The following is a 128,414-nucleotide window of genomic DNA, read 5'->3' as shown; positions in this document are numbered from 1 at the left end:
ATTTATGGGAGGAGAAATCAATCTCACTTTTTATTCTTTCTAACAAAAATTATCATCATGAAATACTCATTTTACTTCACTTAATTATTTTATGATACTAGATAAAGATGGGCTAGGAAATAAAGGCTAGAAAGTTTTCTGTCATTTTAGAAAGAATATAACTATTTCCCAATACTAACATATCTTATTACATAAATGATTTGTAATTTTCTGCATTTCAATCATAAAGTCTATCACTTGCATCCAATGATAAAGAAGATAAATGAGTAAACTATATAGTGTTAGAGAATGAAAAGTGGTAAGAAGAAGAGTAAAGCAGAGATGGAAGTACTGAAATTCTATATAGGGTAGCCAGGGAAGGCATCTTTGAACAAAGGTCCTGAAGCAATAAAGCACTGAAGGCCAGTAGGAACAGTCAGAGGGTGGTAGCTGAAGCAGAGTGAGCTCAGAGAGTAGTACATGAAGTCAAAGAAATAACAAGGAGGGTGAAAAACCTGTGGGTGATTGTAAGAACTCCAGCTTTTATTCTGAGGCCACTGAAGAGTTTTGAGCTGAGTTAGGAAGCTATTATCATAATTCAGACAAGAGACAATGGTGGCTCAGCATCAGAGGTGGAACAGTTAGAGTCTAGATATGTTTAGATGATAGAAGTCAGATCAGAAGTAGAGCATGAAAGAAACACAGTAGGGAAGAATGACTCTAAGACTTTTTGGTCTGAGAAATTGGAAGCATGGAGTTGCTGTTTACTGAAAATTTTAAAAAGAGGATAACAAAGGAGTAATGACTGTGGTGGAGAAGGGTATATCAACAGCTCAGTTTGAGTATGTTAAACTTGTGGAGATTACTAGACATCTGGTAGAGATGTCAAGATGCAAATCTGGAGGCGCCTGGGTGGCTCAGTCGTTAAGCATCTGCCTTCGACTCAGGTCATGATCCCAGGGTCCTGGGATCGAGCCCCCATCGGGCTCCCTACTCAGTGGGAGGCCTGCTTCTCCCTCTCCCACTCCCCCTGCTTGTGTGTTCCCTCTCTTGCTTGGGTCTCTCTCTGTCAAATAAATAAATAAAATCTTTAAAAAAGAAAGATGCAAATCTGGGTGTCACAGGACAGCTCTGGGTTGGAAAGTTAGAGGAATCAATATGTAGAAATGCTATTTAAAGTTATACACTGAATGAAGACGAGAGTGTAGTTAAAAAAAAAAATCTTCATCCAGGATACAGATATCTTTGGAAACAAATATTTTGATCAATTTTACTTCATTTCTTTCCCTTCTTTAATCATTGAGTAAGTACTAAAATGTTATCCCCACTAAATACTTTTTTTTAAGATTTTATTTGTCAGAGGGACGCCTGGGTGGCTCAGTCGGTTAAGCGTCTGCCTTCGGCTCAGGTCATGATCCCAGGGTCCTGGGATCGAGTCCCGCATCAGGCTCCCTGCTCCATGGGGAGCCTGCTTCTCCCTCTGCCTCTGTATTTCTCTCTTCTGTCTCTCATGAATAAATAAATAAAATCTTTAAAAAAAAAAAAAGATTTTATTTGTCAGAGAGAGAGAGAGAGAGAGCATGAGCAGGGGGAGCGGCAGGCAGAGGGAGAAGCAGGCTCCCCGCTGAGCAGGGAGCCCGACGCGGGACTTGATCCCAGGACCCTGAGATCATGACCTGAGCCGAAGGCAGATGCTCAACCGACTGAGCCACCCAGGCGTCCCCCCACTAAATACTTTTTGTAAGGACATTATACTGAGTCCCCAGGTTCAGTTAACATTAAACCTATCAGAGGTAAAAGCTTCTGTAACTCTTGAGCACTGAGTAATGTATAGAATGTTGAATCATTATATTGTACCCTTAAACTAATATAACACTGTATGTTAATTATGCTTCAATAAAAAATTGTTTTAAGCTTCTGTAACTCTTAATTTTGAATAAATTTTGAATTAACATTATTGGTTATTGGTAGTATTGGTTAATTGATTAGTCAACACCAACATAAGAGCTGAACGTTTCTCCTGGGGGAAGAGTGAAGAGGAGAAAGAGAATTTGGAAACCTCTTTTTACTGTGATTACCCTTCTTTTTTTAGTTGTGTTTATTTCATTTGTCTTTATTTCATTTGTGTAGCCACTACACTTCATCAATTCTGGACTGCTACTTTTTACTTTAACTCTACAATAAATATCTGTAATAACATTTCTCTTCTGACTCATACTCTCCTCCACATCACAGACATTCTGACTTCTGTATTTCAGAATAGATGAGAGAACAGAGGCCCACCAATGATTTAATTTGTTTGTGTCACATAGCACAATAAATGGGAAAGGCAGGCTCTTCCCCTAAGTGGCCTGAAGTGATCTCTGAAAATGGTTCGCTATTCACTTGACCCAGAAAACCCTACAAAATCATGCAAACCAAGAGGTTCAAATCTTCATGTTCACTTTAAGAACACGTGTGAAACTGACCAGGCGATCAAGGATTTGCATATCCAAAAAGTCATCAAAGTAATCTGAAAGATTCACTCTGAAGAAGCAATGTGTGCCATTTCTGTCGCTCTAATAGGTGCAGTTGGTAGGTGTGCCCAGGCCAAACAGTGGGGCTGGACCCAGGATCAGTGACCTAAAAACAGTGCTGAATTTTTACTGCGGATGGTTAAAAATGCAGAGTAAAGCTGAACTTAAGGGTTTAGATGTAGATTCTCCAGTCACTGAGCACATCCAGGTGAACAAAGCTCCCAAGATGTGGCATAGAACTTACAGGACTTATGGTCAGATTAACCCATACATGAGCTCTCCCTGCCACATTGAAATGATCCTTACTGAAAAAGAGCAGATTGTTCCTAAACCAGAAGAGGAGGTTGCACAAAAGAAAAAGACATCCCAAAAGAAACTGAAACAAAAACTTATGGCCCGAGAGAAAATTCTGCATAAAATAAATGCAAATAAAAGTAAAAACAGGGGGAAAAAAATGAATGGGAAAGCCAGTATTAGTGCCTAGCTTTTATAATTTCTGATTTTCCTGCCTTTTCATCGAAATGAGTTTTGGAGATAAAGTTATTGAACAACTTTTTAAAGTTCCACATGCTTATGGAGTAGTTTTGGATCTATTTGTTCTACATGACTTTGGCTTACAGATGAACTCTTTCTTTTTATTTTTTTAAGATTTTATTTATTTATTTGACAGAGAGAGACAGCGAGAGAGGGAACACAAGCAGGGGGAGTGGGAGAGGGAGAAGCCGGCTTCCCGCTGAGCGGAGAGCCCCATGTGGGGCTCGATCCCAGGACCCTGGGACCATGACCTGAGCCGAAGGCAGATGCTTAACCATCTGAGCCACCCAGGTGCCCACAGATGAACTCTTTCTGATTCCTTATTTAAAGGAAACTGACTTCAGAGGACCCTAAGTTGTTCTAGCAGAGTCAGGTGAAATGTTTAGTCAGAATAAGTAGCTTAACGACTGAGCCACCCAGGCAATTGTACTGTTCCAGGGTTCCCAGAACATTGAAAAGCACCACTCCTAGAGTAGATAACTTAAAGCAGCTTAAGACTTAAGGGGTTTCCATTAGGCCTGCTTTAGTTCAGAGCTTTAACAAAACATTCCCAAAGCGTCTCTTAGCAAACAAAGAGATCTTCATTTGGAAATAACATAGTTTTTCAACTCAAATCATTTAAGATTCATTAACTTGAAAAAAATAATTAAAAGAATAAAAAGGGGAATCTGGCTGGCTCAGTCCAGAGAGCATGCAACTTTTGATCTCCAAGTACACCTTCCCTCCTGTTCCTCTACTCCCCATCCCTGCATCCTACATTGGCCAGACTACTCCCACTATTTCCTGCATATTTGTATCATCTACCACCTCCTTATATTTAAAAATTTTTACCACATGCCCCTAAGTATCCCAGGCATTATTAGAAACTGGACTGTCTTCCCTTAGAATCTATGTTACAAGACCATTATAAAAGTGTCCCCAAACTAAAAATCTCCCTAAAATCCACATCAGAATGCTTTAGTAGAGCTACAAATTGGTATAGCTCCATTCCCATAACTTCCCATTATTTCTCAAGCAGGCACTAATTTCTAGGACTTCAGAAATAACAAGTATGTCATATTTAGTATACTTTTTTTACAGGCAGTAGAGGTTCTCATTTAAAATAATATTGCTCTACACATCAAAAAAGAAAAAAATCAAATACAGACTTTATTTAATCTTTAAAACCTAGTGAGGTAGATAAGGTAGATAGATTTAGGACCAGAGGTTAAAGTTTATTAAAGTTGCACAGCTAATAGATGATAAAGCTGGTTCTCAAATCCAGGCTTTTTGGTGCCAAAGAATTCTAGCATTTAGCATCATGTCCTATCACAGATTGACTTGGTAAATTTTACCATCTCAAATGAAAGTAAGTTTTTATAGTAATCCAGTTCCAATTTCTAAAATAGAATATCAAACTCTTCAGGATAGAACCCTCTGGCCACATTTTGCCCTGCACTTGCATTTTGTTTGGTTCAGATGTTATTAATTGCCACATTTGAAAATTGTTTATACAATAATCTAGATTTTTGGCTTCTCTTTAAAAGAATCAGAAGCACATTCATTAGCATGGCTGTTAAAAATAGTAAATAACAAGAGTTGGTGAGGATGTGGAGAAATTGGAATCCTTATTGATGGAAATGGAGAATTGTGCGGGTACCATGGAAAACAGTATGGCAGTTCCTAAGAAAATTTAAAAGGAAATTATTATATGATCCAGCAATCTTACTTCTGTGGATATACCCAAACGAATTGAAAGTAGGGTCTTAAGCAGATATTTGTACACCCATGTTCTTAGCAGCATTATGTATAAGCCAAAAAGTGGAAGCAACTCAAGTATCTATTGATAGAGGAATGAACAATAACACAACAAAATGTGGTATATGCATACAATGGAGTATCATCAGCCTCTAAAAAGAAGAAAACTTTGGCATACTACAAGATGGGTGAAACTTGAGGGTATTATACTAAGTGAAATAAGCCAGTGACAAAAGACAAATACCACTTAGATGATTATCTAGTCAAATTCATAGAGACAGAAAGTAGAATAGTGGTTTCCAGGGGCTGGAGGAAGAGTGGACTGAGGAGTTGTAAAATGGTATATAGTTTCAGATTTGCAACCTGCAAAAGTCTGGGATATTGGTTATACAACAACGTAAATACACTTAACACTACTGAACTATACACTGAAAACCAGTTAAGATGGTAAATTGTGTTTGACCACAAATCATATTTTTTAATTATAAGATAAAATTTAAAACTTTTTTTTTGAAGAAGTCAGAAGATGTGTCAGCATTGGACCTAGTTTCCTTAAACACTGCAGGCAATCTCCAGGGCCACCTGCTTCAACTCTCCCAATTTCCTCCCTGGTACTGAGGCCAAAATGCCAACTGACAACTCTTCTCCAGTTTTCACTGTCTGTTCTTCAGCTGGTTCTTGCATTTCTGTTACTTTCCAGGCCACTGCTAGTAGTTGAGTGCATCCTTTTCTCTAGCTTATGAGTCTACAGGACCCTTATAAAATCTTGCTAATTCCTAATCTGTCCTATGAATTTAAAATTAAAATCACAAATTTTTTCATCTTATCTAGTCTTTATGCAAAAACAATTCCAAAGAAGATGTTATTTATGGTCTAACATACAATTCTAATGTCAAGTCTTTCTTTTTTTATTTAGCTATTTTAAAAATACTTTTAAACTCCAGTTTGAAATGTACTGATTGGATTATTCAAAAACTCTTGAGTTGTTCTATGTTATACACTTACCTGTTAACTTTAAAAATTTTTGTTTACATGAGTGTTTCTTCCATTAGATTGTGATCCTCTGGAGGGCAGAAAATAGATCTTATTCATCCTTATATTCCCCAGGCTGTCCTAGGGTGTATGCAACACAGTAGATGCTCAGGAGACATACCCTCATTCTTACATTCTCAATCTGCAGGTTTTTGTATTTTTATACAAAGCAAAAAGACTAAACTAATGGAACTTGCTACTGTTTCACATACGGATTACTATCAGAAATACTGTTTTTAAGAAGCACAGCAATATTTCAGAGCATTTCTTTTTTTTCTTTTTTCTTTTTTTTAAGTAATCTCTACACTTCGAACCCATGACCCCAAGATCAAGAATCCCCTGCCCTTCGGGTGCCTGGGTGGCTCAGATGGTTAAGCATCTATCTGCCTTCGGCTCACGTCATGATCCCAGCGGGGAGCCTGCTTCTCCCTCTGCCTCTGCCTCTCTCTCTCTCTCTTTCATGAATAAATAAAATTAAATTAAAATAAAATAAAATAAAATAAAAAAGAATCACATGCTCTTCTAAGCCAGCCAGGTGCCCCTCTTTTTTCTTTTTAAAAATACTTTAGTTTTAAGTAATCTCTACACCCAACATGGGACTCAAACTCACAAACCCGACATTAAGAGCCACATGCTCTATTGACTGAGCCAGCCAGGCGCCCCTCTGTTTTATTCTTTTTTTTTCTCAGATTTTTTTTTTAAATATTTTATTTATTTATTTGACAGAGAGACAGTGAGAGAGGGAACACAAGCAGGGGGAGTGGGAGAGGGAGAAGCAAGCCTTCCTGCGGAGCAGGGAGCCGGATGTAGGACTCGATCCCGGGACCCTGGGATCATTACCTGAGCTGAAGGCAGATGCTTAACGACTGAGCCACCCAGGTGCCCCTGTTTTTCAGATTTCTATTTATTTATTTGAAAGAGAGAGAGCACGAGTGGGGCGGAGGGCCAGAGAGAGAGGGAGAAGCAAACTCCCTGCTGAGCAGGAAGCCCGATGCAGGCCTCGATCCCAGGGCTCTGGGATCGTGACCTGAGCCAAAGGCAGATGCTTAACCAACTGAGCCACCCAGGCACCCCTCTTATTCTTATTAAAGAAATACGAATCATTCTATCAATGATTTAACTCATTAACTCAATAACTCCTTGTATTATATACTAAATAGAATAAGTTTTATTCCCAAAGGTATTCTCCATTTTCATTAATTTCTAAGTACCATTCAAAACTTCTCCTGGGGGTGCCTGAGTGGCTCAGCCGGTTAAGCGTCTGCCTTCAGCTCAGGTCATAGTCCCGGGGTCCTGGGATCGAGCCCCGCATCGGGCTCCCTGCTCGGCAGGAAGCCTGCTTCTCCCTCTCCCGCTCCCCCTGCTTGTGTTCCCTCTCTCCTGTCTCTTTCTCTGTCAAATAAATAAATAAAATCTTAAAAAAAAACTTCTCCTGAAATGTCTTATGTAAAACAACATAGTTTTGCAAATAACACATACACCTATTCCACCAAAGTACATATAAAATTGATTTTCTAATATTTTTGAAGGTATGTGGTCTTCCATACAGATCTAAATATATATGACAGCAACCATCCCTGAGTTATCTGTCTGGCTCACTTCTGAAATAAAAGAAACAGAATGTTAAGCCTTTGGATTTCCACTTCTATATGATAAATTAATTTTGATCTTTAATCTCATTCAACCTAAAAAGTAGCTTCATACCTCTCCAAGATATAAAAAAGAGGTTAAGAATTAGGAGCTAGTCATCCTGGTTTTAAATCCTGTTTCTATCATTTTTGAGTCAAGCTCCTCAGCTTTCTCCATCTATAAAATTATGGTATACCCCCTTTGCTAGATTGTTATAAAAAATGAGTGATATATGCATGAAAGAAATAGTCAACATGTTTATCTAAGACTCTTAATTACTGGGGCGCCTGTGTGGCTCAGTTGAGCATCTGTCCTCAGTTGGGTCATGATCTCAGAGTCCTGGGATTTGAGCCCCTGGGATCAACCCCACATAGGGCTCCCTGCTGAAAGGAATTTGCTTCTCTCTCCCCCTCTGTTCCCCTCCCCCCCCACCCAGCTTGTGCTCTTGCTCTCTCACAAATAAAATCTTAAAAAAAAAGGGGGGGGGCGGTGCCTGGGTGGCTCAGTCGTTAAGCATGTGCCTTCAGCTCAGGTCATGGTCCCAGCGTCCTGAGATCGAGCCCCACATCGGGATCCCTGCTCAGCGGGAAGCCTGCTTCTCCCTCTCCCACTCCCCCTGCTTGTGTTCCCTCTCTGGCTGTGTCTCTCTCTGTCAAATAAATAAATAAAATCTTAAAAAAAAAAAAGACTCTTAATTACTCAGAACACTAAATTTGCCCGGTATTAATTTGTATTTGTTAATAATTTATTACTTTGGCTGGCCTGAATTATTGGGCATTAACCTAAGACAAACAGCAGAAACAACTCTGAGATTATATTCAATTTAAAGCTAAAAAACAAACCAAGTAATTATGTATCTATACATATATCCATATGTTATTATTTAAGAAATTCAGTTACTTTAAGAAATGCAATTACTTTAAAAAACAACTATTTTTTCATGTACTTATGTCAGACATTAGGAACAAACTTCGAATTCTAATGTGGAAAATACATCTTCAGGGGCGTCTGAGTGGCTCAGTTGTTAAGCATCTGCCTTCGGCTCAGGTCATGATCCCAGGGTTCTGGGATCAAGCCCTGCATCGGGCTCCCTGCTCTGCAGGAAGCCTGCTTCTCCCTCTCCCACTCCCTCTGCTTGTGTTCCCTCTTTTGCTGTGTCTCTCTCTGTCAAATAAATAAATAAAATCTTAAAAAAAAGAAAAGAAAAAATACATCTTCAGAGAATGAACTCATTAGGTTTCAGGATTGAAAGAGTTTTAGGTTATCTTGGATTTTTTGAGGCCATTGGTTATGAAAAGATTTCCATTACCTTTTGCTTGAATCAGAACCTTTAGAGCTGAGATTTTCTTTTTTTTTTTTCCTAAGCTTTTCTTTAAAGTATTTTCCAAACATACTTTGTACTCTCCACAAATAGTTTGGCAAACAGTGATAAAGGGATGGCATGAGATTCACACCTCCTTTGTTGTTTAAGAACTCTATTTTTTGCCACTTATATAGGCTAAGTGTGTTAAGATACCTCTTGGGAAAAATATGGTTATTTCCTCAAAGTTAAAACCTTCATTTCTGTACATAAAGTCCAGATTTTATTAGATGTTTCTGATTCTCAAAAGACCACCATTAGGCTATGTCTCATTTAGGCTTAATAAAATTGCATAATAAAATAGCGTAAGTAGGTATAAAAGTGAAACACAAAGCACGTACATATTTTTCTTTTTTTTCCCCCATACATACTTCTTCCAAATGTAAAGAAGAGTGTCATATTTCTTTTGGTACAGCCAAAAAGATTTCCAAAACTGTACCACCAGGGCATCCTAGTAAATTAACACAAATGCCACATGGTATTTTAAGTTTTTAAGAGAAACATAACTGTTAGACACAACACAAACTACTGGCTCAAGGTACTTTACATCTTCAGTATTAGATAACACTAAATTTTTCTATGACAGTGTACCTTTGCAAAACCAGGTTTTCAATAGTTGTGATAAAAAGTACTGTGCAAAAAGCATAGTGGAAGAGAAAATGATACTGATGGTGTCCAAGCTGATTCCAAGGTTTGAGAAGTTGGCAGTGTTCACAGTTACTCATGGTTATGATAGAAATTCTTACTAAGGGGGCACCTGGGTGGCTTAGTCGTTAAGCGTCTGCCTTCAGCTCAGGTCATGATCCCAGGGTTCTGGGATCGAGCCCCGCATCGGGCTCCCTGCTCTGCGGAGAGCCTGCTTCTCCCTCTCCCACTCCCCCCGCTTGTGTTCCCTCTCTTGCTGTGTCTCTCTCTGTCAAATAAATAAATAAAATCTTTAAAAAAAAAAAAAAAAGAAATTCTTACAAAGTTGTTTGGACCCAACTGTTAATAAATGGAAATATTAGGTATTTCTTTTGGCTTAGGTATGCTATGAAAAATTACTGCAACACTAAAGGGCACCATGAGCTGAGAAAGTATTGGGGGCATCTGTGGCATAGGCAAAAATACACTAAAACCAAAGTCACTTCATTGTTCATTTTCTACCTAAGAAATTCTGTAAATAGTTATATATGAGAGGGAAAAAATATATACAAACATACATACAAAGTTTGGATTTTTATTGAAATCTTGTGTTAGGTATCAAACAAAATCTGCTTTCTTCAGATAAAAATATTCTCTCAGATGTCTCCAGATAACTGCTAGGTCTAAGTTGGTCCTTTAATGTCTTATTTTATTTTTATCGTCCTCATGAAATGTTCATATACAGTCAGGATGTTCCCAAAAGAATTTTCATCGTGTAAAGGATCGTACATGACGACCTCTACCACTGCCTCCACTAACAAACTTTCCTCTTGAGCCTCCACTGCCACTATTTGCACTTGCCCAGGAAGGTCCAAGACCCCCACGACCTCTGGAAGCACGGTCACGGGGACTTGGGCGGTAGCCTATAAAAGAAAGAATACAGTTTTTAGTCATAACATCCTTTCCTTTCCCACTACAGAAATAGTAATCTATAAAACCAAACTCAAATTAAGACAGGAGTTACTCTTTGCTCCTTTAAAATCCACGTGCAGGTCCTCTGAATGTGGTGAAGACTGCTGAATTGTCCACTTTAAATAGGTAAATTGTATGATATGTGAGAATTATATCTCAAATAAAGCTGTTATAAAAAAGAAAGTGCATTTGAAACCAAAAGCTACTTCTGATCAGGAGTTCCAGACTTGATATAGTAGTGTTTTAGGAAAAACAGGTTACATGCCTACACACACAAGACAATATTGTAAACAAAAACAGAATATACTGTATGAAGATATCTCTATTATTGAAATACTATGGTAAAAAAGGTACCTTAAGGATTAGCTTTCATTATTGAAATATAAAAACAGAGCATGGGACGCCTGGATGGCTCAGTCTGTTAAGTGTCCAACTCTTGGTTTCAGCTCAGGTCATGATCTCACGGTTGTGGGATCGAGCCCTATGTTGGGCTCTGTGCTCAGTATGGAGTCAGCTTGAGATTCTCTTTCCCTTTCCCTCTCCCCCTCCTGCTCATCCTCTCTCTCTCTCAAATAAATAAATAAATAAAATTTTTTAAGATTACAAATACAGAGCACATCACTGTGAAACTGCTCAGATTATACACATAGTTCAGAATCCAGAATTTTGATTATTCCTACAGGAAATATACACTGGGCATTCATTTGCATATATAAAATTAAATTGCCTTTAGAATAATAAGTCTACATTCTAAAATATTCTCTCCCAGAATGAGAGTATAGGATATCCAACAATTTGAAAAGGAGGATTCACCTCCCTCTCTCAGCAATATCAACTAGGAAGGATGTATACCTGTAGAACTAAGTGGCCGTAATGGTGGAAGAGGGCCCCTGTTAAAGTTGCTCTGGCCGCCTCGACTTTCATTGTAAGTTCCTCGAGGAGTATTCTGAGCACTCCAACTGGAGCCTCTTGTTCCCTCCCGACGACTGTAGTTTCCTAAACACAGATAACACAATCAAGATCTACTACTTCAGTTGGATTAAAAAAGATTCGACACTTGGGGCGCCTGGGTGACTCAGTCGGTTAAGTATCTGCCTTCGGCTCAGGTCATGATCTTGGGGTTCTGGGATGGAGTCCCACATATAATTTAAAGTATAATTTCTACAAGTACACTCAGTTTCTAAAATTTTGAAGCATTTTTTAAACAGGAACAATGTTTAATAAACCACAGAAGCAAAAAATATCATGCAGTAAATAAAAGCAGCCACCTTTAACAATCCATAAAACAAGTTTTGTGTTTTTTTGTTAAATTCCACAACAGTACCTTTAAAAAGAAACAAGATTTGTGTTTAAAGCTCTGCTGTGCAGTGGTCTCCCTAGTTCCCATATGGAGGGTGGCATTTTGAAATAGGTATGACACAGGTGTACAATGTTGGAAATGGAATTCATTAACAGATAAAATCTTGAAGCAATTTAAAACAGATTAAATGGGGTGCCTGGCTGGCTCAGTCGGTAAAGCATGCAACTTTTGATCTTGGGGTAGTGGATTTGAGTCCCACGTTGGGTGCAGAGATTACTTAAACATAAAATCTAAAAAAAAAGAAAACAAACCCCGAAAAACAGATTAAATGTAACATCAAGAAGCAAGTAGATAAGAGACTCAATGGTGAACTACACAAAAGAATCCTAAGAGGGGTGCCTGGGTGGCTCAGTTGGTTAAACCTCTGCCTTCAGCTCAGGTCATGATCCTAGGGTCCTGGGATGGAGCCCCATGCCGGGCTCCCTGCTCAGCAGGGAGCCTGCTTTTCCCTCTCCCCACTGCTCATGCTCTCTCTCTCGCTATCCCCCCCCCCAAATGAATAAATAAAATCTTAAAAAAAAAAAATTGTAAAGAAATTGTTGGTAAGCAGAACTGTATAATACTACTCAGAATGTATAGATACTACTCAGAAAGGATAAACACAATTCCCAATGTGAAAAGGAAAATAATTAGCCAACTAACTTCTTTTAAACTTACCACTAAACAGGAAATTAATTAAGTATTAACTTAAAAAAGACTTTTTCTACCCAATAGAATACTTTGCAAATAGTTACCACTGGTCTGAGGTAGTAGCTTAATTGTAGTAACTGAAAAATACTTTATCTGAATCACTTACATCTAAATCACTTCTATTCAATGTTCTAATATTCCAATACTCTGACCCTTAGAAAATATACGTTAAGTAGTCACCTTTTGAAGCAGGTGGTGTGAAAAACCTATTCTGACTGTGAAAAGCACCCCGTCCTCCTCGATTGCCTGAAAATCCACCACGAGAAGAAATCTTCTGTGATACTTTAAGTGGCCGTTTGGGTGGGGGTATTCCATCTTGAGGGACCACTTCTTTACTCTCAGCCGCAACAAAGTCATCCACATGCATAGATGGTGGTCTGCTTGTGTTCTGCTTCCTCTGACGAAAAATATCATGGGGTCGTATACCCTGTCCAAATCCTCCCCTGCCCCTTCCTCTTGGTGGTGGCACAACATGAGCTCGTTTGGCAGGTTCAATGTATTCAGATTTTCCACTATTAAAACAAAAACACTCCATGAAAACTTTTTCTTTTTTTTTTTTCATATTTCAGGTGAATATGTAAGTCAATGTTTGCAATACTGAAAACTACATTTCAATTATTTCTTCATTCAGTTGTGTTAATGTTGCAAGTATCTCTATTACTCTCCAGGGATACACAACAAAACTAGCTAAGAATGGTACTCACATTTTATTGATATGACTAACAATTATTTAAAATAATCCAGTTCACCACTTGTTCAAACCACCCAAACTCTCATAAAGTAGAACAAAGTAACAAATGTACTGGGTATATCCTGGCCAAAGTATTATCTTTAAAAAAATTCCAAACAATATTCATGATTCAAGTATTACATCACCTTCCTTTTTTCTCTATAGTTATGTGTCTATCTTAAAGTACATTACAATAAATAAGCTTCCATGACCATGATCAAGATCTTCAGTAGAATAAATTTTACCTTGAAGTTATGAAGGTCTCATGCTTGTGCTTCCCAAGTTTGAATCCTTTAGTAGTCTTAGTTCTCCCTGGAGATGATGGTTCTGACAAAAATGAGCGCTCTAATTCTGAATGCAAGTCAAAGTCACTACAGCATTTTTCAGAGAGCTCAATTAAGTCAACTTTCACCTGCAGTCATAAAAATTAAACAAAATGAGAAATACATCTTAAATGTAATTAGTAATGTAACATTTGATTACAGAAATTCATATTTCCTATAGATTATATTTAACTCTTATAATAAATAAATTATAGGTCTGCCCCTTTCCATCATCCTTTCTCTTTTTTTTTTTTAAAGGTTATTTTTAAGTAATCTTTACATCCAACATGGGGTTTGAACTCACAACCCCAAGATCAAGAGTTGCATGCTCCACCAACTAAGCCAGCGAGGCACCCCTTTCCATCACCTTTTCAAAAAGCAACATCATTGGTAGTTAAAGAAAAAATCTTGGAATTCAGCTGCATTTTGGGGTGGGGTGGGGTGGCATTCCTCCTCAAAAAAAGGCTGTTAATTTTGGAAGACCTCTGCTGTCTGACAAGGAACTCAGGATTTATCTATATAAATTAACAAAGTAGCATCTCCAGAACTCTTCCAAAACAACCTGAAAATAACATATTTTGTAAGCCTTGTATAGTCACAATACCTATAATAAAAGGATTCTGTGCCACAGTTCTCAAAGTTCTATGCATTAAATGAGGGTCCAACCTAACTTTACTTCCAGGGAAATAAAAATTATGTTTCCTTAAGTTTTATTTAAATTTAGCAAACCTAAAAGACCCCAAATTTTCTAAACCATGTAAAGTTACAATCTTCATTGCAAGATAGTTGCGTTTCAACATAAAAGTTATAAAACAACTTCTAACACAAATATTTTAGATCTGTGATACTAAATATGGTAGCCACTAACCACATGTGCCTATTTAAATTTAAATTAATTAAAATTAAATCAAAAATAAAATTCAGTTCCTTAGTTATACTAGCAACATTTCATTACTCAACAGTCACATAAAGTTAATGGCTACTGTAGGACAGGGCAGATTACTGAACATTTGTTACTGCATAAAATTCTACTGGACAGAGAAGTTCTAAAAAATCACTGAACAATTTACACTAAAGGAGAAATTAATTTTCTTTTTAAATTTTTAAGTAAGCTCTGCGCCCAACGTGGGGTTTGAACTCACAACCCCAAGATCAAGAGTCACATGGTGGGGATGCCTGGGTGGCTCAGTTGGTTAAGCGTCTGACTCTTGATTTTAGCTCAGGTCATGATCTCAGGGTCCTGGGATCGAGCCCTGTGTTGGGCTTCCCAGCTCAGTGGGGAGTCTGTTTCTCCCTCTCCCTCTGCCTCTGCCACTCCCCCTGCTTGTGCTCTCTTGCTTGCTCTCTCTCAAAAAAATAAATAAAATCTAAAAAAAAAAAAAAGTCACATGCTCTACTGACTAAGCTATACAGGCACTCCAAGAGAAATTAATTCTTTAATGCAATTTAAATAAAACTTTATGCGATATTTTTAAAAAAGGGAAAGGAGCCCTCAATATACTAAATATATCTTAAATGTAAACAATTCTTTTAGTCTCGTGTGCAATGAGACACGATAAATACTAATACTTTTTGGACCAGAGAATATCCAAATATATTTATTTTTTTGATCAAGGGAAAAAAAAACAATATATGGTACAATAATATGTAACTGAAATCATCCTCCCTAATACAGCTCTGAGAAGCATAAATCAGGGTGCTTTAAATTTTAAATGTTTAATTATACTCTTACCTGTCCACAGCATTATGTTTAAGAATATGAATTCCCATTTGTACCTATATTATTTTAATGAATTGATTCTTTACATTTCCCCCAAATTAAGAGCAGATTGCCAAAATACCATTCCTCTCCTTAAACCCCAAAACAGGAATAAACTGTAATTTTGTAGAATACTTTTCTCTATTCTATACCCTACAAATATAAGAAAACAAAGTGCTTCAGGGTACTTAGGCAAAAACATAATTTTTCCCTAAAAAAATCTCATTCGCAAATATACAGATCACTAATTAGAAAGAACTAAGTGTTCTAGACACCATTAGTGGGCAACTGATATAAAAATAATGCAGTACTAGTCCCCAAATGGGCTTTTAACAGCCATATGCTATCTAACTTATTTTAGTGCTAATACACACAAAAAGCAAAAAAATCAACAATAACTTTTTTCTAATATTTAGTAATAAAATTACTTATACCAAATCCAGATCTGTATCAATCTCTTCAGCCTGAAATGGGGTGAACCACATGGATTTCAACTGATCATCCATGACATCAGCTAGCACATATGCAGTCCTAGAACAAGAAAGGTATTTGGTAAAACGCAGAATTCCAAAATCAAATATTTTAGCTTATCTTCTAAGCAAAATCCATGGAAGCTACAATTAAAAATGGTACTCTCACCTCAAAACTATTAGTAAAATTAGTACTTAAAAACCGAGTTTATTACATTGTACCAATGGGTACAGAAACTGTGTGTTTACTTTTTCTAAATTTAGGGAATAATTCCATCAAACTGAAGATCATTATGCTTCATAAGTACAGTGCTCCAAAGATCAAGAGGCATATAACCTCTAGAACAGGGATCAGTAAACTATGGCCCCTATTCTGAAAGCCTGCTTGTGTACAGCCTATAAGCTAGAAATGGTTTATTTTTTTTTTAAGTTTTTTTAAGAAGCCATAAGAAACAAACAAGACGCTACAGAGGAATATGCAACAGAGGCTGAATGTCACCTACAAAGCCTAGAATTTTTATTATCTGGCCCTTTACAGAAAAATAGTTTGCTGGCCCTCTTTAGATCCCAGTCATTAAGTACACATTATCTACTAAGCCACAAAACATTCCTTGTTTTACCTATTGTTAAACAGATTCTGGAGAGATTCTGGAGCTGAAAGTACTGGTTCTACATCCTGGTCACCAAGAGGTAAAGGATCACCGGATGACTCCAGCATCTGCTTAAGTCCAACTACATTGTCCAACAAAGAATCCAGATTGTCATCATCTTTTGAATGTTCCTAGATACAGACAAAAGCAGAATAAGATGATGCAGGTAAAACTCAAACATTTATGCCCATAATCTACTGATTCTTTAATAGAAAATGTTATATTTTTTGATTACTAAGAAATTTGGAACACCGTCAAAAACTTATCAACTTAATATTAAACATGTTCAAATAAAACAAACATGAAAAACACTTGTCATTTTATTTCTAAAGAATGGTAGCAGGGGGTACCCTGCATTCAAACAACAGATAATTCAAAAACTACTGCCTTCTTCCTTAAGATTCATAATAGTATGGAGGACTTCACCCCAAATTATTAATTCAAAGAGTATTTCAAACTTTATAAGCATCCAACTGAGGGTTCACGATTTAAAAAGGTCACTATGAAAAACTTGTACTAGTCAAAGAGAAAAGAAAATGTATCTTGGGAATGAGCTGTTTTTATCTTATTTCTGTTTTTGTTTTTCTTTTTTTACCAAAACAAGCTTCTCTAGTTCAAGGAACAAATTTTCTGGACTTTCTTCTTTGCTTTGTAGAAGCTGTTTTAACTCTGCAGCATTAATACTCATTGTCCGTGATGGATGAGTTCCCTCTACTTCCATGAGACCACTATCATCTCCACAACATCCCTGTAAATGTCACACACAAGTTAAATTTGAGAGCAGAGAAATTTGCAAAGATGCTTCCAAACTTATTCAGATATTTAAGCCATTTGCTGCAATCTTCCCCTCCATGTTTTGGTTTTACATCAGTACAAATGGCTAGTTTTAAGAAAGATTTAGTCAGCTCAAGGCTGAAATACGTCTCTTTGAATAAGACTCACATTATAAATAGGTAAGCACACATATTCAATTTATTAGCAGCCAGATTTCTCAACAAAAACATCCAATGCAAATACAATGGCACTTGCAGGACATGTAACATACTAATTGATACTCAATAAAATGCCTATACTAGGGCGCCTGGGTGGCTCAGTTGGTTAAGCGACTGCCTTCGGCTCAGGTCATGATCCTGCAGTCCCAGGACCGAGTCCCGCATCGGGCTCCCTGCTGAGCAGGGAGTCTGCTTCTCCCCCTGACCCTCCCCCCCCCATGTGCTCTCTCTCTCTCTCATTCTCTCTCTCAAATAAATAAATAAAAAAAAAAATCTAAAAAAATAAAAAAAATAAAAAAAAAAAATGCCTATACTATAATAAAGAACTGATAGAACCTGAATTTATCTTTCTGGAGTTAAGACAAACAACTAAAGAAAACAGTAACTACCATATTTAAGGCTATATTCTGTCATGAAAAAAGTTAATATTTCCTGCTTTAAAAAGCCATATAATAAAATGAATTTTGGCATGATAATAATTTAATACTAGAAAATTCATCCAGCAAACCAAATCTTGGTTCATGAAAATAAATCTATCCACATTGTCACATGTGATAGAACGCTTAAGTAGTTCCAAATCTTTAGAACACAATCCCATTTTATTATTTTCATTGAGGTATAATTAACATACGGTATTATATTAGTTTCAGGTATACAAAGTGAATTGATATTTGTATACATGGAGAACTAACCACCACAGTAAGTCTAGTTATCATCTGTCACCATACAAAGTTAATACAATATTATTGACTATATTCCCCATGCATTGCCCATTTTATTTTTTTTAAGTTTATTTATTTTTTTAGTAAGCTCTACACATGGAACTTGAACTCACGACCCCAAGATCAAGCGTTCGTTGCATGCTCTTCCAACTGAGCCAACCAAGCACCCCACATTAAATGGCTCAAAATGAATATAGTCTCTTAGAGGAGACTATACACACCAATCTAGATGCAGGATTTAGTATTTTTAAATAGGCATTAAAAATAAAAATTTTCTTTCGAGTTCCTAATTTATGTCTTATAACTGGACACATTTCAATGAAAATTATTATTATTATTTTTTAAGGATTTTATTTATTTATCTGAGAGAGAGAGAGCACAAGCTGAGGGGAAAGGCAGAGGAAGAGGGAGAAGCAGACTCTCTGCTGAGCAGGGAGCCTGATGAGGGGCTCAATACCAGGACCTTGGGATCATGACCTGAGCCGAAGGCAGATGCTTAACCAACTGAGCCACTCAGACGCCCCACATGAAAATTATTCTTAATAGATTCCCATTCAAACTGACACTATGCCTGAAGCACATTTGTACCTTTCATAAACACTAGACTGAGGAAGTCACTTACTGTTGTGTTAAGGAAGAGGGTATATAGTTTTAATGAGAAATTCAATAAAATATTATAGGAGTTTTATTTGCTTTATTTGAAGGTGAGGGTAAAGGGTAGGTTGACAATGGTCTAGCCTATGTTTTATTTTTTTTAAATAAAGGAAAATGAGTTAAAAATAAATCAGAGTGCACTGACAGAAACAGACTATACAGGGTTCTCTTTAAAGGAACTGTCCCCTGGGGCGCCTGGGTGGCTCAGTTGTTAAGCGTCTGCCTTCGGCTCAGGTCATGATCCCAGGGTCCTGGGATCAAGCCCCGCATCGGGCTCCCTGCTCAGTGGGAAGCCTGCTTCTCCCTCTCCCACTCCCCCTGCTTGTGTTCCCTCTCTCTCTGTGTCTCTGTCAAATAAATAAATAAAATCTTTAAAAAGAAAAAAAGGAACTGTCTCCTAAATGTTGATAAAATGGACAAATTAAAAAACTATATTTTATAGAAATAAGTATATTAACCAGATTACAAGTTATCAAGGTATCTGCTTCTTTCCTCACTCTGTTATTCATATCACTTTCACCAAGAGATATAAAGTTTAGTGTAGCTGAATCAGAAAATATTACAATGGTCATTATTTTTAAAGGTCAGAGACAACAGACTAAAATAATCAGTTAAAAGAAAGGGGGGAGAACTTATATCCACCCAAAAACCTGCACATAGATGTTTATAGCAGTTTTATTCATAATCACCAAAACTTGGAAACCACCAGGACGCCTTTCACTAGGTGAATGGATAAATAAAATGTAAGATAGCCACACAATAAAATATTATTCAGCACTAAAAAGAAAAGAGCTATCAAGCCATGAAAAAATATGGAAGACTTGCTATATATTGTATGATTCCAATTATCTAACTTTGTGGAAAGGCAAAACCATGCAGGGGGTAAAAAGATCAGTGGTTGCCAAGGGTTAAGAATGAATAAGTGGAGCACAGAAAATTAAAGGCAGTAAAATTATTGTGCAGGGCACTATGGTAGATATATATCATTATACATTTGTCAAATGTATAATGGTAGATATATATCATTATACATTTGTCAAAAACCACAGAATATTCAATACCAAGTGAACCCTAATATAAACTATGGACTTTGATATGGGTTATGATAGTGTGTCAATGTGGATAATGGTATGGATTGTGATAATGTGTCAATGTAAGTCCATCGATATATCATTGTAATGCAGTAGGTTAGTAGGTTGATAGTAAGGGATATTAGAGGATAATAGGAGATAGTAGGGAAGACTGTGCAATAGTAAGGGAGCCTGTGCATGGGGAAGATGGGGGAACAAGGAGTATTTGGAAACTTTCTGTACCTTCCACTCAATTTTGCTGTAAACCTAAAACTCCTCTAAAAAATCTAAAAAAAAGGAGGATAATAAACTATGAATTAAAATATTCAGAACAATGCAAATTTTTCATCTCTCCATACTATCTCTTTTTCATTATTATGAGCAGAAATAGTTTTGAACAAAATAAAATGCATTTTACATTTTAATTCACTTACTTTGTACTAAAAGCCATCTTACAAAATCTAGGGTTGAATTTGCACAATTTGAAATATTCTGTACACACACTACTATTAGAAATAGTAATAAAAGAATTTGTTTAAGATTTTATTCATTTATTTCGGAGAGAGAGATACAGCGAGAGAGGGAACACAAGCAGGGGGAGCAGGAGAGGGAGAAGCAGGCTTCCCACTGAGCAGGGAGCCCGATGCGGGACTCGATCCCAGGACCATGGGATCATGACCTAAGCTGAAGGCAGACGCCCAAAGACTGAGCCACCCAGGCACCCCAGTAATAAAGAATTTTTAAGAAGATTTTTAAAACCATACCCTACAAAATTATTTCAGGAAAATCAAAATGAAAATTCTATTAAATTTGTCTGTGATACAGTTTCAAATCAAATTGTATTCATTTGTCAAACACAGCTATTTGTATTAAACACAATGCTTCATATTAAATATATTGCTTGTATATTAAATATAATGTTAATTATAAATACATATATTTATGTAGTATAATTATAAATAAATATTAAATATAAGGCTTGTATTAGATCATACAAGACACTGTACAAGTACTCTGGGAAAGAGCTAGAAAGATATGCTTTCTGACCTAAGTAAGCTACTATTCAGAAAGTAGGATGGGAAATGGTAAAAAGGCCTGTGAATGATCTATGAAAAAGAAATCTAATAACATGCTTTAAAGTGTACAGAAAGAAAAGTATCTCAAAGGCTTCACAAAGTGGGATGAATTAAACAGGCACTATGAACAGATTAGTTTTATCAAAAAAGAGAGAGAGAGACCAAAAGCTAAGAGAAGCATCATCAAGGAAAGATGTGTATATATAGATGAGATTTAAGGATGATGGCATAGTATAAAATGTTTTCTAAGGAAGAAGTGGTTGCAAAGGTAGCTTTTTGGTCATACAGTAAATAGTCTTCAATGCCATGCTAAAAAGTTTGGAATTTATTCAACAGACACCAAAAGTTATTGTAGGATGGAGGGACATGATCTGAGGTCTGATTTAGAAAGATATGAACTCACACAGAACTATTCAGAATATATGAAAGAAGTAAATGTTTTGAAGGAAACTGGAAAGAAGGCTGATACAATGCTCTGCAAGAAAATATCAATAAAGGTATAAAAATTAATTTTTAAAAACCTATATATAAATTCTGGAGTGGAAAAGTACAGTAACTGAAATAAAAAATTCAGTAGAGGGACTCAACCTTGAAGATAGGTCAGGTGAGATGAACCACTTTAACGAACAGAAAGAAAAAAGAATGAAGAACCACAAACAAAACCTCAGAGACCTGCCGGGTACCATCAAGAGCACCAACATACATATAATAAGAATCCCAGAGAAAGAGGAAAGAGAGAAAGAGTCACGAAGAATATATGAAGAAATAATGGCTGAAAACACCCCAAATTTGATGAAAAACATTAACCTATACTTCCAAAAGGACCAGTAAAATCCAAGTAGAATAAACTCAAAGGAATTCATACTTAGACACATCATGATCAAACTATTAAGAACCAAAGACAGAGAATCTTGAAAGTAGCAAAAGTGACTCAGCTAATAAAAGGGATCCTCAATAAGATTAACTGATTTGTCATCAGAAACCAATCTAAGCCAGAATTTAGAGAGAAGACATATTTGAAGTGCTGAAAGAAAAATGCTATCAACCAAGAGTTCTATAACTGACAAAACTATCCTTCAAAAAAGAGGGAAAAATAAGACAGTCCTAGATTTAAAAAAAAAAAAAAAAAAGAATTCACTAGCAGACCTACTCCACAAAAAATACTTAAGGGAATCCTTCAAACTGACATGAAAGGACATTAAATAGCAACTTAAATCCACATGAAAAAATAAAGAATGTCAGTGAAGTATATATAGGTAAAAGGCAATAGTAACATATTTTTGTTCGTAACTCTTCTCCTATCTGAACTGCAAGACAACAAAATAAAGCAATGATGACAAAACTGTGTAGATGGGCTCATAATGTATAAAAATGTAATTTGCATGAGGTATAAAGCTATACTGTAGCATTTTTTTATATACTATTAAAATTATGTTGTATTAATGTGAAGTAGATTGTATTCAATTAAGGTGTTAAATGTAGTACTCAGGAAAACCACTAAGAACTTAAAAAAAAAAAAAGCAAAAGAAATAACAAAAAAAGTTAAAATGGGGACGCCTGGATGGCTTAGCTGGTTAAGCGTCTGCTTTCAGCTCAGGTTGTGATTCCAGGATCCTGGGATCGAGTCCTGCATCGGGCTCCTTGCTCAGGGGGGAACCTGCTTCTCCCTCTGCCTGCCGCTCCCCTTACTTGTCCTCTCTCTCTGTCAAATAAATAAATCTTTAAAAAAATAAGTTAAAATGCAAAGTAGTAAATATCTATTTAACACAAGATATAATAGAGATAAAGAGAAAAAAGGTTATGTAGAAAGTAAATAACAAAACACCAGACATAAATCCTATCAGTAATTAGACATAAATAGATTATACCAATCAAAAGAAACTGGCAGAATGTAAAAAAAACAAACACCATCCAACTATATGGTATCTACAAGGGACACACTTTATTTTTTATGTAGGCTCCACACCCAACATGGAGCAGAACTCACAAGCCTGAGATAAATAGTTGCATGTTCCACCAACTGGGCCAGCCAGGTGCCCCAAGAGACACACTTTAGATTAAAAGATACAAACAGATTGAAAGTAAAAGGGTAGAAAAAATATATATACCATACAAACAATAACCAAAACAGAGCTAGAGTGGCTATACCAATAATTCAAAATAAAGGTTTAGACATAAGTTATTATGAGACATAAGTTATTATTAGAGACGAAGAAAGACATTTTATAATAACAAAAGCATCAATCCATCAGGAATACAAACATGAACATATATGCACCTGACAGTAGAGCTCAAGATGCTGGAAGCAAAAACCTGATGAAGTAAAGGGAGAAATAGACATTTCAACAATAATAGTTGGAGACTTCAGTCTCCTACTTTCAGTAGTGGGTAGAATTAGGCAGAAAATCAACACGGAAACAGAAGGCTTCAACAACTATAAACCAACTACTCCTAACAGGCATGTATAGAACATGCAACCAAACAGTGGCAGGAGACACATTCTTTTCAAAGGCACATGGAATATTCTCCAGGATAGCACATACCCTATTCTGTAAAACAAGCCTCAACAAAGTATGCTCTCTGACCACAATGGAATGAAGTTAGAAATCAATTACAGAAGGAAATTTGGAAAAGTCACACCTATGTGAAAATTAAACACACCTCTAAATAACCAATGGGCCAAAGAAAAAATTACAAGGGAGATTAGAAAATCCTTAGAGATGAACAAAACCAAAAACATGACATGCTACAAGCAGTGTACAGAAGAAAATTTATAGCTGTAAACGCCTACATTTAAAAAGAAAAACATATAAATAAATAAATAGAAAATCTCAAATTAATAATAACCTAACCTTCCACCTGAAGAAATTAGAAATTGAAGAGTAACCTCAAAAAGAGTAGAAGGAAAAAAACAGTAAGAATAAAAGCAGAAATGAACAAATAGAGAATAGAAAAATAATAGAAAAAATCAAAGAAGGGGCGCCTGAATGTTTCAGTCGGTTCAGCGTCCAACTCTTGATTTCGGCTCAGGTCATGATCTCAGGGTTGTGAGATTGAGCCCTTGTCGGGCTCCTCGCTCAGCAGGGATCTACTCAGGATTCTCTCTCTCTCACTCCCTCTGTCCCTCCCCCTACTGCTCACACACTCTCTCTCTCTCAAAAAAAAAAAAAAGAAAGAAAGAAAGAAAAGAAAAAAATCAAAGTAACCAAAATTTGGTTATCTGGAAAGAAAAAAACAACAAAACTGACAAACCTTTAGCTAAACTAACCAAAAGGAGAAAAAAAAGAGAGAGAAGACTCAAACTATGAAAATCAAGAATGAAAAAGAGGACACCATTAACAATCTTACAGATGTAGGAAAGTTTATAAGGAAATACTGTTAACAACATATTCCATCAAGTTAATGTAGTTGAACGAAGAGGAACAAATTCCTAAAAAGCCACAAACTACTGAAACTGACTCAAGAAGAAACAGAAAATCTGAATAGATTTATATTGAGTAAAGCAATTTAATTAGTTTCAAAAACACTTTACACAAAGAAAAGCCCAGGTCAAGATGGCTTCACTGGTGATTCTACCAAATGTTTAAAAAATGAATACAATCCTTGGGCGCCTGGGTGGCTCAGTTGGTTAAGCGACTGCCTTCGGCTCAGGTCATGATCCTGGAGTCCCGGGATCGAGTCCCGCATCGGGCTCCCTGCTCTGCAGGGAGTCTGCTCCTCCCTCTGACCCTCCCCCCTCTCATGTGCTCTCTCTCTCATTCTCTCTCTCTCAAATAAATAAATAAAATCTTTAAAAAAATAAAAATAAAAAAATAAAAAATAAAAAATGAATACAATCCTTCACAAATGCTTCCAAAAAATAAAAGCAGAAAGAACACTTAACAGTTCACTCTATGAGACCAAAGATGCCACAAGACAAAAATCTGTAGGCCAATATCCCTATAAATAGAGACCCAGGGGTGCCTGGGTGGCTTAGTCGGTTAAGCGTCTGACCCTTGATTTCGGCTCAGGTCATGATCTCAGCATCAGGATTGAGCCCTGCATCAGGCTCCATGCTCGCACAGAGTCTGCATGGGATTCTCTCCCTCTCCCTCTGTCACTCCCCCTGCTTGGGTGAGCGCTCTTTCTTTCTCTATAAAATGAATAAATAAATATTTAAAAAAAAATAAGAGACCCAAAATTCCTCAATAAAATAAAACTGAATCCAGCAACATATAAAAAAGACCATACATCAAAAAAAAAAAAAAGGATCATGTATCATGACTAAGTGGGATTTATCCCAGGAATACAGGGCCAGTTCTACATGTGAAAATCAATCAATATAATATACATCAATAGAACATGGAGAAAAACATGATCATCTCAAAAGACAAAGAAATAGCATTTAACAAATACCACAACCTTTCATGATAAAAACATACAACAAACTAGGAACAGAAGTATTTCTTCAACTGATAAAGGGTATCTATGAATAACCATAGCGAACACTGTATTTCATTGTGAAAGACTGAAAGTCTTCTCCCTATGATCAGGAACAAGACAAAGATGTCAATTCCCGCTACTTTTATTCAATATGTACTGGAGGTTCCTGCAGGGGCAATTAGGCAAAAAAAAAAAAAAAAAGAAAGAGAGAGAGGAAGGAAAGAAAAAGAAAGAAAGAGAGAGAGAGAGGAAAGAAAGAAAGAAAGAAAGAAAGAAATAGAAAGGAGAGAGAAAGAAGTCAGACTATCTTATTTGTAGATAGCATGATCTTGTATATAGAAAATCCTAAGAAAACCACAAAAAAACTATTAGAACTAAAAAACAAGTTCAGCAAAGTTATAGGATACAATATCAATATACAAAAATCAACTATTTTTCTAAACACTAGCAAAAAACAATTCAAAAATGGAAAGTAAGAATTCCATTTACAACAGCATTTAAAAAATTCCCAATTTTTTTTAACTTTTTTTTTTTTTAAGATTTTATTTATTTGACAGAGAGAGACACAACAAGAGCAGGAACACAAGTGGGGAGGAGAGGGAGAAGCAGGCTTCCCACAGAGCAGGGAGCCCGATGTGGGGCTCGACCCCAGGACCCTGGGATCACGACCTGAGCCGAAGGCAGACGCTTAACCGACTGAGCCACCCAGGCGCCCCAAAAATTCCCAGTTTAGAGCCATAAACTTAACAAAAGAGGTACAAGATCTGTATATTGAAAACTACAAAATATCTTAGAAAGGAATCAAAGACAATCTAAATAAATGGAAAGCCATGTCATGTCCATGGATATGAAGATTTAATAGTATTAAGATAGTAATACTCCCCAAATTGATCTACAGATTCAGTACACAATCCCTATCAAAATCTCAGCAATCTTTTTGCAGAAACTGATATAGAGACAGAAAAGTAGATGAGTGGTTGCCGTGGCCTAGGAAAAAGGGGGAATGGGGAGTTTCTGTTATGGGCACAGAGCTTCTTTTCGGAATTCTAAAAGCATTCTGAAATTAGATAGTGGTGATGGTTGCACAATTCTATGAATACACTAAAAACCACCGAATTGTCAGTTTAAAGGGGTGAATTTTATGAGATGTAGATCATATATCAATAAAAATGTTATGAAAAAAGCAGCAGCAAGAAGGAAATCTAAGGTAATAGTGGTGAAATACAAAGAAATGAAATATGAACGTTTTTATGAATAAAACTGACAGGAATGACAGCTGCTAAAGAGGATGAAGAAAAGGGGGAAAGTTGACTATTATTTCATCATTTCTATCTTGAAGGGCAAGGAAGATCATGATATAAAAGTAGGGCAGATAAAAGATAAATCAAGTGTATATGGGAAGATAATGAATTTGGTTTCGGATATTCAGAGATTCTATCAAGTAGCCAAGGGCAGAGACAGGAGAGAGAGAGGAGAGGAAAACAGAGGAGAGGGAAAGGAGCCAGGTACGATACTAGAAGGTATAAGATCTATGTCACAGATAGAAATGAAGCAATGGAGGGGGGGCATTTTCCTCTGATTAAGGAAGGAAAACAATAGGTTAGAAAGAACAGGGATAGAATCCAAGAGAGAGTGAAAGGATTTAGAAACCAAACAGGATGACCTTGATCTTCTCAGTGAAAGAGGTGAGACAAGGAAACACATTGGTAAGGGATGAATAAAAGCATTAATTAGCAGTCCTGAGGGCCCAGTAGCTCCTGGATAATAAGAATGAACAGTGGTTAGTGATTTTTGATTAGGAACTGTTTAATTGATGACGTAAGAAAATCTGTCAAACTGATTTATTAACAACACACCACTTAGGATCTGATAAAACTAATAAGCTAATAAGTAGTCTTCCATTAAGTAAAAACTCTAAAATTCCTAACAGTAGCTACAGTCCTACCATTAAATATGCTCTTTATCTTTCAGAATCAAAATCTGATCTTTCAGAATCAAAGCATCTGGTCAACTTAATCGCTTTAATAAAGTATATCTGACACAAAACAAACACAAATTTGCTGATAAAATCGGCACAAAAATAACTACAAACACAATAGGCAGCCAAGAAGTGCTGCCTAAAGTAAGTTTTTTTTTTAAAGTAGGCTCCATGCCCAACATGAGGCTTGAACTCACAACCTTGAGATCAAGAGTCACATGCTCTACCAACTGAGCTGGCCAGGCGCCCCTTACTGAAATAAATATTCTTAATATAAATTATATGTGTAAGAGAAATACACTACAGTAAATTTAATTTTTTCTTATGAAATAATCCCATATTATATTTGCTTTGGTAGAACTGTACAAACAGGTCTGCCACAACTCTTCCCAAACAGAAATCTTAAATATGAGCTGAATTTCTCAAACCAGTGTTGACAGAATACAGACCTACAGATGTTAATAGCTATATGTACCTGCGTGCGCGCACACACGTTATACACACACATGCAATATTTTGCAGCCAATACATTTGGAAAAAGCTAGATTCAACTGCAGTAAAGTAAGTTTCTATTTATCTAGGAACTTTTAGAGCTTCTACTATACTAATGTGTATAAGTAAGTTCCATCATGAGAGACATTTCCAAACTTATCTGACCACAAATACTTTTTAAAGGCAAGCCTATTAAATATTAAAGGTTTCTGGAATTGTGTCCACAACATATATCATGATTTTGGAAAATACTAATGAGAGAAATTCTTTTTTTTTTTTTTTTAAGATTTTATATATTTATTTGATATAGAGAGAGAGCACACAAGCAGGGGGAGAGGCAGAGGGAGGAGCAGGCTCCCCATTGAGCAGGGAGCCAGATGCGGGCTCGATCCCAGCACCCTGGGATCGTGACCTGAGCTGAAGGCAGACGCTCAACCGAATGAGCCACACAGGAGCCTGAGAAATTCTTAATTAGATTTTAACAACAAGATTTTAGAGTTGGGGAAATAATCTTTAATTTGTATCTATGATGGATTCAAAACACCCTAGTATAATAAACTTTACAATCACTCCAAAATCACAACGTCCAAAACACAATCAACAAATGTTCAATTAAATGACTGTAGGGAAATACTTGATTAAGAGACTGATAAAATTTGAATATTCTGAGTGTCCCTGGCAAGGTAACTCAATGTAAAAAATTATTTTTTACTTTAGTAAAAAATAAAGGCACTAGAGGCACCTGGGTGGCTCAGTCGGTTAAGCAGCCAACTCTTAATTTTGGCTCAGGTCATGATCTTGGGATCGTGGGATCAAGCCCCGAGTCAGGCTCCAAGCTCAGAGGAAACTTTGCTTGAGGATTCTCTCTCTCCCTCTCCCTCTGCCCCTCCCCCACTCATGCGTGCATTCTCTCTAAAAAATAAATAAATAAACCTTTAAAAAAAAATGAAGGCACTATGGGTAGTATTTTTCTCTAAGTAGCCTAGTCATAGAGTATTTACAAATTAATGATGCTTAATAAATTTAAAAAGAGTTCAATACATTCTGCTCTTAAACATCTTTTTTATAAATCAAAAACTTGCACTTATAGTGGGATAAGGGCACAGAAAAAAAACATTATTCTAAGTTCAAACTTCCAAAACACATCCTAAGATATTTTTCAATGGAAGTGATTTTTTTAACTTATGACAAAGTTTGTAAATTTAAAAAATATCAAATACATATATATATGTACACTTACCATTGTGTCAGAGTTAAGAATTTGTCTCATAAATTCCAAAAATGAAGATGCAAGTTCACCTGTGTCCTTACTAAATGTGCTGACCACTCGTTTCAGTAAACTATGCAAAGCATTACTGTTTTTCCTTAAAGAACTGTAAATAAATAGAGAGGATATGTCTTGAAATTTGAATGTATAAATCTAGTATAAGAAATAAACTATCTCCAGTTCAGACAGAACAAAATTCAGTCCACCGTTTAAAAAATGTTCTGGTGTGGCTATGTACATAAACCATTTAACAAGGTAATATCTACAGATACCTCCTTTTAAAAATAAGCTTCAAGCTCTTAAAGAAAACATTCTCCCCCAAAAAAGAAAATATTTACCCCAAATGTAAAGATATAAAACTTAGCAAAAGAAACTTCGAGGTTTCCTATTTTTATACTTTTTTATAGCCTGAGGATTTCTCTAAAATAAGGAGGCTATAGCTGTCTCAGAAACCTGACCAGAAAGGCTGATTTACATAATAACTACAAAAAATAACTATCTTTATGGCACTATAATCTGATAGAAGGAAATCAAGGATATAGGCTGGGGATCTACAAACTTTTTATGTAAAGAACCTGATGGTACATATGTTATGCTTTGCAGGCTATACAACACTTGTACATATACAACACAACAGCAGTCTCTCTATACACAGCAGCAGTCTCACTTATAACTACTCAACTGCTTGTGTAGTGTGGGAAAGCAGCCATAAACAATACATAAATGCTGACTATGTTCCAGTAAAACTCTATTTACAAACACTGGTAGTGGGCTGGATTTGGCCTGTGGCCCATGGTTTGTCAACCCCTGATACTGACAGATTTAAGCATAACAATCAATCATGACAATATACAGTCCTGATAAAATTATTCTAAACATTTACACAGCTCTTTGTTGATCAACAGAGAATTTCAAGGGCAAAGTATTCTAATATTCAATTGTGTCCTTTAAGTTGTAATAATTCATAATTAGTCAAAATGAAAATAAGATCATATTAACACTAAACATGCAGTGTTTGTATTTAAAAGATGTGGTTGGATTCTGAGATGCCACCATAGGAGACTTTGGTAAAGTAATACAAAAGAGAGAAAGATAAAGACTCCTGCTCTTGAGAACTTTATAAATTATGAAATGGATAAGGCACAACAAACAGGAATGAGATCAAATACAAAGATAGATATTATGATTAATAAAAAAGGCATGGGTTTACACCAATTACTAGCCTCTACATATAACCTTAAGCAAATGAGCCTTACTTCCATGACCTATCAAAAACTGGAGTGCCCTACATACCTATTAGAATGCCTAAAATTTAAAAAACTAACAATACCAAAATCTGGTATTTTTGTTGCTCAACTTGTAAAGAAGTTGTCTATAAAAAAGTAGTGCACTGGAATCTGTATGCAGCTGTGGTGATAAACACATGACTCTGCATTTGTCAAAATCCACAGAACTGTACAACATGAAACATGAACGAGGTTACAAGGAAAGGGAGAAAACTAAAATCAACATCTGATATTGGAGTCAAAATGTCAGTATGTACTCATTTTAAAAAATACATACATACAAATAAATATATACAAAAACAAATGTAGATGTGTATATGCATGAGTTAGGACACATGCATGTATTTCCTAGCTCTATCCAATGAGAAGAACCAAAATCAGTGATACAAGTTGAACAACAAAATGAGTAACAACAGCATTAGATTATCATACAAAGAAAAAATTAATGTCCATTAAGTCCATATTAACATAAATCCCTAAATAAGTACACAAATGAGGGAAAAGAGATAATTCTTCCCTACAGAAGGATAATTAATAAATTAAAAAGGAGTAAGAGAAATAGGAAATTTGCATTAAGACACCACAGTAAAAACTGCCACACGCCAAGATTCACTGATGAATACTAAAATAAGTGAACAAAAGTTTCAAGCAGAAATAAGATATTTGCATAGTCTCAAAATATATTCTACAAAATATTTAGTAATTAAAAGTGGGAAATTATTAGGTTTACGGTGCAAAATTCTGACAGACAGCATCTCAGTCAAGTGATCAAAGTGAATATCACCAAGAAATACTTGAGTGGATGGTGATAACATTTACTGGGATGAACAGACAGAAACAATGCTTGAAGCAAGAATATCAAGGGCTCTGCTTTAGGTCTATTCAGTGTGAATTGTCCATTAAACAACCAAACAGAGATGTCAAATAGATGGATGGGTTATTTGGAGCTTAGCAGAAAAATTAGAGCTAGAGGGAGAAAAGGGAATAGGTTAAGACAATTTAGGAAAAGATTACCGACAGGAAAAAGGCCAGAAACATGAATCCAGCAAAGCCAAAAACATCACAGATAATGCTATGGCAAATGTATACAAAGGGTATTTGTAAGAGCTAGGAATGGAGGAATCAAGGAAAGTTTTTTTGCTTTCTTGGAGGTGAAGAATATGAGTTTTAAAGGATATAGAGTAAATACCCAGGCAATAGGAAAAAGGACATTCCACAAGTAAAATGTAAAGACTATAGTGAGAGACGGGATGGGGTAGGAGGAGGAGGAAAACTTGGATTTTCAGCAGGTGCTACCAACTGAGAGAGAATATAAATGAGGAGACAGGTTTATCAGAAGGAAGTAGAGAAAGTAGGAGCCAGAACCAAACACGGTATTTGGAACATAAGTTTTCAACCAATGTTGTAAGAATTAATGAGAGGCACAAACGTATGTTTCTTCCTCCTTTCTATCTCATAATCCTACATACTTCTACAAATTCCCAAGGAAATCTACACAGTATCCAGCTACCTTCCTAGAGAAGAAAAAGATTAGGGCACGGACAGAGAGACTAGAGCAGAAATTATACTTGAGGTTTAAATTATCTCAAATTAATTTTATCTCAGCCATTTCTCTTCCAGAATAAAAAACACAGAATCAGTACTTTTAGCTTTAGGGTCCATAATACCGCACCATCATCACTTTTGAAGGACTACAGGTAAATATATCAACAAAGCAAATATAGTATGAATTAACATCCCTGGAACAGTAAGATTCCCTTCTTAAATACTGTAAGATGACCACATTAATTTGTCTATCTATTCAATTTATAATTTTAATCCTGAAGATTTTATTACTAGCACACTTCACTGCTAACAAACCTTTTCCATAAATACAAATTTCTCCACATGAAAGAAATCATATCTCCAACTTTCTATAATTAGCTATGAATTAGTCAATTTGGGGAGGAGTGACAGAGTAAAAAATTAAGTCCAAGAATATATTAAATTAAGCATTACCTTTTTAAATGAAATAATCCATAATCGTGCTCTGCAAGAAACATCATTGTTCTGACACATGTCAGTAAACAGTTGTAACTGCTCTCAGAGTTAGCTAGCACAGCCAGCAAACAGTCACAGATCGAGGCCATCAGTTCTTTGTTTGGTAGAGAATTGGAGAGCTGCTCCAGTTCAGAAATAGAACCTTCAGAAGAGTTTGGCAAAATAAGAGCAATGTCCTGTGAGGGAGGAGAGGAGTAGGGGAAAAATTTTTCATTATTATCACCATCAATTCACATTTTTATATTAGGAATACATACCAATTAATACTTAGTAATTAACCTCATCAAAATATTGTTACCTTCCTATGCTAAATATAAATTCAAACACAAACAAAGAAGTCATTTTGCTCTTCTGTAAAAGGTGATACAAAGATATACACTTAAAGAAATAAAGACAAACATTTTACAATATTTTTACTTTAGAAGAACGTCATATCCATTCATTTGGCTCTATGCCCAAAGGGCCTGAACTCATGACACCAAAATCAAGAGTTGCACGTTCTACCAACTGAGCCAGCCAGGTGCCCCTAAAAATTTTTCCTTCCACGTTGCAGTGAGTGTAGTTTCTATCTTCAAATGGTTAAGTGAACTACTTTTGGTACTAAAATACTTTAAATCATTGTATTATTGATTTATTTGAATATTTTTTTAATTTATAAAGAAATCGTTCAGTGAAATAAAATTTTTTAAAAAGATTGTATTTGTTTATTTGAAAGAGTGAGCAAAAGCACATGTGAGCTGGGGGTGGGGGGGAGAGGAAGAGGAAAAGAATCCCAAGCAGACTCCCTGCTGAGCACAGAGCCAGATTTGGGGGGGGGGGGGGGCTTGATCTCATGACCCTGAGATCATGACCTGAGCCAAAACCAAGAGTTGGATGCTTAACCCACTGAGCCACCCAGGTGCCCCTCAGTGAAATAAATTTTAATAAACATATCCATATTGGGGTGCCTGGGTGGCTCAGTGGGTTAAGCGTCTGCCTTCAGCTCGGGTCATGATCCCAGTGGGATCAAGCCCCACGTCGGGTTCCCTGCTCAGCGGGGAGTCTGCTTCTCCCTCTCCCTCTGTCTGCTGCTCCCCCTGCTTGTGCTCTCTGTCAAATAAATAAAATCTTAAAAATAAATAAATAAACATATCCATACTGGAATTTAAAACATCACAGAAAGAAATGGATGGAGCAAATAAACATTTAAGCACTCTTCCAGTAAATATTTTCCTCCAGTTTTTATATACTTTTAAAATTTAAGTTTTTCAATGCTCAAGCAAGTTTAACCAACAATAAAAATTCCCACCACTCTTTTTATAAAAGTAAATAAAATAGATTTTACAGAAACATTTTTGGGTATGTCTCATCGCCTTTAATCACTTCAACATACTGCAAACTAAGATTCAACATGGGTTAAAACTATAAAACAAAGTTTGAATCAGAAGGAAAATATATAAGATGAGGCCAAGAATGAGGTTTATGTGAACAGGGCAGCTAGGGTGCTATAGTGTCATTCAGATTAGTCATAAAACCCGACGTGGATCATATAACACCAGTCAAAAGGACATTTTAAGGTATAAGGACTTTAAATATCCTTTCTAGCAGGTCCCAAACTATTTCAACCAGATCCCCTTTTCGTGAAAACAAGTCACACCAAAAATGTTTCTTCTTGACTTAAGTGTTAAATGTAACCAAACTGGATTTTTGTCAGCTGAAAAAAGATCATCTTCCAACATGGGATCCTATTAAAAATATTCTGCCTGAAAAAAAATCACATCTGATGATTAGATAGCAGGAGCATTATGATAAGCAAAAGTACCAATATGTACAGAAATCTTCAAAGATCTTGGGCACCTGGATGGCTCAGCTGGTTGGGCAACTGACTCTTGGTTTCGGCTCAGGTGGTGATCTTGGGGTTATGGGATCAAGCCCGGCACTGAGCCCCATATCAGGCTCCATGCTTGGCCCAGAGTCTGCTTAAGATTCTCTCCCTTTCCCTCTCCTTCCCCCTTGCCCCTCTCCCCACTTATGTGTGCACTTTCTCTCTAAAATAAATAAAATCTTAAAAAAAAAGACAAATCTTCAAAGATCTCAATCACAATGGGCTTTAAAAGTTAAAACAATTATCATTAACTCATGGAATTATAAACTGGAAGCCAATATTATAGAGAGGCAGAAATACTATAGTCAACATCTGTAAGCAGAGTAGTCTGAAACACACTAAAACTGTAGTCGTCTCTGATACCTTCAAAAGTTGTCCTAACGAGAACATGATATTATTAATTCAACCAATCACAAAGCTATAAAATTCAAGAATCTGTGTATAAGTGACAGGAAAATGAAAATACTAGACATAACCAACCCCAAAGAATTCAGTGGCACATAAAGTAACTACCCAAGGATGCAATCTCATAAAGAAAAAGAGACTTCAGAGAAACCTGTGAAATACAAACCTAAAGAAAGCTATGAAGCACCAAACCATTTTATTGTTGGTTCACTAGTCAAACTGATCTCCCTAAACAACAGGATTAATACAACAGATGAGATCTCTGTGTTCACAGCCAAGATTTATATCAAGAGAAGCTTTTCAACCATACACAAACACACAGAATTTATAAAATAACCATAAATACCTGATCACAGAGAGACTGCAAAATGGATGTGATATATTCAACACACTGTTGGCGAATAACACTGTCTCCAGGAGACCGCACCAAAGCTAACAGATCCTGGAATATTTCTGCATATCTTTCGTCACCTTTAATAGTTCCATTAATTAGATGCAAAATAGCTAATTTACAAGCTTTGTGTGAAGCCAGAGCATCAAGAAGAGCAAGCAACCTGGTGGTTTGGCTAGTATACTGTTTTTCTTTATCTTCTGAAGTGCTGAAATAAAATCAATACATTTAGTAAACAATATACTTAATTTTAGGGCATTATTTAACTAATATTTATTTTTCAACACATATTATGATATACAAATCTTGTATAAAACATTTCATTCCTTGGATATGACGACTTCTCTGGAATTTTACAATTACTATAAAATTTTATAAATTCAGATTTCAGTATCTTTTTTAAATCAGAGTACTTCATAGTTCACCTTTCAAACACCCAAAATCAAGACTTTCAAGGTATCTTGCACATGAAATTGTTTTCTAATTAAAAATAATCTACATATATTCATATACATACATACACGTATATGTATATATGTATATATGTATATGTAATATATATTATCTAAGCATTCTAAACCCTGATTTCCAAATTCTAAGTGAAAAAAATGTATCTGTATCAAGAATAACTTGAGGAAAAAATTTTTAATGCAAAATGAAAATACCTTTGCAAGTCTTCTACAATCAAATCCAACACAGTTCTCATAATCAGAAGTGCAGTTGGTGAGGCAAGGTCACACAATTGAACACAAATACGCCGTAACATGTGTTGAATGGGCTGGCAGGTTGTGCCAGAGAAAGAGCGAACTATTTCTTGGAGCAACTTTGCTTGAACATGAAGGTGCATGCTCCACAATTTTCGGGTGTTGAGTGCCACTGATATATCATGTGGCTCAATAACCTGTTAAAAAAGTATATTGTGTGTGTACGTAGATTTTTTTTAATATTTATTTATAGTCACAAAAACTGTTCAGGAAGAACTGTTATGAAAAGAACATCTTTACTACATGCTTAAAACATTTTTCTATTATACAATTAAACATTCGCTTGAATTCAATGCATCTAGAAAATCTGATTGTTCTCAGGTTAGCAGTCAGTAGAGCAGAGTCCATTGGTGAACCAACCTAGTTAATGGCAAATTCTAACACATGATAAAGGGAAAAAAAGGCTTTAAAAATAACAAAAGTACAAGTATACAGAACAGCATAATAAAATTCACATTAACAAAAATTTATTTAAAATGTTGCCCCCATATTTCTTTAATGACCAACTTGCTTCAGTTTTATCTCACCCTCATCCAGTTATTTTATGTCTTTTTTAGGGGAAGGGGATGAGGGCTGTGGGTTTGTTTGTTTTTTTTAATAACAAAATCACTGGCTTTTTTAAAAGTGTTACTGCAGTCATTTATAAGATGCATGTTATATGGAAGTGATACCTGAGTTGTTTGCATGGGCAATGGTAGAGGCAGCAGCTCTGAAAGTAGTATGAGTCCAGAAAAAAATCCTTCAGGAACCTTCAAGATTGAAGAAAGAACTTCTTTCAACATTAAAGACCAAGTATTATTGGCCAGAGTCTCTTCTGAGATTGTGAGTTTTTCATTAACTCCTTGTGTAAAAGTCAGTAAGATATCAATGATATCATTTTGAATTTTCTGTTCATCACTATCCAAACGACCTGAGAGAGGGATAGAGCACAGGAGCATGTGTAAAGTCACAAGTGCTGAAGGAACACGCATGTCCTTAAACTCAAAGGATCCACCTCTCAGGAGTTCCGTTAACATTGTTTTAAGAAGAGTGAGTGTGCAGCGAGCCATTGAAATAGTAGTAACTCTGTGAAGGGTAGTCCCCATGTTGACATGGAGCCTCCAAGGCTGAGTCAGAATACTGTTCAATTTTTGTAGAACCCGAATAAAGGTGTCCATTCCTTCAGCAGAAAAAAGCTGAATAACGGCAAGATTCCATTTCAGGTCTTTCTGTTGACCTTTATATAGGATAAGGGGAAAAAAAACTAATTACTTATATGTTAATAATTAGTTAAGATTTTTTAATATTTTATTTAATAAATAGCATTTATACTAGGATTTAAGAATAGTTTTTAAAGTATAATAGCCATATTACCTTCAACAGGAGGTGGTGGACATGCCACATTACAGAGAACACGCAAGGCAGTGGTAAGGCCAACTCCTTCCGGGGTCATCAAATTATCAATGTTCTTTAAAAATAAAAATGAACAGAAAGTTTAATTTCTTGGTGCTTGGATATGAATCAAGAAAAAATTCCCAAGAAGGCATTAATTAAAAATATGAGTTTCATGTTAAGTACTTACACCATTTTAAGTTTCTTAAGTAAATTTAAAACATGAATAAAACTAATGAAGTTTTTATAAAGGTTATTTTATAAAATTAATGATTGCCAAGTTCAAGTATATTAAAAAGTACAGATTAAAATGAAAGTAACATACAAAAATGAATGAGACTCCCTGTATTAAGAATTTAAAATAGTTCTTTTTCATATACTCTTTCTATATACCCTCCCTCCCAAAAATGAAGCAATGACTGATTTTACAAAGCCCTGTGGGTACTAAACCTCTTTCAAAACTAAGGAAGCAACAAGGAATGTTTTAGCACTACATAACATACACTTCAAAGCAGATACCACAGGAATCTGGTTGCGATGACCAGTTAGGGCATGGTTAAAGGGAAAAGAAATACAATTGCCTATGTCCTTAGCAGCTGCCCATGCTATGTTTCCTGACAACAAATAAGTTATGTGTAAGTTTCTTTGTTTTTGTAGTTTCCACAGAGCAGCATAGATGGTTTTGAAAAAACTCTGAAGAAGTTTTTTATGAAGAATTTTAAAATGTTACTATTTCAGCTGCTAACCCTCAAAGGGGAAACTTAAAAAGAAAACTAAGAAAATTCCTTTCCCCTATACATTTTTTCTATTTCTTCCTTGCTGCCTTTCCACAATAATTCCACAAATTACATAAAGCAGCATGGAGCACACAGAGAAGTTTCACTCTCAGATCAACTGTTTTTGGTATATCTTGGAATGAGAATCTCTTAACTATAATTAATGGATAAGGATTTACATAAAAATAAAAATTCTTTTAATTACAGCATGTAATTTAAATTTCTAGAGCTAAATTTCTTATTGGTTAAAAACTTTTACCCAAGCATATAATCTTTATTGGACACCTTATACATTCTCCTGACCATGCACAAGTACCCTGAACACATGACCATCTAAATTTATAGGATCTATTGTACTTCCGCCAAATAAAAGACTGACTATATGAGAAACTCTAGATGACATCTGAGGCACAGAGTAAGGAACACAGAAGAATATGATGGCACCACAGGAGGTAAAAGTACTCTTAGGAAAGAGGGAGTAAAAAGAGAAGATAAGGACAGACAAGTCAGTAAAGAAAAATCCAAAGCAGATATACCCAAACAGTACTTGGTTGCTATTTTAATAACACACATTTCAACTCCAAAACCAAGATGTTTTACTTACACACACACACACAAATACACACAGCTCATCTGTTAAATGAAAGAGGAAATAATTCAAGGTCCAATTCTGTCTCTCTAGCTTAAAATTTTTTATGCATCTATGATCACCTTTATTAGTCCTTCTTCCTATACTATACTAACTTTTAAAACTAATTAACAATGCAACAGTTTTAATGAATTTTTAAATTACTAATTACATGAATTTTTCAAATGCACTATTATGATACAGGATTTTCAACTTTTATGAATGTTTTATTTGTAGATGTGACCATCCCAAATTAACAAATTTAGAACTAGTTCCCATTGTAATTATCTAGAATTGACTCTTGTTGATTTTCACCTAAAAATTTTGAAGGAAGTTCTTTTTCACCAAAGTTTAACTGAAACAATTATACGTTAAATTATCAGGGCATTTAACTTTAAAACGCTATTGTAAAGATCATCAAAATGGTAGGTGATATTACTCCAATTTGAGGAAAAAAATAGGGCAGAATTTGGTAGTGGAAAGTAGTACAATACACAGGGTTGTGTGCAAGTGTATTCACATATACACACCATCACACACCCATCTACATACACATACCAATCTGTACCATAAGGCTAGCAAATCAATCAAATACACTTAACAATTACTGTATTATATACATTATATATATATACTGTATTATACATACTGTATATATACACATATTATATACATTAATGCAATATTACTATATTTGGAACCATACAGTTCCATAAAATGAAGGCACTTTAAGGGGTGCCTGGGTGGCTCATTTGGTTAAGCATCTGACTTGGTTTCAGCTCAGGTCACAACCTCAGGGTTGTGAGATGGAGCCCCACACATCAGGCTCCCCGCTCAGTGGGGAGTCTGCTTCTTTCCCTCTCCCCTCCCCTTGCTCATGTGCACACACTCTCGCTCTCTAAAATAAAACAAATAAGGGATGCCTGTGTGGCTCAGTCAGTTAAGTGTCTGCCTTCGGCTTGGGTCATGATCCCAGGGTCCTGGGATCAAGCACCGCATCGGGCTCCTTGCTCAGCGGGGAGCCTGCTTCTCCCTCTGCCTGCTTCTCCCCCTGCTTGTGCTCTCTCTCTCTCTCTCTCTGACAAATGAATAAATTAAAAATCTTAAAAAAAAAATTAAATTAAATTAAAAAATCATCTTTAAAAAAAAAATCAAGGCACTTTTAGGCTTTACTTACCTGTTTAACATATTCAATCAGGTTTGGGATGCAGTTAATTTCAAATCTAAGGTTTTTCAGAGGTTCAAGCCACTTGCCAAGTTCTTAAAAACAAAAAGGTCATTCATAATATAATATTTTAAAATAAAAAGTCTTTATAACAAAGGAAGTAGAGGTATTCTTTTTCAAAGAAGAACATTATCAGATTCATACTGATTTCAATAATCTAAATTTCATACAGGGATAAACTTATGTCTAATTCTCTAAACAAGCCTTAACGTGAAATGTGAATGGGCTACATACAGGCTTAGAAATAAGAAGTGACCATTCTTAGTTACTTGGTTTCTGAAAAACTTAAGTGTTTACATCCTTAAACAGGACCATCAACTTACAACATTAAAAAAAAAATTGTAAAATTGACTGCTTATAAACTAACAAATAATAAAATAGTGTTTATTCACCTAATGCTACCACCACCTCCCACACCCCCCAAAAAGCACGCACAAATGTATTAATTTCTAACAGGGACATTTGCTGAGTGACATCTCTCTTAACATGAATTTTAAATTTTGCCAATTTCCTAATTTGCCTTTATAAAATTAAAAGTAATCACTATCATCCCAAAATAACAACAAACTTTGTTTATAAAACAATCACAAATGAAATATACCATTTCCCACAAGTGAATTCAAAACTCTGCTAGAAAAAAATGAACAAACAAAAAAAGCAGAAACAGATTCATAAGTATATAAAGAACTGGTAGTTGCCAGAGGGGAGGGGTATGGAAGGATGAGCAAAATGGGTGAAGGGGAGTAGGAGTTAAAGGCTTCCAGTTATAGAATGAATAAGTCATGGGGATGAAAGGTACAGCATAGGGAATATAGTCAGTGGTATAATAGCACTGTATGGTGACATGGTAGCTATACTTTGGTGAGCACAGCATAACTGTATAGAATTGTGCAATCATTATGTTGTACATATAGAGTTGTGTAATCCCTATGCTGTACGACTGAAACTAATGTACACTGTGTGTCAATTACACTTCAAAAAAAAAAAACAAAACTGAGTGGAATAACAAAGAAGAAAAAAACTCTCCTAGAAGCTATGCTGTAACATCCATACTTTATCACCAAAACTATTTTAAGAAAAGCATTCTAATGTAATGTAAAAAGTGATATGCCAGTTCCAGACACTTTTTAGGAATGACTAAAGGAAACTGAAAATAGCAGTCATGTCTCTCCTTGGTTCTACAATTCTCCATGAGGATTACACCTATGTACATCTGAGTATTTTTCCTATGTGTTTTTAAATTAATTCTTTCATATATACAGCATATATTGCTCAAGTGGAAGATATAAGGAACAATAATAAAACAAATATGTGTACCCATCACCCAGAATAAGTAGTAAAGCATTAATAATACCTTTGAAGATGTGTGCCCTCCTTTTATAAAGGCACACTACAGGGAAAAAATCTATTTCCTATATGAGAAGTTGAGTTTACTAATCCATACCTTTACTGGTGGTATCACACATAAAATTTAAGATTAAAAAGAAAAAAGTCAGGGGAGCCTGGGTGGCTCAGTCGGTTAAGCGTCCGACTCTTGATTTCAGCTCAGGTCAGGATCTCAGGGTCATGAAATCGAGCCCCTCCTCCAGCTCCATGCTTAGCAGGGAGTCTGCCTAAGATTCTCTCCCTCTTCTTCTGTCCCTCCCCCACCACCCTCCACTTACATGCTCTCTCTCTCAAAAAAAATAAAAGAAAAAGAAAAAAGTCCACACGCTATTTACAATATTTACTCAATGTTATCAAATTTTCTACTTGGTAAGGTCAGAAAGAAACCAAAACAAAACAAAACAAACTGTGATTAGATAACCTTTCAATTTTTCAGGACTGCCCACATAAGGTTTGTCATAAACTTCATTCAACATAGATTTATATACTTTAGAAAATAATGTTCATATTCACCATCCTTCACTTTTGAGGACAGCACATGTATGTTAATTAATGACAAATGGATTTCTAAATTGTACTTAGAATAGTGTTATACTTAGAAATATATATAGAAAACACACACATACACAAACGATACACAAAACTGAACTTTTGAAGGGGTGCTTGGGTGGCTCAGTCGGTTAAGCATCCGACTCCTGATTTCAGCTCAGGTCTTGATCTCAGGGTTGTGAGTTCAAGCCCTGCCTTGGGCTCCATGCTGGGCGTGGAGCCTACTTTAAAAAAAAAAAAAAAATTGGGGGTGCCTGGCTAGCTCAGCCGGTGGAGCATGCAACTCTTAATCTCAGGGTTGTAAATTCGAGCCGCATGTGAGTGTAGAGATTACTTAAAAATAATTTTAAAATCTTAAAACAAAAACAAAAACTGAACATTTTGAGTTCACCTTCAAGCTACTTCCATTTTGATTAGGAACTTCAACTAACCACCAATTACCATGATTTTCCAGGAAAAGGTACTTGTGACAATTTCCTAAAAATCTTTTTAAGAACACCATATAAAATACTTTCATAAAGGGTACTTTCAAGAAGTAACAGAGTATTACTATATATATTATCAAAACATGATAAAGTACTAATTACAGATATTCAAAGGCTTTTTCCTTCACATATCATAAATGCTTAAGTAACTTCAAGTACCATACCTTGCAATTTAGCATTATTTTCATCTGCTTTACAAAGCTTCAAGAGAGATGCTGCATGCTGTTCTAGCATTTGGACATCACTGGAAGACTGAACCACCACCAAAATAAGTATGCATGCATAATTATAAGCTACTGACTTCTTAGACTTGGAATCACTGAAACAAAATAAGGTTTTAAAGTTTTTGGTATGAAAGCAATTTTTCCAGGAACAATTTTAAACATTTTTTTCTATTTGGTTTTAAAGAGACCAAGGAATTTTACAATGAAACATGACTAACTCCCTGAAGACAAGAAATTAGATTTTAAAGTTCACTTCCAACTCACTTGAAAACACTACTTAAAAGTATATAAACAAAGCATATGCATCACAATGGAGAGTGAAATTCTATTAAGAAAGAAGATCAAAAGAACAATGAAATATTAACAAGTATACTTCATCAGCAATGAAAGATTCGGAAGTATACTTCAATGGTCTCCTTTAAAATTTTGTTCACTCTGGATAAGTAGGAATAAGTGTGATGAATCAACCTACTGCCATCATCACTGTCTTCTACCTTAAAACTGCTGAGGTTAAAGCCACTGCCTTTCCTAGTCCCCCCAAAAAAGATCTGTCACTCAAGGAGTCATATCAACACCCTGTTGTGAGGCCAGTTACCTGGATGTCACTGCTTTGTATGACACGAGCCAGGAAGACCATGCTTATCTCCTCAGACACTAAAATCAATCCTCTGCCCTACTGGGCAGCTCTTGAAAACTAGTATCATTCTAAATTCCCTGCTGACATTCAGTCAAAGTACTTCTGAAACCAGAGCACCATAGTCTAAAGGCAAGGGAAAATTCAAGATAGCAAGATAGTCCTCATTACTCTGCAAGTATATATTCTGGTGCCTTAGGATTCCCCTACACACAAATTAGCAAGAGATCTATAGTTGTAATCTTGTAATCTTGTCAATACCACGAGGAAACTGGAAGAAGCTTCTAAAAGATCCATTTTGTTGCTTTACAGACACACCTTATATTTTAGAAATTTCTATCATTCTAATCCTTAATTAACAAATTATGTATTATGTCAAAAAAAATTATAATAATTTTTACTTTCAAACAACACCTTTTAAGAAACTAGCCCTTTACTGATGTAGTTTTCCAGTATAATAGAAAATTTAAGGAGTAAAAAGAAAATTACCCTAAGGCTTCTTTGGAATAGTACTCCATTAGAGTAATAAGACTTTGGAGATTTTTCTCAAGACTGAAAACATGGCCAACAGCTGATCTTCCCACAGGATTGAAGGTAATCAAATAAAGATTGTGAAGGGTTCCCAAAAGATCTGAATGGTCTGTTTCTTCACTGGCTGTGCAACGCTGAAAATGGCTGAACAGTTCTGTGATACACTGCAATGTCTGTGTTGAGTCCTGCAGCCACAAGGCAAATGCATCATCAATAACACCATCAGATTGAAGACCCTCCTCTTCATCTTGATCATAAAGGTGACACAGAGCTCGGATCAACAAATTTGTTGCTTCATATTCCGACATAAAAAAAAGAAGACCCTTCTGTGACTGTGCAAGAAACTTTAAAACATCTTTTGTGGCTTGCAGCACACCAGGGTGGGCACTTGTTACTGGAATTGACAGAAGCAAGGTAACTAACTCCAAGAAGTGATGACTATGAAGATACCTGTAGAAAAATTAATTGATATATATTATGTCAGTGTAAAACATTCTTCATTTATTCAGTATTCACTAGATAGGAGAGGCATAAAAATTTTAATGGCCATAATCCTTATCCTTAGCAATATACTACTTTAACTAAAAACATAATGTGGCAGCAAGTCTTCTCTCCACTGGGTCAAATAAAAGTGGAAATTATGTGATGCTTTTTTCTAGCTAACATTCAACGGATATTTGACATATAACTGTTGGCAAGTATTCTCTTTCCAGAATCAACCTTGACTTTAAATTCTGGGTCTTCTTGGGGTGCCCGGGTGGCTCAGTTGGTTAAGCATCTGCCTTCGGCTCAGGTCATGATCCCAAGGTCCTGGATCGAGCCCTGCATCAGGCTCCCTGCTCAGAGAAGAGCCTGCTTCTCTCTCTCCCTCTGCCTATCTGTGCTCTCTGTGTCTCTGTCAGATAAATAAATTAAATCTTTAATTAATTAATTAATTCCCAGAATTTACCAATTTCTGTAATTAATTAAATTAATTAATTAATTCTGGGAATTAATTCTGGGTCTTCTTTCCAGACCACTCATCAAATGTTCCTTTTTCACCATGGTCCTACTCTATTCATGGTACACCAGTATATCTGAATTAGTGTACCTAGGAAAAATTTAGTACATATACTATAAAAAATATATAGTTTATTCATATTTACTATAGGCAGTATATCTGAATTAGTACCTCTAGAGAAAACAAATTCAAATTATCCATTTTTAGTATTTGAAGAATTAATACTACCATACGTAGCACTTTTATCAAACCCAAGAACCATTTTTTAGCATACATAGTTTTAGTAGAAAAAGTGTGAACTTACTCAAGACCCCAAAACAGACACAAATGCTACTGATACAGAGTATTTTCACTGTCCTAAAAACATTGTGCTCCACGTATTGTTCCTCTCCCTCCCCCTAACCCCGGCAATCACTGATCTTTTTACTGTCTTCATAGTTTTGCCTTTTTCAGAATGTCCTATATTTGGAATCATAGAATATATAACTACCTCTCATATTATTCCTTAAACTCAGACTTCTACTTTAGGATAATAAACACCCCCAGTAACTTCTTGACTATGAAGGCAAACAGAACCCTCAAGAAGACAAAACCCCATAACTACTATGTTCAAAGAGTATCTTTAACCACCTTGTGGAGTGTTCAGAAAATAGTTAACACTGCAGGCCTCAGACTACTTATATTCTTAAGAACACTTCTTACAAGGTGGGCCCCTTGGTTAGCATCTGGGAACTTGGATTTGGGGAGGGTTCCCATCACCCAACTGATAAGAATGCTCACTGTGCCTAAACTGTTTATGCAAACAATATGGTTTACACTGAACACCTGCTTTCCTTCTGGGAGCCTGGGATTCTGTTACACAGTAGATTTTGGGGGCCTATGTGGCTACCCTCCAGTAATAAGCTTGGATGAGCTTCCTCAGTATGCAACATTTCGTACACATTGTCACAATTTCTTGCTGGGGAAATTATGCAGGTCCTATGAGACTCCACTTGAAAAGGACTCTGGAAGCCTCTGAGTGGTTTCCTCAGGTTTCTCCCTATGTACCCTCTTCCTTTGCTGATGGTGCCTTGTATCCTTTTGCTGTAATAAATCATAGTTGTGAGCACAGTGCTCAGTCCTGTGAGTACCACTGGCAAATCCTGAGAGTGATCTTGGAGACTTACACAGAGGACATTAGAGCCTTATCATCACTTCAAACTAATCCTTCCAAAATGCAAAATTACTTGTGCTTTCAAAATTCACTGCCCCTCCTAATTTACCAGTTTCTGTCAATAAAACCCCAGTTCCAATAGTTACCCTAGCTAGAAACCTGAAAACATCTTTAGCTCTTTCTCACTTTCTCTTAGCTATTAGGTCCAGTTGCCAAGTCCCAGTAACTGCTCTTTCACAAACTCTCAATATTAGCACAATTCCCTGTAAGTGCCACTATATTAAGTACTTAACACAATACAAACTAGACTGGCTCATCTACTTAATAACTCCAATTTCTTTTCCATTGCAACACACCTTACAACATACACTCTTAGAATACTACTTTGATCCTATCAAATCTACTACTCCAAAATAGTAAAGATCTTCCCACATTCTAAAAACAAAATCCAGGGATGCCTGGGTGGCTCAGTCAGTTAAGCGTCTGCCTTCGGCTCAGGTCATATCTCAGGGTCCTGGGATCGAGTCCTGCATCAGGCTCTTTGCCTAGCAGGGAGCCTGCTTCTCCCTCTGCCTGCCATTCCCCCTGCTTGTACTCTCTCTCTGTGTCTCTGGAAATAAATAAATAAAATCTTTTACAAAAATAAAAATTAAAAAAAAAAAATAAAGGGGCGCCTGGGTGGCTCAGTCGTTAAGCATCTGCCTTTGGCTTGGGTCATGATACCAGGGTCCTGGGATCGAGCCCTGCATTGGGCTCCCTGCTCGGCAGAAAGCCTGCTTTTCCCTCTCCCACTCCCCCTGCTTGTGTTCCCTATCTCACTGTGTCTCTCTCTCTCTCTGTCAAATAAATAATAAAATATTTTAAAAAATAAAAATTAAAGTAAAAAAATAAAAACAAAATCCAAATTCCTCAGCACAGCATTCAAGGCCCTTTACTTCCTCAAGTCTGATACTTAAATGTACCTTCTCCAGTTATGGAGAAAATCATACTTAATAAGCCTTTAATTACCAGTTTCCCTTCAGTGACTGAGAGCATTACTCCCTTCCTTAGAGTTACTACCCTCCGTTATCCTCAGTGTATGACCTCGCCTCTTACCTTATTAAAAATTAAGTGATCAGTGCAAAGTGCCTTGGCTCCTTTACTGTCTCCATACTACAAATGCATCCATATTTGTACACACATAAGATTTCTTTTCTTCTGTTCAAAGCCAAACCCCTACACTTGTACTCTTGACTTCATCTCCTACCAGACCTTGCTCTAGCATTATCATCTTTTGTTCCTGAAAGAACTCAAACTTAGGCAAGACCTAACAGCTCAGCTAAAAACAGGAATGGACAGGTACAGATTTTAGAATGGACAAGCACCCCATTTTCTGTTAATGCAGTAATGCTCCAAATGAAGGTAAACAATCACAGAAATAAGGAATAACATAATAAAAATGCCATTTTCCCATTAGCTAGCAAATCATTTACAGGCAAAATGCAAAAAAAGTAGCAAAAATTAAAACAAAATTTAAAAATCTACTGTGGGCGCTAATCCTAATAATGGCAAAACTCTACCAACAAATAGATTTAGAAAGGGGCACCTGGCTGGCTCAGTCAGTAGAGCATACGACTCTTGATCTCAGGTTTGCAAGTTGAAGCCCCACATTGAGCATGGAGCCTACTTAAAACAACAACAACAAATAGCATAAATAAGTAGTAACTGAACCTTAAAGATATTAACCAGGTCTGTAAAATTAAATTAGTAAAATATAAGTTTAACTTGCAATGTAAGAGAGATAAAGTACAAATAGATTCACATAGAAAAGCTCTCTCCTTCCTGGGCCATCCTCTTGTATCACACCACCTTCCCAGAAGCAACTCTATAGTTCCTCATTTATTCTTGCTCATAGACATGCTTATCTAAGCACTGTTGTTGACTAACACTATCTTTAACTTACATTGCTATTACTACTTTAAGTGCTAATAAAATATAGCTCTCCCACAGTAGTATACTTTTCAGTTTCACTACTATCTATTTTGAAATACAGAATATCCTTACACAGATATGCACTGCTTACAGACAAAGTTAAAAAAACAAAATCAACCACATAAAATTGCCTGCGGTAATCTGTGAAATATATTTTCCCAAACCAAAAATGTCTTACCTAAAGAGAACAGGGTATGGATCATCCCTTTCTGGAGGTCCAGTAATACGTGCCATTGTTGGGAAAGACTTAACAGGCGGCTGGATCATTGTATGAGGTGCAGTTTCCATTAAATGGAAAACTTCTTCTAGGAGGTTAATAAGCTTTTCTATTTCCCCTTCACTTATATTTGAGGATTCCAAAAGATCCATATCCATTGAAGCCTCTACCTCATTTTCATATTCTGGGTTTGTTCTCTCAAGTCCAGTATCTGTGTCATGATCAGGTTCACTGTGGTTAGGAACAGATGAAGTCTTCTCTGCTAAATGGTCACCAAGTCTTTTAATCTCTGACAAGATTTCATAGAAATGACACTTCTGAAGAATAGCCGAACCAGCAGTGACAACTCTCACAGTCTGATCTAAAAGTATGAGCTCCAGAAGTTTTTGATAGCCACTTTTTTCATTCTGCCTACCTCTTAAAAAAGCTTCCATTCCTTCTGTCATACTAATGACACTGTCCAAAGCTTTAAAAGCATTTAACTTAAGGGAAGATGAGACATGATCAGCAAACAGGAGCTCAAATAATCCATTGATTACTCCTGCTTGTAGCAATCCCATGACACCTTGAGCCCCACATTCTGCTAGTGAGGACACTAATTTGGTCCCAGCTTTGAGTTGTCGGACATTTAAGGCAATGGGCTGGCGAAGAGCTACTTGTAAATTTAAAGCTTGCATGGTCCACTCTACCAACTGGCCAAGAGAGTCTTGTTTTGTGTTTTTCAACTGCAAATAACTTAATCCTTTTATTATTAAACTTGGAATTTCTTCTAAAGCTGTTACCCATTTTGCACCTCTATCCTCCCGATACAAATCTAACAGTTCAGTTAACTTCACTGAAGCTTCTACTGCCCCTGAATTTTCTTTATCTGGACCTTGATCCTTCATTCTACTGATTTCAATTTCAAAAGTAGTCTTGTAGGGACAGCTGAAGTATAAGAGTGGTACAAGCTCCCTGTCATATGGATCATATGTCATAGGAGGAACTGAAGCTAAGTCTTCAGGAGTGTATTCAACATCAAAGTTCGGATACTTAAAGGTTTCACGTTCCAAGTCAGCAATTCCATCTTCATCACTGGAAATTTGTTCATAACCATCATCCCCTGAAAATCAGTTTGAATAATATTTAAATATTATATCACTGTTGTTTAATGCAAAAAATTTAGCTAATCAAAAAAATATTTTATTTAGTAGTATGGCAAAAAAATAAGAATTAATGATTTTTAAACAAAATTAACTTCTGCCCCAACATCTTATCAACAATTACATTTTATAATTTTATAAATTTTTTCTAATTTTTATTTTATAATTTCTAATTTTTATTTTTCTAATTTTATGATTTTATAATTTCTAACAGAATGATGAATTTCATTTTATAATTTCTAATAGAATTTTATAATTTCTCATAGAATTTCTATATATTTTATAGATGTATAATTTTATAATTTCTAATAGAATAATTAATGAGAAACTTCATAAGCAAAGTCCTCTATCTGTTCAAATTTACAACTAACTCTGCTACAGAATCTTTTCCTCACAGAAATAAAATTAGAAATGTCGTAAAGTAACAAAAATACCTCTCAGGGGCACCTGGGTGGCTCAGTCCGTTAAGCAACTGCCTTCGGCTCAGGTCATGATCCCAGGGTCCTGGGATTGAGCCTGCTTCTCCCTCTTCCCCGCTTGTGCTTTCTCTCGCTATCTGTCTCTCTCAAATAAATAAATAAAATCTTTTTTTTTCTTTTAAGATTTTTTATTTATTCATTTGAGACAGAGATACAGAGAGAGAGCATGAGCACGGGAAGAAGCAGAGGGAGAGGGAGCAGCAGGCTCCCCGCTGAGCCAGGAGCCCGATGTGGGGCTCAATCCTAGGACACTGGGATCTTCAACCTGAGCCGAAGGCAGATGCCCAACCATCTGAGCCACCCAGGTGCCCCCATAAATAAAATCATTAAAAAAAAAAAAAACCTCTCTCAAAAGGGAAGAAGTTAACCTTGCCCTCATGAGAGAGCATTTTTAAGTATTTTTAAGATGGAAAAAAAAAATGATGGGAAAGATTATTAAATTTAACTAATAATGCCATAATCACAAAACTAAAACAAATATTTTCATTGAAAACATTTTAAGTTCTTTCTTTCTGTCTTTTTAAAGATTTTATTTGACAGAGAGAGACACAGCAAGAGAGGGAACACAAGCAGGGGCAGAGGGAGAGGGAGAAGCAGGCTTCCCGCAAAGCAGGAGCCAGATGCGGGGCTCGATCCCAGGACTCTGGGATCATGACCTGAGCTGAAGGCAGACGCTTAACGACTGAGCCACCCAGGCGCCCCTTAAGTTCTTTCTTAACATTATTTTCGTATTCGTGAATTTTTATTTCTCTTCATTTACCTATCACACAGTTTCCTAGGTATTTCATTTTTATGGAAAAGTTGTTCACTTAAAATGCTCAGCTGGGCCAAAACAAAGCTTTCTTATCATTATACATGTGCAACTTTCTCCTCTAATTAAAAAAAAATAAGATTATAGAGAGAAAACCTGGTTTTACTTTTTAACACTGCTATTGCCTGGCTGTGGGAAAACTGGCATGAGTAATAACAGTCTATGTAAGAAAAGGAAATGTTTCTAGAGTATTCCTCCAGCATCAGCCATCTTTTGACATTCTTTGGTAAAAACAAGTTAGTCTTAGCCATATACTCATCATATCTGAAACGATAAGGGCTTACAGAGGCATGACTCTGGGATAAACCAGATTATCTTCTATTAAAAACCAAATTAACCAGCCTCTTTCTCTCACCTTTTCTACAAAAATGATTAAGAAAACAGCCTGCCTGAAATCTAACTACTATTTGTCAGTCAAATGCAATAAAATATAAAAAGGATTATTTGCTAATCAGGGAGTAGGGGAAGCTAAAAAAGTATCTCTCAATAACCTATTTCTATTCTGTAAAAGGGCCCCTGTGATACCAAAATCTACTTTCATGTAGAATCATCTTCACCTTCACTAGTTTAGGAAAAAACAAGGCAGTTTATCTGTCATTTTACATAAATGCTTTAACATTACATGCTGTTTCTTGGACAAATTAAGAGTCAATTACTTTTTACTTTCAAAGGAAAAATAAAGCCTAATCAAAGGACTGCATCATGCTGTCATATAACCCTGTATAGCTGAGATTCTTTTCCCCTGAATTTCTAAAAACGTAGCATTTTGCTAAAATATCTAGGTGGCAGACATCTTTAGGAATTCCATCCAGCTTACAACACCACTCCTTACTCTGAAAACAGCCTGTCAAATCTCTAATCATCAGGTATTTGCTACATGATCTTGCTTCCCTGGCCAAAACTGATGGTACCAAGGGGCAACTGATATTTTAGCAAGCCAAACAATCTTTCTCCCAAGAAAATGCAAATAAGACTAGAGAAACAGCCAGGTAGTTTAGGCTGGTTGGTTAAAAAGAGGAGATTAAACCTGTGGGGTGAACAGAGAAACAATAGTTAGCTAGCTGACAGAGAGAAAATAAAGTAAAAACATAAAGCAAACAAAAAATGGAATCCCAGTTCTAGTCAAGTCTTGAGGCCCAGCTACATTCCATCCTTTGAGTTTCTTGAAAGCCATTTATCTTTGCTCTAAATTCTCTTGCATCGCTCAAAGCTACATCAAGTTAGTTCCTAGTACTTAAAACCAAAAAGTCCTAATAAATATAACCCACCTTCACCTTCTTCATCCTCTTCACCTTCTTCCTCTTCATCTTCTTCTTCTTCCTCAGGGATACTGTCTACTGTATGGCGATCATCCTCATCTTCATCCTCTTCTTCCTCTACATCCACATCATCTTCATCATCTTCTCCTTCTTCTTGCTGTTCTTCTTCTACTTCTCCTTCATCAGAATACTGCCCTTCCTGGGGAACAGAATTCCGATCAGGAGAAATGGGTTCAAAGTAATCTTCTCTATGAGAAGCATCCTCTTCCTTATCACCAGACACTGAAAAATTGAGATTTAAGAGACAGAGTATTTTAATGGTTTAAATAACATAAGGTAGCAGGACTGGAATACTGTAGCTACTTAATGCCATTTTGGATGATTTAGCTCATAAATACCCTTTTAAAAAAAGTGGTAGAATTATCTGCTTTTAAAAATATTAGGAGTATGTACTGCATAATTTTATACAGTGAGAATTAATAAAGTACACTATTTTATGTTCTAACACCAGAAACTAATCCTTTTCTTTTCAGCTATTAAGTACACAGGTTATTATCTCTTCCAATACATACTGCTTATTTTTAACTAGTACTCTTCTGTATATAACACTACAACACTTTATTTTCAAAGCAATGTTGGTACAGTTTCAAATGAATGAACTAATTTTTTTTTTTTTAAACAAGTTCACCTGCCAACGGAAAAACAAAAGGAAATACTGCACAGGAAAAGGGTAGCGGGCATTCATTAAGATCGATTACCTACATCTACTTTTCTTCCTTTAATCAAAAAGCACTATAACATTAATCAAGGTGAGGGGGACTGATTTTATTCATACCTGGCAAAGGTACGGGATCATCTTCATCATCATCAGGTGGAGGTGGTCCTGGAGGAGTTCTTGGTCCCCTTGGCTGTGGTCTTGGAGGGCTTCCATTAAACTGATCTTCTTTCTCCCCATCAGCTAGTTTTAGTAGAGACAGAAAAAGAACTTTCAAATTATTAAAATAAAGTGAAATGAATGCATGACAAAAATGCTGTTAATCATTTGAGTTTTTCATCTTCAGAATTTATTGATAAACTCTTCCTTCCCAACATCTAACAAATTTTACTAATTAATTTATATTACAAAAGTTAGAATTTCTGACTTCCCACATACTAAAATATACTCTTGGGCATTATCCCAGAGAAATGAAGACTTACTTTCCTTAGGAAGATGTACACAAAAAGCTGTTCATAACAGCCTTATTTGCAAAAGTCAAAAACTGGAAACTACTTAAGTGTCCTTCAGTGGTTGAACAGCTAAATAAACTATGATATATCCATACTAATGTAATATTATCCAGCAATTAAAAAGAATGAACTATTGATACACACAACAAAGTGGATGAACTTCAAAGAACTCATGCTGATTGGAAAAGGCCAATCTCAAAAAGATACCTACTGCATGATTCCATTTATGTAATATTCATGAAGTAATATAATTATAGAGTTGGAGAACAGATTAGTGGCTGCCAAAGGTTAGGGATGGGTGGCATGCGTGTAGCTATTAAAGAATAATACCAGAATAACTTGATGGTACAATCAAGTATCTTGACTGTAGTGGTGGTTATGAAAGGCTATACATAACATAAAGCTGCATACAGCTACACATACACACACACACACACGCACAAGTGCATGTACAATTGGTGAAATCTGAACAAGCTTTGTAGAAAATTTTGTTTTGATATTGTTCTACAGTTGTAAAAGCGGTTATCAGTGGCGGAACCTGGGGAAAGAGTGCACAGGACTTCCTCATGCAGTTCTTTGCAACCTCTTATGGATCTATAATTATTTCAGAATAAAAAACAAAAACAGGGGCGCCTGGGTGGCTCAGTCATTAAGCGTCTGCCTACAGCTCAGGTCATGATCCCAGGGTACTGGGGTCAAACCCCTGCATCAGACTCCCTGCTCAGTGGGAAGCCTGCTTCTCCCTCTCCCACTCCCCCTGCTTGTGTTCCCTCTCTCGCGTTCTCTCTGTCAAATAAATAAAATAAAATCTTAAAAAAAAAAAAACTAAAAACATACATACATTCATATACAGAAAATGTATGAGCACAAGTGTCAATTTTAAAACAAGTCAGTAAATTAAACAAAAATTCTGAGTAGCCACTATGTATGTTAGGCACTGTGATTAAGACTAGATGTGATATGATAAGGCTAGAAACACAAATGCAAGTAAAACATACTCTCAGTCCACAAGGAGTTCAAAGTCAGGAAAAAAAAAGAAAGACAAATGAGCACAGAAAACTGAAGGATTAAAAGAAAAAGAAAAGTGATGGGGCATCTGGGCAGCTCAGTCGATTGGTTTCCACTCAGGTCATGATCTTATGGGTCGTGAGAACATGCCACATGCTCAGCAGGGAGTTTGCTCAGGATTCTCTCCCCCTTTCCCTTTGTCCCTGTCCCCACCCCATCCCCCACCCCGCGCTTTCACTCTCTCTCTCTCTAAAATAAGTGGTAAGTCTTTAAAAAAGAAAAGTGAAAGATTAACTTTACTGAACAGGTAAGATTTAAGAAAAGAGATGAAAGGGGTGCCTGGGTGGCAAAGTCAGTTGAGCATCCGACTCAGTTTGGGCTCAGGTCCTAATCTCAGGGTCATGGGATCGAGCCCTACATGGGGCTCCATGCACGGGGCAGAGTCTGCTTAAGAGTCTTTCTCCCTCTGAGACAAACCATAAGAGACTCTTATCATAGGGAACAAACTGAGGGTTGCTGGAGGGGAGAGAGGTAAGGGAATGGGGTAACTGGGTGACAGACATTAAGGAGGGCACGTGATGCAATGAACACTGGGTATTACATAAGACTGATGAATCACTGACCTCTACCTCAGAAACCAATAATACGTTATATGTTAATTAGCTGAATTTAAATTTAAAAAAAAGATTCTCCCTCTCTCTCCGCCCCCTCCCCTCTGTAAAATAAATAAATAAATCTTTAAAAAAGAGACGAAAATACAGTGTGTGACTACCAGAGACAAAGAGTTCACATCACACTATTATATCATGCTTAAGAGGAGGTCATTTTATTGGCTCATTAAATGTTCACTGTAAAGCAAAAGACTTTTCCCTAGTGACCTCAATTATAATTTCAAAATGTATTCCTGAATCTCCTTATTTCAACAGCTTACGGTGAATAATACTGGAATAAGGAGAAGAGATCCTGGGAAACAGGACTCCAGCTGCCTGCCTTATAGAAGGAAAGCCACTGAAATTTAATAGAGTTCTTATTTTTCTTGTCTCCAGTTAATGAGCAAAAGGTTCTCAAAAATGGGGAAAAATCTGCATTTAGACATCTAACCAAATCTGAAATGCACTCCTGAAAAAAAAAAAAATTAACATGAGTATTCTAAGAATATATACCAAACTTACTGCCTATTCCTCAATTCCTTTGGAGATACTTTTGATATTAAACCATGAGTAACCACTGGATTACATTTACATATTTTAAATTAAAAAACCTCAGGTCAATTCAAACAGCATTCTAGGAAAATAGAGGAAGAAAATAAAATATAACCACTTCAACATAAAAAGAAACTCCTATAGGAAAGAATTGGGAGACTGACAATGATATCTTCTCAAGTTTTAAGAAAGGTTCAAAGGGTGAAAGAGCTATTTGAATTACTTTTTCCTACTATAATAAACATAAGTGTCACTGATAAAGACAAATTTAAAATTCTCACCATGTTTTGGATTCCTTTTCAAACTTGGCTGTGGCTGGGGAGGAGGTGGAGGTGGTGGTGGTGGAGGTGGAGAGTCTCTGTCATGACTTATCACTCTATCCACTGATCCATATATTGCCAGTGTCAGACAATTGTACCAGCCTCTTAACACCAAACCATCGGTATTCACCTAATTTGTTGGGGGAAAATATCTTTCAAGTTAATGTTTTAATATGCCAAAAGTAAACTGGTATCAAATTACTTTGTGGTTAAACTGAAGTCTTTAAAAGTATGCTGAAACTGCAAAGGTCAATACTGGTGGAAATTTACCCAGAGGCATAGCTTTTATATGGCCCTCCAGAATTGCCATACCTAAACCTGTCTCAAGACTACATCTCCCCTGTCTGATACCTTATGTCAACTCTGTTCAAAAAGCATAACCAGATTCCCAATCAAGAGAATAGAAATGAGAACAAAATTAAGTGGGAGTTACTGCCAATTAATAAATTAAACCCCAATAGTTAAATAGGTCATGGAAGTGCACAAAAGCACAAACTGTGCCCAGACTGAAGAATTATAAAGTCCACAAAATTGTATAGCATTCTTTTTACATGCTCAACTCATACATGCAGATATATTTTATATACCCGCACTGTACTTAAAAACTAAGGGTAAGGGGCGCCTGGGTGGCTCAGTCAGTTAAGCGTCTGCCTTCGGCTCAGGTCACGATCCCAGGGTCCTGGGATCAAGCCCCGCATCGGGCTCCCTACTCGGCAGGGAGCCTGCTTCTCCCTCTCCCACTCGCCCTGCTTGTGTTCCCTCTCTCGCTGTATCTCTCTCTGTCAAATAAATAAAATCTTTAAAAAAAAAAAAACACTAAGGGTAACCAGAAGTATTAAAGTGTTTTTGCAAAGAAACTTTCTCCTAAAAAGATCAAAGACTTTATCAATGCCATCAATCCTCAATATTTCCTTCTGTTTTTCAATACTTATCTACATTAATTGCTGTATTTTCAGAATAACTATGAGAGGTAGGCAGAGTGAGTATCCTCCACAGGTAAGAAAATCAGAGTGTCAGTAGAAGAACCTGAACTAGAAACCAAAGCTCCTGACTTCTGAGTTCTTTCCACTCTACCATGTTGAGTAAAGATGAAGTAATAAGTAGTAATAGAGCCCCTTCTAAAGGCATGATAAGGAAGAAAGAAATCATTATTTTCCTTGCTAACTCTAGCAAACTCCAGTAAAGGGAAACTAGGGGCCAGAAGAAAGGCTCAAAGACTATGTCCAGGGATCAACAGATTTTAAACAGAAGCCCCACTGGAAGACAAAGAGATAAGGAAGATAATTTTTAGTCTAAACAGAATGTAGAGGATTAAATACCCACCTCCCCACCAAAAAAACAAATAGGCTAAATAGTCCCATATTAGATCACAGTGATTTTTACATTTCTGATTGCCCATAATTTAGCTCTTCCAAATGCTTCCAGAATGGCATTTTGTATATCAAGAAATAAGGCATACTTTTGATATGAAAAGGAAGAGATATAAAATATGTATTTGTTAAGAAACCTAAGCCACAGTGGTGTCTAATAACAATTTACCTTCCTGTCATCTTCTGAACTTGCTCACCTAAAGAAAAGAGGGGAAAGCACAAATGCTGGCCTCTTCCTGACTCACATTAGAATTAGAGGAAGAAAGAGCTTTATGGGTAGACAATGACATTACATTGTCTTTACTCCATTTTAAAATAGCTTCTAGACACAAGAGGAATCAGACAAGAAATGATGTTATCCTGCAGCACTAGAACCAAATAGGCTGATATTCTGCATCACTGGTTTATTTAGATCAAAACTTTAAAGTGAAAACAAACAGTAGGAACAAGATGAAAACTGACTTCTGCAATTACCTTTGAGTTGGGTCTAAAGATGATAGAAGTGTTCTCATCATATTCCAGGCTGCCAAAAGAGTAGGAATAAATATATAGGCTCAAACACTGAACATCACAGTTCATGAAGAAGACTTTCTAAATGTTTATGTTTTAATAAAACCAAATGCTAGATTGTTTTAATAAACCACAAAGTTTAGTTTTAATTTACTCCCCCCAAAAAGTTATCAAGTGTAAAACAAACTCCCCAGAGATTCTGATTTAACTGGCCTGGGATGGGCATAGGTATCAGTATTTTTTTTTTAAAGCATCCCAGCTTTAAAAAAAAAAAAAAAACGCATCCCAGGTAATCCCAATATACAGCCAAAGTAGAGAACCATTGCATTATAGCCTTCCAAAAATGTATAATGGGACGAAACAGAGAAAAGTACCTATTTTTATCAAGTAGGTACTAACATAAGAAAAACATTCTATAATATTAAAAATTAGCTGCTTCCGATTATTTAGGTTCCCTTTGTTTTTTTTTTAAGTTAAATTATCAATATAAGTTAATAATAACTGAAAGAAGGATCAATTAAATAACAATTAAATCTAAAAAACTGTTAATTCCTGGACAGGGATAGAAATTTTTCCATTTTTAAGCCACCTTTAAATTTTTTATTTTATAAATGAGTTCTAAGTAAACTCATTTAATGGTCAATTATTTTGCAGATATCAAAACAACTAGTTTTAATAATACCAAGCATATATTAGATAATCCAACATGGGGGTTTCTATTAACAAAATTCTCACTTTACAAAATATGACCATGGAATTTTAAATTATGTAGCAGTGTGATGTAAAAGACACAAATTATTAGCTCTCAATGTGTTTACACAGTTCTTTTAAAGAAATTAAAAAGCAATCTTTTCCAAATTAGGTTATTATCAAATCATTTGATATGTATAAGAAATGTATACACCAATAAAAAGCAAACAAAAGATGGCTAATGTTTCATACATTTAAAATTTTATTTTATAAAGAAACTCAGCATCTTCTTAGGAGCTTGATATTTCTTTAATAATGCCAACTGGTCAAATAAATCCTTTCCTTCTATCTAAAGAATAAAAAGGTTTGCCTACTAATTCCTGAGTTTCTGGTGAAATTACCTAGTAGGTACATACCTTCCCAACCTATCGAAAACTGGGGCACTTGGTTTGCTTACATTATTAAAGAATAAGTCTAATTGAAATGTGTGCGGAGAGGTCTCCCTGTGAATGAAACAAAGTTGAAACGTCAGCCTTTGCAATAATCAGTTCCTAAATTAAAACAAAAGACAAAGTAAGTACAAATTTAAAAGCAATTATATCTTTATATCTTAAGATTTAAATAAAAATATATAGTTAATTGTAATATTTTCCATAATTTTATTCATATCCAATTTTCAAGTAGGCAACTTCACTTTGAGTATTACTGAAAGTGAAATTTTAATAATCAAGTATCTTTAGCCTGCTACTTGGACCATACTAACACACGTAAATATTTTTAAATTTTAATGTATTCTAAAAGCAAATGCTAATTAATTGTGACATCTAATTTTATAATTCTTTATAGCATGATTCCCTTCCATTAGCATAAAGAATGAGGAGTTAACTAACTTCAAGTTATATAATTACAATTTGATTTCAACCTAACCAACATTAATACAAGATTATAGCATCAGAGCCCTAAATTGTGACTTAAAGCCTAAATCCCTATTTGTATAGCAACAATCTGCATATTTTGATTCTTTTTTAGATTTATATAGTTAAGAGTAAAGCCTATTTAATTTGTGTTAGAATGAAATTACTTGATATATATTTCACCCTTGGCTGAAATTCCTTAGACTCAACTGAAAACCTTGATTTTAAATACCACATATTTTATTATTTACAAAAAATCCAAATGGAAAAAGTGTAATGCCCCGAGTATATCAAACAGGTTCCCTCATGCACAGATTGAAGTAAAAGCAGGTGCAATCGTTCTGAAAGGCAATATGGCAATAAAATTCAGGAGAATGAGAAAATGTTCACACCATCTGATCCAGAAATACTTTCTTCTAAGAAGCGTTTCTATGGAAACACTGTTGTACAAAGATTTTTTTGAAGAGGATGCTCACCATACTCTCACTTGTAATTTGAAAAATAAAAAACACCTTATGATCCCCACATAGGAAACTAGCCAAATAACTTACAGTACAGTAGTACCCCGTTATCCACAGAGGATACGTTCCAAGACCCCAATGGATGCCTGAAACCATGGATTGTACTGAACCCTACATATACTACATTTTTTCTTATATATATATACCTACAATTTATAATTAGGCACAGTAAGAGATTAACAACAACTAAGAATAAAATATAACAATTATAATATACCATAATAAAAGTTATATGAATGTGGTCTCTCTCAAAATATTGTGAACTCACTCTTCTTCCTGTGATATGAGATGATAAAATGTCTATGTGATGAGATGAAGTGAGGTGAGTGACACAGGCATTGTGACTTAGCGTTGGGCTACTACTGACCTTCTGACGATCTGTCAGAAGGAGGATCATCTGCTTCTGGACTGCGGTTGACCGCAGGTAACTGAAACCCGGAAAGTGAAACGGTGGATAAGGGGGGACTACTGTACAGTCATTCATTAGATTATGCAACCACTAGAAATCATATTTTCAAATAATACTTAATGATGTGAAAGTAGTCCTGATATAATGTTAAGTAAAATAAAGAAATACACAAAATTAGTATATAGTTGAGTCAGAGTAGCATACCTTTACCTTACCCAAATTCAACTATTTATGTGCTCAACATCTCTAGTCTTTCCCTCCCATCCTTCTTCAAACTAGACCCTGGCCTTCAATACCTCAAGGAAAGGGAAAAGGGCTCAAATGCAAATTCTTGACTTCTGAGGCCCCAAAGACTCAGGTGCTAGTCACTGAAAAGTGATTTAAAAAATCAATGGTGAGATGCCTGGGTGGCTCATTCGGTTAATCATCTGCCTTCAGCTCAGGTCATGATTCCAGGGTCTTGAAATCGAGTCCCGCGTCAGGCTCCTTGCTCAACAAGGAGCATGCTTCTCTCTCTGCCTGCCTTTCTCCCTGCTTGTGCTCTCTCTCTCTCTAACAAATAAAGAAAATCTTTTTTAAAAATAAAAATAAAGAATCAATGATAATTTGACTGCACTAGACTTTCATCTTAAAACTTGTTGACCCAAACCTAACCTCACGTAAGATACCACATTTACAAAAAATAACAAAATATACAAACACACATAAACATTAAATAACACAAGCATCAAATGTAAGGATTTTCTGAGGATGGAGGAATTAAAGGGATTTTAATTTTACCTATACATTTCTGAGTTTTATAATGAGAAAAAACACTACTGTAAAGTATGCTGCACAAACATTACTTGATCTCTAACATTACTTCCCAACATCTTACATTTGCATGACTGTATTAATACTTCATTTTACTGTTCTACAACATATTAATCACATATAAAGTTGTTCCTGACAATTTCATATTTGGAATTATTAAAACATGAACTGCCATTCACCCCCAGCTAAGAAACAGGTAAGAGAGATAAGAGGATAGAATATGTAACAATACTCCTACCAATTGCAGCCAATGACAGAAATCCATTTTGCCTGCTGTGCCAGCCAGTGTCCAAGATAGTCCCCCAAAGACCCCTCATTTCTGACACCTTTGTGTAGTTCCCTCCCACACTGTACCAGCAGAATATGTAATCAACAGAATATGGTAAAAATGACAGTATGCCATTTCTGATATTAAGTTATAAGCATGCTCTCTCACTCTTGGATCACTGGCTCTGTAGGAATCCATGTTTTGACATGAGCAGCCCCATAGAGAGGGTCTCCTGGCAAGGAACTGAAGTCTCCTGACAAGAGCCATGTGAGTGAGCTTCTAAGCAAATTCTCCAGCCCCAGTCAAATCTGAGACTACAGCCCTGGCCTGTATCTTGACTATAACATCATGGGAGAACTTGAGCCAACTAAGCCACTTCTGGTTTCCTGACCCTCAGAAATAGCGTGAAATAATAAATGTTTACTGTTTTAGGCTGCTAATTTTGCTGTAATCTGTTATGTAGCAATAGATAACAGACCTTCCTTGACCAAAAGCAGTACAATTACAGAAGACTGTTAGATACTCTATTATTCTTTGATCTTTCCCATTCTACACACATCTCCTTTAAAGGAAAAAATAGGAAGAAATTATAGGAAAACATGTTTTAATTTCCTTAAACATGGAAAAAAAGATATGAAGTAAATTATGATTTCTCATTATAGTCATTAAACATTCTTATTGTTTTGTGTTTGTTTTACTTTTGAATGACTTGAAAACCTTTGAAGATTTTATATCTATTTCTATAAATAACCAACTACATTTCATAATTATGAAGAAATGAGCCCTTAACTTTGAATCCATACCGTAACATTGACTACTAAGTAGCTGGTTTAACTCTTACAAGTAACAGAAATTAAGCCATCACAGCATGCACATAATGAAATGTGGTATTGAGACTATAAGCTAAAAACTCACATAAATAAATGTATTACACATATTCATGCTTCCACAACTAAAATTTGGCTTATACTTCTAATTCATTTAATTAAAATAAGATGATAATGATTATTCATGTTACAACAAAGATCAAATTCCTGTTTTAGGGCAGCTGTTAAAGTTATCAACACCACATCAGAGACCATGTCTTACATTTTGCTTATTCCCACAGAGCCTAAGAAAGAGAAAGCATCAAATAACTATTTGCTAATTACAACTAAAGGATAATGTGAAACTAAAATTTATAAAAAAAGACACATGTATCAGGCTAAGAAGATCACTAAGTCAGAAAACTGGTATTATAAAATAATATAAAAGATATATTTCTAAATATTCAGACTAATTCTTATTTATTTTCAAGGAAAAAAACAGGTTAAAAATAATTCATCTTAAAAAAAGAGCCTTCATCTACTAGATTGTGCCACCCCAGAATATTTTAGAAAATATAAACCTATTTCACCAATTAAAAAATAAATGAAGAAAAAAATTTCATCTAGTACTTAGATCAAAAAATTGCTCTTTTCAGATTTATGATACATGGATTATATAGAAAGCCTACAGTCAATTACAATGCAACATAACATAACCATAACTGAATAAAGTTTTAGGGTTTTTGTTTTTTTGTTTTTACTTCCAAAAGATTACCTTAAATTTTTACATTTAAGAGTATGTCTAGGACAATCTTTGGTCACAAACACTTTTAAAAAGAAAGTTGACTTACCCATATGCTCTATTATCTGGCAGGCTGCTATGGGCTCTTACTCCTGGGGGTATGACTCGGACTTCATTGATATAAACCACACATGGAAAACGAACTACATCTATATGAGAACTTTGCTTTAAAAAAAAAAAGGGAAGGAGAAGGACATACTGTAAGCAAAATACTTTGTCTATTCAAAATTTATTCATCTTCAATTTCTTTCTTTCAGAATGTCACAAATTTTCTTAAACTCTGTATCATTAAAACAGTGTTATTATATTATTTATAATACTGTAGAAATCATTGTTTTGAAAATAGCTGATGATAAAATGTACTAATTAAATCTCTCCATGTGTGTATTAACATTTTCTGCAGCATATTTGCCTCTCTGCTGATGTTCTGCTTAGGCCAATACAGACCCACAATCCCTTACTGTGAAAGATGCCTTTCACAATACTAACTTACTGTGCTTTTAGAAAGGTAATATAATACAAATACTGCGTATTGCTTAACAGCCGCTGCTTCTGGGGCAGTACCTTGTAATCAAAACATTATTTCTGCAACTACATGTATAAACATTCACACTAAATAAAGATTATAACTATCATGTCAGTTCAAATCAGATTGCATAGCCAAATGAATTTTTCTGCCATTTTTGACTTTCTGAATTATAGAGAAGAGACTAAGGATCTATGACTTTTGGACAGCAGCTGAACTTGTATCCTAATTATTACAAATATACTGTAGATATTCCACAAATACTATAATAGACTTACACAAAAGAAATTAGCATTTCGTCTCAAACTTTGGTGCTATGTTTCCTTCCTGTAAGGAACTTCTTTTTTTTAAGGATTTTATTTATTTATTTATTTATTTGAGAAAGAGCGCGGGCATGCATAAGTGAGGGGAGGAGCAGAGGGAGAGGGAGAATCTCAAACAGACTCCGTGCTGAGCACAGAGCGACGTGGGGCTTGATCTCATGACTCTGTGATCATGACCTGAGCTGAAACCAAGAGTTGGACACTTAACCGACTGAGCCACCCAGGTGCCCCTGTAAGGAACTTCTCTACTTATAAACTGTACTATATAGAAGCTCCCTTGCTTACATGTTATAAATTCTCATTAATACATACAAAGGAGGGATACCTGGGTGGCAGTTGGTTAAGCGGTTGCCTTCGGCTCCGGTCATGATCCCAGGGTCCCAAGATCAAGTCCCACATCAGGCTCCTTGCTCAGCAGAGAGCCTGCTTTTCCCCCTGCTTGAGCACTCTCTCGCTCTCGCTCTCTCTCTCTCTGACAAATAAATAAGATCTTTAAAAAATATATGTACAAAGGAAACTTAGAACAAAGTTCATTAATTGTATCCTCCTCTACCCTGCCCTATACTGATTAATTAATAGTATCAGTAGTTAGTGTGTAATTGCTGTGGACCTAAAAAAAAAAAAAAATGAACTTAAGGTTTTATGAACAGCTTTTCAAAATCTATTTTGTTTGTAAGTAGAAGAGTTGCTGCATAAGTTGCTACCCCTTTTATTCAATGTTTATTTCTAAACATTTATTAAATGTCTATTATGTTCCAAGGAATGCCAGGTCCCAAGGACACCAAGACAAAGCCATGATTTCAGCCATTAAGGAAGAGACCATCTGCTGTGGTAGACATATTGCTATGATACAGACTCACACAGGATACTGTACAAAGTCAAAGGGGTACTTACCTAACTCAGGTTGTGGGCAAAAAATTGTGGGGAGGAAAAGAGGAGTATCAGGAAAGATTTCCCGAAAGAAGTAGCACCTGAGCTAAGTAAGTCTTAAAGGAAAACAAGAATTCATGGAAAAGGAGGAGAGGAAACAACTTTCCAAGCAAAGGGAGAAGCATGCACATAAGGAATGCAAACAAGACCTTGGAAGGTTCAAGAAACTGTAAGCATAGTTCACCATGGCTAGAGGGCAAAATGGGGGAGAGAGGGAAGTAGGGCAGAGTAGCTAAACACAATCAATAAAATTACAAGAAAAAATTTTAAGATTTTATTTATTTGACAGAGAGAGAGCACAAGTGGGGGTGGGGGGTGCAGCAGGCAGAGGGAGAGGGAGATGCAGACTCCCTGCTGAACAGGGAACCCGACACAGGGCTCGATCCCAGGACCCTGAGATCACGACCTGAGCCGAAGGCAGACACTTAACCAACTGAGCCACCCAGGCGCCCCAAGAAATAAAATTTTTATCCACTGCCATGGGTCAACTCCAAATCTAAATCACCATTTAGGACCTCTCTCCCAAGCCCCAGACCACTATAACCAACTGCCAACCAGACACCTCCACTTCAGTGTCCTTCTGGCACCACAAACTCAACAAGCCAAAACTGAAATCTTCTGTACCAGTGATAATACCACCATCCACACGATGGCCAAGAGAGAAACCATTATCACCCTTTGCTTCTTTCTCATTCTCTCACCCATTCATTTAAACATCAAGTCCTACTGATTAAATCTCTAAATAGCTCTCAAATCTGTGTATTTCTCGGGGCGCTTGGGTGGCTCATTCGGTTGAGCATCTGCCTTCGGCTCAGGTCATAATCCCAAGGGTCTTGGGATCAAGTCCTGCATCAGGCTCCCTGCTCAGCAGAGAGCCTGCTTCTCCCTCTCCTTCTGCCCCTACCCCCCCTCACTCGCGTTCTCAAACACACTGCTCTCTGTCTCAAATAAATAATCCTTAAAAACCTGTGTATTTCAGGGTGCCTGGGTGGCTCAGTGGGTTAAGCGTCTGCCTTCGGCTCAGGTCACGGGATCAAGCCCCACATCGGGCTCCCTGCTCAGGCATGGAGTCTGCTCCTCCCTCTCCATATGCCCCTCCCCCCCTCCCGCTCGTGCTCTCTCTCTCAAATAAATAAAATCTTTAAAAAAAAATCTGTGTATTTCTCTCCATTGTTGCTGTCACTTCTCGAGTTCTAGACACTATGCACACTAATCTGGATTACAACAATAAGATCCTTACTGGTTTTGTGCTTCTTTCTTGCCCCCCGTCCAACCCATTCTCCTATTGCAGTGTGCTCCTTCTAGAAGGTAAATGTATCACTCCCCTGTTCCTTAATGTCCCCAGGCCAAATTCCTTGTCTAATAAACAAATACGGTCTCTTCTTATCATTCCAAATTTATAGCCCCAACATACCATGCTCTTTCTCACCTTCATGCTAATATATCTGCTCCCACACTCCTCTGTCCCACCTCCTTTTAAAGGTCAACTTTCTCTTGAAAGCTGTGCCAGAGCAAGTCTAAATAGGTGCCTCTCCCGGTGAATCAAAAGCCTCGTATCAAACTAAATTGTAATCGCTTCTTTTCTCTCTCCCATTGGAGTGGTATTTCAAGAAGACAAGAACCAAGTCTCAGTTTACTGTTACATTCATAGTGCCTAGCATATTCATTTAATGAATGACTTTTAATAAGTGCTTAATAAAAGCTGACTGAATTGTTTTCAGAAAGTTAAAAATATTACAGTGAAGTAGGGGCTTAAGATATCTCGAGGAGTACAGGGGCACCTGTGTGGTTCAGTTGGTTAAGTGCCTGACTTCGGCTCAGGTCATGATCTCATGGTTCTGGGATTGAGCCTCACATCGAACCCCACATCGGGCTCCCAGATCAGCAGGGAGTCTGCTTCTCCCTCTTCTTCTCCCTCTGCCCCTCCCCCAGCTCATGTGCATGCTCGCTATCTCTCAAATAAATAAAATCTTAAAAAAAAAAAAAAGATATCAGGACACCTCAGTGGCTTAGTCGGTTAAACGTCTGCCTTCGGCTCAGGTCATGATCCCAGGGTCCTGGGACTGAGTCCCACATCAGGCTCCTTGCTCAGCGGGGAGCCTGCTTCTCCCTCTGCCTGCTGCTCCCCCTGCTTGTGCTCTCTCTCTCTCCCTCTCTCTCTGACAAATAAATAAAATCTTAAAAAAATTAAATTAAATTTAAAAAAGATACCTAGAGGAGTACATAAACCTAAGAACACAGGTTGGCAATGGGAAATCAAGAGAGATTTATGACTATGGAGGTAATAGGAATGTGCAGAATAAATTGGTCAAATTCCAGGACTCTGACCCACATTTACCTTCAGAAAGAGTTCCTGTGTATCACAGTATAGCTCTCTCCCCCATGTCACTCTTCTATCCCTGAAAATATTTTCTCTTCTTTTTTTATACTCTCCTTAAAGGTAAGCTAAGGCTATCTCATCTATTCCTACCACTTCCATTATCACTTTTATTCAGATGTGTTCCAAAGTGGTTTCTTTGGACTGGGGAGCCTGGGTGGCTCAGTGTGTTTAGTGCCTGACTCTTGGTATCAGCTCAGGTCCTGATCTCAGGGTCATGGGATCTAGCCCCAGGTCAGGCTCTGCACTGAGTGTGGAGCCTACTTGGGATTCTCTCTCTCCCTCTCCAGATAGATAGATAGATAGGTAATAAATAAATAAATAAATAAATAAATATTCTCTTTACCCCTTTCCCTCTGCCCTCCACACCCACCCCCCCAAAAAAATAAATAAATAAAATAAAATGAAGTAGGATTTTCTAGCATCAATCACTCTTGTAAGACTGTATTTTAACCCAGCAATTCCACTCTAGAAAGTAATAAATCATTAAAGATGCATTGGGGTGCCTGGGTGGCTCAGGGAGTTAAATGTCCGACTTCTGACCTCAGCTCAGGTCTTGATTTCAGGGTCATGAGTTCAAGCCCCACACTGGGCTCCACGCTGGGCATAGAAACTACTTAAAAAAATAAAAATAGGGGCGCCTGGGTGGCTCAGTCGTTAAGCGTCTGCCTTCAGCTCAGGTCATGATCCCAGGGTCCTGGGATCGAGCCCCGCATCGGGCTCCCTGCTCAGCGGGAAGCCTGCTTCTCCCTCTCCCACTCCCCCGCTTGTGTTCCCTCTCTCGCTGTGTCTCTGTCTGTCAAATAAATAAATAAAATCTTAAAAATAAATAAATAGGGCGCCTGGGTGGCTCAGATGGTTAAGCCTCTGCCTTCGGCTCAGGTCGTGATCCCAGGGTCCTGGGATCGAGTCCCACATCCAGCTCCCTGCTCAGCAGAGAGCCTGCTTCTCCCTCTCCCTCTGCACCTCCCCCGCTCATGCTCTCTTTCTCCATATCTCTCTGTCTCAAATGAATAACGAAAAAATAAATAAATAAATAAACAGAGATATATAAATAATAGCACTACCACTTAAAGAAATATTATGCAGCCCAAAAAATGGTATTATATAGAATATTTAGGGAAAGAAACAGGATAGCTAGAGGACAGGAATAAGAAAAAGACATACTTTTTATTGTATACCCTTCTGTACCTTTTGAATTTGTACCTCATACATGTGTTACCTTGTTATAATAAAAAGATAATGTTTTAAAACAAAGTATACTCTTAAAATGTTAGGTAAGCATAACTCTTGGTCTATAAAGATGCACGACACATTGTTAGGTGAGAAAAGAAACCACAAAACAGTAATACAGTATAGGTATGCTAATGCGGATGATGGTGTATACATTTCAGCATATATGTATCTACTAGAGGATGTGGAAAAAAAATTTAAAAAGCTGTTAATCATAGCTAGGACTAAGAAAGGTGAGACTATGAAAGCCTTTGCTTTTCTGTACTTTCTCATTTTTCTATAATGAAATTAAAATTTACTAAGTTATTTATTTTTTAAAAAGTGACATAAAAACCACAAACACAATTTGTAATTCATTTAGAACTACTAAAACCCCTTTCAGTGTTCCTCTTGGGAAATGTAAGTAAGTATCTTCTTCGCCAGATTACAAACTCCTTTGAAAGCAAGGGCAATGGATTTGGGAGTTGTTTGTTTTCTTCTTTGTATTGCCCTTCCTAAACTGTAGCTCACCTTCAAAAGTATTTTTCGTAAGTAATTGTTAAAACAGATTCCCAACTTCCTACTGAGCAAATCTCTCTGGTGTACCACTAAACACATCAAAAACTAAAATTACCTTGTTCCCAACACCCCCAATTCCAGACTTTTCTATTTCTATCAATGGTCCCACCAGTTCTCTAGTCTCTATAACTAGAACTCTATCGTTTTTAACTACTCTTTCTCCCTCACACATCAGTTGCCATGCTGTCCATTCTATGTCCAAAATTTATCTCGTGCCTATCCCCTCCTACTTAGTCCCACTGAGACACAGTATGGCACTGCTTTAGAGCCAGGAAATACGCATTGGAATGCCTTAATCCAGCTATGCCACTTTAGGAAAGTCACCTAACCTCTCACACTCAAGTCTCCTTATCTATAAATTGGGGATAAGAATCTTTCAAAATTACTGAAAGGTAATTAGAGATAATATATTTAAATTACCAAAGCACTGCATCTTGCACAAAATAAGCATTCAATAAATGCTGGCAATGATTACTGCCTACCTGTAACCTGGAACTTTCACTACATCTCACTTTTTCTTCTTGATTTGCTACCTCTAATTTTTCTGAACCATTTTAGGTATTACTGATCAATTAATCGATTTAATGTATTTTACTAGTCAATTAATTTGCCTGCTCAAAAAACTACCTACTTCCTACAAAATAAAGTCCATACTCCTTTAAAAAAAAAAAATTATTTCTTTATTTGACAGAGAGAGACACAGCGAGAGGGAACACAAGCAGGGGGAGTGGGAGAGGGAGAAGCAGGCTTCCGTGGAGCAGGGAGCCTGATGATGCGGGGCTCGATCCCAGTACCCTGGGATCAGGACCTGAGCCGAAAGCAGACGCTTAACGACTGAGCCACCCAGGCGCCCCAAGTCCATACTCCTTTGCTGAGCATTCAAGGAATTCCATGATCTGGCTTCGAACTGCCCTTCAGCAGCCGCTTCATACTAGGATTTTTGGCATTCTCTACAGAGGACTGACTACTCCAGGAGTCCCTGCTTTCTTATCTACAGCTGTGGAATATTTCCTCTTCTACCAAAGACCAAGTTCACATGTCAACTGCCTGGAAGTCTTACCTGATATTCTCAAATGAACAGTCATTTCTCCCTCCCCTGAAATCACATAGCCTTTATTGGTAGCACCTAAGGAAGCTAAATAAATATTGACTGGGGTCCTAATAATGTCAGACACAAATCGGCACTTTGGAATAAAGATGATAAACCCTGGGGCGCCTGGCTGGCTCAGCCGGTAGAGCATGCAACTCTTGATCTCAGCCCCACATTGGGTGTAGAGCTTACTTTTTAAAAAAAAGAGAGAGAGAGAGAGAGGGAGAGAAAGATGATAAACCCCAAGGGATTCCCACTGCTTCTTTACGTACTTATCGCATTCTAACTTGAATTATAATTTTGTGGACCTAACCTCCAATACTTAGTTATAAACTCCTTGGGAACAAACAACTCAATGTTCCATATCCCCCACAAGGCCTTAGCCTTCCTTCAAGGCTCAGTTCAAATGTGATCTCTACTAAGCCTCCCACAATCACTGCCCAAATTGGTCCTATCCTCTCCTGGTCCTCAATGTTTGTCTAAGAATGAGTGAAAAAACACTAGATTCTTAAATATGTAAGTGAATGAATGCTGATTTTCCTAAACTAGAATGCCACTAACTTGTCATATGCTTCTTTCATTTTTAATTGTTCTCTATTACTGTACACATGACAGGTCTGTTCTAATCCATGAGTTTTCTAAAGCCTAGCTGGAAGTACAGTCAGAGAAGTACAGTCAGAGAAGTACCGTCGTTGAACAAGCACAGCTAACTGAACCACAAGAAATGAGACCACAAATTCATTCATTGCTTGTTAAGACATGCTGAAGTTTCCAAAGTTTTGATTTTTACACACCTATAAACCATTCGTTGAGACAATTAGAAGACCAAAGTTGTCAACTTTTTATTTTGCCAAAGCATTAAGATACAACCACTACTCACTATCATCCCTAACTCCGAGGAAAGAAGAGTTCTCTCAATTAAGTTTACACTGAAAGAGACATGTGAGTTCTGGGTTGTTTTATTCTATGGACTTCGTTAATGTTCATTGTTGCCAGCTTTCGGGACCCTTTAGTTAGCCAGCTATATTCAATTTAATTACCACAGGGCCAGTCATACGTTCAAGGGCGCTCAAGTTATGACAGAACGACTCCTCCACAAGACCCCCACCCTCGCCCCTCAAAGACGACAGTGCAACTACGCTGTACAGTTTGATTACAATTCTCTCAATTCTTTCTTCGCAAGTACTCTCCACGCAAAGGACCTTCCGTGTATTTCATGCTCTACCGTGTGAAATCTTTCCGAGAGATAAGGATTAAAGTTTCAGGGCAAACTGGCGAACGCCGCAACCCTAAACCGAATGAGTGTCACATCTGGGCAGCACAACTCCTGTAAGGAAGGAGACCTAGGAGGAGGGACTCAGGAACCACGAAGCCTGCGTGACCTGCTCAGTCACCTATACTGTCAAACTCAAGCTGTCCAAGACCCCTCCCAAACACCACTTGAGGTAAACCTGAGAACCATGATCCTTCTCAATGCCCAAAGCTGACAGGAACAACAGCACAACAAAGGGGCAAGGCAAGCTGAGCAGCCAACTCGACCAAAGACAAGGGGAACTAACGGAAAGCAGGGAAATGAAGGGGCTACTGCCGCCCTCCCTCAGACGTGGTTGCCCACACCCAAGCTGGGGGGGAGGGGGCTGTGTATGTGAGGAGTTAAAGCGGCAATCGGCAGGAGGAAAAGTCGAGGCACGCCTAATGGCCTTTTGTAAGGGTCCTCAAGTCGAGAAGCAGGGTCGGAATCAAGCCGTGAAACCTTACCTCAGCGCTAGGGTGTTTAAAAGTATCTAAAAATAGCAGCTCCATCGCCGAGTCTACCGCCATGTTTGCCGCGGGCGGGGGACAGGGGGAGGACTTCCGGGGCAGCGCTCCAACCTCGGCGACAGCGGCTCAGGAGAGGGAGAGACCGCAGCACTTCCGGTGACCAGAGCTCTGGCGCCGCTAGCCTGGGCCTATCCGGAAGAGTGGTGCTGCTGGAAGTCTCCGGCCCCGCCTTCTCCAGCGCGGCGGAGGGCGCCCCGGAGCGGAGAGCGGGGCGGAGGGGAGAAAAGGAGGGGGCTACGGCGTCGCCAGTGGTCCAAACCCTGTCCTTCTACCGCGTTGCAGAGCCACGACTGCCTTGGGATGGGGAGGTGCCGAGCAGGCTCTGGGGAGGGTGGAGGAGGGGTAGGGAACGCCGCCAACTCTGGACGCCCGGCCCAGTGAAACATACTTTCCAAGCAAGCAGCCTTTGCAGAGCTGATACTTCAATACGCGAGGCTGAAGAGTAACACTTTAAGAAAGAAGAAAAAAAAACTTGTCTCAGAACGGAGAGATTTTTTTTGTTTTCTCATCTGCAAATGTGAATGATAATGCCTAACCCACTGGCTTATTGTGAGAACTAATTGAAATAAAATCGAAGAATTCGTATAATGTGAAATGCCATGAACATAGAAATATAGAATGAAAAGTCTCACTGCCTCGGTGTTGATGAGCATTGGAGCAACAGGAGCTATTTTGTAGTCTAACCTGGCACAAGTGCTTGGGAGAGCGATTAGGAATTAGTTAGTAAAATAACTTCAGTAATTTTACTGTGCCTACCCCGAGTCTAGGATAATTCTCGCATATGTGCCCCAAGAAATAATTCTCGCATATGTGCCCCAAGAAAGGATAATTCTCGCATATGTGCATACAAGAATGTTCATGATAAAACTTAATAGTTGCAAAAAATCTGTTAATTGACTAACAAGAATAAGTAAATTGTGGTATATGTATGCAATGTAATAGCATATAGCAGGTAGAAAAGAATGAACTAGTTGCATAGCTAACATGGATAATCTGGATAAATCATGGATAAACATGGAAAAGCAGGGCTAAGCAAACAGGTTGAAGAATATGTAGTGTAAAATAGCATTTATATAGTTCAAAACATGCAAAATAATATAACTTTGGGGGAGAATGTATATAAATTATAAAATTAAAAATGCGTTGTCATGATAAACACTACAATTTAAAGATGGTGGGAAACTAGAGGGAGATGAAATCGAGAAGTGCACAGGGGCTTCAAATGCTTTGATTATGTTTCTTTAGGTTGGTGATGGCTTCACAGGCATGCCTCACATTATTGTTTGTGCCTTTTGGTATGCCTGAAATATTTAATAATAAATTATTTTTTTAATTTTTTAAAGTAAATCTCCATCTATCTCCTTCCTCAGCAAGTTTCCTTCATTAGCTAACAGTTCATCTCTTTTACTATTTACTTTTTTTTTTTTTTTTAAAGATTTTATTTATTTATTTGAGAGAGAATGAGAGAGAGCACATGAGAGGGGGGAGGGTCAGAGGGAGAAGCAGACTCCCTGCTGAGCAGGGAGCCCGATGTGGGACTCGATCCTGGGACTCCAGGATCATGACCTGAGCCGAAGGCAGTCGCCTAACCAACTGAGCCACCCAGGCGCCCCACTATTTACTTTTTTAAAAGAACTAGTTCTTGGGGCGCCTGGGTGGCTCAGTCGTTAAGCATCTGCCTTCAGCTCAGGTCATGATCCCAGGGTCCTGGGATTGAACCCCACATCGGGCTCCCTGCTCAGCAGGGAGCCTGCTTCTCCCTCTCCCTCACTCCCCCTGCTTGTGTTCTTGCTCTCGCTATCTCTCTGTCAAATAAATAAATAAAATCTTTTAAAAATTTTAAAAAAAGAACTAGTTCTTGCTTTCATATTTATTATTCCCAGCATTCTTCTATTTTTTTTAAGATTTATTTATTTATTTTAGAGGAGGGGAGGGGCAGGAGGGAGAGAGAGGATCTGAAGCAGGCTCCATACCCAGTGCCAAGCCGGAGCCCAACGTGGGGCTCAATCTCACAACCCTGAGATTATGACCTGAGCCAAAATCAAGAGTTGGAAGCTTAACTGACTGAGCCACCCGGGTGTCCCATTAATAGACTATAGGTTGTTTTAGAGACTTAGTGGTGTTTTAGTTTTACAGGAAATTGAGCAGCTAATACCGGCATTCCCATATATTCCCTTTTCCCCCTGTTCAAAGATTCCCTAATTATTAATATCTTGCTTTACTGTAGTACATTTATTATAATTTATGAACCAGTATTGATACATTATTATTAACTAAAGTCCATAGTTTACATTAGGGACCACCTTTGTTTTGTGTTATACATATATACTATATGTGTATTTGAACTTATAGATTATCTCTGAAAGAACTATATAAATATCTGGTAATAGTTGTTGCCTGCAGGGAGGGGGAACTTGATGGCTAAAGTATAGAAATAGAGGTAATCTATCTCCGTGTACATATATTACCTATTAGCAAATTTTGAAAGATAAGGAGTAAAGAAATTTTTTTTTAAAGATTTTATTTATTCATTTGAGACACAGAGACACAGAGAGAGAGAGCATGAGCAGGGGGTGAGACAGAGGGAGAGGGAGAAGCAGGCTCCCTGCTGAGCCAGGAGCCCGATGTGGGGCTCGATGTGGGGCTCAATCCCAGGACCCCAGGATCAGGACCTGAGCCGAAGGCAGACGCTTAACCATCTGAGCCACCCAGGCGCCCCAAGGAGTAATGAAAATTTGAATAAACTACTCTTTCAAGAAATTTGTTGCATAGAACAGAGAAATGAGGTGGTTGTGGGAGGGGGACCTGGGGTTAAGAAAAAGTGTTTTTAAGATGGGAAATAACAGAGCATGTAGATTGGTGGGAAGGAAGCAATGGAGAGAGAAACAGTGATGATAAAGAGAAAGAGAGGATATCTGAGGCAGCAAAATATTGAGTAGGTATGAGGGGGAGGGTACCTGGTAGCCAGGTAGAAAGTGACCTTTGCTCAAAAGAATGCTTGCTCTCTGGTAACCAGGGGCAAGAAGGAGTCCATGGGTACACGTGCAGATGAGCGTAACAATTTAGTATGTGGAAATGAGGAAGTTCCTTTTTGATAGTTTTCTATTGTCTCAGTGAGATCATCAGCTATGATTGAGAGGACAGTCAGATGTGTAGAAGAGATAAAGTATTAACCAGACTTCTAGGAGAGCCTAGAATCCCTGATTGGCTGTCTATCACCTCACATAGTGTGTAGGGCCCCAGATTCACTTCTCCTTGCTCACTTTTTCACCTTGTTCATACCACACCATTTGATGATTCAGCCATTCCCAGCTAGATATGGCTCCCTTAACACAGAGGTATTTTACAACGCTGTGCCCTATGGCTTACATGGTTTCCTGTGCTTTGAATATGACTCCCTTGATATGGCTTTCAAAAACCTACGTACAGTTAACATGAGGCGCCTGGGTGGCTCAGTCAGTAAGCATCTGACTCTTGATTTCAGCTCAGGTCATGATCTCAGGGTGGTGAGATCGAACCCTGCCTTTGGGCTTTGCACTGGGTGTGGAGCCTGCTTAAGACTCTCTCTCTCTCTCTCTCTGTCCCTCTTACCCCCCCAGCCCCCCCCCACTCGCACTCTCTTTCTCTTAAAAAAAAAACCTACATACAGTTACAATAGCATCCAAAAGAATAAAATACTTAAAGAATAAATTTTTTTTCTTTTTTTTTTTTTTTTTAAAGATTTTATTTATTTTCTTGACAGAGAGAGACATAGCGAGAGCAGGAACACAAGCAGGGGGAGTGGGAGAGGGAGAAGCAGGCTTCCCGCAGAGCGGGGAGCCCGATGTGGGACTCGATCCCAGGACCCCGGGATCATGACCTGAGCCGAAGGCAGACGCTTAACGACTGAGCCACCCAGGCGCCCAGAATAAATTTTTTTTTTAAGATTTTATTTATTTATTTGACAGAGAGAGAGATAGCGAGAGCAGGAACACAAGCAGGGGGAGTGGGAGAGGGAGAAGCAGGCTTCCTGCCGAGCAGGGAGCCTGATGTGGGACTCGATGCCAGGACCCTGGGATCATGACCTGAGCCGAAGGCAGACACTTAACGACTGAGCCACCCAGGCACCCCAAGAATAAATTTAACCCAGATGGTGAAAGCCTTATACACTGAAAACTATAAAATATTGCTTTTAAAAAAAATTAAAGAAGGCAAATAAATGGAAAGACATTCCATGTTCATGGATCAGAACACTGTTAAGATGACATTACCTAAAGTGATCTACAGATTCGATGCAACCCCTATCAGAATTCTAATGGCCTTTTTTTCAGAAATGGAAAATCTGATCCTCAAATTCATACAGAATTTCAAGGGGCCCCACATAACAAAAACAATCTTGAAAAAGAACACATTTGGAGGACATACACATCCTCCAAATTACTAATTCAAAACTTACTACAAAATTAGAGCAATCAGAACTGTAGTAATGGCATAAGGATAAACATACACACCAATGGAATAGAATTAGAGGCCAGAAATAAATATTTACATATATAGTGAATATACATGTCAAGGGTGCCAAGGCCATTCAATGGAGAAAGAATAATCTCTTCAATAAATGATGCTGAGATAATTGGGTATCTACATGCAAAAGAATGAAGTTGGACCCTTACTTTATCCCATATACAAAAAAACTCAAAATGGGTTGAGGACTTAAGTACAAGAGCTAAAACCATTAAACTCTTAGAAGAAAACATGGGTAAATCTTCATTACCTGTTATTGGTCACCAATACATCCTTTGTATCTGGCACACACTAAACACTCAAAAATGGGTATTGAGTGAATTGATTTCTTGTTTGCTATTTTGAATCACTTATAGAGTTATATATTGCACACGTGTTATATATCATATGCATAGGTTGTACTGTTTTTACTCTTTCATTTTTATCTGTCTTGCTCATCAGATTATCAACCCACCCCCCCACCTTCCCCCCCAGAGCAGGGCTCTGTAAACAGTCCATAGTAGCTATTGCTATTTGACCGGCCATAGTGTCTTTCCTTCTTTGATTTCCACCACCCTGCAGTAAAAAGAGCAACTCGAAGAAAAGCAAAAATTGCCTCTAATGTGAAAAGCAATTTACGTGAATCCGAATGCTTTCCAGGAGCAACTTGACAAAAAGGCTAAGAAGTGGGAGAGAGCTAACCAGCCCAGGACAACTCAGTGATGCATTTATTTGGTAACAGATGAGCTCCTTTCTGAGGTGACTGACATACACACAAGTATACAGAGCAGGCGGAAGATCTGCGTGAACAAGCGTTTCAACCTCTCCAGAGACCAAGTCTATCAAGAACAACTGATTGGGTAATCTGGCAAACTGCCAACTACTAGCCGTCCATCCACTGGCCGGAACACAAAGAGCCTTCATTTTCCTCCTGCTCTGAGCAGGCTGATTAAAAGCAACAGCTGCTGCCCTTTCTCCACGAGACTTGGTTACGCTAATTCCCCACAGCCAAGGGCTTGCCATGAAACTTCCATATCATTCTTCAAAATGTAGTCTGGAGATTACCTAAAAATTTGAGAAACGTGGATTGTAAACTATTACCTACACAAACTATCTCGAAATAAGCACACCGATTAGTGCCAATTGTTCTGAAAGATTTAATGACTCCAGCTATTTTTCAACTTTTTTTGCAGCTTCATAAAGGCATAACACTGTGGGATCCTGTTTTAAAGATTGGCAAAAGGCCAAAACTTTGTGGTTCGGTTCTACCGTGGGTATAGAGCCTACGCCGTGTAGGCTATAAGCCTTACATAAGGCACTTTTCCCTTTTTTAAATTGCTCTACTGTGTTTAGCAGATCCACAATCTCTCAAAGCATGCTCCCTTAAGAAGCCCATGGAAAAAAGGTTTCTGTGATCAAAAATAATTTGGGAGGGGCGCCTGGGTGGCTTAGTCGTTAAGCGTCTGCCTTCGGCTCAGGTCATGATCCCAGGGTCCTGGAATCGAGCCCCGCATTGGGCTCCCTGCTCAGCGGGGAGTCTGCTTCTCCCTCTCCCACTCCCCCTGCTTGTGTTCCCTCTCTCACTGTCTCTCTGTCAAATAAATAAAATCTTTAAAAAATAATAATAATAATTTGGGAAACTCTGTATACCCTGTCTCTCTCTTAGACCTTCATCATCATTATAAGCTCTAAGAAGTACACAGAGAAGAAACTTTTCTATTTAGGACTTAACAACTAGCATTTGCAGCTTAGTCTAAACTTGCTCTTTTTTTTTTTAAAGATTTTATTTATTCATTTGAGACACAGATACAGAGAGAGAGAGAGCATGAGCAGTGGGAGAGGCAGAGGCAGAGGGAGAAGCAGACTCCCTGCTGAGCCAGGAGCCCGATGTGGGGCTCGATCCCAGGACCCCGGGATCATGACCTGAGCCGAAGGCAGACGCTTAACCATCTGAGCCACCCAGGCACCCCTCTAAACTTGCTCTTAACAACTTCAATGATTTCTATACCCTTAAGAGCTAGTGACATCAGCCTTATGGATTATTCTTTCTTTCAGCACTTTTAAATAAAAGTGTAAGTACAAAGCCTAGGAGGATTATAAGATGGCTGGTAGAATGAATAGAGTTGGCTAAAAACTTACTTTTATATAAGAACTTTATGTTAGTTGATGAGCAAATATTAATTAGGTTCCTCTCTCTCTCTCTCTCTCTCGATCCAATTACACCCCCGCATCAGAGATTCTACCCCATCTAAATCTTCCTCAGTTTGTGCAGTAACCATAATCTGGTCTCCCAGCTTCAGCTAATTTGACCAAGGATGGTCACCTGGCACAAGGTAGGTTGTAGAGAGTCGTCAATTGGCAGCAACCTCTGACTTATGTGGCCTGACTCAAAAAGATAAGAGATCGGAGTGAAATCACCAGCTGGTAGTGAGACAGAAGGATACAGATTCATGGAGCAGAGCCAAGCCAAATTAATGACAAAGGATTAAACTGGAACAAGCATTGATGGTCACCTGTGCTGAGGTCCCAGTGCTGAGGTAGGCCCAGCCATGTCACTGCTCGTTTGAAATTAATGCTTCTTACTGTAATCCCCTTGTATTTAAATAGTTTGAGTGGGTCTCTATTTCTTGCAAACTGTTTTTTTTAAGATTTATTTATTTGAGAGAGAAAGAGAGCATGAGCAGGAAGAGGGGCAAAGGGAGAGAGAGAATCCTCCAGCATACTCCCCGCTAAGCGTGGAGACCGACACTGGGCTAGATCCCATGATCCTGAGATCATGACCTGAGCCGAAACCAAGGGTCGGACGCTCAACCGAATGAGCCGCCCAGGCATCGCTCTTGCAAACAGTTCTACATTAAAACAACTACTTACCAAGTGTTCTGCGATCAGTGGAACGTATGCAACAAAATGAAATATGGCAATGACCTTAATTGAACTAACAATAAAGTTACAGAAATAAAACATAAATTTTAGAAACATAACTGATCATCTAAAACAGTTTATAAAATTATAGGTTATAGTATAAAGAGATCACTGGACTTAGAGTAAAAAACATGAATTCTTGAGACCCGGGACTCTGTCAGAGTTTTAACAGAGAAGAGATGTCACATTCAAATGTTTAATTCAAGAATGTTTAATGATAATGGGGCACCTGGCTGGCTCAGTTGGTAGAACATATGACTCTTGATCTTGGGGTCCAGAATTCAAGTACCGCTTTGGGCATAAGCTTACTTAAAAAAAAAAAAAAAAGGAATGAATGTTTAATGATATTTTTTTAAAAGAAACAAAGAATGTTTGATGAAACTTTTGAGGTAGTGAGAATGATTATTGATCACGGTGATGGCTTACAGTGCACATTCTCAGAACTCAGCAAGCTATACACTTTAAATATGTGCAGTTTTATTGAATGTGAGTTATGCTTCAATAAAGCTAAAAAAAAAAAGTGATGTTTGGGGCACCTGGGTGGCACAGCCGGTTAAGTGTCTGACTCTTGGTCTTGCCTCAGGTCGTAATCTCAGGGTCATAAGTGCAGAGTCTGCTTACGTTTCTCTCCCTCTCTCCCTCTGCCCCCCCAAAACAAATTAATAAATCTTTTTTTAAAAGGATGTTTAAAAAGGAACTATATACTGAAGTGTGAGCAAAGTCAAGGGTAAAGCATCTATGGACAAGCAATCCTGAGAAGCCATTACCACCCTAGGGCTGAAGGAGCACAGAGAGGAGACTTCATAGGAAATCATCAGAGCTATAGCTGTAAACATGGGGCCAGCAGCCTACAAACTATTTGTTATCATCCTGGAAGAGATAAGAACAGAATTTGAGAGTGAGTGTTTAGAAACTTCTATACCAATTTAGCAGACTAATGTTATGTTTGCTGAATCAAATAATATAAAACCTGGGGATTATATTTTGTAGGTCTTTGGGCTTTTTAATTTCACTTTTCTAGTAACTCATTTTGTTATTTTTTTTACAAATATTGGTCAGTGGTGGGATGGTAATTTAAAAAGATGATTCACCACTGATAGTTTGAAAAATACTAAACTAGAGGAATTGAATCTCTGATAAAACTTGAGCTCTGCATGAAAAGAGCTAGGGAACACGGGTATACCTCAGTCTCTTTCCTCCCATATTGATCTCTCTGTCTTTGGAGAGTGACTTAGTCTCAGTGAGCCTCAGTTCGGCTCACCTCCAAAGAAATGGGGATCCCTAGACCACCATTCACTTACTCTACCACTCTCCATTCACTTCCTTAAGCCAGAGGCTTGGCAGTCATGTTTTATTCTCTTCATTCCCATCCCATCCAGTCAGTCCTGACGGGCTCACGCCTCCATAATGACATTTACATGTGGCTCCTCCTCTCCATCCCATGCCCTGCCTGATCTGAGTTCCTCTGCATTTGTCCACTGAGCTGCAATAGCCTTTTGACTGGTCTTGCTCTTCTCCAGGGTGACAGATGCACATTTGACTAACTATTCCCTAACTTAAGTACAGATCTTGAAAGTGAACATTTAGAAAAACTTAAGTGTTTAGAATCCTTGAATGTTTTGGTTTGGTTTGATTTTGATCTTCAGATTATAAATGCTTTCTTATACTTCCATTCTTCTAATCATGCTCTTTTCCTCTGTTTGAAATGCCCTTGTCCCTTCTTTGCCAGCTAACTCTCTATTCACCCTTCAGAACTTGGGAAAATTTCCCTGACCACCACACCCAATACAAGCAAGCAAGGGGCTGCTATATGCTCTTATTGTACATTTTATTACTCACTTATTTCTTCATTGGAATTAACCTTACCTTTAGAAACTGTAAACCCCTTGAAGCCCCTGGCTGGCTCAGTCAATAGAGCATGTGACTCTTGATCTCAAGATCATGAGTTCAAGCCCCACATTGGGCAAGGAGCCTACTTTTAAAAAAGTGAGGGATACCTGGGTGGCTCAGTTGGTTAAACATCTGCCTTCAGCTCAGGTCATAATCTCAGGGTCCTGGGATCGAGCCCTGAGTTGGGCTTCCTGCTCAGCGACGAGTCTGCTTCTCACTCTCCCTCTGGCCCTCCCCCCTGCTCGTGGGCACGCTCTCTCTCTCTCTCAAGTAAATTAATTAATTAATTAAAAAGGGAAACTTTCCCTTGAAGAAAGGAACTACACCATTTTCATGACTGTATTTCCTTGCCTAAAAGAATGTGGACACAATAAATGCTCTCTTTATTTATTTGTTGAATGAGTGAGTAAATGAGAATTGGGTGGTCAATTGAGTCTTCATGGAAATGGAATTTGAACTAAATTCTGTAGGATAGATAAGAGTGAGAAGGCCAGAGAGGAGGGGAGAGAGTCCCCAGTTTGTATAACAATTTGAGCCAAGTCAGAATGACCAGTATGATAGTCAAATATATATAGATGCGTTTGAATATAGGAACTAACGGTAAGATGGAAGAAGTCATTGGAGGTTCTGTGGAAAAGAGCCTTAAATTCCACAATGGAATTTGTCTTGTAAGCTGGGAGTGAACTGAGAAACTGGGGTTGAACACGGACCTCTTTGAAAGGAGAATTAAATTATAGAAAAGATGTATTAGGAAGATTACTCTTCCTGTGGTGTTTATAGTTAATTGAAATAAAAGGAGAGTAAAAGCAGAGAAGTCATTAAGAAAGTTATTAAAATAATTCATATGAGGGGGTTGAAAGATTTGGATTGTTGGCAGGAGATATGGAAAGGAAAAGAATGAAAAGAGACATTAAAAAGGAAATAGTTATGGGGCACCTGGGTGGCTCAGTCGTTAAGGGTCTGCCTTCAGCTCAGGTCATGGTCCCAGGGTCCTGGGATCGAGCCCCGCATCAGGCTCCCTGCTCAGCGGGAAGCCTGCTTCTCCCTCTCCCACTTTTCCTGCTTGTGTTCCCTCTCTCGCTGTGTCTCTCTCTGTCAAATAAATAAAATCTTTAAAAAAAAGAAGGAAATAGTTATAAAATTTTGTTAAAATAATGGTCTCTAATGATCAGCATAAGTGCATGCAACTTAACATGTACTGATTATCTGACATTCTGAAATTCTGGTTGGTACCAATGACAGAAATAAATACAGAACAAGATGATAACATAATGAATTCATCTGTTTTCCTAAAGTGTATTGCTGTTATTATTTAAATATAAAAAGTCATGCTGAAAATTAAAATCTCAGACAAAAGGTTTTGTATTTTGGACTCTAAGGCTTAGTTGCAATATCTACTGCCACCTGCTGGCAGAGGGAGACTGACTATAGTCTCATAATTGCAAATCCTACAAATAAGTTATAGTTAACATTATATAGTCATCTAAATATGAAACATCTGGATAGTAATAGGGGTTTCTATTCTTTATTATATACTCCATTTGCTGTATCTCTACCAGCTCAAGGAGCCCAATGGATTTGCTACTGGCTGGTCAAGCTTGATGACTTATCCCATTTTCATTCTACTATTCATGAGTGATTTTAGGATTTCCTCAGATTTCCTCACTTCTAAGATTGAAAGAGTGAAAGTTTGCTAGTTACTTTCACAGTATTGTAAAAAAGAATGGAGAAGAAAAACTCATTGAAAATTAAGGATGTTTTTCTTTTGTTTGTACCAGGAGTCTGTTTTGTTCTACAAATTGATTTTTTTAAAGATTGATTGATTGATTTAAGAGAGACAGGAAGAGAGAGTGGGGGGGGCAGGGAGAGGCAGAAGGACAGGGAGGGAGAGGCAGAAGGACAGGGAGAGAGAGGCTCAAGCAGACCTCGCACTGAGCACAGAGCCCCACCCAGGGCTGGATCTCGTGACCTTGAGATCATAACTTGAGCTGCTTAACTAACTGCACACCACCCAGGTGCCCCTACAAATTGATTTTTTAAAAATTTTGACTCAGTGCCATAAAGTTTTTATTTTGGCTGTGTTGTAGTAATATGTTTTAAAATATACTAGAGTGGAGGTACCTGGGTGGCTCAGTACTTAAGCGTCTGCCTTCGGCTCATGTCATGATCTCCGGTAATGATCCCAGGCTCCTGGGATCAAGCCCCGCATCGCCTGCTTCTCCCTCTCCCACTCCCCCTGCTTGTGTTCCCTCTCTCACTGTGTCTCTCTCTGTCAAATAAATAAATAAAATCTTAAAAAAAAAAAAATGTCCAGAGGTAGGGCTAGCTCTAAGCTCCCTGAGGACCAGTTTCTCACTGTACCCTCTGCCTTCTTTGTTACTGCCTTCCTGATAAAGCTGGTTCTCTTGGTATTTCCAGAAGGGTAGCCTAAAGTTCCCCAGGATGGCTTGCTTTCTCACCAACATCCAGCAGGAAGAAGCCAGCACAGTTCTCCCACAAGCACAGTTCTTCCACATGCATTTCCAGGAAGAATTCCATTTGGACTGGCTCTGATATCTGCCCACTCTGAACCAATCACTGTAGTCTGTTGGATGGAACATGCTGAATGGCTTAGCCTAGGTCATATGTTTCATCCCTGGATTGAGGGGTACAATCAGCCTCCCTAGAACGTTAGGCTCTCAGAATGGAAACTGAGGATTAGAAGAAGGGAGAAGAGGAATGTGTTGCTGGGAAAGCAACTGACAAACGTGTCCATATAGGGGCGCCTGGGTGGCTCAGTCGCTATGCATCTGCCTTCAGCTCAGGTCATGATCCCAGGGTCCTCGGATCGAGCCCCGCATTGAGCCCCGCATTGAGCCCCGCATTGAGCCCCGCATTGAGCCCCGCATCGGGCTCCCTGCTCTGCGGGAAGCCTGCTTCTCCCTCTCCCACTCCCCCTGTTTGTGTTCCCTCTCTCACTGTGTCTCTCTCTGTCAAATAAATAATAAAATCTTTTAAAAAAAAAAATGTGTCCATATAAACTATCTTAAAATTACGTTGTAAAATCCATCTTACTTTTGTGGTTTAAATATTAGTCCTATGGGATGCTCCTCAAAAAAAAGGTCCTATGATCAAATACTTTTGACAAATAGTATATACTGTAACCTCCTCATAGAGGTTCCCATTGTAACATTAATATAGTGAAGGCTTTGAGAAATGCTTCAGCAGAAAGGCTGTTGAATTTTGTTTAGTCAACTGTTCTACAACCTTCTTTGACTGAAGAAACCTTTTTCCAAGGAACACTTTTAACAGCCATGGAACATATTTTGGAAAAGATTGTGTCAAGGCAAACATCTGATGTCTTTACACTTGGCTGTCTCCGGTGAATGCAACTGGTCTGTACTTAGTTACCAAGTCAACAATTACAGAGCCATATAATGTCATATCATTGTGTGTCAAACATACTCAAATTTAAAGAAAAAATGTAAAGGCAAAGAAACAAAAAAGCAAGTATAGAGCCAGGAGTGAATTTAGCAACCGTAAGATTAAATGCCGTTCTACAATTTTTCAGCAACATGAGATGATTGTTTTATAATTTCACTAGCCTTTTGTCTGCCAGAGATTGACATGCCAAATCTTTTTGTGTCTTGTTTTGATATTGTGGTTAGAAAGAAATGAATGAACATTAAATAATTATCTCTGGAGGGGTGGGGGGGTGGGGGGGTGGGGTAACTGGGTGATGGACATTAAGGAGGGCACGTGATGTAATGAGCACTGGGTGCTCATCTTATATAAGACTGATGAACCACTGAACTCTACCTCTGAAACTAATAATATACTATATGTTAATGAATTTAAATTTATAAATAAATAAATAAATAAATAGTTATCTCTGGGAGTGGCAAACCATTAAGGGCACTGTCGGTATAAATTTTAGACTCTAAAAGCACAAGAGCTCTAAAATCACAGGAGAATGACACCCAGACTTCCTGAGATTCCCAGGAAATGTTCCCTATTAAAAACTGTCTTTACTTCACTCTATCCCTATTTCACAAAATGAAGAGGTCTCATGCATGTTTCTGTAAGAAATCTGGTGGGAATATCTTTTTAAAATTAAGCTTAATATGTGTTAAAAAACAAAATTCAGCTGGGTAAATTTAAGGATCAAACTGGCTTTATTCGTGAATCAGACAGCATGCCATACAGCAAATAGAAAGAGGCTCCAAATTGTTACACAAAATGGGAGATTTCTACAGACAGAAGGGAGCAGGGACAAGGAGAGAATGGATTACCTCGTCTTTCTTTGGGGGTTGGGTAGGGTCTCTCAAGCGGATTACCTCACTACTGCTGACCAGTAAATTCCAGACTGACCAGTTAAGATTATATTCCTGGGCATACGCAAACAATGATCATGGATCACTACATCAAAAACTAATGATGTAATGTATGGTGACTAACATAACATAATAAAATAAAATTTAAAAAAAAGATTATATTCCTGGGGGAGGTTGAAACTGCAATTAGGTTAGGTATTAAGTTTCAGTTTAGTGACATGGTCTTAGCACAAGTGACTCCATTTTGGACCTGTTGCCTTTTTTTTTTTTTTTTAACATATGCCATTACCATTTGCAAACTTCTTCCCAAAATACCTCACTGATTTAGAGGGCATTAGAGAAAAACACCCAAAAGTGAGTAATGTATAAAAGAAATGTGAAAACTATGATTCTCCATCAAAAGCAGAAGAAATGTAGTCACAGATGAAATTCCCTGTGAATATCCAGTGAAGAGGTTGAATGGTATCAGTTTCCCAGTGTGATGGTGGTTAATAACCTAAACTGCTATATGGCATTATATGGTTCTTTATACTCTTCCTGCCTTCATTCCCTAACTTTCTTAGTTCTCTCCATCATGATGTCTGCAATTGTATATTCATATAAAATGCCCAATTTCACACTAAACTCTGGTTTCAGAGACTTCAAAACGTATCACAATAGGCCCATCAGCACGTGCCCAGCTAGGTATATGGTCTTTTACGGACAATGACAGCTGCTGATTTGCTTATTTCCTGCACTAAACATTGCTGAGTTGATAGGCCATCTGGCTTTAGTTTTTTTATTGATTGAAACAATCCTTTAAAATCTATATTCTTATTCACATCCCTGTGATCCAGGAAGAGCAAAGTGTGGGAAGGATAAATAATATTTGTGGAATGAATTATGATCATGTTAGGCAGATTTTCCAATTTCTTTTATATAGCAGCATATATATTCTTGCTATATTTTGCATATTTGTGAAATTATTGTCTAAAACCCCAGTATGCATGATGAACCATTTCAGATACTAAACTTCTAATTATTTAATGCATTTAGTGTTTTTAACATATGTCTCAATCATTATCATTTATGTAATAAGCATAAATTTATGTAATAACTACAATGTGCTCTTGAACTAAAACAAAAATCACCACTTGTTTAAAAACCCCAGGAAGTTCAAAGAAAAATTAAAACTACAAATTTAAAGAATTTTTTAGTGACTGATCAAATTATAAAACTGGATGAAATATATATGAAATTGATCTTTCAAAAATACATATTAAGCATGATATGCTTTTAACTTTTTTCCTTTGAACTGTTAGTAAAACCTGAACACGACTTCCTTTTAGTTAAATTTTTACCTTTTTAAAAAATTTATATGGCGGGGCGCCTGGGTGGCTCAGTCGCTAAGCGTCTGCCTTCGGCTCGGGTCATGATCCCAGGATCCTGGGATCGAGCCCCGCATTGGGCTCCCTGCTCTGCGGGAAGCCTGCTTCTCCCTCTCCCACTCCCCCTGCTTGTGTTCCCTCTCTCGCTGTGTCTCTCTGTCAAATAAATAAATAAAATCTTTAAAAAAATAAAATTAAATAAATAAATAAATAAATAAATAATTTATATGGCTGTGTCTTCATTAGGTTAAATAGACTGTTTTGTGGGATGCCTGGCTGGCTCAGTTGGTGGAGCGTGTGACTCTTGATCTCAGGGTTGTGAGTTTGAGCCCCACATTGGGTGTAGAGATTACTTAAAAAATTAAATAAAATCTTTTTTAAAAAAGGATAAAGAGGCTATTTTGGCCAGAAAGGATCACAGAATATTGAATCTCTATACAAATGGTCTAAACATTAAGAGGGGTATTAAGATTGAAATTGTTACTTTATCAGTATAAAAAAGCCCACAAATGATAAATTTACCCCTGAATTATTGAGTGCCACTTCACACATTTGTCTTTATGTTTCACTAGGCTATGATTTTGTTAAGACAAGATATTTGGGGAGGGGGGCTCCTGGCTGGCTCTGTCAGTAGAGCATACAACTCTTGATCTTTGGTCCTGAGTTCAAGTCCCACGTTGGGCATAGAGCTTTCTTAAAAAAGAAAGAAAAGAAAAGAAGTTTTTGTATTCCTCATCTAGAGGATATAATTAGGTGGTTAGTTGGTATACAATTAGCATTTGTTAAATGAACGATGAGTTTTAAGGGCACACACACACACACACACACAAACGAGTGAAAATGAACATTGGCCAAAACCTCTCAGAGGTAAAAAAAAAAAGACCTAGGTCACTTGGATCTGGGGCAGCCGCTGATACATTAAGAATTGAAGAAATGGGGTGCCTGGGTGGCTCAGTTGGTTAGGCGGCTGCCTTCGGCTCAGGTCATGATCCTGGAGTCCCAGGATCGAGTCCCGCATCGGGCTCCCTGCTCAGCGGGAAGTCTGCTTCTCCCTCTGACCCTCCTCCCTCTCATGCTCTCTGTCTCTCATTCTCTCTCTCTCAAATAAATAAATAAAAAATCTTTAAAAAAAAAAAAAAAAGAAAGAAAAGAATTGAAGAAATGCCAAAATTGCATTGTAAGAATTGTGGTATATTTTTCAGTGCTTGTATTTAACACATTAATGTTTTTTAATACAAAATATAGAATGCAATATAATTAATTATATAAATCACAAAACAATTAGGGAACTTATTTAAGAAGTATTCCTAGTATTCCATAGGCTGCATAGGTCTGGTAATAGGAAAGGAAGTTAAAGTTACACGATGAATTTCTTTTTTCCTTGTAACCGTGTATCTCTGTAGAGATCATTCCCACTGGGAAGGTTGAGGCCCACTGTTGAATCTGTGGCCAGGGCCAGGAACCTGCTGGACCTACCTGTGAAAGAATATCTTGATATTAGAGAATCAAAAGATGGTCTTCATCATAACCATCACGACCAACAAGGAACATTTGAAACCATGAAATTGCAGCTGTTTGACATTTTTTGACCTGAAAAATCCAGTTTCAGCCTAAAACTATGCCCTAGGAGCCGAGTTGCTGAGGACACAAGAAAGTGAAACACACATACAGCCCTCTAAGGGCATTGGGGTAACTGGATTAGAAGGAAGGGTCTATCTCCCTCGCAGAATCTAGCCTAGGTTTGACAAAGGATGGAAACTCCCAACAGGAAAAGGGCAGGTGGATCTCCTAGCCTCCAGTCTTGTTTACCCCACATCATTGTCTCCTGGGTATCTTCAGTGCTGGCCTTCAGGTGCAATCCTTGAAAATCCTGACCCCTTCACAGGCATACTCCCTTCCTCTTAACTCTGTGACACTCACAGATGCCTTTCTTTTATTCACAGAGGTAGCTAAACTTCTGTGCTCAAGAAATGGCAAGAATTTGGGACACCTGGCTGGCTTAGTTGGAGAAGTATGTGACTCTTGATCTCAGGGTCATGAGTTTGAGACCCATGTTGGGCATAGAGAGTACTAAAAAAAAATAAACAAAAAATGGCAGAAATTCATGAATTAGGGGCAAAAGATCAGGGAGAAGTGGGGAGAAGATTAGGAGACAAGAGTTGGGGTGGGCATTTTTGACATCACAAGTGGATCATTTTTAATAATCAAGAAACCGAATGACAATAATGACCAGAAAAGAAATAGAGACAATAAAACATTTTCTCTACTTAACTTTATATATGTGTTCCTGTAAATAAAAAATTAAAAATTAAATAAGATAAATATTATAGTACAAAAAGGAAAAGCAAAACTGTTTATTTGAAAGATTTTATATATACCTACCAGTCTGAACTTTGATCCCTTGATTATACCTTAATATAATAATATTTTGTGTAAATAATTGTCAAGTAACTAATGAGTATATTTTAATAAAATTGAACCACCTGCAAAAGGGAGAATGAAGTAATTCGAATGCAGAAATGAAGTAATTCAAATTCTGTTTGTCTATACAATTACTACTATCAATAAAGTATTATCATTATTTATTTAAAATCTACTGTTTAAACACACAAGAATAGGTAATAACACAAAGGTTGGAGACATGAACTGAGCCAGAAGTGAGCTAAGATCATTCTGAGCCTTTATGAACTTACTCTTGAAATGAATGTGTATAGCTGAGTCCATGTGTTCTAGGAGTCAACTGCATCACTGAATTCTACTGATTTACTTCCATGTAGAATACCAGGTTTATTAAAGGATAACTAATAAAAATGTGTCAGTTTGAAGCTATTAAATCTCTCACCAGTAACTGCAGCAAGTCTTTTTTTTTTTTTAAGATTTTATTTATTTGACAGAGAGAGACACAGCGAGAGAGGGAACACAAGCAGGGGAGTGGGAGAGGGAGAAGCAGGCTTCAGGCCAAGCAGAGAGCCCGATGCGGGGCTCTATCCCAGGACCCTGTGATCATGACCTGAGCTGAAGGCAGACCCTTAACGACTGAGCCACCCAGGCGCCCTGAAGCAAGTCTTAGAACCAAGGGCAACAAAGATTTTTTTTAGAGGAGTAGGTTATTGCTTGCATTGTTCAGAATTACTGGCACATAATGATAATGAAAATCAGACCATATTTTAGTCAATTTTATTTTTGTTTTAAAAATGTAGACTACAGGGGCGCCTGGGTGGCTCAGTCAGTTAAGAGTCTGCCTTCGGCTCAGGTCATGATCCCAGGGTCCTGGGATCGAGCCCCGCATCGGCTCCCTGCTCAGTGGGAAACCTGCTTCTCCCTCTCCCGCTCTCCCTGCTTGTGTTCCCTCTCTCGCTGCATCTCTCTCTGTCAAATAAATAAAATCTTTAAAAAAATAAAAATAAAAAAATGCAGACTACACACTCCTTTATTATAAATAGAAATATTAATAATAAAATTTCAAGTTGTTTGCTCTGTTGTACAGTTAAGTTTGCTTAAGTCTTTACTAAAGATTTAAAAGCAACAATTGGGAAATCAAGTAGAATATGCACAACTAGAGAACGTGATCTACAAAATCTCTAAAGTGCACAGCACACAGGCATACCCAGTTCATGCTCTGCCTACTATGGGCTGATTTGTGTGTTTCCCCCACCCCCTACAAATTCATATGTTGAAGCCCTAGCCTCCAATGTAATTGTATTTGGAGAGAGGGCCTATCAGGATGTAATTAAGGTCAAAAAAGGTCATAAGGGTGGGGTCCTCATCCATAGGATTGGTGGCCTTATAAAGATGGGGAGGAGAGAGAGATGATGTCTCTCCACATACACAAACCAAGGAAAGCAGCTGTCTGCAAGGCAGGAAAAGCGCCCTCACCAGGACTGAATTGGTGGGCATCTTGATCTTGGACTCCCCAAACTCCAGAACTATTGGAAATCAATTTCTGCTGTTTAAACCATCTAGCCTATGGTATTCTGTAATGGCAGCCTTAGTAGACTAATACACTGTCCCTTGTAGCAAACTCCACCTTTGCCCTTAATGAAGTTGATAGAAGAGGTAGCTCTAATCAAGGGGGACATTCAGCCCATGGCAAGTAAAGCAAGAACCTCTGGGGCCTTCGAGTGTTCCGACTGGACATGGCTGCAGACGTGGTGAGATGGGCTCCATGGGCAAGCAGGTCGCGTGAGACTGACCCCCAGGCCTCGGTGCCAGTTGTCCTCTCACCCCAGTTTATGAGCAAATCTGAGTTTCTAGGTGTGGCTGCATGCATGTGCACTTGCATGTAGTTTCTTATGCTTTCAAATATCTTTGGAATCAAGACATTTTAAATATATCATAAAGTGAGTCCAAGAAAAATGAAAGGGGAGGCATTAAAGAGAATAACCATAGAAGCAAGCAGAGAAGGTAATAAAACAGAAAAAGAGAAAAGGAGAGATGTACAGAAGTGGTGAAGGAAACACAGATTGAATAGGGTACATTCCCTGTATTCACATCAACTGGCAACAGGGGGGTGACTAAAGAGTAAACAGGGTCAAGAAAAATTCAACGAAGAATAAAAAAAAGTTACAATGAGGGGCCCCTGGCCCCCTATATTATCCATTTTTAAAAAAAGCTTTTTATTAGAGGCGCCTGGTGGCTCAGTGGGCTACACGTCTGACTCTTGGTCTCAGCTCAGGTCTTGATCTTAAGGTTGTGAGTTCAAGCCTCGACTTGGGCTCCATGCTGGGTGTGGAGCCTACTTAAAAAAATGATAATAATAAAATAAAATAGGGGTGCCTGAGTGGCTCAGTCAGTTAAGCATCTGACTTTTGATTTCGGCTCAGGTCATGATCTCAGGGTCTTGAGACGGAGCCCCACGTCGGGCTCTACACTGGACATGGAGCCTGCTTGAGATTCTCTCTCTTTCTCTCCCTGTCATAAATAAATAAATAAATAAATGTATTTGTTAAAATAAAAAATAAAAAGCTTCTAGATTTAAAAAAAAATTCCCCAGGGGCGCCTGGCTGGCTCAGTCAGAGGGGCGTGTGACTCTTAATCTTGGGGTTGTGAGTTCGAGGAAGTAAACAAACAGGGTCCCTGATGGAGAAGAACAGATACGATGGTCAGGGAAACCCTGTGTAAGAAGGTAGCCCTTAAGCTGAGCCTTGAAGGATAGGGAACCAGTGCGGTGAAGGGTGGGGAAAAAGGTTACTGGAGAGGGAAAATGTATAGGAAGGTTGAACTAAATGCATACAGCGTGAGGTCAGAGAGAGAATGCTGTGGCAGCCACAGATTGCTTCCTTGAGGTACAGATTCTCCAAAGAAAGCCAACTCCTTTCCCCACAAAGGACTTAACCACGGTGAGACTTCATTCACCCTGGACCAACTCCTGTCCCAATTTGGGCACAGCTCAAGCCACACTCTTTGATTAGATACATCAAACAAAGAAAGCTGCTATGAAAATAACCTTCTCTCTGATTCTTCCCCTGCCCCAGCTGCTTCGCTTCCGCACTTGAGTTTGGTCAGGGCCTTCCCACAGTCCGCTTTCCTATGTAGGAGAATTCGAATTAAGGTATGGACATTATTCCCATGTTTAGGACAAAATTCCCAAGCGAAAAACAAAAGCCTCAAACAAACTCCATTCTCTCTTAGTATGAGTAATTCCTCGGGTGCCTGGGCGGCTCAGTCAGTTAAGCATCTGCCTTCGGCTCAGGTCATGATCCCAGGGTCCTGGGATCGAGCCCCACATCGGGCTCTCTGCTCAGCCAGGAATTTGCTTCTCCTTCTGCCTCTGCTTCCCTCTCTCTCTCTGTCTCTCATGAATAAATAAATAAAATATTTAAAAAAAAAAATTCCTCCATAGGGATGTCTATTTTAAGGAACTTGAACAAAAGGCAGAGAGGGCTGACTCTATTGGCTGCATGTGGCCACCAGAGGGAGGCAAACCGCTGAGGCTCCCTCTACCACCAGGGCCGCCTAGCTGTTTCTCAAGGAGTCTTCTAGGTCTTTGACTGGCTCCAACCTAAACATATATCTAAATGAGGGCACCAAATTGCATGAGGCAGCCCAGTCCTGTTTTCCTCATGTAACATGATGCCTGGGAGCCTTTTCTATTTATTTACTGCTCCACCAAAGTAGCTAAGGGGCCAGTGTGACAAAGTGACCGTTCTAAACAGAAGTGAGAGGGGCGCCTGGGTGGCTCAGCCGTTAAGCGTCTGCCTTCGGCTCAGGTCATGATCCCAGGGTCCTGGGATCGAGCCCCGCATCGGGCTCCCTGCTCGCAGGAAGCCTGCTTCTCCCTCTCCCACTCCCCTTGCTTGTGTTCCCTCTCTCGCTGTGTCTTTGTCAAATAAATAAAATCTTTAAAAAAATAAATAAATAAATAAACAGAAGTGAGGTCCTGCAGATCCAAATTTTAACCACTACTTGTATGAAGACATTGTTAAATTCAAAGAGGAGGTTATAAATGTGTGTGTGTGTATATATATATATATATATATATACAGTTTGTATATATATATACACAAACGTAAGCATATATACATATCTATACATATATACATACATATATATGATATAGATGAAATGTAAATAATTGAAGGATATACACCAAAATGTTACAGTTATCTCTCTTTGGATGATGGGGTTATAAGTGATTTTTATTTCCTGGTTACCTTTAGTTTCTAAATTTTCTATAATAACCAGGTGTTATTTTGGTAATAAATGTGAAAGTCTGGGGCGCCTGGGTGGCTCAGTTGGTTAAGCGACTGCCTTTGGCTCAGGTCATGATCCTGGAGTCCCTGGATCAAGTCCCCCATCAGGCTCTCTGCTCGGCAGTGAGTCTGCTTCTCCCTCTGACCCTAACCCCTCTCATGTGCTCTCTCTCATTCTCTCACTCTCAAATAAATAAATAAAATCTTCTTTTAAAAAAAAGTGAAAGTCTGGGTTTTTAAAAATTTAATTCTCCAATATATTAACTCTACAGAAGTCCCGTATAATGACCAGTTACAATGCACAACTCTGGGCTTTTCCCAAAGTCCTAAGTCTTATTAAATAGTGCTTTCTAGGGACTGCTCCATGAAAATAACCAATTTATGACAGTAATTCCCACTTCAGGCAGAGGTTTGGGAAGACAGATTCAACCTCCTCTAGGTCCTTGAAGTTGAAGCAGACACAAAGCCAGTTCTGGGCCCAAAGTTGGCCCTCATTAGGAAAAGGTACTTTAGTGGAACCTAATCTGGGCTGGCCACAAACCACCTACATTTATGGGTGTGGGGTAAAATAGACATAACATAAAATTTACCATTGTAATAATTTTTAAGGGGGGGAGGGGCAGAGGGAGAGAGAGAGAGAATCTTAAGCAGGCTCCATGCCCAGTGTGGAGCCCGACCTCACAACCCTGAGATCATGACCTGAGCCAAAATCAAGAGTCAGACACTTAACCGACTGAGCCACCTAGGTGCCCCTACCATTGTAATAATTTTTAAGTATACAATTCAGTGGCATTAGGTACCTTAACAATGTTGTGCAACCATCACCACTATCCATTTCTGGAACTTTTCCATCATCCCCAAAAGAAACTCTATTCCCATTAAACACTAACTTCTTTTTTTTTTTTTTTTTAAGATTTTATTTATTTTGGGGTGTCTGGGTGGCTCGGTCGTTAGCGTCTGCCTTCGGCTCAATTCATGACCCTAGGGTCCTGGGATCGAGCCCCGCATCGGGCTCCCTGCTCCGCGGGAGGCCTGCTTCTCCCTCTCCCACTCCCCCCTGCTTGTGTTCCCTCTCTCTCGAAAGAGAGTGGGATAAAAAAAAAAAGATTTTATTTATTTGACAGAGAGAGACACAGCGAGAGAGGGAACACAAGCAGGGGGAGTGGGAGAGGGAGAAACAGACTTCCAGCAGAGCAGGGAGCCCGATGCGGGGCTCGATCCCAGGACCCTGGGGTCATGAATTGAGCCGAAGGCAGATGCCTAACGACTGAGCCACCCAGGCGCCCCTCGACGCTAACTTCCTGATTCCCCTTCCGGCCCTGCGTACCGCTGCCACCACCCGTGGCAGCCATTTTTCTACTTTCTCTCTCCATGAGTTGATTACTCATGTTAATGGAATCATACAATATATGTCCTTTTGTGTCTGGCTTATTTCACTTGGCATAACGTTTTCAAGGTTCATCCATGTGGTAGCATGTGTCAGAATTTCATTCCTTTTTATGGCTAAGTAATATCCCATTGTACGTATATACCACATTTTGTTTATCCATGCATCGGCTGAGGAACATTTGGGTTGTTTCCACCTTTGGGCCATTGTGAATAATACTATTACAAACATTGGTGTACAAGAATCTGTTCAAGTCTCTGCTTTTAATTCTCTGGTGTATATATACCTAGGAGGGGAATTGCTGAGTCATAGGGTAATTCCATGTTTAACTTTTTGAGAACTGCCAAACTGTTTTTCATAGCAGCTGTACCATTTTACATTCCCACCAGCAATGCATGAGGATTCCAATTTCTCCACACCTTTGCCAGCACTTGTTGTTTTCCATTTTTGCTTTGTTTTTTTTCCTTTCATTATAGTCACCCCACTGGTGTGAGAGCCAACCACATTTTATATGTCCTATGTATCCTTAGCAGACACACTACCAATAAACAATTATGCTTGTTTGTTAAGATTTGTCACACTAAGTAATATTTGACCCACAGAAGCTGAAAGGCCAAGTTTGCCGTTTACTTTCCCACCCCAGGATGCCTCCTAAACACTTTGTGTAAGAAAACAGGCATGGAACTAGATAGCCATGGGAAGCGTGACAAGTGGGGACAGAAAGAGTCGGAGGGAAACACGGAAGAGAGCCAACATGGAGCCCAGAGGAACCAAGAAAGCCAAAAGGACACGGCATGGAGATAAAAGATAAAAGAAGAAAAGAGAAAGATTACAGAGTTAAGGGGGAGGAGCAAGGAGACCAAAAATCAAAGGAGATTTTACCCAAACAGAAATATCACCAACTGTCACTCACCCCGACCAAGCCTGCCTCCAGAAAAGCCAGTTTGGCAGCTTAGAAAGAGGAGAGGGTAAAAGTCAAAGTTTCAGACTTGAGCGTTAAAAAACATATCTGGACATGACCCTTTTACATTTTGATCTTTTTTGGTTACTTTGCTAATCCCCACCCTGCTTTGAGTGATTTCTCAAATTAACCTGGGCATTACATAATCACAAAATTATTCAGGCATCTGCAATGAAACTCCTTCCGCTGGTTTTCAAAAATAGATGTCTGGCTCTGTGCAGTCAGGCAATTACCTAACTTGCGTGTCACATATGCCATTCTATCCCACAAAAGCATTCTGTCCATCAATGACACACTTTACATTTTAAAAGATTTAAACATTTTTTCATTTCCTAATTTTTATTAGATTGTTAGATTTTAATAGAAGCCTTCTATTTTAACTCTAAAGAATGAACTTCTGGTTCACCTGGCTGGCTCAGTCTGTACAGCGTGAGACTCTTGATCTTGGGGTCATGAGTTTGAGCCCCACGTTGGGTGTAGAGATTACTTAAAAGAAGAAAGTTAATTTCTAAGTCTCAAATAAATTAAAAGTATATGTACCATTTTTGTTGCAAAAATTAACTCCTTTTCCTAAACACTCGTTTCCTCTATTTCACACCTGAACTTGGTGGGCTCAAAAGAGATTTTTTTTAATCTTAAAATTAAAACACTAATGAAAGGGGGCCTGGGTGGCTCAGTCGTTGGGCGTCTGCCTTCAGCTCGGGTCATGGTCCCAGGGTCCTGGGATCAAGCCCCGCATCAGATTCCCTGCTCCGTGGGAAGCCTGCTTCTCCCTCTCCCACTCCCCCTGCTTGTGTTCCCTCTCTCACTATACCTCTCTCTGTCAAATAAATAAATAAAATCTTTAAAAAAATAAAATAAAATAAAACACTGAAAAATATTTGAAGAATATGAAAAATATTCTTCCTGAAAAATATGTTTAATTCTCTTGAAATGTTTGTCATTAAAAAAAAAAAAAAACTAAATAAAGGGGCACCTGGGTAGCTCAGTTGGTTAAGCATCTGCCTTCTGCTCAGGTCATGATCCCAGGGTCCTTGGTCGGGCTCCCCACTGAGCTAGGAATCTGCTTCTCCCTCTGCCCCTCCCGCCACTCTTGCGTGTGCACATGCACGTGCACGCTCTCTCTCTCTCTCAATAAATAAATGAAATCTTAAAAAAACTAAATTAAAAAATAGGAAAATTCTAAACAGAACCCTAATCTCTTATGCTACATTCCCAAGCTAATTTTATGTCCAGCCGTGACTAACTGGACATCCTTGAAGACCTTCAGGAGAACCTAGCGTGCTCAGGGACATAATATAGGTGATTTAGTAAGACAAAATTCCCTTCTGAGTCAGCAGTGGGACAATATTGTTTATACTTAAAAACATATATAAGGTGGGGCGCCTGGGTGGCTCAGTCGTTAAGCGTCTGCCTTCGGCTCAGGTCGTGATCCCAGGGTCCTGGGATCGAGCCCCACATCGGGCTCCCTGCACCGCGGGGAAGCCTGCTTCTCCCTCTCCTACTCCCCCTGCTTGTGTTCCTCTCTCACTATGTCTCTCTCTGTCAAATAAATAAATAAAATCTTAAAAAAAAAAAAAAAAAAAAAAAAAACATATATAAGGCATAATCTCAGGCTGAAAATTTTTAGGTGTTAAGTAAGTATTATCTCATCTATTACTATGTGACATTTCACAACATATTTATTTACAACTCATTTTCTCTTTCTTAATGTCTGCTGAGGGTCCTTTTTGATATCATCAACCAATTTCTTTATACCAGAGTATCAATTAAACACTGTTTATTGGGGCGCCTGGGTGGCTCAGTCGTTGAGCGTCTGCCTTCGGCTCAGGTCATGATCCCAGGGTCCTGGGATCGAGCCCCGCATCGGGCTCCCTGCTCAGACGAGAGCCTGCTTCTCCCACTCCCCTCCCCCTGCTTGTGTTCCCTCTCTCGCTGTCTCTCTCTGTCAAATAAATAAAAAAATCTTAAAAAAAAAACAAACCCTTCATTTAAATAAATAAATAAATAAATAAACACTGTTTATTGAGCCTATTTCATGAACATCACACTGGCAGACATCATGAGGAATGGAAATGAGGGAAAGCATAATTTTTGGTGCTTAGAGAAGCGACTTTTAAAAAATATCTCATAAGAGCTATGTAGCCTTTGTCTGTGTATGCATGTTTTGCCTTCTGTTATAATCATTTAAATGCTTTTCTCTCCGAATAGAATCTACATGTAAATTCCTGAGGACAGGAATAAAAACTATCCAGAAAGCAGGTTTTATTCTTCCATGGAGCCCTCCTAGTACAGGAAATAATTGTTGATATATATAAACAGATGGGCCACAACTTACAATATCATGAGGTTCTATAGTTTATTAGTTTTAGGGACTCAGCACAAGATTTCCAATTGGTGGTTCATGGGGCACGTAGCTGGCTCAGTCAGTAGAGCATGCAACTCTTGATTTTGGGATTGTGAGTCCAAGCCCCATGTTGGGTGTAGAGATTACTCAAAAATAAAATCTTTTTAAAAATAAATAAAATAAAATAAAAATAGATAAATAGAATTGGTTGTTCAATGGCCAAACTGGTAAAAATGGGAGCTTAGTGGCCAAACCCACAACACTGGAAATTGAGTTTTAAAACTATAGAGGAGAGTGTCTGGGTAGCTCAGTGGTTAAGCATCTGACTCTTGATTTCTGCTCAGGTCATGATCTCAGGGTCTGGGATTGAGGCCCAAGTGGGGCTCCCCACTCAGTGCTCGGTGGGGAGTCTTTGAGATTCTCTCTCCCTTTACTTCTGCCCCTCCTCCCCCCGCCCTCTGTCTCTCTGTCTCAAATAAATAAATAAATCATAAAAAAAAAAAAATCTATGTGGGGTCCTGGCTGGCCCAGTCTGCACAGCATGTGACTCTTGATCTTGGGGTCGTGACTTGAGGCCTACGCTGGGGATAGAGTTTACAAAAAAAAAAAAAAGTATAAACCTAAATTAAAATAATCAGATTCTTAAATAAATAAAATGTAAAGTATAGGAGAGCAGAAAATGTATCCGTAAGGATGATTTTGCTACAAACAACGGGAACCCACTCTGGGGGAGCCTGATGTGTAAGAGACTGTTATCAATGAAGTAGTGGTGACAGAGGGACACAGAATGTATTAGAAGAGTGCAAGCTGGAGAAAGGACATGAAAAGTTTCCAAGAGGTTGTTTCATTTAAGGCGACTCTTAGAAAACAAACACATTCGTAGGCAGACAAGAGGAGAGCAGCCATCCAAACAGAGGTGGCAGCCCATGTAAAGGAGGGAAAGTAGGGGGTTGTCTGAGACACCCAGTGAATGGCTGCAGTTTAGTATGGCAGTAAGTAAAGTTTCAAGTATTCATTCATTGATTTATATTAATATATTTATTGAGTGCTTCCTATGTGGTAGTGTAATGAATGTCTTTTTAGCTACCAGGTATCCGTTTGCTCTTCCTAACATCATCTTGTTCCTTTCAAGAAATTACCTCACTTCCATTGGCTGGTTTATGGGACTTATCAGGGGCCTTGCTGTCATGGCCAGGCTGAGGCATAGCTATCACTGGGTATTCCTTTCTTAAACTCTGCCCAAAGAGAGAGAAAATGGTTGAAGTTCATTCCGTTTGCTCCAGCTCTGAGATTTTCTCTCCACTTCTGTTTCCTATCTCTCAGGAATAGCCCTGAGCCCTTCCTACTTCCAAATCTGTCTCTCCATTCCTCCCATTGAACTGATTCCCCTTCTCTAAATCCACTTTAGTTTAAGTTGACCAGATGGCAGGCTTCCACTGTCAATAGAAGACTCTAACCAATACAGCCATTCTCTATGTTAGCAATGAAAATGCACAACTAAAAAAGATGTGTTTCTTAAAATAAATAAATAAAATAAAGAAGATGTGGTTCTAATTCTGAAGGAAGCATAGTTTCCAGAATGGGTTGGGGGAATAGTAAGGATTATATAAATCAATATAATTGAGTTATGTAAAAGGTATAATGAGAGCATAAAGGAGAGCAATCCTCAGTCTGTCTGAGAAGATCAAGGTAGGCCTCAGAGAGGAGAATGCTCTTGCTCTTTCTCTGAAGAAGTAGAAATTTATGGATAGAGAAGTGTGGAAGGACGTACCAAGAAAAGAACCATATGCATGAGGGAAAAATCATGGCTTATTTGGGGGAAGTGCAAGTATATTTTTGGAATGTAGAAAAGACTGTATAGGATTCAGATATGTTTGGAATTTATCCTATAAACAGTGACAAGTCATTCAAGAATTTTAGGTAGCAGAATATTAGGGTCTGGTTTATTTTTAGAAATATAACTCTGCAGACTATTGAGGATAGAGTGAAGGGAGGTAAGAGATGAGAAGGTGGAAGTGTGTGAGGAGGAGGGCAGCAGCGAGGGAGAGGAGGGAAGACGGGAAGCAGAGGCTAGAGAAACAAAGCACAAACTCAGAAAATTACAGTGGGAAGGACTGAGTACAGAGATATTTCAAAAGGTAATTGATAGACTTGAAATCTGTTGGCTGTAGGAATTGAGAGAGAGGTAGGGTGATGGTCTAAGATGAAGAATCAATCACTGGGTAATTGGTAATAACCAAGCTAGGGCATGCAGGGAAGAAGCAGGTTCGGGAAAAGATAATGTGGCTCCTCCAGGAGGTAATCTCTGTAGGTTAGGCCTAGAATTCAAGAGATATGGACGTGGGAGTCATCATGAGCCAGTAATTAAAGGAAAAGAATTAGATGAAATTGCCTGGGAAAGGATGTGTAATGGGAAGAGGGCCTGGGTGGAAGCTTGATGTGATGTGTAGCAAGTCTTCAAAGATGGCCAAGGAACCACGCCTCCCACTCTTCACACCTTTGTGTCGTCCTTCTTCTCAGCTGAATCTGAGCTAGTGTGTTCCATCACTTGATTGTGAGGATGGCTACACAACAATATACATTTGCCAAAACTCATCAAACTGTACAGCTAAAAAGGGTAAATTTTACTGTATGTTAAATATACATCAATAAACCTGACTTAAAAAGTTAAAAAGAGGAATAAAACAAATGAGGAATTATGTGATATTCTAGTTCTATTATCTCCAGTGTACTTGGGAAGCAGGATTTTTAGTGAGGAGAAAATAAGGTACAGATGTAGTTAGAAGGTTGTATAAAAAGAATGTATCATGTAGAAGAGATGTATTAGAAGTTACGTGGGGTGCCTAGGTAGCTCAGATAGTTGGACGTCTGCCTTCGGCTCAGGTCATGATCCCAGGGTCCTGGGATGGAGCCTCACATCTGGCTCCTGGCTCAGTGGGGAGTCTGCTTCTCCCTCTCCCTCTGCCTCTCCCCCCTGCTCATGCTCTCTCTCTCTCTGTATCTCTGTGTCTCAAATGAATGAATAAATAAAATCTTAAAAAAAAAAAAGTTATGTAAAAATCTTATGGTTCTGAATTTGAATTGAAAGTATCAGTATGACTCAGGAAATATTTTATCAAAAAAGGAAGGAAGGAAGGAAGGAAGGAAGGAAGGAAGGAAGGAAAGAAGGAAGGAAAGAAGAGAAAGAAAGAAAGAAAGAAAGAAAGAAAGAAAGAAAGAAAGAAAGATAGATAGATGAAGGGAAGAAGGAAGGAAGAAAGGAAAGAGGGAAAGAAAGCAGAAGAAAAGAAACAATGACCAATCCAATAGCAATGAACAACTCCAATACAAAATATGGCTTTGAAATATCATTTCCCACTAAAAAAAACAAAAACCAAAAAACAGAGGCCCCTGGTTGGCTCAGTCAGAACAGCTTGAGCCCCATGTTTGGTGTGGAGATTACTAAAAAATAAATAAAATAAATAAAATAAACTTAAAAAAAAGTTTTGGGGGGAAAAGGCTGATCTAGGACTAAGAAAATGTATAAGATGAGTCTAGAAAATCACATTATACCAGAAGAAGAAAAAAATCTATCAAAAATTTATAGAATAAAAAAAACCTGATAGAGCCATTTTAAAAGGATTCAGGAGCTAATTTGAAGAGGTTGCTGTTGGCCAAAGATGAGGCAGTTTTCAGTATCAATACAGATAAAAATATGTTTAAATCCATGTGTTTTATAATAATATTAAAGAAAAATTTGGTCATCTTGGAAGGATGCTTGAGAACCAACTCTTTACCTTGGAAACTGGTAAATAAAGAGACTCAAGAATTGATCTTGCCTGGGGCACCTGGGTGGCTCTGTTGGTTAAGTGCCTGACTCTTGATCTTAGCTCAGGTTTTTGATCTCAGGGTTTTAAGTTCAAGCCCCACATTAGGCTCACTTAAAAAAAGAAAAAAAGTTATCTTGCCTTTCCCATGACTATGTCACTGGGTGGCCAAATAAATGAGGAAAAGTTTCTTTTTATAGAAGCGTTTCAACAATAAATTAGGAAGGGATGATAGAATTGGAATATCATCGTTTCGCAACCCCTGATGAATTAAGCCTCCGCGGCTGCTGGCAACACAGAAAGAGCCACCTGGACACTCTGCTTCCTTATGAAGAAGACATCACCAACGACAAAGGAGTCTTCCCCCCCAAGAAATCAAACCTGAATATGATAAAACCTCTAGATTCAACTATCAATTTACAGGAAGGACAGAGGGCAGAGGATGATGACAAATAATTACATTATTAAGTTGCAGTCAACAAGATCCCGATTCCAGGAAATTCTACAGGACAAGTGATCTAGTTTTGTTTTGTTTTTTAAGATTTATTTATTTATTTGAGAGAGAGAGAGAGCGGGGGAGAGGGGCAGAGGGAGAGGGAAAGAGAGACTCTTAAGCAGGCTCCACACCCAGGATGGAGCCCTACGAGGGGCTCCGATCTCACAACCCTGAGATCACGACCTGAGCCACAACCCAGAGTAGGACGCTTAACTGACTGCACTACCCAGGCACCCTGATCCTGTTTTTTTAACACATATATTGCAAGGGGGGAAAAGACATAAAGGAGAAACTTTATTTATTTATTTTTATTTTTATTTTTCTTAAAATTTTTTAAAGATTTTATTTATTTACTTGTCAGAAAGAGAGAGAGAGCACAAGCAGGGGGAGCGGCAGGCAGAGGGAGAAGCAGGCTCCCCGCTGAGCAAGGAGGCAGGGAGGGAGCTCCTCTACTGGGAGGGAGCAGGGAGCCCGATGCGGGGCTCGATCCCAGGACCCTGGGACCATGACCTGAGCCGAAGGCAGATGCTTAACCAACTGAGCCACCCAGGCGTCCCAAAGGGAAACTTTAAGTTTGAAAGAACTGAAAGACATATTATACAAAAAACAAAACCTATTGTGTTTAAGGATGTGTAGTTGGACAATAAAACTGCAAATAAAAAGAGGTAACAATGAACATAAAAGTCAGGACACTGGTTATTCTTTGTGGTGAAGGTCAGGATTTGTGTTTGAGAAGGGCCTAGGAATGGCTTCTGGAATGACTGGCAAGGTACTGCCTGTTTTCATGGAGGGTGGTTACTGGGGTGTTTATCTTATAATCATGTATTAATCTGTATATTAGTTTTATGCTTTTTAAAAATATTTGTTATAATTAAAAAATATTGTAGGTTCCAGGTGGTGCAGTGAAGGGGCTCCATCCCCATCTCCTAGAACAAGAACATTAAGAGAAACACACCCATGTGATCTGAATTTTCCCAGCAGTGATCTATAGGGGGCACTAAAAACATCACTGGGATAAATTTTGAAATATTGTACCAGTTAACTTGGGATTTCACCCGACTCTTTATTGAACAGATGAAAAGCACATAGCATTTTTTTTTTTTTGAGAAATAAAAAGTCATGCTTTGCTAGAACTGACCAATCTGGAGTGTCTAATTTTGTGACCTGATTGTGCAACTTGTGCTTTACAACTAAAAGATGAGCCTCCAGCTCCAAGACCTTCCAGCTGACAGTTTCCTGGAGTCTGATGGTCCTAACCGATGAACTTCTCGTACTGAGAAAAGTACAGTGTAGGACTAGTCACTGAGGGTGAGTTATTTCGTTATCTAAATTTTATAGGTTTATACGTCTCCTAAAATGTAAAGTGACACAACCACCTTGGAAAACGCAGTTTCTAGTAAACTCAAATATATGCCCTATGACTCAGCGAATTCTAAGTAATTTCCCAAGAAAAATTAAAACATACATCCATGAAAAGTTGTACACAAATAGTGGCTTTATTCACAACAGCCTGAAAAGATCTGGGAACAGTCTAAACATCCATCAGTAGGAGAATGGGTAAACAAAGTATGCTATATCCATACAATGGAATTCTATTCAGCTATAAAAAGAACTATTATGTGCAGTAACATGGATAAATGTCGAAAACATGCTGAATGAGGGGCGCCTGGGTGGCTCAGTCTGTTAAGTGTTTGACTCTTGATTTTGGCTCAGGTCATGATCTCAGGGTTGTGAGATTGAGCCCTACATGGGGCTCCATGCTGGGTGTGGAGCCTGCTTAAGGATTCTCTTTCCCTCTCCCTCTGCCCCTCTCCCCCGCTCTCTCTCTCTTAAAAAACAACAACAACAGGGGCGCCTGGGTGGCTCAGTTGTTAAGCATCTGCCTTCAGCTCAGGTCATGATCCCAGGGTCCTGGGATCGAGCCCCGCATCAGGCTCCCTGCTCCGCGGGAAGCCTGCTTCTCTTTCTCCCACTCCCCTTGCTTGTGTTCCTGCTCTCGCTATCTCTCTTTCTCTGTCAAATAAATAAATAAAATCTTTAAAACAACAACAACAACAACAACAACAAAAACCCAAAAAGCATGCTGAATGAGGGGCACTTGACTGGCTCAGTCAGTGCAGTGTGTGACTCTTGATCTCGGGGTTGTAGGTTCAAGCCCCACGTTGGGTGTACAGATTACAAAAAAAAAAAATGCTGAATGAAAGAAGCCAGACCCCACCCCCATACATATTGTATAATTCCATATATTTGAAGATCAACAACAGGCAAATCTAAACTATGGTAATAGTCAAAATTGTGGTTATTGCTGGAGCATGAAGAAAATTATCCTTCCCAGGATGTTTTCTGGTTTAGGAAATTACATGTTATAAATCCCTTAGTTTGAGTAATTTTTATTAATAGAAAACTAGTTTCTCTCTACCCTCACTAAATAAATATTGAACACTTACAAAATACCCGTTAATTTGAAGGGTTACCAAATTCTCATGCCAGCCCTGAGAGTTCCCTGTCGTGAACAAGGGACATGGAGGAAAAAAGGGAACGTACCATTGATGGGGTGATGGGGAAAGTGTGACTTAAATTCAGAAATATCTTGACCATCACCATGCTACAGAGAGAGCCAGTTTTCCTGAACCCCCTTTGAGTAGAGAGATTCTCCAGCACGTGGGTCCTTCTGGGAATGGAAGCTAGCTGCTCTAGAAAGAGCTCTGTGGTTTGGATCAGAGGTGTGTTTCCAGTGTCAGCTACTAGGGGGCAGGATTGCAGCAGCAGTAATGGTGGAATGTTTCCAGAAATGGAGAAGCTGGAGGCAAAATTAGGCATCTAGCCAGTAAAAAGGCAAGCAAAGGTATAGGCCAGAAAAGGCACAGGAAATATGGGCTCAGCAGAGCTGGTAGGCAAGAATGAGGGTGTGGACGGACCAGGAGCGGAACGCTGAGGTGGCAGTAGGCTACAGAAAACTGCTGAGATGGAGGGTGAATAAGGCTCACTCGACCCCCGGAACCTGACAAGAGTAGCCAAGGTGTAGCTACTGCAAACAAGAATCTGTAAGCCCAGATGTTCAAACATTTATTAAGGTTGGGGGTGGGGGGTGGATTCAACTAGGGAAGAACAGATTTCTGAGGGAACCTCCCAGGAAATTTGGAGGGGATCCAGAAGCAAGTACAGACAGAAAATGGAGGTGGCCTATAAAAATAGAGGTATGATTTTTCAGGGGAGTGGTGAAGAAATTCTCCTCGGTCAGTAAATTGATGATTAAAATCTTTCCAGCGTGCTTTTTCCTGATCTTAAAGCTTTGATCCCAGTTAAAATGTAATGCCCAAGAAAAATGCAATACTTGGAGTACCTGTCAGTCATTTACATTATGGTGTGAATAAGTGATTTATTAGGCAAATGTTAATTGAACATCTACTTTGTGGAACTAGAGCTTGCATTCCAATGCGGCTGGACCAGCAATAAACAAGCAAACAAACACAAATAAAAATTGCAGATAGTGAAAGGGCAATGGGAGAAAAGATGTCAGGTAACAACAAAGAGAAAGATGGGGCAGGTTGAGAATCCTCCGAAAAGTGTCTCTAAGGGTGATATTCAAGCCAAGACCTAAATGCTGAGGAGTCCCCAGTGCAAAGATCTGTGGGAAGAACCTTCTCAGTAGAGGGGACAGCAGTACAAGGAGGGTTCAGGACTGTGTTGTTTAGACTTTGTAAGTTCCAAAATAAGGAGTTGGATTTTATTCTATTTGCAATGAAAAGTCATTAGAGGGGTGCCTGGGTGGCTCAGATGGTTAAGCGTCTGCCTTCGGCTCAGGTCATGATCCCAGGGTCCTGGGATCAAGTCCCGCATCGGGCTCCCTGCTAGGCGGGGAGCCTGCTTCTCCCTCTGCCTCTGCCTCTCTCTCTCTCTCTGACTCTCATGAATAAATAAATAAAACATTTAAAAAAAGAAAGAAAGAAAAGTCATTAGAGAGTTTTAAACAGGAGAATGGTCTGACCTCATTTACATTTTTTTTTTTTAAGATTGTATTTATTTGTCAGAGAGAGAGAGCACAAGCAGGGGGAGAGGCGGGCAGAGGGAGAAGTAGGGTCCCCGCTGAGCAAGGAGCCCCGACGACTCCATCCCAGGACCCTGGGATCACGACCTGAGCTGAAGGCAGACACTTACCCCACTGAGCCACGCAGGTGTCCTGTCATTTACATTTGTAATAGTGTTCAGCGGCGCCTCAATTCGAGGGAGGCAAGAATGGAAGCAGACCAATTCGGGAGCCATTGCAATCATTTCTGATGAGAGAGATCATAGTGGCATGGTCAGAGAAGTAGCTGAGAGACAGTAAGAAGTGGAGAGATTCTGAAGGTGTTTTTTAGGTGAATGAGGAGGTGAGCGGAAGCACAGATGACTGCTAGATGTTTCGCTTGAGCAACTGCATGGATGGCGGGGGGCTGGAACATAAAATGAGGAAGGCTGCAGAACCAGCTGGTGGCATAGGGGGTGGTCAAGAGTTCTATTTTGGACATGTTAAGGTTCAGATGCCTAGTAAATATCCAATGGAGGTGTTGAGTAGGCAGTTCTGGAAGAAGGTCAGACGTGGAGCTGTAAATGCCATTAGCATGTGGGTAGTATCTGTGCTGCAAAGTGAACACAACATATGAGTGGTAGGGACAGAATGTAGACCAGACAGAGAAGGGAGCCCAGCAGGAGCTCCAGGAAAGGGACCTTAAAGAGTGAGGCATGAGAGGTGGAGCCTACAAAGAAGCTGAGTTGGAAGAATGTGAGAGGTAGGACAGCCCAACATTGCAGAAATCAAGAGTTGAAAGTATTTTAAGCCAAGAGGGTGTGCCACCAAGTCTAAAGCTGCTGAGTTGTTGAGTAAGAGAGATAAGTGACAATGACCTTGATGAAGGTAGTTCCAGGGAGTGAGGTTGAAAACCCACCAGAAACCAGCTTTTGATAAAAAGGAAAACTTCTGTGAGGACAGATCTTCCAGGAGAGAGGAATAGTCAGAGATGTCAGAAAAAGTCCATCAAGGGCTCTAGAAATAGAAGTTCCCAACCTTGGGGCGCCTGGGTGGCTCAGTTGGTTAAGCGACTGCCTTCGGCTCAGGTCATGATCCTGGAGTCCCTGGATCGAGTCCCGCATCGGGCTCCCTGCTCGGCAGGGAGTCTGCTTCTCCCTCTGACCCTCCCCCCTCTCATGTGCTGTCTCTCTCATTCTCTCTCTCTCAAATAAATAAATAAAATCTTTAAAAAAAAAAAAAAAAGAAGTTCCCAACCTGGCTGAATGTCAGAATCACCTAGGAACTTAAAAAAATAGAACAAGTTTTTGGTCCCCTCCCAGATTTACTGAATTCGTAGATGTGGGAATTGGAATACATATATATGTAAACTATTATTTTTTAATTGTCATTAGTTTTGAATTTAGTTTTTACTAATGGAATCTACATATTTTATTTAAGGTATAATTGACAATGGAATCTATATTTTTAAAAAGCTCCTTCAGTAATTTTGATTTAGCTAATTAGACTAGAAGCTGAGCTGGGCAGGAATAGTCCCACCAAAACAGAAGAAATACCTTCTCCTGGTTTTGGGGAGGGGGGCAGGGGGAGGTGGTTAATAGGCAAAACTTTCTCAAGTTTTACATTTATCTCCCCTAAATGTTTTTGTCAGCCTTTAGAGCTTGCTACCACTTGTCTTCTGCTGAACTTCAGTAGAACACAAAATGAATATTTTTTTAAAAGATTTTATTTATTCATTTGAGACAGAGAGAGGGAGTGCACAGAGGGAGAGTGAGAGGGAGAAGCCGACTCCCCACTGAGTGGAGAGCCCAATGTGGCACTCGATCCCAGGACCCCAAGACCATGACCCAAGCGGAAGGCAGACACTTAACCAACTGAGCCACCCAGGAGTCCCACAAAATGAATATTAACAGAAAAACTCAGAAACAGACTTCCAAGCTTAGACATCCTCTCTTTTTCACAGATAGGAGGGCTATGACTGTGATTAGAAGTATTTTTTTCTGACATTGAAATTGGGTTCTGTACCGGATAGTGGAGTTGTTTTTAGCAATGTTGACAGTGTTATGTAAATTGCAAGTAGACTTATAGGTACTTACTCTACCATCAGAACAAGTTTGAAAATGCTTGAGAAGAGCCCTGAAAGCTTCAGGCACTTTTCCTGTCCCTCTTCCTCTCTCACTAAACCTCTCTCTCTGTCCTTCCTCTTCCCTCCTCTCTCTCTCTCCCCCTAGCTCTCTCCCCACCCCACCTCCCTCCCTCTCTGCTCAGGTTATTAATTTCCTCAAGGGAGCCCTGAAAGTTAAACTTGAGTCCCCCTTGAGTTCAGCTGGCAGGAAGAAAATCCCAAAATGGGAGTAATCTGATATGTCTGGAAGCAGGAAAAACAAAATTTAAAATAGAAGCTTCCTTCCAAGAGGCAATTATAATAATGTCTTCTGACTGTATACGTCACTTTACAGTTCATAATATACATTGTTATGTTTATTACTTCATTTGATCTTTATATCAGTCCTGGGAGAAACTATGCTCTTACCAACTTCCCACAATTAAGAAAAAACAAAACGGGGCGCCTGGGTGGCTCAGTCGGTTAAGCGTCTGCCTTCGGCTCAGGTCATGATACCAGGGTCCTGGGATCGAGCCCCACATTGGGCTCCCTGCTCCGCAGGAAGTCTGCTTCTCCCTCTCCCACTCCCCCCGCTTGTGTTCCCTCTCTCTGTGTGTCTCTCTGTCAAATAAATAAATAAAATCTAAAAAAAAAAAATTAAAAAAAAGAAAAAACAAAACAGATGAATAAATGAAGGCTTAGAAGGATTAAGACCATTTCCAAGGTCCTTCAGGTAGAAAAGTACAAACTTCTAAGTGACTTGTTCACAATCACAGAGTAAAAAAGTCAATGAACTCAGCAATGAAAAGGAACAAGCTACTGATACTTGCAACAATTGGGATGACTCCCCAGGGAAATATGCTGGGTGAAAAAAGCCAACCCCTAAAGTTTACATACCCTATGATTTCATTTATATAACATTTTTGAAATGACAAAGTTTAGAAACACAGTAGTCGTTGCCAGGGGTTACGTATGGTGGAAGGAGGTAGGGTGGGTGTGGTTATAATAAAGCAATACAAGGGATCTTTATGGTGACAAAATTGTTCAATATCTACACTGTGGTGGTGGATATGGGAAACTTCACGTGTGAGAAAAGTGCATAGACCTAAATACACAAATGAGTACAAGTAAAACAGGAGAAATCTAAATAAATGGACTCAATCACTGTCAACATCCTGGTTATGATGTTTTACTATACTTTTGCAAAATGTTACCACTGGGAGAAACTAGGTAAAGGGTAGACAGGATCTCTCTGTTTAATTTCTTACAACTGCATATGAATCTATAATTATCTCAGTAAAAACTTCCATTTAAAAACGTGAGTGAGTCGGGGTGTGTCTCTGTTTTTGCCTGTGCATTATTTACCTCCCCAAAGCGTAATGGAATGACAGATGACCTTGTTTTTGGAATCCCCAGTTTGATTCAATACTCTCTGAGTGAGTGAGTTGGAGATGGGGGTATATCCAAATTTGACCCTGATTATTAAATCAGGCAAGGAAATCGTTTCCCCAGAATGATTAAACTCCCAGAGTGTTTCCTACATCGAGAACCAGGGCAAACTAAATTCTATACCAAGCATTGCAATGTTTTAATCTATCTGAGCCAGCTATTCCAATGTACACACTCTTGAGTTTTCCCTGACTTTTTGGGCTCAGCTGCTGATGGAGAACAGTGTTAAAGGTAGAGAAAGGAGGGACCGGTGACAGAGCCTCAGATCTGTGGGGTGGGGCAGTTGGGGTTGATGGTGGGGATGGTGATGTTCTCTCGGTGATTACATGTACAACAGAACCAGAAGCTGAGGGTGGACCTCTGATGTCTACCCATTCCAAGCCTTAGATTTTATTTACCCTTTCTTTCTCCTGTTCTCTTCCTGTCACTTAATTTTAGCTGTTTCTCTCTATCCTACTGCCACCCCTGCTGTCTTTTATCTCTTTTCCTTGATTTTTTCTTTTTCTTCTTTCTTGCTATATTTTTCTATGACCACATTTTAATACACAGTTCTATTTTTTTAAGATTTTTTTTTTTTTAAGATTTTATTTATTTATTTGACAGCGAGAAAGAACACAAGCAGGAGGAGTGGGAGAGGGAGAAGCAGGCTTCCCGCGGAGCAGGGAACCCGATGCGGGGCTCAATCCCAGGACCCTGGGATCATGACCTGAGCCGAAGGCAGACGCTTAACGACTGAGCCACCCAGGCGCCCCTATTTATTTATTTTATTTATTTATTTTAGAAAGAGAGTGTGTGCTCACAAGCAGGGGAAGGGCAGAGGGAGAGAGAGAATCTTCATGCAGACTCCCAGCTGAGTGCGGATCCTGACGTGGGGCTTGATCTCATGACCCTGAGATCAGGACCTGAGCCGAAATCAAGAGTCGGAGGCTTAATCAACTGAGCCACCCAGGCGCCCGAATACACAATTTTAAAATATTAACCAAAAAATGGCAAGAAAGACCCTGACACCTAGTACACGTCTTGCTGTAAGGTCACATGAATTTAACTCTAGTCCGCAAGAGTCTCCACCATGAAACAGCTTCCCAGTGTAGGAGTGTTTTGTTGGGGGTAAGAAAACCCAAGTTACAGTCTGGGCTCCACCACTGACTTACCACCTGACCTACAGCACTTTGTCTCCTAAGCTACAAAGCAAAAGGGACCGACTCAGAATTCCCTCTCTAAATCCCTCAACGTTTTGTCTGAGTTTAGAGAAACAAGCCTTCCTGGCCAGGTGTGGTGGAACGCTGAAAAAAGACTGGTGAATCTAGGTGGAGGCTTGAGAAGGTTGCTTCACTTGAAGCCCTTCCCAGAGGCTGGGTATTCCTATGGGCCGGGAAGTCATGACCCAACCATGTGCCATCAACCCTAACGCTGTGTAATTTCACTCAGCCTTAGCAGCTGGCAAGGCGTTTAAGCATTGGACCACAGAGAGGGGGCGGTTAGTCAGGAGAAGAGGAGGGATCTGACATGAGCTGGATGACTGTCAAATGAGAAAGGGAGGTGATTTGTTTCATGCATCTGTCTGGGCAAAGGTTTGGGGAGGGTGATTCAAACAGTGGCAGGGAGAAGAAAGAATTGGCTCTCATTAAGGACAGAGGGAAGAATAGAAAATGTAAATAGTCAAGCAGTGGAAAATATTGAAGAAAGAGAAACTGCTGTTCCCAAGGCTGATTCCCATGGCAACCCCAGGATATACATTTATTGTGCTCTTAGTATTTGCCAGGGACTTTCATGGGTGCTACCTCGTTTAATCTTCACCGCAATTGGACAAAGTATTAATATCTCCATTTTATACCTGAGGAAACACAGGGAGGTTAAGTCACAACGTGGGACCTTGGGCAGAGGCACCATGAAAGCCGGGTTTGTCTGAGTCCTAAACCTAAACGCCCAGGATTGTTGAATGCTTTTTTTTAAAAGATTTTATTTATTCATTTGAGGCACAGCGATAGAGAGAGAGAGAGCATGAGCAGGGGGAGTGGCAGGCAGAGGGAGAGGGAGAAGCAGGCTCCCCGCCGAGCCAGGAGCCCGACAGGGGGCTCGACTAAGCTACTACCTATTCAGAAGTCCCTAATCTCCCCTTGCCAGCGGCCATACTTGCCCGTATGCTAACAAGAATGCTGTGTTATCAGGCTGGGGGGCAGGGAGCTATGGCCGGGGTTTTGAGTGTCAGAAAACCCTGGATGTGAATCCTGACTCCACTGACTTGGTGCCTGTGGGCAAGATGAAAACTTCACTAAGCTCAATATTCATTTCTTTAAAGCGGGAGTAATAATACTAACGTTCTAGAGTTGTGAGGATTATATGTAAATGTAAATAAATGAGAAGCGTAATGCTCGGCACATTATAGATGCTTCATAAATGCTAGCTATTAAATTATATTAGCGTGAGCCTACGCGGTGGCTCTCCAGCTTGGTTGCACATTGGAACCACCTGGGGAGCTCCAAAAACACTGAGCCCTGGGCTGGCTCCACCCACAGAGATTCTGGTTTAATAGGTGTGAGGTGCAGTCTGGGCATGGGAGTTTACAAACTCTCCAGGTGATCCTAATGTGGTTTGCAAGACTTTAGCACATGCCTCAGAATCACCTGGAGAGTGTGTTGCAACACGGTTTCCTGGGCCCCATCCCCACTGAAATCTTAAATCTTTCAGACAACCTTCAAACTTTCCAGCTGGCTTAATGAAAATGACATTTTTATTGAATACCTACCATGTCCTGGACATTAATATGAACTGCTTTACGGGTAGTGTGTCTCATGGCCTCCCCACAACAACCCTATGATTATTTTTCATTTTACAGATGAAGAGTCTGAGGATCAGAGGTTAAGTGACTTGTTCCAAGTCCCACAGCTGCTAAGTGGACAGAGCCAGTTTGGGCTCCCAAGTGCATTCTTTTAATCAAGACCCTCCAGGGTCTCTTTTTCTCCTAAAGCAATTGTTCTTTGATCTTACAGAGACCTCCAGGCCTTAGCTTCTTTTTTCTCCCAGTCTCTCAGCTATCATCCTTCCTTCCTTCTCTATCTTCCAGCCATGCCAAGGTTACAGTCTGAGAATTTGCTTTTCTAACAAGTTCTAAAGGTGATGGTGATGCTACTGAACTGGGGACCGCACTTTAAGAACCACTAGCCTAGAAGTGAGGAGGGGATTAAAGGTGAAAGACTACTTGTTTTAAAATCCCACACCCAGAAATCACAGTAGGTCTTAAGTGACTTACAAGTCATTTGCTTCTAAGAGCAGAACAGGGTTCCAAGCTTGGGTTTCATCACCTGATAAATGTATTGGTCATAGTTGTTGGGAGATGTGATTCAAGTGCCTAGGATCTGGTAGGTGGCATTGAGTGGGCAACTGGGAGCTATTCTAGTACGTGGCAGAAGGGCCACCTAAGACCCAATATGTATGGAGCAGGGAGTCCAATCAGGAAATACAAGGTTCTTACAAATTCTTCACACACTGCTAGACAAAAACTCCTGCCCTCGGCAGAGCTTTTCTTCAGTGGCCCCGTTCAGGGAGTCCTACACAATGGCTTTTCTCTAACTCTGCACAACAGACATCGTGGGTTTGCTTCTCTTATCCCTTCCTGGAATGTCTGCAATTTAAAAGAGATTGATAGGGAGTATGAAATTAATCAGAAAGAATTGAATTACTATTAGATGCAACTACCTAGAACTAATAAAAGTGCCTTTCGTTGTGGAGGACGAGAGCTGAGCAAGAAGTCTTCAGACTCTACCACCGGGGTAGGGCCTTCCCTTTGCTCAGTTTCCTTGTTAACTCAGAAGCGCTGTGGGATTTAGAGACGAGCTGGCCCAGAGTGGTGTTTTAGGGAGGTCACTGGAGGGGAGTGGAAGAGGGTTTTAAGAGGGCAAACATGGAGCCCCTGAGGTCAGCCCAGAGGCACCTGGAGTAGTTGAGATGAGCACCCAGAGGGCCTGAACGAGGCAAGAGGAAGCAGAGATAAAGAGGAGGGGCTGGACAGATTTTGAGGAACAAGAATCTGCAGGGCCCTGTGATACACTAAATGAGAGGGGTGACAGGGAAGGAGAAAAGGCTAGCATGGTGCAGGATTCTAACTAGCGGGGCCCAGCAGGGAGTTTAGAAAGATGAGTGGCTTTGTAGGTAGAGAAAATAATCAGTTTAGTTTGGAACATATGGAATTTTTGTTCATGTATTTGGAATAGCTGAATGGAGATGCCAAGTAGCTAACACGGATTGACCAAATATGCTAGATACCGTGTGAAGTGATTTACAAACCTTATTTCTCAACTCTTTTGGAGAGGTGCTCTTGTTTTCAGATGAGACAAAGAATTAATAGATTAAATAAATGGTCTAAGGTAGGTGGTAGAGTTAGGACTGAAGCCCAGCCTCTGAACTACAGGATATTGTGAGGAGAGCTCTGCATGGAAGACCAGAGACTTGGCAGCCATCAACAAATATAGGGACGCCTGGGTGGCTCGGTCGGTTAAGCGTCTGCCTTCGGCTAAGGTCATGATCCCAGGGTCCTGGGATCGAGTCCCACATCTGGCTCCTTGCTCAGCAGGGAGCCTGCTTCTCCCTCTGCCTGCTGCTCCCCCTGCTTGTGCTCACTCTCTCTTTCTCTCTGACAAATAAATAAATAAAATCTTTAAAACAAACAAACAAGGGCGCCTGGGTGGCTCAGTTGGTTAAGCGACTGCCTTCGGCTCAGGTCATGATCCTGGAGTTCCTGGATGGAGTCCCGCATCGGGCTCCCTGCTCAGCAGGGAGTCTGCTTCTCCCTCTGACCCTCCTGACCCTCCCCCCTCTCATGTGCTCTCTCAGTCTCTCTCTCTCAAATAAATAAATAAAATCTTTAAACAAACAAACAAACAAACAAATAGACTATAGCTAGAGCCATGGCAGTGGAGGGAAGTGGTGTTCAGAGGAGAAGAAATCCACACAGGCCATCGCGATGGCCTGGTCAGAGAGCCAGGAGGAAAATCAGGATCTGCTGTTTCCTGAGAAACCAAGCAGAAGGCAGTGATGCACGTGTGAGAGACGTGTAGGCAGGGACAAAACAGTGGCCCCGGAATTGAACAACTTCTCATTGGTGACCTTTGCCAGGGTAAGTTTCAGCAACGTGTGGGTACCTAAAGCTACAAGATGATTGCTAGGTTGAAAGAGGGAGTGGGAAAGGAGGAGGAAGATACTATTTTTTTTGAGGTAGTGGTAGAAGAGCGGGAAAAAGCCAAGGCTTCACCTTGAGGAGAGCCCAAGAAAAGGTTTCCTTAATGAGAGGGAAGGTTTGAAAATACAATTAAAAAAAAAAAAAAATATATATATATATATAATTTTAGTCATCTAATCTTTTGTATCTTGAAATCACTTAAGCATGCTGAGAAGTGTAATGATGTAATGAATGTCAGTTCATTCTCCACCCACCTTTGTCATATCTTAATGTTTTGCCACATTTTATATACATATGTACATTTTATATACATATGTACATTTTATGTTAAAAAAAAATAACCACATCATGCTTAAGTTTTCAAATGGTGAATACTGTTACCTGCCTTCTTAGAGTTCACTGAGAGAATGACCGGATTTACTTTTACTCCTTAAGTGCAGCGGCCCTTTGCATTCTGTGATACAAAGCTGCTGAGCAAGGCTGGGGAGGGCGTGGTTATGTCCGTGTAGCCGAGTTGGGTTACGCCCACATTCAAAAACAGGATTAACCTGTAAATTTTTTCTTTCTGCTTATTCTTCTCAAGCTTTTAGCATTAAAACCACATAAGCCTCATACTGACCAAAGGGTACAGACTTTCAGTTATAAGATAAACAATTTATAGCATGGTGAGTGTAGTAATAATAATATACTATATACTTGAAGTTTACTAAGAGTAGATCTCAAGTGTTTTCACTACACACATACACACACAATGGTAACCATGTGAGGTTGGGTTATTAACTTGATTGTGGTATCATTTCACAATGTATATGCATATCAAAACATCACATTGTATACCTTAAATATATATAGTTTTTATTTACCGGTCATACCTCACTATAACCAGAAAAAATAAACACATTAATCTCATAAAATAAGCAAAACTGTAAAACATATCCCTATCTCTTTTTTTAAAAAAAAGATAGTAATATAATGTAATGTAATATGGGGGTTGTACAGTTTTTGAAACTTTGCAAAATCTTCTAAGAATATTTCAAGTGACCACTTTTCCCCAAACAGAAATATCTCCATTGATTTTACCAATTTTAGTCACTGTAAAAAAAAATCAATTAGAAATGTTTTAAGTAAAAGGGAAGATTTCATTCTTACTTTATCCACTAGAGAGAAATACTGTTAAAGTTTCATATACATCTCCCCAGCCTTTTTTTTTCTTTTTAAATTGGATTACACATACATACATTCCATAAGCTGCATTTTTCTTTTATCGATAGATTTTGGCCATCATTTATGTCATACATAGAAAATTATACTGTTTCTATGCCACATCAAATTTAGATAGTTTCTAAATTTTTATTCTTAAAAATATTCTGTGGTGAGGGGCACCTGCGTGGCTCAGGCAGTTGAGCGACCGACTCTTGGTTTCGGCTGGGGTCATGGTCTCTGGGTCGTGGGATGGAGCCTTGTGTCAGGCTCTGCACTGAGCAGGGAGTCTGCTTGAAATTCTCCCTCCCTCTGCCCACCCCACCCCCACCGCATGCACTCTCTCTCTCTCTGTAATGAATAAATAAATCAAATCTTAAAAAAATATATTTTGTGGTGAGGGGCACCTGGCTGGCTCAGTCGATGGAGCATGTGAATCTTGATCTTGGAGTTGTGAGTTCGAGCCCCGTGTTGGGTGTAGAGAGATTTTTAAAAACAAAATATTTAAAAAAATAAAAAATAAAAATAATCTGTGGTGAACAATCTCTCACTTTTGGAACATTCATATTTAAACACTTTTTTTTTTTTTTAAAGATTTTATTTATTTATTTGACAGAGAGAGACACAGTGAGAGCAGGATCACAAGCAGGGGGAGAGGGAGAGGGAGAAACAGGCTTCCCGCGGAGCAGGGAGCCCGATGCGGGGCTCGATCCCAGGACCCTGGGATCATGACCTGAGCCGAAGGCAGACGCTTAACGACTGAGCCACCCAGGTGCCCCCATATTTAAACACTTCTTTAGGGGCGCCTGGGTGCCTAAGTTGGTTAAGCATTGGACTCTTGGTTTCAGCTCAGGTCATGATCTCAAGGTCGTGAGATTGAGCCCTGCATTGGGCTCCATGCTCAGCAGGGAGTCGGCTTGAGATTCTCTCTCCCTCTCCCTCTGCCCCTCCCTCCATTCATGAGCTCTTTTTCTCTCTCTCTAAAATAAATAAGTAATTTAAAAAATTAAACACCTCTTTAGTAAAAATATCTAAAGTACAATGCTGGGTCAAATGGTAGCCACAAAAAACCCTTGATATTTCTAAATGGCACTCCAGAAAATAATTCTACTACTTTACACTCCCAGCAATAGTGCATGAAATGGTCACTTTCTTTGTTGTTCTATTAATCATTTGTTAAGTACCTATTTATTTCTCTGCTGTATATATCTTCATGGTTTCTCTCTTTGGCTACCTTGAGTTTGGTATCCTTACACTATCATAAGCAGGTCTTCTCTTCTACTTCTTTAGCACAGTTTATAAGCTCGTGGCTTAATATAATATTCCTGTCATTAAAAAATATGTTCAAGTTATGTTACCTTTCTTCTATGACTCTGTTAATTTGAATATTTCTTTCATTAACTAAGCTAGTGGCTTCTCAATTTTTTCCCAAGGCAAACTGTTGATTTGTCATCAGTTATAGATTTTATTTATTTATTTATTTATTTACTTACTTACTTACTTACTTACTTAGAGAACAAGTAGGGGGAGGGAGAGGAAATCTGAAGCAGACTCCTGGCTGAGCACAGAGCCCAATGTGGGGCTTGATCTAATAGCCAGGAAATCATGACCTGAGCTAAAACCAAGAGTCAGATGCTTAACCAACTGAGCCACCCAGGCACTCTGATATGTCATCAGTTATGAAATAAAGACAAGGGACACCTGGCTGGCTCAGTTGCTGGGGCATGTAACTCTTGATTTCAGAGTTGTGAGTTCAAGCCCCACCTTGGGTGTAGAGATTACTTAAAAATAAAATCAAGACAAAAATAGAATTGATAAGAAAACCAATATAGTTCTTTAAAAACTAACAGAACTGATTTTTCAAATCTCTAATTTTATATAAAATATGGCAAAATATTAAGAATGACAGAACTAGGCTGTAAAAGAAATACTTTGTTTCTTTTCATAATCCTTAGACAGAGACTTAATTTAACATGCCTCTTTCTTAAAATTTTTTTACACTATAAGCATTTAAGAGCAAAGAGGTTTTCCTCTAAATACTGACTTAATAGCATCTGATATGTGTATTTTAATTTTTGTTGTTTAGAAAACCGATGCTGGGGGGGCGCCTGGGTGGCTCAGTTGGTTGGGCGACTGCCTTCGGCTCAGGTCATGATCCTGGAGTCCAGGGATCGAGTCCTGCATCGGGCTACCTGCTCAGCAGGGAGTCTGCTTCTCCCTCTCCCGCTCCTCCCTCTTGTGCTCTCTCTCTCTCTCACTCTCTCTCTCAAATAAATAAATAAAATCTTTAAAAAAAAAATAAAAGAAAACTGATGCTGGGGCGCCTGGGTGGCTCAGTTGGTTAAGCCTCCAACTTTTGATTTCTGCTCAGGTCATGATCTCAGGGTTATGAAATTGAGCCCTGTCCAGCCTGCTTAAGATTCTCCCTCTCCCTCTCCCTCTGCCCCTCCCCCACACCATTCACACACACGGGCTCTCTCTCTTTCCCTAAATAGAAAAAAATTTTTAAAAGAAAAAAGAAAACTGATGATATTGTGAGCTGGATTTGCTTTATTTTTTAAAAAATTTTTAAAAGATTTTATTTACTTATATGAGAGAGAGAGTATGAGCAGGGGGAGGGGTAGAGGAAGAGGGAGAAGGTCAAGTGGACTCCCTGCTGAGTGGGAAGCCCAAAACAGGGCTCGATTCCAGGACCCTGAGATCATGACCTGAGCCGAAGGCAGATGCTTAACCGATTGAGCCACCCAGGAACCCCATGGATTTGCTTTATTTATATTATTTATTATATATATATATATATTTTTAAATATTTTATTTTTTATTCTGTTTTATTTTTTAAAGATTTTATTTATTTGACAGAGAGAGACACAGCGAGAAAGAGAACACAAGCAGGGGGAGTGGGAGAGGGAGAAGCAGGCTTCCCGCCAAGCAGGGAGCCCGATGCGGGGCTCCATCCCAGGATTCTGGGATCATGACCTGAGCCGAAGGCAGACGCTTAACGACTGAGCCACTCAGGCGCCCCTATATATATTTTTTTTAGAGAGAGAGCATGCACAAGTGGGGTGGGGGTGGAGGGGCAGGGGGAGAGGGAGAGAGAGAATCCCAAACAGGCTCCATGCTCAGTGGGGGGCTCCACACAGGGCTCCATTTCAGGACCCTGAGACTGTGACCTGAGCTAAAATCAAGAGTTGGAGGCTTAACCAACTGAGCCACCCAGGCATCCCTGGATTTGCTTTATGATTTAGGTTTTATTTAAGAGTATGTGTGGGATGCCTGGCTGGCTCAGTTAGTAGAGCATGTGACTCTTGATCTCTTGGTCATGGGGTCATGAGTTTGAGCCCCATTTTAGGGGTAGAGATTACTTAAAAAAAAAAAGGTTAAAAGAGTATATGTGGGGCACCTGGGTGGCTCAGTCGTTAAGTGTCTGCCTTCAGCTCAGGTCATGATCTCGGGTAATGATCCCAGGGTCCTGGGATCCAGCCCCGCATCGGGCTCCTGCTCCGTGGGAAGCCTGCTTCTCCCTCTCCCACTCCCCCTGCTTGTGTTCCCTCTCTCGCTGTGTCTCTCTCTGTCAAATAAATAAATAAAAATCTTAAAAAAAAATAAAATGAAAGAGTATATGTGTGGTACATATATATACACACATATGTTCATATATTTATTTAAAAAAATATTACATTAAGATTATATTTAAAATTTTGTTTTGTCATTGTCAAAGAATGCCATATATAGAAATAATATCTTGAGGTATTAATTATGTGTATCTTTGTCCTATAATACAGGATCAAATTAAGTGAATCTTACAACTACATTTGAACAGAGTGTGTTCCCCAAATTCTACCAGTAAGATCTTTTCATGTATAAAGTCTACCACGAATTTTCTAGTTTTATAATTTCCTTAATTCTCTTGGTATTATGGGAGTGATGTATTAACTTTTCAAATATACTTTACTGTTATGGTTCCTCTTCATCTTCCACTCTGTCATATTTCAAAATGGGTTTGGTGGCTCTGTGATTTGGCTCAGCCAGGCAGTGGCAACAATGTGTACAAAGGAAAAGAAGTGCCATATGACATGCCAGTTGGGTTACTATGAGTGGTTTGGCATGGCTGGAGGATAGGGAGTAAAGAAAGGAAAAGTGATAGCCAGGAAATGGGGAGAAAAAAGAAACCAAGCCTTCTGAGATCTCAGTAAGATCAAAGAACAGTCGCTTTTGGAGGAAAAGAGGCTCTATAGGGTCTTGATTAAGAGGATGCACTTGGGAGCCCAAACTGGCTCTATCCACTTACCCGCTGTGGGACCTGGAATGAGTCACTTTACCTCTCTGAGTCTTAGATTCCCCATGTGTAAAATGAAAAATAATCACATGGTTTTTGTGAGGATCAAATGAGATATACTACCTATAAAGCAGCACAGTGTTCACTACATAATAGCTAGTCAATAAAAATATTATTGTCATTAAGAGAGCTGGAAAGCTTGGAGGTTGTCAGAAAGATTTAAGATTTCAATGTAGAATTATTTTTAAGTAGAATTGTTTCCTAACTTTGTTTCTTAAGAAAACGTCCATATCATTACAGGACTTGCCCATTATGGCATGTATTTACATTGTGCTCTAATTATTTGTTTCCCTAACATAGACAAGGGGCTCTGAAAGCTGGGGTGGGGCCTCATTCCTGATTATATTCTCAGTGCACCAGGCACTTTGTCACTCCCGTAACATTTGTTGAATTGACTTTGGAAATTATTCCCAAAGAGGCTAACAGTTGGGGTAAATAGAAAGATCTTCAAGAGAGAACTTTGGGTCAGGAACTATACACTTAGCTAGGATTTGATTTCTGTTCTCATTAATTATGCACTTATAAGTCTTACAGAAACATATTTTCACAAGGTGTACATCTGCTTCTTGATGGCTTCCTGTTTATAAAATTGACAATAAGTAGAGTGATAGTTTATTAAAAATTTAAAAAAAGGGGTGCCTGGCTGGCTCAGTCGGAATAGCATGCAGTTCTTGATCTTGGGGTCATGAGCTAAAGCCCCACGTTGGGTATAGAGATTACTTAAATGAATAAGCTTTAAAAAAAATCTGAAAAGCGCAAACAGAACAGTTCTCTGCTGCCTTATTTACACACAGAGAGAGCTGCCTCCTAAGAAGTCAGACCTTCCTGTCTCAGCAAGGGGTAATAGAAAAAGCAACCAATCAGAAGGAAGAGTTTAGTTCCTAAGCCAATTTTGCTGCTTACTAGCTGTGTGAACTTGAAGGAATCGTCTAACCTACCCAAATCTCATTTATCTCATCTGCAAAATGAAGATAATATTTGCCCTACCCTTTTTTCTTTTTAATAGATTTGGGTATCAAATGGAATATTGCATGCGAAATCCTTGAATACCGTATAGTTCTATTCAAATGCAAGATAGTATTATAGTATTCTCACATTCACTAGAACCTGGTTTTTAAGCTTTCTAAAAAGTTGCTACTAATAGTCCAATACAAATGCTTCAACCCAACATTGGATGCTATGACATATATTAAGAGCATAGTTTACTTATTTGTCGCTATAACCATACCTGGCAAAAAGTAAGTGCTTGATTAATATTTGCTGAATGAAGGAATGAAAGAAGGAAGGAAGGAAAGGAAGGAAGTTGGGCAGATAGGTGTGAACAGTAGGTTTTTGGCTTTAGAACTGTGTGACAGTAGAGTGGAGTAGCTGTGTGAATGAAACATGATGATCACCTTGGGCTTTCAAAGCAGGATTTCCAGAGTGGGCAGAGCTGGTTGTAGCAGCCAAAGATGAAAATGTTTTCCCCCTCTGTTTTGTTCCAATTGGAGCACCCTCCCTTTTAGCTTTTGAGTAAACTACTGGGGTAGAAAAAGACATAGGGAACAACTAAATGAGACCTAAGAACTGGTCTTTGGTTTTAAATATTTAACTTGTTTCTATAAACCTTGTTATTAAAAATAGTTAACCAAAAAGAAAGAAAGAAAGAAAAAAGAAAAGAAAGGAAAGGAAGGAAAGAGAAAAGAAAGGAAAGGAAGGAAAAAGAAAAGGCATACGGGAGAGAGGTTGAATCAGCATTTTGTCCAATAATACTTTCAGTTAGCAAAACACCATCAATTAACCAAAATATTTAATGACAATAAAAAATGGCACACATTTAGTAGGGAGTACCACCCTTACCTCCCATCTCTGGGCTGCTTTCTCTTCTCTGTCTCCCAGCCAGATGGAATTGCAGGTTGCTCAAACCCAGTGCTTTTCCTTGTCCATGCCTCTGCTCAGCCACCAATAATCTTTCATTCCAACTGCCTGTCAAGGTCTTTAACTTCTTTCAAAGATGTCAAGGAATGAATCATTGGATCAACAGGTATTTATTGTGTTCACTGAGTACCTACAATATGTAAGGATGAAGAAAGTTCATAGTCTAATTCTAGTAGGAGAAATACATATAAATGCATAATTTTATTTATTTATTTATTTTTAAGATTTTATTATTTATTTGACAGAAAGAGACACAGCAAGAGAGGGAACACAAGCAGGGGGCGTGGGAGAAGGAGAAGCAGGCTCCCCGCTGAGTGGGGAGCCTGATGCGGGGCTCGATCCCAGGACCCCGGGATCATGACCTGGGCCAAAGGCAGACGCCCAACAACTGAGCCAACCAGGCACCCCAAATGCATAATTTTAAAACTGTATGATACGTTCTTTTTTTTTTGCATAACAGGTCTATTGACATATAATTCATACACCATAAAATTCTTCCTTTCACAGTACAGTTCTGGGGGTTTTAGTATATCACAGAGTTAGAAAACAAACATTACTATCTAAATTTCATCGCCCCCAAAAGAAACTGCATATTTTTTGGTTTGGGGTTTTTTTTTTAAACTCCATGTTTATAAATAGAAAGTACGCATTCCCCTCTCTTTCTCAACCCCTGGCTACCACTAATCTACCTTGTGTCTCTATGGATTTGCCTATTCTGGACATGTCATATAAATTGAATCATACAACATGTGGCCTTTTGTGACTGGCTTCTTTCATTTAACATAATGTTTTCATATTTCACCTAGGTTGTGGCATGTATCAGTACTCCATTCCTTTTTGTAGCTGAATAACATTCAAAAGTATGAATATACCACATTTCCTACAGTTAGATCTATGATCCATTTTGAGTTAATTTTCCTGTAGTGTATGAAAGAGGTCTAACTTCATTCTTTTGCATATGGCTATCCCATTGTCCCAGCACCATTTCTGAAAAGACCGGTCTATTCTTTCCCTATTGAATGATCTTGATACCCTTGTAAAAGATAAATTCACCATAAATTTAAGAACTTTTTATTTTATTATTATTATTATTATTATTATTTTTAAAGATTTTATTTATTTATTTGAGAGAGAGAGAATGAGAGACAGAGAGCATGAGAGGGAGGAGGGTCAGAGGGAGAAGCAGACTCCCTGCCGAGCAGGGAGCCCGATGCGGGACTCGATCCTGGGACTCCAGGATCATGACCTGAGCCGAAGGCAGTTGCTTAACCAACTGAGCCACCCAGGCACCCTTTTTATTATTATTTTTTTAAGATTTTATTTATTTATTTGACAGAGAGAGACACAGTGAGAGAGGGAACACAAGCAGGGGGAGTGGGAGAGGGGGAAGCAGGCTTCCCGCTGAGCAGGGAGCCCGATGTGGGGCTCGATCCCAGGACCCCGGGATCATGACCTGAGCCGAAGGCAGATGCCCAACTGACTGAGCCACCCAGGTGCCCCATTAAGGACTTTTTAAAATTCTCAATTCTATTAATCTATATGTCTATCCATATACCACTACCACATTGTCTTGATTACTATAGCTTTGTAGTAGGTTCTGCAATCAGGAAGTGAGAGTATTCAAACTATTTTCTTCTTCTTCAAGATTGTTTTAACTATTATGGGTTCCTCGGCCCTCCAGATGAACTGTAGAATCAGCCTGTTATTTTCGGCAAAAAAAGGCCACTGGAACTCTGATAAGGATTGAATCCATAAATCACTTTGAGGAGTACTACCGACTGAGTCACCCAGGTACCCCAATTTGCTTTATTTTCTATACTCATCAGGGATATTGGTCTGTAGTTTTCTTGTGATGTCTTTGTCTGGTTTTGGTACTGAGGTGATACTGGCCTCAGAGAATGAGTTGGGAAAGTGTTCCTTCCTCTTCTTTTTGGAAGTTTGTGAAGGGTTAGTATCAATTCTCCTTTAAATATTTGGTAGAATCACTATGAAGCCATCTGGGCAGATAGGTTCTTTAAATACTGTATATTAGGGGGCGCCTGGGTGGCTCAGTCGTTAAGTGTTGCTCAGTTGCTGCTATCATTTTAAGAATAGGGAAGATAGGAAGGGCATTATGCCAAATAAGAATAGAGCCACTGACCAAACCATGGGAGGAATTTTGCTAGCCAACTGTCAGTCAGTAAAGATGACACTTCATGGTGAAGAATGTAGCTGAAGCCCCTGTGTCCAATAAGGAAGATGGAGAGCTGATGAAGTAGGTACAACAAGTTGGAGGAGGTAACAAAGTAAGCATAGAAATGGGCTAGCCATATTGGTGACCCAGGGGTTTAGAAAAGCATCCTAAATGCTTTTAAATTAAATTCTAAAAGCTCCTGGGGGAGCGCCTGGGTGGCTCAGTCAGTTAAGCGTCCAACTATTGATTCCGGTTCAAGTCATGATATCAGGGTCGTGAGATCGAGCTCCAGGTCAGGCTCCCCGGGGAGTCCGCTGGAGATTCTCTCTCTCTGACCCTCCCCCCTGCTCTTTCTCTCTCTCTCTCTCCAATTAATTAATTAATTAATTATTTTTAAAAAAGGAAAGAAAGAAAAGCATTCCTGGGGTGCCTGGCTCGCTCAGTTGGAAGAGCATGAGGCTCTTGATCTTGGGGTTAAGTTCGAGCCTCACGTTGGGGGTAGAGATTACTTAAAAATAAAATCTTTAAAAAGAAAAAGGAAAAGAAAAACGTTCCTGCGTAGACCATCTGCTGTATCATCCTTTTTTTTTTTTTTAAAGATTTTATTTATTTATATGACAGAGAGAGAGACAGCGAGAGAGGGAACACAAGCAGGGGGAGCGGGAGAGGGAGAAGCAGGCTTCCCGCGGAGCAGGGAGCCCGACACGGGACTCGATCCCAGAACCCTGGGATCATGATCGAGCTGAAGGCAGACACTTAACCGACTGAGCCACCCAGGTGTCCCAGGTGTCTCCTTAACAGCAGAGATCATGTCCTGTGTATCTGTATCTTCTACAGAGAGATTTACCAATATCAAAAGCATGCCTCCATTGAAATTTCTTTGGACAGTTTGAAGAACGGCTCATCCAAATTCCACCCCCACCTGCTGCCTCCATACCAAAACTCTTCTAAATTCTCAATGTGTCAGGCAATAGCTGTGGAGTCGGACTCCAGGATAGCAAGAAGACATGGGTTGGCATCAGAGGCGGACACTCAAGTCCTCTTTCCGTCCTGAACGTTGCAGTGAGGATCTCTCAACCAGGATGTCTTTCCCCTACTGAAACCTTCACAAGAGAGGTCATTTTCACCAAAACCAGCTACCCAGACATCTGTGAGGCCCATCTAGAAAGCCTATCATACTCTCTGAGGAAGCACACTTTCTGGGTAGTCATGGATGCGACAGGGAAAGAGCCCTGGGCCAGGAGCCAGGAGACTTGAGCTCTGAGAACAGCCCTGCTACTCATTAGCCAGGGCACCTTAGCTGGGCAAGTCACTTATGTCTTTGGCCTCTTGCGAAAAGAAGGAGCTGGAATAAAATGTACAAAAGTCTCTGCCAAATATGAAAGTCATAAGCTTTGACGACAGATTTAATGCTTATTTTGACTACCATGTTATTTATAACCGTTGTAGAATGTTATATCCTTCATGGGTCTCAAGTATACTTCATAACTCATGGTTATCTTGTAAGCAAGCTGCGGTATAAAATGCAGGTTACTTGCTAAAATTTAAGGTGTACTATTACTACAACTATTTTTTTTTAAAGATTTTATTTATTTGACAGAGAGAGACAGCGAGAGAGGGAACAGTAGCAGGGGGAGTGGGAGAGGGAGAAGCAGGCTTCCCGCTGAGCAGGGAGCCCAACGCGGGGCTCGATCCCAGGACCCTGGGATCATGACCTAAGCCAAAGGCAGACGCTTAACAACTGAGCCACCCAGGCACCCCTACTAAAACTATTAAATCAGCTTACTGTAGCTTTGCTTTTGTGGCTTATTTTTGGCCACATGTATACGTTGCAACTCAGCTTTCACTGGGAGATAGGTTTTACTTTGTGACAGTCTGCCCTCTTTTAGCTTATTAATAAGATTTCTAGAGTATAAATGTGGTTCATGTTAAGTACAGTGCAGTGCCCAAATGCAGTCTCTGGAGTCAGACTCCCTAGGTATAAAGCCCAGGTCTGCCAGGGCCTCCCATGCTATTTTCGCCAAGTTATTCTTAGCCTCTGGTTTCATCAGTTGTAAAGTGGGGGTTAAAAAACAGTACTTTTAGGGGCACCTGGGTGGCTCAGTTGGTTAAGCATCTGCCTTCGGCTTGGGTCATGATCCCAGGGTCCTGGGATCAATCTCCACATCAGGTTCCTTGCTCAGCAGGGAGTCTGTTTCTCCCTTTCCCTCTGCCCCTCCTGCTTGTGCCCTCTCTCTCTCTCTCCCTCTCTCTGACAAATAAATAAATTTTAAAAGTCTTAAAAAAACCCACAATACTTTTGCCTTATTTGGTTGTTGTGAGAATCACATGAGATAATATATATAGTGTCGATTTAATAAATAAAAGCTATTTTATTGTTGTTATTTATGTTTATAAAGAAAGATCTCCCTTCTGCTCTCTTTCCCATCAACCCGATGGACCACCCCTTACAGGAAGTGCTAATGGTTTTTTGTGGTTGCCTTTCAGAATGATTATCTGATTCAAAATATTGTTTGCAGAAATGGATGCCAATTCAAATAGAGTCTAAAGCAGGGATACAGATTTGAACAAGAAAGGTATGTCCTATTACTGGGAGCAGTTCTTCTATTTTGGAAATGTTATTCTTCCTCTAAGGTCAGCATAATTGATGGATACCCTCACCAAACCTCTTTCCCAAGTTCTAAGCATGAGCAAGTACTACTGGTTGTTAAAGTTCATATAGGGGTGACTGACTGGCTCCGTTGGAAGATCATGTGATTCTTGATCTTGGGGTCATAAGTTTGAGTCCCACGTTGGGTAGAGAGATTACTGCAAGAAATAAACTTAAAAAAAAAATAAAGTACACATAAAGAGAAGAGTTTAATAAAAGCAGTGGCCATAAAGTGGCCATTAATTGAGAGTCTAGAATTTTAAGAAAGCTTTTGCCTACTTGAAATAAATAATACAGGGCAGGATTTTAAGTACATAGTCTATAGTGGTAATCACTGAGGGCTCTGGGAAGCATCATAGATGGATTTGAGATTTCAACTAAAGAATATATAATTTATTCCATCCTTCCAATTCAATTTGAAAAAAGGAACAAGATTGAAGTGGGCTTGGACCTTTCTGAGTCATTGGCTGTGCGAGTTGGGGCAGCCTTAGCTGGTGGTGCTGCGCTGAGATGCTTCAAAGCCTTATTAAAAATGTTTGGATCCCCACCAAGTTTAGCAGGAGATTTGGGTAGGAATGGAGTTGATGGGCTTCATGGTTTATAAAATCAGGAGTGCTGATAAAAAAGGTAAAGCTTTGGGGCGCCTGGGTGGCTCAGTCGTTAAGCGTCTGCCTTCGGCTCAGGTCATGATCCCAGGGCCCTGGGATCGAGCCCCGCATTGGGTCCCTGCTCAGCGGGAAGCCTGCTTCTCCCTCTCCTACTCCCCCCGCTTGTGTTCCCTCTCTCGCTGTGTCTCTCTCTGTCAAATAAATAAATAAAATCTTTAAAAAAAAAAAAAAGGTAAAGCTTTGAAAGCTTCAAGTCCTGCACCTGTGCATGGTCATCCTTAACCAGCTTTATTTGGAGTACACATCAGATGGAATGTCAGTCTGGCTGTAAATTTCAGCAAGCTCTGTTGGATGGGAACATGGAACATCGCTGTAGCCTTGTAGAAGTGTTGTTTCCTTTGTGGCATGAATACATGTACCTGTGAGATGCACTGTCACAGAAGAAAAAAGACTGAGGTAGGCAATATTAGTAAATGCATGTTAGCAGAAAATGAGGTTACAAGAACAGAAAATAGCTGAAAGTGGGTAGGTGCCTCTGGGAAGCAGGAGTCAGAATTCAGGGGAGAGACAGGTAACTGCAGTTTTTTTTATTATAAACCATGTAGCATGATTAGACTTATAAGATGACACGCTTGTACTACTTTTATTTTTTAATTTTCGTTTTTTAAAGATTTATTTATTTGAGAGAGCGTGCACAGAGCATGAGCGAGGAGAGCAGCAGAGGGAGAGAATCTCAGGCAGACTCCCCGCTGAGAGCAGAGCCCAATCCCATGACCCATGAGATC

At 38.8% G+C, this 128,414-nt stretch overlaps 1 protein-coding gene and 1 pseudogene across 5 annotated transcripts; one reads left to right on the top strand and one right to left on the bottom strand.

The window, feature by feature from the left end:
- Positions 1–9,986: 9,986 nt before the first annotated feature.
- On the bottom strand, positions 9,987–71,511 carry VIRMA (vir like m6A methyltransferase associated). 4 transcript variants are annotated; one of them, XM_078072216.1, is made up of 24 exons: positions 71,285–71,510; positions 62,539–62,654; positions 58,373–58,459; positions 57,231–57,279; positions 55,348–55,516; positions 52,465–52,587; positions 51,645–51,911; positions 47,900–49,040; positions 43,556–44,047; positions 42,373–42,527; positions 39,741–39,823; positions 37,142–37,235; positions 36,460–37,004; positions 35,690–35,925; positions 34,980–35,232; positions 32,323–32,540; positions 29,012–29,144; positions 16,961–17,113; positions 16,336–16,496; positions 15,680–15,776; positions 13,409–13,575; positions 12,614–12,945; positions 11,236–11,379; positions 9,987–10,334 (listed from the first exon to the last, which is right to left on the bottom strand). In XM_078072216.1, exons 1-24 carry the CDS (start codon positions 71,345–71,347, stop codon positions 10,180–10,182), a joined length of 5,433 nt encoding a protein of 1,810 aa, XP_077928342.1. In that variant the 5' UTR covers positions 71,348–71,510; the 3' UTR covers positions 9,987–10,179. The 4 variants fall into 4 exon arrangements, with proteins under 4 accessions (XP_077928342.1, XP_077928341.1, XP_077928344.1 ...); XM_078072215.1 differs by having other exon boundaries at positions 51,639–51,911; positions 71,285–71,509; XM_078072218.1 differs by lacking the exon at positions 16,961–17,113 and having other exon boundaries at positions 51,639–51,911; positions 71,285–71,511.
- Positions 71,512–127,502: 55,991 nt separating this feature from the next.
- On the top strand, positions 127,503–127,911 carry LOC118531238 (ATP synthase F(0) complex subunit j, mitochondrial pseudogene; annotated as a pseudogene). The gene is made up of 2 exons (XR_013447455.1): positions 127,503–127,648; positions 127,862–127,911. The product of XR_013447455.1 is annotated as an ATP synthase F(0) complex subunit j, mitochondrial pseudogene (transcript).
- The last annotated feature ends 503 nt before the right edge of the window (positions 127,912–128,414 follow it).

This window comes from Halichoerus grypus, chromosome 5 (assembly GCF_964656455.1).
Source record: "Halichoerus grypus chromosome 5, mHalGry1.hap1.1, whole genome shotgun sequence".
Classification (NCBI taxonomy): domain Eukaryota; kingdom Metazoa; phylum Chordata; class Mammalia; order Carnivora; family Phocidae; genus Halichoerus; species Halichoerus grypus.
The sequence above is the reverse complement of the archived record's forward strand: the minus strand, read 5'-3'. Positions and strand labels throughout refer to the sequence as shown.

Coding starts and splice junctions, on each gene's coding strand:
- VIRMA (XM_078072215.1), bottom strand. CDS start 71,347: ATGGCGGTAGACTCGGCGATGGAGCTGCTATTTTTAGATACTTTTAAA. Junction 35,233..35,689: donor ATTGTAGAAGACTTGCAAAG/GTATTTTCATTT, acceptor ATTTTATTTCAG/CACTTCAGAAGATAAAGAAA. Junction 10,335..11,235: donor ACGGCCACTTAGTTCTACAG/GTATACATCCTT, acceptor TTTCTTTTATAG/GCTACCGCCCAAGTCCCCGT.